Raw genomic sequence first — 144179 nt, 5'->3', positions numbered from 1 at the left:
ACTTAAAACAGGAAGCTAAATATAAGCAGGGTCTTCTTGTTGAGCTGCATTTGCTTCCAGGTAAAGGAGGTCTGTAATCTCATCTGGTGGAGACTCAAAGTGAACCATACGAAAGTGCTGCCACTGGGCAAGCTTGGCCAATTTGTCTGCGATCATGTTCCTATTTCTTGGAACCCACTGGATTCTTGTCTCCCATGCCCGTTGACGCAGGTTTACAATAACACGAACTAAAGAAATATGACTAACAGACCTTCCGCGCCGTCTTCCAGAAGCTTAATTGCCTGGTTACAGTCAGATTGGATCCAAAGTTTCGGAATGCCAAGGTTCCATGCGATAAGCATCCCCTCATTGATGCTCCAAAGCTCCGCTTGTAGGATCGATGTTATCCCTACATTTTTGGTAAAACCTGCAACCCAAACACCGTTAGAGTTACAGAGGACTCCACCAATCGAACCCCGTCCATCAATGGTACTCACGGCACCATCTGCGTTTAAACAAGACCAGTCGGGAGGGGGGCGGAGCCATGAAGAGCTTGTCACACGCAGGCTAGGATCTCCGGTTGGGGTGGCTATCATAACATCTAGCCCAGCTATAACTACGGCTAATAACCACCTCAGCTTGAGAGACTACACCGTTGAAAACATATTCATTTCTCTGTTTCCAGATTTGCCAAATAAGTGCAGAAAATAGGGAAGTCCAGGAAGGGTCACCATCATTCAGAGGCTGCTGAACATTGATATTCTGCACGATCCAAGGGTGCAGCTCGACAGTAAAGAAGCTTTTTTTTTTTTTTTTTTTTTGAAAATAACAGTAAAGAAGCTGGAGTGGGCAATCGGGGGAACTACACGCAGCCATAAGGTACGGCTTCGAGGGCAATCAAATGAGTCGAAAAAAGGCCCAATAACATTTTTTTCCCAAACAAACTTATAAAAAATTCATAAATCATTGAGTGGTCTCATAAAAAAATGTTATTCTTTTAAAAAAAATTAAATTCGAACAACGTTTATGAAATATGTGTACAATATAATTTATTTTTAAAATATACTACTTTGTAATAATTCTAAACTATTTAAAAATTATTTTTTATTAACTTAGGATTATTACAGGGTAAAATTATTATAGCCTATAGTGTTGAGACCTCTTGAAATAACAATGGTACTTTAACCAGATACTAAAAAAAACATGTAACAAGAGGGTTAATCTCTACTACAAATAATAGATTTTTTGGATTTCAGCCCATCTTTATGAAATTTAAATTGGGCCTCTGACCTTTTTGTAAGAATTCATTTCATAAATTTTCCTTTTTAAAATTTTATTTTCTATAATATATGTGAAAAAAATATAAATTAAACATAGATTTATAGGAATTCATACGAGTTAATATAACATAATGCTTGGATTGGCGGTGCCCTTAATACTGGCCTTTTCCACTATGCTTGGTTACAATTTTACAGCAACCCTCAATGCCAATAAGCAAAAGGTGATATTAAGAACCTGGAAGACGCATGAGAGCAATGGACTACAGATGTTCCAGCAACCAGTATTTTCTTAGGACTTCCTGCATCACCCAAGGCAGCCGGTAGCGGCTTTATCACGGTGTCGGATCTTTCTTGACAAGTACTTCTAGGTTCGGAAAAGCATGATGGTGTGATGCTATGGTCGAAATACTATGATGATCAAAGTGAATACAGCTCTGCCAATAAGAAATGTGTAGCAGAAGCTTGTGTCCTTGATGAACTTTTGTTTATGTTCCAGATTCATGATTTTCTCTCTCATATATGTATGTGACAAAAATAAGATTGAAAGCAAGATACAAGGAAAATGAGAGCAGCATTTATGAAGCTCATGTACAACAATAAAAGAATAAATAAACAAAAAAATTTCAAGACAAATTTGTGCCATAATCCTAAAATTAGCTAACTAGTCCTATTCCTTGACGAAAAATAGAAGCAAATTCAATTTTGCCAAAAGAAAAGAAGATGGCTGACCATGAAGAAAGAGAACCAGATTTCTTCTCCTCTTCTTTTTGGTTCAGAAAGCATTTAAAAGAAAGTGCTATCTCTGTTACCAGCAGAAGCCCTACGGTGACGTCTCGAACCAGATCTCCTATCCCTCCCGCGTCTTGGAGTCCTCTTCCCTTGATTTCTTCCACGGACATTTGTATTTGACAAAGCCGGTGGGCGTCGAATCACAACTGGTGGAGGCATGTGCTCCAATAGATCTCTATGATATGCCTGTGAAAAAGAAGAAAAACAGCTGAAAATGATTAAATGCACCCATCGTATCTACAAGCTCCTGCTACTAGTTGTATGCAATAAAAAAGCCGAAGAAATCCCTCTAAACAAAAAAATTACCGGAAAAACACCATTCCGTACTCAAGCATATCAAGCACTGATGTAAGTGATTTTTTACATTGTAACATTTTAGAACGTGTGTTATTCTCGAGGCCTAGAGTTAGCGTATTAGAGGAATTCAAAAAATAATATATAATCAAGCACGAAATTAGTAATCTCATGAAGTTAATAGCAAATACAGAATATGTACCTGTATGACAAAATTGCGTCTTTCACAGTCCAAAAACATATTGATATGCCAATCAACTTTCGCCATTATTTTATCCCTCACCATACCAAAGCTTAACTGATCCCGAGATGTAAAACGATCAACTTCATTGAACCAAAGGCAGGTAAACAGATTTGTGATCGGAATATGTTCCTTTATGAGTACACAACCTTCAGGAACATCTGCAGAAAACCAGCGGAACACCAAAAAAATGGATTTTTAGTAGAGAAATGGTTGAAAAACCGTACAAGGAATGTACATGTTTGTATTTGTACAAAATATTGTACCTACCACTGGTTATAGGAAGCTTGGCCTCAGAATATGGTGTTAATCCCTCTTTTTTATAAAAATCGACCTGCGCATCAATCGATGAATTATCATATTTTCCTGCAGCTTTATTTGCTTCAGCCTCTACAAAGACATCATATCGTCTGTAGTGTCTTGAGATTGCAAAATTAGCATTATTTCGCCACAAGAATCTGAGAAGAATAATGCCCAAATAAGATAGTGGTCAAATTAAATTCAACTGATTCGTCAAATCTAAAGTCAAAAACTCAAATCAATGTTACTCAGACTTAGATGCAATTGTCAAACACAAGTATGTATCCAACATGGGTATATTCAATTTTACTCCAAGATTCATGTAATCAAAGAATGGACATTGCCACAAGCTCTCATTTTGCCAACATCGGATATTAAATCAAAGAAAAAATTATATATAAGTAGCCATGTAGCAATAATGTGGTTAATATTCTTGATCGACAAAGAGTTTGTGTTTCAATATAATTTGGTGATGCAGTCCATCTGACACAATAGAAATCATATGAGCTAGAAGTTTAATAAGCATTTTAAAAATCATGAGACAGAGAGCACCTCTCAAGAATTTGATAAGGATCCACAACAAGCTGGAGCTTTCCATCGATCCATAAAGAGTAGCGAACATTTGGGAAGATTCTATGCAACAAAAGCTTTGGGACCTGCCATAAAAACATGCCACATAAAAAAAACTTCCTTATGTCACGGTTGGTACACAAGTAATGACATAAGGAAAAAGCCTAATAATTACACGAGTTATTACATGAGTTTTAAAATAGTATGTCTAATATACAGAAGAATTATTACAAATTTAAATTTGCAGTTAAGAAAGATAATAAAAAGTCATGGAAAAACTAATCCCTATTCAAAATAAGCAATATATATTCCTTATCTTTTGTTCAAATTAAGCCATGTGAATGGCTAAAAGTTACCCAGTGAAGGTAGCTTATTGCTAACTCATGTACTAAAACATAAGGAAAAAATAACACTCCTACCAAACGTAGCGTAAGTGCAATAACCTAAAGAAATTTATGATAAGGATTAATGCATCAGATCTTTTAACCCTCCAAATTGCTTTAAAAGAAAAGACTGGTAGCATGAGAACCGGACAATGAACCCAACTACCCTACGACAAGCTCATAATTGTTGCTAAAATAGAATAGACTACGCATCAAATTTGGTTTACTAGTACTAATCATAAATTCTATGACATAGGGCGGGACCATATACACCAGGATTTGATAAATGTTTAAAAGTGAATCAGATTACAAAAAGTCCAAATAATGATAACAAAAATGAAATGCAAATCAATCAATATCGAAGTATGCTAACCTTGCCATTACGTCTCGCGTCACTGTAAGGAACATTGTGAATCACAAGAAGTCTCCACAAGCCCACCTTTTTACTGTCATCCAACACACTTTTGTTCTTCATATATGCTTCTGTTTCTTTATCAATAAACATGTAGAAAGGAACATTTTTCTTTTGCTTCTTCACTGATGTTCCTGGGCTGTTGTATCACGTCGTAGTTCCCTGGAGAGCAAAAATTAAAGCAATGATGAGGATAAAGCATGCATAAATGCAAGAAAATCTTGTGGAACCTAGAATGTCTAGTAGTACCAAATATAGCCGACGCGACAATGATCTCGTGGAACTGCTGCAACTCTTCCAGATCAGACTCGTCAAAGTCAAATCCAGTCTGGTGACCAGGTTTACTTCCCTTGACAAATCTGACAGAGAAAGTACATGGGATTACAATATTAAAAAGCAAAAGGAAAACAATATCTATTTTTGAAGAAAGATAATTCGTTGAATCATTTAAATGCATCGTAAATAACATAAGAATCACAGAAATCTCTACCTGAAATGTTTTCAATGTGTATATTGATAGGAGAGTGAAACCTACCCACAGTGGACTGTCATTGACTCTTTTATATCAAACGAATCTTCTCTTTGCTTTAGAGATGAATATCCACCAAAGTCGGAGCCCCCATGTGGTTCAATTTTGATTGGATTTTCATCATGAACATATGTCAAATTATGAAGCACTGGAGATTCTGATGGGGAGCTCGGCATGCTAGCTATGGCCTGATCCACGGGGAGGTAACATACTGGACATGCTGAAAAACGGATGAGCAAGAATAAAATTAGTGGCAAGATAATGAAACATAATCCAAATATTGAAATAAGCATGATAAGATGAGAATGCTATTTCATTCTTATGATCATGCATGGATCAACTTTTTTGGTGCAAAAGTGATTATGATTTACGAAGAAAGAAAAGAACATAATAAATAATCCAATGGCTTTATGTTGATATATTATGTTATTATTAAACAAATGTGGTTGCTTCTAATTAAAACTATTGCGTTATGCATCCATGTGAAAAATATTATTAATACAATTACATTTAATGCAACTCTGATTATGAGAAAAAAAGAATAATGAACCTAAACTTACGCCGAGGCCCAATCCGTCTGAGATTAGGTGGAGGGGGAGGAGGAAATGTGAAATTCATGCAAGGATGGTTTGCACCTTTAGAATCAAAAACTTGAAATTTATTTCCATCACCCCCATTCACACTATTTGCTGCAGAATCTTTTCTATCTTTATGCTGATCCTTCCTTCCAAGTATCCGTGAAGCTTCACTATGGGCACTGTTCAGATAATGAGTCATGCTCATAGTTCCAATCCTTTGATCAACAGTTGGACTACTGCTTTCTATCTCATCGATCATACAGAATGCAAACCAGAAAATGATGAATAAGTTATTGTCTCGATTAAATTACTGTGCCAAGAATGAAAAGTCAGAGAGTCACTAAGTAAATCAGTAAGTGAGCCTCTAAGAGGCCAAGTACAGAAAAAACATGTAAGCTGATGCTTAGTGCTCTAGAAATCAAAATTCAAGAATCCAGAGTAACAGAAAAAGTAACAGACCTTTGTTGACAAGAAAAGAACCCAAGACGAAGACCAAAAGGGAAAGGGCAACCAGAAACAGCATGGAAACTTTCCGGCGACCCAAACACCGGCACCAAACGGAGGGGAGAGACCTCTCCTTTTCCCTAGAACCTGAAAGCATCATGATTGGATTCTTTCGTGCACTAACAACTGATTTAGTGTGCAACAATCTTCCACCGCCAGAAATAAAGTTTTTTATGCCCTGCAATGACCCATAGCACCCTGTACGTAGACCCAATGACCCTCCAGTCATTGTATCTCAAACCCAACCCCGAGTTCCTCACTCATTTCCTTTCACCCTATCATTCACTCACAACAACCCCACAAAAATTCTAGCAAAAAAACATACAATGAAGAATTATACTATTCAGCTGGCAGCTAGAAGCAAATCCAATCACTCAACTCTCACTTTAGATAAAAAAATTACAATGAACATTGGCTGGTGAATCAAACCTCTATCGTACATATCAATAGATATACCAGTAACACATTTCTGTGAAGCATTTAACTTTTGAACTTGTTCCCGAAAGCCAATGTGATTGATTTCTGTTAACACAAACAGACCAAAAAAGCAGGAAGTCGGGAATTCCTTTCCTCAAAACACCTTTGACAGAAATCATAACTTTTTTTTTTTTTGCAAATATACTTTGAGATTTCAGAAACAAAAACCAATCTACATCTTTTTACAATGAACACGAATTAGATTATAGTAGGGCTACGACTTGGCATCCTTCCAGTATTTTTCTCTCCATTACTGTCCAGTACGACTTTAGTCACCATTCATAAGGATGACTTCACAATATATACATACTAATGGTGTTAATGAATGCATTGATAAATAATGGATAAAAAAGCAATAGAACGAGCAGAATAATAATGGATAAAAAGCAATAGAGCAAGCTGAATCCTCTAAATCAAACCTTTGGTCATGAAAATACAGAAAGCTAATGACAAATCGTAATAGAACTGTTCCTTTAACCAATGCGATTGTAGTCTGCTAAGATTGAGAAGCCATTAAATGTGGCAGAATGGAGACGTTTTCCACCTAAATCCTAGCATAAACAAAAATCCGTGATTCACTTTAACTTGATCAAGAAACTAATGGGATTGAATTCTATTAATCCAACAAACAAATGGAACATCAAAAATATAAATTTGGCATTAGAAATTAAAACCCGGTTTAGAATTTCATTCACTTTTTTCTGAGAACTGATATGGTTGAAAATATTAACAAATTGCAACAAAACTGGGTCTTTATCCATGGAAACAGAGAGAAACGGATAAGACCCAAACCCAAAAGATTGCAACAAAAATGTTAATCACAGTTTAAATGAAATTATTTTATTTCCAGGAGTTAAAATCCAAACTGAAATGAGGGGAATTTTGCTAAAAATGTGAGGGATATCACTTACCTTCAAGAAAAATGCAGGTCCCTCTTTAGATCTTTTGTTCCTTTTTGAGTCTTTAATTCTTTTGTTGAATGCTTTGAGTTTTCGTCCTCTGATGATGATTGTTTTGATAGGGGAGAATGAAAATTACATTCTTTTATTTGTAAAATAAATAAAGTTTCAAGCAAATAAACATGATAAATTTAGTTTTCATAACTTAGTTTATTAAATAGAGAAAAATATAAGAAAATATACAAAACTTATCGTACATTTATACTAAACCAATCAAAGTATATTATATAAGAAAATTAAAAATTCCTTCAAACAACTAAAAATTGTAGATGATAAACATCATAACATTAACGTAAAATTGTATATAATAATAAAGGCTCGTTTAATAAACTTATATCAATACAATTTAAAAACAATTTATCTTCAATAATTACAAACGTCTATTAACATTTATTCCAAATGTATAAAGCATGACAGATTATCAAAATATCCAACCTTGAATAAAATTTAAAAATTTGACATGTTATAACAATAGATAAAGTTACTAATGTTTTTATATGTAAAGGAAAAAGGTAATTAAATAAAAAATCAATTATCAAAAAAAATAGAAAAATAAAATTAACAACGATAAAAAATACAAAATTGATGTCATCGACGATAATGAATATATATATGCAAGGGATAAAAAATCGGCTAGTTCGGACCAGTTTTTATTTTGGTTGAAATAATTTTGTTGGAGATTCAATATTAAGATTATGTAAGATCCATTTCCTAAAGTTATTTTTGAACTTTCATGAGATATGCAATTCATCAGTTCTAAACAAACAAATCCGAAGGTTTCGATCTTGTTAAATAAAGATCGAAAGCTCGGATTCGACAAATCCAGAATAAAATTGATATCAGGATCTTTTCTTCATAATCATAAGAAACATTAACATCAAGAATCAACAAGTACAGGATATTGATGATAAAGGTTTTTTTCTGTTCGAATTCGAGTCTTACAAAGCGTAGGATATTGATTATTATCATTTTTTATCCTGAACATGGCTATGAGTTTGAATACCTATCTGTTGCAGCAAAACTGTTAGATACAAATTTATCAGCCATGTCAGCTTCATTGATCGAACATCCCACAGCATTGAACCTATTTACATTGGTCCCGGTCGAGAATGGCTTTCGAAGACGACGTAGCTATGAGTTTATGAAGCCTTTGAGCTCCTGGACCTGGCTTGATCTTGTTCAGGTCTCCAACTTCCGAACATTTTGGTTTGCCGGTGCACCAACCACCCGGCGTGAAGCTCCCCTTTTCCCGTCCAAGCAAATCCTTATCGATCTTATTCAACACGGCGTCGTCTTGATTGAATTTCAGAGCAAAAGCAGCATTACTTTGAACCATCATGTCCGACTCATTAAGGGTAAGGATGTGCGGGTACTGTTTAGGGGGATTGTCCCATGAAATATAATGCAAATCATGGTTGACAACAGTTGTAGCAAACTCCGGAGCATTGCATACGACAGTCTGAAAGTAGCCTTCAGGGGAGGAGACAGAGTTCGTGTAGTACATGAGAAGAGTTCTCGGTAGATTATCCCAACCCCAAACACAAAACTCGACGAATGAATGTGACATAACCGTCCATGCCGAACCTGCAACCAGAGACGATGTACGGAAACAGATAACGGAAAGCAAGGTTTCAATATATGCTATCTATATTTGTGAATATAATTTGCAGTTCCAACATATGCAGAACAACACTAGGGCAATGCTTTAAGATTGAAGATCAATCCAGCTGCATCGACAGACAGATTCGGGAAAGTCACATTGCAATGCTCATATTCTTAAGAGAGAATCGAAAATGTCTTAAAGTTCCCGGCATATGACAGTGTACCGTAAATAATTTGAATGCTGTAGGAAGTTTTCGCTTCTGTGAAGTCCAAAATATATCAGACTTGGTTGACATGTAGAGTCCCGGGTCCATAATCAAAGGCATAGCTCGTTTATCCCTGCACAAGCACCAGCGAATATGTCGGTATTCGACACGTATAAAGGTTTCGATAGAGATGGAAAGAATGAGAAAACCTACGCTTTCCAACCAAGGTGGCTTGTGTGTTCAATAAAATTAAGGTTCCTGTCTAAATCTGAGAATGCATAAATAAGATCTGCAGATAACAAACTAATTGATCAATGACCATTTGGTGCATAACCGAATAAACAAACACCGAAAATGATATACACCGGCTCGGTTCTCATATAAGGCATGTGATGGAGACTTACCATCTTGAGTCACAAAGGGATAATCCGATGCACTGAGATTGATAAACCAATCCCAATCTTTACTTCTGTTGAGATGAATGGCACAGCATGGAGCGTATTGGCGACCATGGTCGGCCCTTGATACATAACGATATTAGCCTTGGTAATCATATAAACATTCCCTACCTTCGAAAACATCGTATGGTTCTTTATTCTGGAGCAAGCGTCGATCTCTCCTCGGTCGGTGCCTCGAGGTCCAAATGAACAGCATACTGATTCCTAGGATGATACAGGACATGAAGTGTTCTCCAAAGCTTTTCCAGATCACCTTTCGATCCAGAAACCAAGTATGCAAAACGAGGAAATTCTGGACCAGGAGATGGTGGCAAAGGACCTGCCTTGATCTTCGACTCAGCATAGCCCGGCTTCCTTTGAGTCATCGAAATATAAGCCGGGAAAATGGAGAAAATCGAGTTGATTTTGCGAACCGAAGAGATGAGCCCCATGTCGAAACAAGTAACAACAAGGATCGTGCAAATGAGAGAAGTTATCACAAGGAGAAACACCCATTTCTTCTCCATGTTCAACATTGACACCATTGTCGGACCTTAAGGATCTAACAGACAATCTTAACAGGAAGACCTTCGAACATCACCAATTCGAAAAAAGCAATGAAGAAAAAGCCCTCTATCTAGCTTCGAATGATATTCGAAACCGCAGATACCATCAATCTTCAGATCAAAGGCCTTTCCTGCAACATATAATTCCAAGAAATACCTTTGAAAATAGCTGTTAGATGAACAACAACCGTTGATATTGGTCTATAATATCATAGAAAAAACTATTTTATTCTATGATAACCTGTTATGCAAATTCCCAGAACATTAAGTAATGGAAACTAGATCCGGTCGACAAATCAAACATAAACAAATTAGTAATGAAAAAGAAAGAGTATTATAAAGCATGAAAAATAACAAATAAATAAACAATTAGTTAAAACATCATTAAAAATACCGAACAATTAGTTAAATATACATTGGGATTAAGGTACTGTTTTAGAAAAAGCTGTCAAAGAATCATTTTTTGATATTTCCAATTTTTACAATGCTTAAAAGAGAAAATATAAATTAAAACGTCGCTAATCACCAAACCTAGAAATCTAAATCAGGTTAAAGATTCATAGCTACCGTTAAAATATAGGCAAAACCCAGAAACGGAAAATCAGTAAAAATCAAGTCTTTGAACGATAGGAGCAAAACCCAAATCAGGAAATCAAATCCAAAAACAGCTGCTGGTAACAAAAAAATCTAAATATAGTTTTGAAAAAAGGAAAACAGTTGAACAAACATAAACTGAAAATAACATGGAGAAAACATTGGAGGGGGGAAAAGAAGGTGAAATGAAACTAACTTAAGAAACAAACCTGAGTTTTGATGCTGGTAAGATAACAAATGACTGTGTCTCCCAAGTGAAAAAAATGGCTTTTTTCTTCTTAATTGATCTGTGAAAGAGCAGAGTTTTTGAGTAAATGATGTTTAATTAAAGAAGAAAGAATGTCTCTTTCTCTTCCCCTGAGCTCTCTTCTTTCCCTAGACCTTAGGAATATATCAATGTTTATGTAAGAATAAAAGACAAATTTTGATTGGCCAAATACTATAAAAAAGCTGCAAGATTTGAACCCATTGACATGTTGCAGTTCACAAAGTTTTTTGTTTGCCTTATATGTGGGAATAATGTCCAATGTTCCCATTAGATTGTTTTTCCATTGTTTTTAGAAATTATATATATATATATATTATCTCAACATTTACAAATAAAATAACACATAAAATATGTTTAGAAAAAATCAAATATTTGCTAGGTTTACACAAAGCTAAAAGATTATCACATATTTTACTTTAAAAAAATATATTTAATATGAATGTGTTTTTATTATCAATCTTACTTGTTAAAAGTTAATAATATATATAGTTTATTTTAAGGAAATAATAAGTATAATTAACCACTATTTATTTTCAAATAGACTTTATGAAAGGATTATGTTATTCAATGTTGGCTCTGTGTAAATATTTGACATTCGAAATGTTATGCAATGTTGGTTTTGTGTAAAAATCTGACATTTAAAATGTTATGAATAGAATAAATATATATGTTATGTATCAATTTAAATTTTAATTGATGATTAAATTAAGTTCTTTAAAATTTACTGATGGAATTAATATTGTTTAATGATTAAGTTTATTAAGATCAAAAAATTTATGAAATAAGGTTTCTTGATGATCTTCTATACAATATGTTCTAACATTTAAAATTATAAGAGAGAAAATTATTATAAATATGTAATATTTTTAAAATATTTATTTGAGATATTAGTTTTTGCATTATGTTAAAAGAGTTGTGGTAAAACATCATGTCTGTGACATATATAAGGTTTGTAAGATTTATCGAATTTGTGAGATATAAGTAATCTTATGTATTTGAGTTCTTTGTAATTTATATGTTAATTGTAATTTTTTATTTGTGGAGGTATATAAAGTCGAACCACAACAAGTTTAATTTATTATATGTGATTTAATTTTATTTTAGTTATGTTCACTCTTAAATTCTTAACAATATAAAGTGATAAATAAACTATATTAATATAAAGAATATTATTTGATATACAATCAATTTTGACTACTAATAAGTGATGGATACATAAATGAGAAAATTGAACTATTAATCAAATCCAAAAATTATGTTTATTTGGACCAAGTTTGAGTATTAAATTTGAACCAACAAGTTGAGTTGCGATATTTATTTTAATAAAAAATTTAAATTAAACCATAACATTAAATTTAAATAATTAATTGGATAAAAATATAAATACTAAATTACACCTCAAAGCAAAGTTCATGTATAAAATTAAATTAATTTTTGAAATTGGTTATGTGTGGGTGAGATGCACAGCAATAGATCTCCTAAGTAGGGTTGTAAATGAGACGAGAGAGATCGTGAGCTACTCGAGATCGACTCGATCAAGGCTCGATAAATACTCGGATCGAATGGACTCGACTCGAGTTCTTAACGAGCTACTCGATATTCAACTCGAAAAGCTCGTGAGCTGCTCGGAAAAATGTTATATTATAATTTTAGATGTTTTAAAATTACATTATTAAAAATATATTAAAAATACATTATTGATAATTATAAAATTTTGTAATGAACCCTAAGTCCTAAACCCTAAACATAATATTTCAAGAACTATATTGATTAATTAATATCAAGTTGTGAGCAACATTTAATATCAAGATATTATATTGTACTTACCTCATAAATCAATACCAAGCCGATTAATTAATGTATTTGTAATGAATCTTAATCCCTAAACCCTAAACCCTTAATACAGTTATATGATAGGGATTAAGTTATGCACATTAAGGTAACATACAAATTATGCAAAATGATGTTATGAGACTCTTACATAAATCATTCGCTTATTTATACATAAATATATCAACATGCAAAATAAATATACACAACTTGTTGATTGATACATGATTTTATCATATCTTAATGATACTATCGACACCGTCATTGCTTTCAAACACTGACTCACCAGCATAATATTTCAAGAACTGACTCACCAACATAATATTTCAAGAACTAAAATTAGTGATTTGTTTGCATTTTTTTAATTCTTGTGGCAAAATTTAAAAGTATATATAATTAAATGATGAAATGTGTAATTTATCCAAAAGTTAACCGATTGAATGATTATCATTATGTTAAATAATGCCATAGTGAATTAGTTACTTGTGGTGAATGGCAATCCATGATGCCTCCAGAATTAGCTTCCTTTTATATAATAATACAATAATACGACCATAATATATGAAATATATATTTCACTTTTTATTTTTCTAATAAATCTAAAATAAATAAAAGACAATATTATTTAAAGATGTCTAATAATTTGATAATAAATATTTATATTTTTCATATATATATTATTTAAATTCAAAACTTCAATAAAAACAATAGATTCTTTAATCAATCAATAATTTAATTCGTATTCGATTATCGTTAACCTATCTATACAGAAAATTAATATGACGTATGTTTTTCTATTCTCAGTTGACAGTTGTACTTGTGTCGTAGTGTGTGCATTTTCCTTTTAAAGACAAGCCAGATGTAGCAAAACTCAGTCCCACTCGTCTGTTTTCGTCTCTCACTGAAAAGCTAGTTAACTCTGTTCATGTTTTGTTTAAAACTCTAAAAGCGATCGGGGTTTGCGAGTGAAGCCATTTGAAGCGAAAGGTTAGGAACTCAGAACCCAGGACAGAAAAGAAAAAAAAACAGTAAACACGCCTATCACCGCCGACGTTAGGCGTCACCGACAACCATCTACCACCGTTTTTATCCCGATCGACAGCCTAATCCTAAAAACTAAACAGCCACCCCCATTTTGAGAGTTCTTAAATTCTCCCCCTTTTTTCTCCTGGTCGAGAGCCCCTCCACAGGGCCAAACAGACGTCGACCACCATCCCCCAATGTTTCTGCATTGTCTCCTCGGATGTGGACTATGAAGAAAAGCACTGTTCCAACACGGAAATCGAATGCAATTCCTAATCCTATGACTCCCAATCATCATCGCCAGTTGAGTTATGGAATGCAGAAGGGTTAGAGTTCTGAACGTGTGGTATTGCATAACAATGGTGGAAGGAGATAAGCGAATGTTGCTTGGGTGTTACCTCTGAACAATGGAAAGACCTTGCCTTCAAAGTGGGAAGATGCCGAGAGGTGGATTTTCAATCCTGTTTCTGGGGATGCCTGTGTGAGGAAATCAAACTTGCATCCACAAAGAAGACCAAAATCAAAGAGTGGTCCACTTGGTTCTCCTGGGATTGCTTACCATTATTTGTATTCTCCTCCAACTCACAAGACACATGTTTGATGGAGGCCATAAAGGAAGTTTTATGGCCGTTTTTCCTTTCTCAGATGGTGTAATTGCAGCTAATGGTTTGACAATTCATACCCGTAGGCCTGTTGGAGGATTCGCTATTCAGACTCAGCCTTGTATGGCCCGTTCTGTCAGTGCCTTTTGGATTCCAGTTATTCAAATGAAAATTAATTGATATCCCACATCGGTGGTTCTTGGGGGAATAAGAGGTAAAGTGGGTGTATAAAAGGGGATGGGTTTCTGCAAATGAGTGTAGGATTGAGCTTAAATTGAGTTTGAATTTTGAGCTTTAATCAAGCTCAAAATAGAGTTCAAGTTTTGAGTTTTAATCGAACTCTTAAATTTTTTTTTAGTTCGAGTCTTTTCTAGTTTGAGTTGAGTTTGAAAATTTTAGGCTCGCGAGTTTTCGAGTCGAGTTTACATTTAAAGTTTTCGAGTTCGAGTCGAGTTTGGTGATACTCGAACTTGACTCGGTTACACCTCTACTCCTAAGTCCCGCCATAGGTCTCCACGTTGCAATAAACGGACATTCTTTAAGGGGGAAGCAAATGCGCGGAAATCAAAAGATTCGATCGGTTGATGACGACAGGAATTACCCAATAATAACGTTAAACGCCATCGTTGATTGCAGCCGTCGGATTCTGATTTGGAAAATCATGTTATCTGAATTAATACTTCTTGTACTTCATTCATAAATCAAATTTTGCTAAATATTCTCGTTGAGGTTAAGGACTCGATTATCTGGAGCTTAAGAAAAATATTTTCTTCGATGAGGAAGGCATGCTCAATTCATGACCTTTTGGTTCGAAGAGCGATGAAAATAAGGTAGATCTGGACAGAAATGAGAAGTAGGGGGCGTCAAATCTGTTGGCATAAACTTATTTGATTTTCATTGCACGTTCTTAAGCATACGATGGTTGCTTGGTTCGACATCCTTAATAGACTGATAACGAAAGACAAAATGTTGAAAATGAGGATAACTGTGTGTTATGTGATGGGGTTGCTGAATCTCGTAATCATCTCTCTCTCGAATATTCATATTTTGTTAACATTTGAAAATGATTCTTGATCTGTGTGATTAGGAGAGGACTGTGTACTCATGGGTGCAAGAATTAGAACGGGCGGTTAGTACCTCTGAAGGGTAAATATCTCTACTTATCCTCAAATTGATTTGGATTGCGTTCCTTATATAATAGGAGATGAATATAAAGATTTTTCGTAGCATAATAAGGAAGGAAGGAAGAGGTTATAATTGATTTGGTTAAGAAGGATGTTCGATTCAAACTTTGTGACAAAAAGATAAATAGGTAGGTGTTGTAGATTCTAAGCTTTGTATAGAGAAAAGGGTCTTCCAATTGAGCATCGTTTTTTATATTAATGATCTTGTTTGATTTGTTACTTTTTTTTAGATATAATACACGTGATTTATCAAAAATATTATTAAATAATAATAATATCTACCAAAAAATATATACGAGTATATGAAATCACACCAAAAGTATATTTAAAATTTTATTAGATAAAATTTGGTCCCAATGATTAAGAAAATTTTGTTCTTTCCCTAGTGATTTGGATTCAATTAGTAAAATCTACACGAGTGCGTTAGTTCAGATCCAAATGCTTTTTCAAAATATTATTAATTATTATTGAATATAAAATAATAATAATAATTTAACATTTTTATGATAGAAGTGACAGCTAACATTTTTTTAACATTTGTTTTTGTTAAAAAAATGTCCATATTATAAAATTTGAATGGAGTGTGAACTTTTAAAAGTGCAAGGTACGAAAATATATTTTCAAACGAAAATATAAAAAAATCTAAAATATATAAAAAATTAAATTTTTAAGGAGAACGACTCCTCACCCGCTCTCCTCTCTATCCATTCATGCCTATCATGTTATTTAAATGAAAATATTTAACTTCTTTTATATTATTTCAATCTATTTATTATGTTAAAAATTTTAATTTAATTAATATAAAATTATAATAAAGTGATAATCAGCCAGAAACTCTATAGATGCAACAACTAAAACATGAGAAAAATAATCCCCCTAAAATTTCCTTAAAATAGGCATAAATGAATGAAAACACTTGTACATGATGATACAATTTCTCAAAGCCAACTGGATTTAACCTCAGATTGAGCGATTGGTTTTGCTTTGCCTGATTGTGTTTATGCATTAATAACATGCTTTAATCACTAAACTAAACTAGATAATTAACAAAAAATAATAATTAGATGAAATTAATCTCATCACGCAGGAACTCAGTCTTGTGTAGAGCAACAGCCTGGGCGGTGTAGGAAACACGGATATCCTCTTAACAACTCATCAGTAATCTCGGCAGCATTCTCTTCTCTTCTATTGCAATCGTCATGATACAACTGGATGCAACGATCAGCCAGATCAAGATCATCCATAGGAATGTAGTGACTAGCCGGCGAGTACTCAGCTGCATTCTGCCTCAGCTCGAACTTTTCCTGCTCATCTTCAAGCTGCAGAAGGCGACGCAACTCCTGCTTGTTCCTCTCACGGCGCTGACGAATCTCTTTGTTGGTGATGGCATGCTTATTCAACATGGCCTCAAATATGCTGAGAATCCCAACATCATCAGCAGTTTGGGTTGGGATCTTCCGCTTGTCGAGCTTGTGAAGCCTCTTCACATCACCAATCCACTCATTACCGGGAGCAGACCTCAACTACATGCAGAAATGAAACAGCCGGCGGACAGTACAATTGGTTGTGATGGTGAAGAAGTCAGAAGAGATGCCCTTCAGAATCATCTTGCGCCTGATCTCAGCAACAGGCTCACGGGTTATCACCTTCACGGTACCCACGAACTTCTGTACCTGGAAAGCATTACTGGTTAGGTGAGCAACGGGGAAGCCATAGGGGGTGAGTATCGCCAATTCATCAGCAAGAATCCGGGCCTTGTCGACTGCTAGACAGGGATGGATGGGATCAGCCATGGCGGACAGAAGCAACAACCTGCAAATAAGAAAAGAAGAAAAACCGCCGGGAACACGAACGGGCACCTGAAAAAGGAGGGAAGGAAAAAGAGGAGTAGCACTTGGACAAGTAGAAATTTTTTCAAAGAAATCTGGCGTTGAGCTTTTATTAAAGAAATAATGAAACTTACATAAAAAGAAGAGAAGAGCTGTCTTCTACTAAACAAAAATAAATGCAAGCCATCAAAAACATGGTTTTCAGAATCGGATCGATTAACGAATCAGATTGGTTAATGAACTGGTCATGCAATTAGTTTACTGGTTTAATCGGTCGAGCCGGTCCGACAGGTCGAAAGAACCGGACGACATCATAATTATTTAAAAAATTAAATAAAAATACTAAAAATATTTAATAAAAAATAATTTTTTATATCACAATTCATATTCAAAGAAAGTAATAAATATATAAGTTAAAACCATAAAATCAAGTGAAACAAAATGATTCAAATTAACTACAACATATATTTAAGGTAAAACAAATTAAATAATAATATAATTATATATAATTAAAAAATAATTTTGGGCTAAAAAAATCATAACAAAATGATATTGTTTGGTTTAATTTTGTTTTTAAAAAACAATCTCACATGGCTAAGAAACAATAGAAAATCATCTCAACTAACTTCTATAAATAATAGAGGTAATTTGACATTCTAAATCATGGAGCCTTTTGGTAAGCATTGAGTGAACTATTCTTTCACTTCAATCAAGCTCGAATTTTAGGCTTCAATCGAGCTTCTAATTTTTTTTTGAATTCAAGCCTTTTCGAGTTCAAGTTTCAATATTATATTTCGAGTTCGAGTTAAACTTCATAATTTTTAGCTTGTGAGTTTGAATCGAGTTGAGCTTACTTTTAAATTTTTCAAGTTCGAGTTGAGCTCAGCAATACTCGAGTTCAACTTGGCTCGTTTAACAAACGACGTCGTTTGGTTTAATTTAAAAAAAAAAACAAAATTGACGATTTTTTAAAGTTTTTCCCGATTTTTCCGGTTTTTAGCCGGTTCGGTTTGAACGGTTCAGCGGTTCCGGCCGGTTCACTAGTAGCGTTCAACCGGTCTAGATTGAACCGGACTAGACAACGGTTCCCGATTAAACCGATTGAATCGGTCGATCCGTCTGGTTTTTCTCGATTTTTCTGGTTTTCAGCCGGTCCGGTTTGAACGGTTCAGCGGTTCCGGCCGGTTCACTAATAGCGATTCAACCGGTCTAGATTGAACCGGACTAGACAACGATTCCCGATTAAACCGATTGAATCGGTCGATCCGTCTGGTTTTCAAAACAATGATCAAAAACACAAAAACTAAACTAAAGAGAAACTACTATGGACGAATTGAAAACAGAACGAGAAGCTCAGGAGACGGCGACTGTCATTTGCTCGATAAGGATAACTAGGGTTGTAAATGAGACGAAACAGATCGCGAGCTACTCGAAATCGACTCGGTCAATGCTCGATAAATACTCGGATTGAATAAACTCGACTCGAATTCTTAACGAGCCGAAACGAGCTACTTGATACTGGACTCGAAAAACTCGTGAGCAGCTCGAAAATATAATATATTAAGATTTTATTTTTTTAAAATAAATTATTAATAATATTAACATTTATGTGTCAATTTTTTTTTAAAAAAAATACAGTTTTCATGTATTTAAAGTTCATGTTTGAGTTTGAGTTTGACTTCAATTTAGTCAAGTTTAAGATTTTTTTTTATTTCGAGCCTTTTCGAGCTGCTCACGAGTTTCGTTTTCAGGAATTCGAGTTCGATTCGAGCTTAAAAATTTTAAGCTCGCGAGTTTTCGAGTCGAGTCGAGCTCCATTTCAGAGTTTTCGAGTCGAGTCGAGCTCATTAATACTCGAGCTCGACTCGGCTCGTTTACACCCCGGAGAACCACATTAAGACAAAAAATCAAAACATATTTAACGTTTTCCTTAAATAAGAAAAAGGCTTAAATATACAAAAGGTGTTCAATCTATGTCCTTTTTCCATTTTAACACCTAAGGTTTATTTTGTTCTAGTTTAATGTCTAACGCTTCATTCCGTTACTCAAAATGGGTCAAGCCGTGACAGACCATTATTTTTTTCCATTAAGTGACATGTGTCATAATCATAATTTTTAAAATTTTATATAAAATTAAAAAAATAAAATTACATATATTTTTTAAAAAGAAAACATGTAAATTTTAAATTAACCTCAAAACTTGGAAAACCTTCATTTCAACCACTAAACCCACACTGACAATTACCTTTTTCCGTCGACGAAGCTCCACTTGACCTTACCTCCCCCAACGACAAAAAATCCTATGAAATCGTGACTGATCAACGGTCGATCGACGATGATCGACGTTTTATACCCTGCGAACCCTATGATGAAAATCACAATCCCAAGCGATTTCGACGGCCAATTGACAACTATGACGACTGATAACTATGCTGATGACAATGACTATATCGACGGGGGTTAGTGTTAGGATTTGGGGGTTTTAGGGATTTTGAGGCTTTTTTATAATTTAAGGAAAAAAAGATTTTTTATATAAATATAATAATTTTTTTAATATTTTAAAAAAATAAAAATTAAAAGATTGTGAAATGTGTCATTTAACGGAGAAAACTAACGGTCTATCATGGCTTGACCCGTTTTGAGTAATGAAATAAAACATTAGACACTAACCTGAAATGAAATAAATATTAGGTACTAAACTAAAAAATGAGCATAAATTGATCACCTTTTGTACATTTAATCCTAAAAATCCAAAAAGTCAACTTAAAAAGGTCTTATAAGGGGATTTCCGTACTTCCAGTTCCCACGCACTGGCTTTCGTAGTCTCGTAAACATCGACGCGAAATGTCGTGAGATTGATATTGTGAAGGCCAAATTCCACCAAAACCAGATTAAGCATGAGGAAGAATCAGAAGCCCATCACGTGACATATCTGATTGGATTTTGCTTCTCTTGCTTTTTCTTCTAATTTTGTTTTATTTGTTGCTCCATTGATTATTTTGGTAAAGTATATAAATGATACATTAATTATAGAACATTATTTTGTTGAGTCTCTTAATTATAGAATATTACTTTATCGAATCATTCGACTATTAAAAGTTACAAAATAGTTATCCGACTATTTAAATATTACAAACTCATCTTTTTAGACGTTAACTTGTTGATTGAGATATGATAAAATCTGATTTTAAAATCGTTTGAGGTATATTTTGTGGATAAAGAATCCTTTATATTATGTCGTCGAGCTACTGCTTACAATATTATATCATTGAGCTAGTGCTTAAAAACAACGATATACCAATGGAAATCATTAAAATATAATTTTATCATATTTTAATTAGTATGTTAACGTCCAGCTCAAACGATCATCAATTTTTTAACAGAAAATTGCAAGTTTAGAATATATGAATAGTCGAGTGATCATTTTGTAAATTTTAATAGTCAGATGACTCAACAAAATAATATTCTATTGTAAATGGACCGTTTTAAATTTTTAATAGTTAAAAAACTCAACAAAATATTTTCCTATAATCGGAGACCATTTATGTAGTTTACCCATTTTTTATTTTCAGCATAGCTTAAAATTCTTTATAATATCAAAGTCTTTAAATTTCACATTTGAAATTAATTAAAATTATTATCATATTTTTAGTTAGTTTTGTTAAAATTTACAAAATAACGTTTTAAAAAAAATTCTTTTGCTTTTTAAATCAAAATATTAAAGTTTAGGAAATTGAAATATTTTTTTGATGTTAGTTGGTTTATGGTATTTGATGTTAAATAAAATATTATTTAAAAAACGAGTTACATTTACATACCAATAGGGTAAATATTAGTTTGTTTGGGGTGATGAAAGAAATAATCGAGTAGTCCTTTTTTATCTTTTACTTTATTGGAGGTATTACTTTTTTTCTTCCAAAAAATAATTAGGAAATAGTATTGATAATTATTTTCGATAAAATTAATAATATTATCCGTGAACGTATTGAACAATATAACATAAAAGTAAAAATTGTAAATACTTATATCATACTTCCAATGGGCTTCAAATTGATTGAAATCAACATAAATAAAATAGATCACAATAAAACTGATTTTCGACGAATTAAAATATATATATATAGTAGAATCGTAACCATAAAATACGACCCTTTAAAACATATATTAATGAATTTGTCAATAGTCTGGCCGTTTCAATGGTTAGGTGGTAATAGTATTAGCACTTTCTTATATAGGATTTAAATTCTACCCCTTTCTTAATTATTAAAAATATTAAAAAATTAGGTAAATAACATATATTCTTAAATGAGATAATAAAATATTTAATTATAGCTACACAATATAAAATTGAGTTAAACCTAAGTTAATCTCATTCTTTTATTCTTTTTATTAATATGGAAAAATACAATGTAATACATGTTTTAAAATAACTCTTAAATATTTAATATTGAACGTTCATATCTTTGACATTGATGATATCTGAACTCAAGACTTTAAAGATTAACAATAACTTCTTTAACACTGAGATCGCTTAGTTCATACAATCTTAATTATATATATAACTTCTATATATACACACATAAAATATTTACGTTTACTTAATTAATTTGAAAAGACATCATTAAGGATAATATCGTGTATGCATTCATGACAAATATATCGATAATAGATTATTGACAATATATGGAGCAATAACGTGCACAACCAAGTAAAATAATATCTACTATTGGGTTTTCAATTTTTCTTTCTACCCAGCTCTCATCCTCGATTGGTGTTTGGCTAGAGTATCTCATGGATATCTTGTCATTCCCAAAGGTTCACTTTCTTGATAGTAATGTTATGGAATTTTGATATCATCAAAATGTGTTCTTCCATGTGGGTCAGTTCTTATTGGGATAACATTTGATTGCTTCTGGAGAGACGCTACAGGCGGTCTATACTGTTTCGTTGTTATCTTCCTTACTTGGTGTTGCTTCGGTGCGCTCTTTCTCTGATCAATGTCGATGGTCGAAACTGGTGGTAAGGACTCTCAAAATTGAGGTTGATGGAGCTTGTCTTCAACTCCACGGATCCCTATCGATTGCGATTATTGCACGCGGCAGTATGAGATTGGTGAGCGTTCACTGTACAAGGACCATATGATGATGTCATTGTTGAAGCACAAGCTACTCTGCATGGCGTTCATTTAGCGACGAAGTTTGGATTTTTGGGTAATTGAAATTATAGAATTGGGTTTTCTCAAATTTTCGTATTTGTGTCACGTAATTCGTTTTTCAGAAAATGTTTTCTCGTGTTTGTTTCATGTAATTCGTTTTTCAAAAAATATTTTCCTGTGTTTGTTTTACGTAATTGATTTTCCGGAATGTAATTCATTTTCATAGTAACAAAATTTCCTTTGTGTTTTCTGTAAAATGACTTACGGATTCATTTTCTGTAAGTCATTTTCCGAAGTTTTCACTTCAAACAATAAATACTCAAAATAATTTTATTTTATGAATTTAATATTTAAAAAATATTTTAATATCATTTTCATCAAAATACTATTTATTTATTATTAATTTTATAAATATAATATATTTTAATATTATATAAAATAATTAATTATATATAATAATATAAGATTTATATTTTTATTAATAATATATAATAAATTTTTTATATATTTAATAATAAATAATATATTTATATGTTTAAATAATATTTTAATAAAGATATTTAAAATATACTAATTAATATTTTTAAAATAATATAACACTATTTTAATAAAATTAATATAATTATAATATTTATTTCACTAAAATATACAAAAATTATTAATTTTATTAATAAAATATAAAAATCATATTTATAAATAATTAATTTTAATATTTTAAAAATAATATTAAGTTTATGATAAATAATATTATTTATTATATTTAATATTTATAATAAATAATTTTTAAAAAACTCTTCAACTAGTGGAAAAAAAGTTTAAATAATATATTAAAAACATCATAAAACGTTTTTGTTAGGTATGGCTCATAAATATACCAGTAAAGAGGACAGGAGATGGAGCGGAGTGAGCGAAGCGAACGCAGCGAACATCAACTGTCCTTACAAAGAAAGTCTCGTTGTGGGGTTACAAATTATGTGGGTTGGGGGTGCGGGGGCGTAGCCCCGCGGTACGGTACAGGGTTAATTTTGTAATTATGTACCAGGGTTTTCTATTATAAATAGAGATGTAACCTAGACCTAAAATATCATTGAATAAAATTCTAGCGCCGCCTAGGCACCGAGGACGTAAGCACATTGCCGAACCTCGTAAAATTTTCGTGTTCTTTCGTTTTCTTTACCCGTTTTCGTCAACAATTGGTATCAGATGTCAGGAGCAAAATTCGAAGTCGCAAAATTCGATGGTCAGGGTAACTTCGGATTATGGCAAACGAGGGTGAATGATCTATTAGCGCAGCAAGGGATCTTGAAGGCTTTGCGACCTACAAAGCCGGCGTCGATGGATGAGGAAGCTTGGGAAGAATTGCAGCAGCGAGCGGCAGGAACCATACGATTATGCTTGGCGGACGAGGTCATGTATCACGTCATGCATCTATCGTCTCCAGACGAAATTTGGAGGAAGTTGGAAAGTCAGTTTATGTCCAAATCCTTAACGACAAAACTATCTGAAGCAGCGGCTGTATGGGCTGAAGATGCAGGACGATCACGATTTGGCGCAACCGTGTCTTCAATCAAATCGTTTCTGATCTGGCTCGGCTTGATATGAAATGAGGATGAAGACAGAGCGATGTTCTGTTGTGTTCGTTGCCTTCCTTTACGAACACATGGTGACTACTCTTACATATGGGAAAGAGACTATCAACGTTGAGGATTACTGCAGCCTTGTTGGCTCACAACCAGCGAAGCAGAATGCAGGGGAAAGCTCTCAAGCCGATAGCTTATATGTCAAGGGTAATCGAGATCGTGGACGGAGCCAGAGAAGGCAGGGTCCGGGAAGCGGAATTCCAGATCCAAATCCAGGGATAAGAAGATTCACTGTTACAAGTGCAAGGAGGCGGGACATATGAAGCGACTGTCCGAAGTTGAAAAAGCAGACTGATGAGAAGCGTGATGGCTCATCCAAGTCTGTGAACGTGGCGAGGATACTTCTGATTGCAGTGAGGGTGATGCTTTCTATTTCAACGACACAATTGACGGATGCTTGGATTCTTGATTCTGGATGTTCTTATCACATCACGCCAAATAGGAATGGTTTTCGACATACAGGCCGGTTAATTCTGGTTCGGTTTATTTGGGTGATGATCGATGTTGCAATATTGTTGGTATGGTGATGTCAGAATTAAGATGCACGATGGCTCCGTTCGGACGTTGAGTGGTGTTCGACATATCCAGACTTGAAGAAGAATTTGATTTCCTTGGGCACTTTGCACAGAATGGTTTTATCCCTAAGGCTGACGAGGATAAACCATTCGGATTGTTAAAGGAGCATTGACTGATGAAAGGCAAGATGACTGCAGGGAATATCTACAGATTGTTAGGAGTACCGTTGCAGGTAGAGTTCACTCTGTTGAGTCCTGTGATGATACGACAAATTGTGGCATATGCGCCTTGCTCATCTTAGTGAACGTGGTATGGCAGAATTACACAAGAGAAACTTGTTGCATGGTGTCAAAAGATGTAAGCTTTTGCAAGTATTGTGTTCTTGGTAAACAGACTAAAGTCCGTTTCAAGACTGCGAAGCACACAACTCAAGGGATTCTTGATTATGTGCATTCTGATGTATGGGGGCCTTCCACGACATCGTCTTTGGGTGGATCTAGGTACTATGTTACTTTTATTGATGATTTTTCACGGAAAGTTTGGGTGTATTTTTTGAAACAGAATCTGAAGTTTTTGAGAAGTTCAAGCTGTGGAAAGCTGAGGTAGAAAACCAAACAGGACGAAAAATCAAGTGTTTGCGGTCTGACAATGGTACGGAGTACACAGATTCACAGTTCCTACAATTCTGTAAGGAGCATGGGATTCAGAGGCATTTTACAGTGCGCAAGACACCACAACAGAATGGTGTTGCGGAACGAATGAACAGGTCGTTGAATGAAAGAGCCAGATGTTTGCGGTTGAATGCGGGGCTTCCCAAACACTTCTGGGCTGAGGCTGTTAACATGGCGTGTTACCTTATCAACAGATCGCCAAGGGCATCGCTGGCTGGGAAAGTTGCAGAAGAGGTATGGACTGGTCATGATGTTAGTTTTGATAACTTACGGATTTTTGGTTGTCCTGCTTATGTGCATGTACCTGCTGATGAGAGATCCAAACTTGATGCAAAATCGAAGGAGTGCATTTTCTGGGTTACAAGAAAGGTGTCAAAGGATTCAAGTTCTGGGATCCAGTTGCGAAGAAAGTTGTGATTAGTAGATGTCGTTTTTGATGAACAGTCTATTTGCAGCAGAAGCAAGACACGACAGTGGTAGATTTCGAGCAGTTTCCAGTTGAGAAACCAGAAACTTCTCAACCGACTTCTGGTGGTTCCACTACGGATGATTTGCAGGATTATAGTCTCGCCAGAGACAGGGTGAGACGGACGAATATAAAGCCTCCGAACAGATTGGGTTTTGAAGACTTGGTATCTTTTGCACTTACTGTTAGCAGTGATGATCCAGTTACTTTTCATGATGCCGTTACTAGTCAGGAAAACGACAAGTGGATGGCAGCCATGGTTGAGGAGATGGAGTCTTTGAATCACAATCGCACATGGGAGTTAGTTCCCCTTCCTGAGGGTAAGAAGCCGATTGGTTGCAAATGGGTGTATAAGAAGAAACCATCAGTAACAGAAAAAGAGGGGGAGAAGTTCAAGGCTCGTTGGTAGCGAAGGGTTTTTCACAGCAGAAAGGAGTGATTATGATGAAATATTTTCTCCTGTGGTCAGGCACACTTCAATCCGAGCAGTACTTGCATTGGTGGCTAGTTGGGATTTGCATTTAGAGCAGATGGATGTTAAAACTGCTTTTTTGCATGGTGATTTAGAGGAGCAGATCTACATGCGGAAACCTAAAGGTTTCACTCAACCTGGAAACGAGCATTTAGTTTGCAGATTGAAGAAATCTTTGTACGGGTTAAAACAGTCTCCGAGACAGTGGTATAAACGGTTTGACTCCTATATGATCAAGATTGGCTACAACCGATGTGAGTATGATTGTTGTGTCTATGTTAAGAGCCTTGATGATGGTTCTTTTATTTTTCTATTACTGTATGTTGATGATATGTTGATTGCTGCGAAGAACATGATGATGTTATCGGTTTGAAAACTTTATTGACAGGAATTGATATGAAAGATTTAGGTGCTGCAAAGAAAATTCTTGGAATGGAAATTTGCAGGGACAGAGACTCCAGGAAACTGCGGCTATCTCAACGGGGTTATGTTGAGAAAATGCTAGAAAGGTTTGCGATGAGCAGCGCGAAACCAGTTAGCACTCTATTGGCGAATCACTTTAAGCTCTCATCAGAACAGTGCCCTAAGACAGATAAGGATGCTGAAAATATGGCAAAGGTTCCGTATTCTAATGATGTTGGCTGCTTGATGTATGCGATGGTATGTACTCGTCCTGATTTAGCTCATGCTGTTAGTCAAGTTTGTAAGTACATGTCTAAACCTGGTAAGCAACATTGGGATGCAGTCAAGTGGATCTTTCGGTACTTAAAGGGTGTGGGACATGGAATTGTTTTTGGGAGTCAGCGGGATAATCCTTTGGTTGTAGGATATGTGGATTCAGATTATGCAGGTGACTTGGATAATAGAAGATCTACGACAGGGTATGTGTTTACTCTTGGTGGAGGGCCTATTTGCTGGAAGTCTACTGTTCAATCTGTCGTGGCACTATCTACAACTAAAGCTGAATACATGGCAGCGGCTGAAGCTGCAAAAGAAGCTTTATGGCTTACTGGTTTAGTGAAGGAGTTGGGTGTTCAACAAGGTGGAGTTCAGTTGCTTTGTGCTAATCAAAGTGCTATTCACTTGGCTAAGAATCAGGTGTATCGTGCTAGAACTAAACATATTGATGTAAGGTTCCACAAGATCAGAGAGTTGGTTGCATCTGGAGAGGTTTTGTTTCAGAAGGTACATACTGATGAGAATGCCGCTGATATGTTCACCAAGCTAGTTACGACAGACAAGTTCAAGCAGTGCTTGGACTTGTTGAATGTTTCGAGTTGTTAAAGAAACAAGGTAACCCAACCCACATTGAAGTTTCCAAGGGGCAGGATATTCGCCAAGGTGGAGATTTGTTAGGTATGGCTCATAAATATACCAGTAAAGAGGACAGGAGATGGAGCGGAGTGAGCGAAGCGAACGCAGCGAACATCAACTGTCCTTACAAAGAAAGTCTCGTTGTGGGGTTACAAATTATGTGGGTTGGGGATGCGGGGGCGTAGCCCCGCGGTACGGTACATGATTAATTTTGTAATTATGTACCAGGGTTTTCTATTATAAATAGAGATGTAACTTAGACCTAAAATATCATTGAATAAAATTCTAGCGCCGCCTAGGCACCGAGGACGTAAGCACATTGCCGAACCTCGTAAAATTCTCGTGTTCTTTCGTTTTCTTTACCCGTTTTCGTCAACAGTTTTTCAGATGTTTTTTAGAAAAATGTAATTCATTTTACGGAAAATATTTTCCGAAAAATATTTTCCAGAAATATAATTCATTTTCCAGAATTCAAATTCTAGTAATTTATTTTTCAGTTCCAGTAATTTATTTTAAAAAAAACAATTACAACCAAACAAACAGACCATTAGAGGCACCACACTCTAATCCGTCAGGCGTTAGTGTTACACTTCACTCTTGATGAAGTTCGATGTCTGCTTCGTTCTCATCCTCATATTCGCATTCAATCTATCTATCGTTCCACAGATGGCGCATATGCTCTTGCTAGATAATTATGTCTCTCTTACCTCTTCATCGTTGAATTTTAATCATGCTTATCCTACTTGTATTATGCATTGTTGGACATATGCCATTTTCGGTTAATACATATCATATAACTTTAAAGAAAGAAAAAAACATATAATGTTTAATAGGATGAGATATCACAATTTTTTAAATAAAATAATATATTTTTAAATTTAATTCACCGATTAATAAATTAAATATCAACTATTGTAATAATTTTTTTATTAATATAAAGAATAAAAATAAATTTTTTTTTGGAACTCCATAAACAGCAAAACTAACAAAAAAAACTTTGAACGGTTTGTTTTACTGCTTGTAGGAATTGGAAACAGGGGAAAAACCACCAAAGCCAAATCCTTTTTACTAGATTTTCTCACTTTAATTTTATTTTTTTTCATTTTTACCTGTCATTAATACTTGGTATAATTCTAAATCTAGAGTTTCTATCTTGTAGTTCCTTTCCTCTTTGAAAAGAATCAGAAGAGAGAGGGACTAAGATCTGACCCCATCTCTCCTTTGCTTCGCCAAAATCTCTCAAGACCCCTTTTCCCCTCTTTCAAAGGGTTTCCCTTATCCTCTCTTACTAATCTCTCTAAAAGGGTAATCCTTTAATCTTTCTTTCATTTTTCATGTTTTTCTCTCTGGGTTTTTTGTTTTCCTTTTGATCTGTTTGACTTTTTTTTCTTCTCTTTTTGCTTTTTTAAAATTATGGGTTATTCTTAATTGTTTCGTTATTGATTTGCATGCTAGTTTTTTTAATAGATAAAGACTTGATCTTGCTGTTATAACTTATTTTTTTCTCGTTTAATTTTTTATCCGGATTTTATTCTACTGTAGTTGATCAATAATCTATATTTGTTGTTCGATTTATCCGATTTGATATTGTTTATAAAGATCTCGTGTAGAATAAAGGAAAAGAACTGAAGCATCTGTTGTTTATCTAATAGATTTCAACTCTTTTAATCCAATTTTCAAAAATCTAGCAAAACACATAGCTTTAGATTGATCTTCTTCTTTTATTTTTGCTTCATGAATGATATGTATAATATTGTTATACTATGTGTTATTTTACTCCTTGTTTTTCGATATTATTAGGTCTTTAATTGTCCAGTGATTAATGGGTGTTGAAGTTGTGGGATCTGAAATGGCAAAAGCATCTGTTGACAATGCAACTGAAGTTGACAAGTCACTTCTTCACGATAAGGAAAACGGGAAACTGGACAAGGATCCGGTTCATAGTGAAACCATTAAAGTCGGTTCCGATGCCGAGGAACCAAATAAGGGAGAGAAGAGAAAAATGTATCTGATGCTAACTTTCCGAGTGATGCAGTTGCTGACTGGCCTGCGCCTAAGCAGATCCACTCTTTTTATTTTGTAAGGTATCGCCCTTTTGATGATCCAAAGATAAAGGCCAAAATCGATCAGGTTGATAAGGAGATGCAAAAGTTGAATAAAGTCAGGTTTCAGCTTACTGATGAATTAAAATCGTACAAGGTGAGTGGAGTGCAATTAATTTTGTTTAGTCGGATAGCATTATTGTTGGTTTAAAACTAGATCAATAAAATAGTGTCGAATATGATATCCGGTTGACCGGTGTGTTAACTGTTGTTTAATTTTTGTGCTCTTAAGATATTTTTATGCCATCCTGTTTTGCTTTTTCATTGGTTTCTATAGATTAGGTGACATTAATGTTGTGACGAAGAAACATTAAATCCTCGGACTCATTTATCTGAATGTTGAAATCACAAGTCCTTGAGCATGAACTTAGTAATTGCATATATGATATTGCTTTTTACTCGTAGTGCGGAATGGGATTTAGTATATCAGTTCCTCATTGATGTATTTGCCTCAAATTGCGAAAGTACTTCTAAAGTCATTATGCTGCTGCCGTTTAAAATATTATCTTTATGTTAATGCAGTCGGATCGATCAGAGCTGCTTTCTCAAGTGAAAGCCCTGAATGTTGATTTCGAGCAGTTTAAGACGATGTTAGGTGAGAAAAAGAAGGAAATGGAACCCCTGCAGCAGGCTTTGGGCAAGCTTCGCAATAATAACAATGGTGGAGGTCGTGGTGGTATATGTTCTTCTGAGGAAGAGCTGAATGATCTTGTATGCTACTATTGTAAACTCAACCGCATTGAGATTTAAGCATTGTTTTTCAGCTGCAGTCAATCCTTTGCTCTTTCTCTTTTTGGCACTTATCCAGAATTGATAAATTGCAGATCTATAGCTTGCAATATCGCATCCAGCATGAAAGCATCCCATTGTCCGAGGAGAAGCAGCTCCTTAGAGAAATCAAACAACTAGAGGGAACCCGAGACAATGTTATTGCCAATGCGGCGATGAGGACAAAGATTCAGGAATCACTGGGTCAGAAAGAAGACATTCAAGATCAAGTTAAAGTAAGAAAATTCTGTTTTGCACCATTTATCTGTCAGAATTTGCATTTCCCCTTCTCTATCCAAGTATAGACTATTGTAAAATTAGACTAATGAACTTGCTATATTTGTTTCATTGTAGCTTATGGGTAATGATTTGGATGGAGTAAGGAAGGAACAAAACGCGATATGGTCTAAGAAAAAGCAAATTAAAGAAAAAGTGAGTGCGATAGAGAGTAAAATTGAAGCTTTACAGGAAGAGCTGAACACCATTATCCAGAAGAGGAACAAAGCTTATGAAACCATGCAGCAACTGTGGAAACAACGTGATGAGGCGGTATGTCGTTAGTTGCTTTAAATTGAATCTTTTTTTGCCCCGGTGAGAATGAGATACTCTACCTTTTTTTTTTACTCTTTTTGTTTTTATATGGGCCTCAGAACAGATAGGTCTCTTTTGCATTTGGATTTTTTCTTCTTGGCTCTGCCTACAAATGGAGTTTTTGATTTTAACATTTCTTTTTGTCGTTTCTGATTTTGTTTTGCCGTGATTTTGATTATATCATGATTTTTTTTGTTCGATATGTATATCCGGGTTTTTCATGATGAAACTTTTTAGAACAGTTTCAGTTGTTGTCCCGTTTTAATTACATTTGTTTTTCGATTTCAGAATGCTCACTTTTACCAAAGCCGATCACTCTTAAACAAAGCCAAAGAGCTTGCAGCAAAGAAGGATATAAAGGGTCTTGAGGAGCTTTCGACTGTTGAGGTTTGTTCAGAATACCGGTTAATGTTACGCCTCGAGTATCTCCTATGCTATAGTTTTTGGCTCCTCTTATATCCTGTAATGTGTGTAGGTTGAGAAGTTTTTGGCTCTGTGGAGCAGCAAGAAAGCCGTCAGGGACGATTATGAGAAAAGGATTTCGTTGTCCCTGAACCAGAGGCAATTAAGTCGTGATGGTCGGATAAGGAATCCCGATGAGAAACCACTGGTTGTACAAGAGGTACCAGTGCCTTCTGCACCTGAAACGATTCCAAAACCTAGTGTCCGACAACCAAAGGAAGAAGAAGCCAAACCCTCTCCTGAACCAAGCACTAAGCCAAAAAAGGGTAAGAAAGATGCTGACATGAAATTAGTTGAATCAAAATCTTCTCCCAAGAATGGTGCCGTAGAAGAGAGAGAGATCTCTGGATCCGACAACTTGCAAAAGGAAGCCGAAAAGACTTCTGCTGAAAAGGAAATTGACGCAGCAAAACTGAAAGAAATGAAAAGAGAAGAGGAAATAGCAAAAGCGAAGCAAGCTATGGAAAGGAAGAAGAAGAAGGCTGAAGAAAAAGCAGCCAAAGCAGCTATAAGAGCTCAAAAGGAAGCTGAAAAGAAGCTCAAGGAAATTATTTCATTCTTTAATCATGTTTTGCTCGTCGATAATTTGTTTGCGGATCTAAACTGATCTTATTTTGATTTCCCCAATTTCAGGATCGCGAGAAGAAGGCAAAGAAGAAGGCGGCAGCATCTACAACCGGTGCAAACCCTGAGGAACTGTCCGAAGCTGTGGTGGAGGCTCCAGAACCTGAAAAAGTTGAAAATGCCGATGCACCTGCTCCTGCTCCTGCTGCGGTGAAGGATAAAGTTCAAAAGGAGAATACCGTAAGGTACAGGAACCGAACTAAAGGTCGCGATTCACTTCCGAGGCCCATCCTGAAACGGAAGAAGTCGACCAACTACTGGATGTGGGCTGCCCCTGCTGCAGTGGTGGTGTTGGTACTTGTAGCTTTGGGTTACTATAATCTTGCGTGAAGAAAGTTAAACTCGAACCGGAACTGAACCGAGTTATACAGGCAGACTTTATCGGTTGATAATGGTTAAAGTTAGTTAATTTCGTTCGTTGCATCCCATTAGGGATGTACTAAATCTCATAATGTTGCTGGTAGTTCAGTCTTAATACTTTACTGAGACCAAAACCATCTACTTTTGGTTTGTAGTACTTTTAAAATTTTGACTTCTACCCGTTTGACAAATTGCAATGAGAAGTTAAAGTTAATCATATTAATGCGTGGATATGTATGAGAAACTATACAGATAAAAATAATTTAAAAGTTAAATAAGTAAAATTTTTAAATATGTGCTAAGTTCTTAGTTAGGTTCGTTCTTTTAATTTTAAAATAATTAAGATCCCTACAGACTGAAAATAAAATTATCAACAGAAAATGCTAATATATTTTAATATTATTTTTAGTTTTTGCAGAAAAAGCGAAAAGGGTATATTCACAATTTGATCAATAAACTATGAGGTTGATTTCATTTTGATCACAGAAAAAATAGTTAAGGACTAAATAGTTAATTTATCCAAGTCAAACAGTGCACTATTTAGCGTTTTAGGACGGTATTCTTTTACAAGTTTTGTTAACGGAATAAAACGACAATAATGGCTGCCGCAAGCATCCCCTCACCATGGCTTCTTCGAAGAGCATTTCAGGCTTTGGCTTTCTCTCAACCTCTTCATTTCAACAAAAACCTTTCCTTCTATGGAAATCTCCGCTCTTTTCCGTTTCATAATCCGCTCAGAAGTTTAGGTTTGAAAACGAAAATCTGTCTTTTTTTATCGCGTTTGATTTTGGTATGATTTTTTTCTTCATTTCTTATATTTTTCGTTGGTTTTGTTTTAATATTTGTGTAAACGAAGTACCCATTCAGCTAAAGAAGAAGAAATTACCTTTTTTTTTTTGTTTGCTTTGAAGTAATCTTGTGCAATTAGAGATAACCTTTATGCTAAAGTTGAATAATTTGAATTTTTTTTAAAAAAAATTAGTTTTGAAGTACAACTATGCTCATTAAGCCAGAGTAGAAGAATTTACATTCTCTAATAAAAAATTGGGTTAGTTTTGATTCTTTTGAAATAATCTTTTGTTGTTATAGATTAACATTGAGCTAAAAGAGAGGGATTTTGAACAACCTCCCTTCTTACTTTTGTTTTAATAATGGATTAATTTGAGAGTTCCATTTAGCTGAATTAGAAAAATCTAATGATCACATGTGTAGAAAAATATGGATGCAACAAAAAGCTTGGGATTTTAACAATGTTGTCACTCAAATGAACTTGCAAATCAGTTAGATCACTTTCATTAGAAAAAAAAAGGTTCCTTTTAAAAGGTTTATATTTTGTACAGTTTTATGTTAAGGATCTAGTCTTCGGATGAAGCATATTTTTCATTTTGTTTCACTATGTCAATTATTTCTGAAATGCATTTTTAAGGGAATAACGTATGTCATGAACCTCAGCCTGATATCAGAATATTGCAATCCTTAAATTGGATGCACAACTAGGTGGTCAGGAGTGAATTGATTCCAGTTCCAATTCAACTTCTTAGAATCGTTCGTAGAACTACATTTTACAAACGAGGCAAGTTATAGTAGTAGTTTTCTTAGAACTATTTATTTATCACGAAGTTATTGCATACTAAAAATTAGCGATAGCCATTTTTACCCATGACTGCTGAAACTTTACTGTAGCATTGTTAGTAAGCTGTAGGATTATCTCCTGCATAACCTGGTTTTTTACTACTTTTCAGTTGTTTTCGGAAGTACCTACATGTTTAAGTGGGATGAATACGAGAGAGATTCGATGTTCTAATTCTATAACATCCTATGTAAAATTTTGACAAATGCTTACTCAGGTTTATGTCACATTGCTCAAGTTATAAAGGGGGATAACGATGTTTTACTTAAAGGAGTGGGAGATAAAAATGCTATCGAAGAAGTGAAACATATACTTGATATGGTATTCTCATTACCCTTTTGCCGTATCTTTCTTGAGTACCCCATTGTTTTTCTGGTTTGGTCCGTACCTAGTGAAATCCATCTGATTAATTATTATTTTTCTTTGCTATAGAGAACTGGTAAAAGAGTTCGTCGTTTCTGTCTGTTTAACCTTTATTTATGCTCTTTCAGGCAAGATGTGCAGCAACAAGAAGAGAGGTCTACCATACGGATTTTCTAACTCCTCCGGTATTGAAGGAGTCATTGACAGTCTTGGGAAAACTGGCTGATGTTAAAGTGGTTGCACAGGGAGGGTATCCTCAGGTCGAACTAAATGGGATTCAATTTAATTCTCCTTGGTTGATTTCTTTAGTTATACAAGTTGATGAATCTTCGTGATCCCTAGGCTGAGCGTTATCGTATTTCTGTTGGACATTCTGAAGTATTGACCAGTGATCCTGATGTTGTTGCAGCAATAAAGTAAGAAATTTCCTTCTTATCAAAAGCCGGTCAATACTTGACAGAATTTGAAACCCTGAATTAAGATTTCTGCATATTTATTTTGGTCAGTATCTCAGGCAACTTCAGCTTTCAACCTTGTTCTCATGGTGACTTCCTTGGTGCAATTCTTGGTAAAGGTATCGCTAGAGAGAAGCTTGGGGATATTATTTTGCAGGTACTCAGATTGTCAGTTGCAGACTAGGCAATGTAAAACTCGATTTTACTGTATAGAACCCTGGTTGAATTTCATTCATTAAGATCATTTATCATCTGGATCAAAGAGCCTGTCTCCCCACTTAACCACGACATCTGCAAGAAATCTTTCTTTTCATCTAATATTGTACCAAACTAACGTATGTTAACTGTTATCTAGGGAGAAAAGGGAGCTCAGATCCTGATTGTTCCCGAACTCGTTGACTTTATTATGTCGACACTGGACAAGGTGAACAACTGAACTGTTTCCTCCTCAAATAAATTAATGTCCGATGACATGACCTTTCTTAATGACATCATTTTAAATCTTTCTCCACTTCTGCGGTAAATAGCACTCATATTCTCTTAACTTCTTGGCTGTAACGGTTATGGAGTCTCTAAAGGCATGAGCAAATCTTGCCGTATTGCAGTAAAAAAAGAATTGCAGGTGAAAAGCTTCCCGACCCTTTTCTAATGCATTATCTTTTGCAGGTTGCTAATGTATCAGTGTCATGTACACAGATACCTCTGCTTTCTCTTGAATATGAGCCACCAAGGTTGCAATCACTCATGGTGTTCATCAGTTTCTATCTCAATCTTGCGTACCGATTGCTGTGATATCCATCAATGACTTTGTGTTGCTTTTGCAGGACACAGTCATTCAAAACCGTAGAAGCATCACTTCGGGTTGATGCTCTTGCTAGTGCAGGGTTTAAGATTTCAAGATCTAAACTAGTTAATTTGATCAGGTATACTTCCCCTGTTTCTCACCGGAAAATCAACTGTTATACACACACGTATATCTACATATGTGCTAATGTATATTATGAGCTTGTGTCCGATATTTATTTAGATATGGATATGGGACTATGATCTTCCAAATATATGAAAAGTTGAGCATATTTGTTTCAGACATTTATCCGCATCTGAGACTCACATTCGATTACGAGTATGGTAGCTTTTGGTTGCAAAATTTATGAAGGATTGAGCTGACAGTCACGTTTTTCTGTTTTGTTTTTGTCTTATAGCAATGGAGATGTACGTGTAAATTGGACTACTGTAACAAAAAATGGAACCATCCTCAAGACCGGAGACGTTGTCTCTGTTAGTGGGAAAGGGAGGCTAAAGGTGAGTTATCAGTTTAGTATTATATACTCCCGAGTTTTCATTTCGCTGAAGTACCCGTATCCAACATTTATGTCTCATGAAACAGGCAATTTCAGTAGTTAAAATACAATTGTTATCTTTAAAGGTCCCAAATTCGAGCACAACGTCTGCAAGGGTGTTTGAGCTTTCATTGTTAAATGATTGAGAGTCTTTGAAACATATACCGAGTCTGAGTAATCTAGATTTAGCATGCTGATAAACTATAGTTTTGTTTTGTACAGATTGGAGAAATAAACACTACAAGGAAGGGGAAGTTTTCTGTTGAACTCATTAGGTATTTGTAGGCTTTTATGACACAAGCAATTAAAAGAGATTGTTTGAGTTTTAAGCCAATTGATAATTGGTGTTTGAGCGTAATTACACAACCGTAAATGTGTTTGAATAATCATCATAACTTTAAGGTTACGTTGAATTATTTATAATTCGAGGATTTCATTTTCATTTTTCAATTTATAGGTATAGAGATGAGAATTGATTTAATTACTTAGATAATTATATTCTTAAATTTTATTCAATTATTATTATTGCTTGATGCTTTAAGATTTTTTTTATTAAAGTTTTATAATAAATAAAAATAATTTTATGTGTATACATTTCATTTTATAATTGAAAGAAAATATTTTATAAAGAAGGTAAAGTTAAAAAAAATTGTTACTAAACTGTTCTAAAATGATCTTTTCGAGTATTGAACTTTTGGAAGTTATAAAATAGATATAATTTTTTTATTTTTTAGAAAATATAAAAAATTATAAATTTTAAGGATATTTTTATACTATAATTTTATATTTTTAAAATCGTAGACTTCTTTAATATATCAATGTAAAGTACTGTACCGATTGAATTAGGATAAAATTAAATTAAAAAAACGCAATTTCGATAAAAACAAAAACCAAATCCTGCAAGAATAAATCAACAAACTTGGCTTATTTATCACATTTTACTCTTTGAAAACTAACAAAATTCATGGTTTTTTCTTCTTCTTTAAATGAAATATGAAAGACAACTTTAAGTGTTTGGTTACAGAGATTAAACTAAATTGGAGAAAAGTTTATCCAAAAACCCGGAATAAACCCCTCAATGAGCTGAAACATTATCTAACACCCCCATTCATTTATCAGCTTCTCTTTGCTCTCTTTCACAGCCATCTCCAGAGGAACGGAGAAACTGATAGAGACTGTAAAACAATTTGCAGATTCCCAATACAAGCTGTTCACAACTAGATATGGGCAACAAGTTATTGACATTTTAGAGCTCCCAATTAAAGTAGTGCTCTCTCCTTTCACCCTTGCCTTTGATATTGCTGGCTCTGCTCCTCGTGGCTTTGGCATTCCTGAGTTTATCTCCAAGCTCTCCTATACTTCTGTCTTTGTAATATTTCCATGTCAAGTTTTAATCTTTGCCTTGTGTTTTTTCTTCATTTTGTTGATTGGTTTATTCGTGTTTTGTTATAATAATTATAGTTTGCTGAAATGGTTTTTTTAATCTGTTAAAAGTTTTGAGCTTTGGCGTTCCTTTGTATGCTCAAAATTTGAGGGTATCTGTCGTTGACTCGTATTGAAATTGATAGTTGGGTCTTTTTCTATTTTGATGCTTTGTTGGTTTATTGTTCAGTGATGTTCTATTGACATTTGCATTGGTTTCAAAATCGGTGCTAAATTTTTTTCATTTTGTTTGGTTCTTGGTTTAGAGTGGAATTTACCACTTTATAAATGGGTGACCGAGTTGTTTACTTGTTTATCTGCTGGTTCATTTAGCTTCGGTGTTTTCTGCTTTCTATTAATTGAACGTTTGTATGGTCTCAAAGTATTTTCAGTTTGTACATTTCCAAGATTAAGCATTTTGGAATTAAACTATAGTCTGTGTTTGCCATATGTTTCTTACAAATGATGAATTTTGGAAGGATATGGATAAACTAGGCTTCCTGTTCCATATTGGTTGTTCTTTTAATGTTTTACCCTTCTGAGAATTAGAGGAGGTTAGTTTGAATCATCGATTTTGGTTATTTTTCTCATGGTTGGTTGCAGGCTATTGCTGCTTTGGGAACCTATGATATTGCTCTAGAGCTGGGAAAGAAGGTGATATGTCAAAGGTGCAATTTTAGTATCTCTTCAAAGCTATGTAGTCGATTCTGCTCGTCATTTATTGGATTCTGGTTTTGTAGAACACTTGGCATTATATATGCTGCTCCGTTTTTACCGTAACGTGAGTTGGATTATGCTTCACTTTACTTCGATATAATGTATGTGTGTGTGTTTATATTTGCGAAAAGGAAAAGGTTGAAGTAAATGATTTTCACTTAGGGGGTGTTTGGTTCAAGGAATGTGGCATTCTCATGTTTGGTTGACTGGGAATCTCATTCCCGGTAATGTTTTATTACCAATAGTAGATTTTTTTGGGTATATTACCGATAATGTCATTACCTCAATTTCCTTAGGTATTGTTGGATTATCGGCGTTTTGGACTAAAATGCCCTTAATTTTTTTTTTCTTTAAAAAATATCATTCTTCTGTCATTGAATAATAAAAATTCTACGAATATTAAATTACAAATTTATCCTTAAACTATTTTAGATTTACAAAAAAAAAGTCTATAATTAAAATTTTATATGAAGTTCAGGGTTAAAATAAAGTCTACAAAAATATCCTCCTCCCCGGCCACGGAACTGGGGTGTGACTGAGTATCCAGTATTGCCATCTTGTATAGTTTGTATATTTCTTCTGTTAGACAAAGAAATTATAATGTTAATAAGAGGACTAACTGCAGAGTGTTTTCAGAGGCTGGATCTTCCCCTAAATGCTTCTTCATGGAGTGAAGACGACCTGAAAGATCCAGCAAAACTGTATGAAATGACTGTTCTTCTTAATGCTCAAAGAGAGATTGCTGATAAACTTCTAGATGCTCAGTGGGAAACCAAATGGCGCCAAGAGAAGGTTAGTATCTTCCGGTTCATGCATTTCGGTAGGAAAACAGTGGTTTTCATTGTTTTCTCTTAGAACTTCTTCCCCCATTTCTACAATTGATTCTATCCGTCTTTGTTTTCTGGACATAGTTACTGTCATACCAATATCTTTTATTCATGAACTCATAAATGTTTGGTCTTCAGTTAAACGAGACGTTGGAGGAAAAGGTGTGTCCGTACATTCAGAACATCGATAACGGTGTCCTTCCTCAGCCAATTGTAATACAGTCACGAAACGGAAATCTAAAGGTTCGAGCTTATCTTTCTATGCTATTTTTTAAATGGCCCGTTTTACATTCTATCACATGTAAGGGTCTATATGATTGCCCTCGAAAAATGATATATTTGCCCTCTCCAATCATATATCCGATTTCTTGAAGCATCCGTGTCCAAACAGTGGTTATATTGCTTCAACTCTTCATTTTTTCTTGAAGCATCAGTGTCCAACGTATATCCGGACATTGGTATGGGGATATGAGCCTCATAATACATGTAAAAAGTTGGAAAAAAACATTCCTGCATCTGGCGTTCAGGCACACCTCATTTAGCTGATGTGCAATTTTTCTACTTAACAGTGTAATCTTAATTGCAATTGGCAAGGGATTGATGTTGATAATTTGTGTTTATGTTGCAGAAATCCAGGAGGAGGAAATTGTTATTTCTTAAGCTATGAAAAGCTCAAATCCCCTCTTTAGTCTTCTTAACGCAAATAACATGTCTGGCAAGACCAAGTGTATCAAATTATTAAAATAATTAGATTTTATATAGCATATAACATTTTAAATATGATTTTGATGCATTATGTATTACACGGATATGCAAACTGGGAATATATCCAGCAAGCAACCATTTTCAAATTAAGAGTTACACACGATTTCAAAACACACCCCAAAAAAATCATGGGTATTACATGGATATACAAATTGGCATAATTAAGTTATAGATTGAGTGATTCATGGGTGCAGGTGACAAAACTTGACAATGGAAGACACAGGCTTTGGGTTGAAGATGATTGATAATAAAGTGGGTTCAAAATTTCTAATTTCAACACAATAAATTTAAATATATATATATATATATATATATATATATATATATATATATATATATATATATATATATATATATATAATTTATCAACATTGTTGGTCAAATTTTATTCATTTTTTTATTTTAAATAAAATGTATCAACTATAAAGTCATGATAATTTGGGTTATATTTATATTTCTACTATTAAAGAAAAACACACGACAATAAAATCTACAATAACTATTCAACGTTCCCCCCCCCCTAAGATTTGTCCATGAGTTAAGTGAAGCTGAATCAGCTTATTCTGAATTTTTTATGGTCGTTTTTATCAGAAAATTAAAATTTAATTTAATTTGGGTCTTAACAGCATGGGGTGCTCAAACCCAAATACTTGAAAAGGAGATGCACAGTCCTTTGTCAGTCAATGTTGGAAGTTTGGAAGGCTTATGAATGCTTCTTATCCTGAATTATTGAACCCATTCTGTAATATTATAATATAAAAATAAACGTCAATATGATAAAACATAATAATTAAAGCACTAACTAAAATATCTTAATGGTTATATGAATCATTGTTGTTTTTAGATATTATGAGTTCGAACACCAATAATTATAAAAATGATTGAGTGTTCATTGTCAATTAATTGAGACTTGAGAGTACTTATGTAACATCCGCAATACCGGGTTAGTGACCAAATTGTAAAGTTTCAGAATTTGGTGACTAAAGTAGAAGAATGAAGGAATTCAATGATTATTTGAATATATATTGAAGGTTATTTGGTAATTATTAAAGGAAATTAAGGGTATTATGGTCATTTGACCAGAAGGATTTTTATATTTTTTTTAAGGTAATATAAACGTGGGATATGTGAGAACCATCCAGAGTGCTCTTCTCATTTCTTCTTCTTCATACGTGGGAGAGCAAGGCAAAGGTAAGTTTAATTTCAGTTGGTTAATTCTTGAGTTTTAAGCTTAGTTTTGATTCTTTGGGTATTAAATAAGCTTAAGGAAAGCTTATATGAGATTTAAACAATAAGATAAAGGAATTATGAAGGAATTTGCCATATGAGTTTTAAGATGAAATTTTGATATGGTATGGTTGTTGAAGTTTTATGGATGAATTTGACTTGTCATCAATCTAATTAAGAAGTATGAAGTGTTAGAATGGGAATTAGAACACATTGAAAATTTGGTATGATTTTTGAATCTGATATGGATAATAGGATTTTGATGTTTAAGATGAAATAAATGAATATAGATTGGTTTAAGTATGTGTACTAGAGTTAAGAATGAAAAGGGGATGATATATGAAGTGTTTGAGTGGAAATGAAGTAATTTTCGGGTTGAAATATGATTTCTGGGCAAGGGGAATCGGTACCCATTCAAGGGGAACCGATACCCCTTCAAACGAACAACATTTCCAGAATGTCATGAGGGAATCGATACCCCCATAGTAGGGAACCGATTCCCCCTAAAGGAAAATGTGAATATTGGTTTAATAAGTTCGTTTAAATTGCTAGTATCCAATTACAAGGTGTAGGTATCTAATGATTGCCTCAAAATGTACATGTATGTAGATTCTACGCATAAAGCAACTCCGGAACGTTTGGCAAGTAAGATCGATCAAGGAAAGATAACAGATCGATATTGACTAGTGAGGCCAGGTGAGTGCGTACTATTAGAATATACGTATTGTGTATGGAAATTTGACTTGCGACAAGTCTGTTTCCAATATGTTGAATATATGATTGTATGATTATGTTATATTACATGAATATGTTTAGTTGTATTACATGTTAGGTGGTATGAATTTATATGATATGTGTTATATGGCAATGATTTATATGATAACAAGAGAAAGGATATAAATTACATGAGTTAGATATATATATATAGGAATTGTATAACCAACTTATGAGATTAAATGAAAAGTGAGATAAGTTAAATAACATTGATTTATAGGGCAATATAAGAATGATATATAAATGAGGAGACATTGACAGAAGTGATTATATGAATATGTAAATAAGTTATATAGAGAGGATATATGAGCGGAAATGAACATATAATACATGAGTCATATGGTAAAGATTTATGAATCTATAGGAAAATGTTATGGGAACTATGTGATGATAAGTTATGAGAAAATATTTATATAGGTAACAAGCTATGTGATATACTTGGTGTATGAGAATCATACGAGAATAAGAGATGACAATGAGTTACATGCCAAATGAACACAAGAGAAGTGTTATAAGCTACGTGACAGATGATTATGAAATCATACGAAAAGTGAAATGTACATGTGAATACATGTTAGTGAAATAAGCTATGTGAACTAGTATAAATAGTATATGTGATTACATAAGTTATATGATATAAACATGTGATATAAGATATAAGCTAAAGAATTATAGGATATGAGATAAGACAGACATATGTGGTTATAAGAGACATGATATGAAAAATAGGAGAAAAGGAAAATGTGATATGTGAAAGTGAACTATATATATGAATATGAGAATGATATAAGCCATGTGACATGATCTATATGATTACATGAATATGCAATATGTGATACATGTGATATGATATGAAGTATATGGTTACACCTACATGTGGTATGTGACAGAAGAGAAAGAACAAGTGATATGAAATGTTATAAATGATAATGCCCATGTTATGTGATATGAGAGCTAGGGGTATAGTTGGCATGCCAAGAGTCGAGGGTTTACCTATGTTCTACGGAACATATGGACAGTTTTACCTATGTCTTTCGAGACATATGGACAGTATACCTATGTTCTAAGGAACATATGGACAGTTTACCGAGGATCTTTATGACCTCTGGACAGTTACCGAGGATCTTTATGACCTCTGGATAGTTACCGGGGTCTGTGTGACCTCTGGATAGGTCCTTCGGGACATTTATATGAGCTGTGGTGACAGCATAGTGGTGCACAACCTCAATAGACTCACATATCTACAGTTCTCACAGGTGCACATGGGCTAATAAGAGATAACATGGAATGTAATGTATAAGATATATGTGATGTATATACTTATGGTGATATGTCATGTGTTGCTTGAATTATAATGATGTTGATAAAGATAATAATATACATGGGCAATGCAATTGGAAGACAAACGAAAAGTGAAAGTAATACAAGAAGATATGTTGCGTGTGTGTATGACATGATTATATATATTGTTATCATGCAATAGATACATGCATATTGAAATGTCATGATTCAATGGTATGAATGCACGTTCATGAATTTATTGTTATATGTTTAATTATTGCCTCACTAAGTCAACGACTTAGCATGTGATTGTTTCACACGTAGGTTTCGAGAAGAATAAAGAGTAATGCGGAGCAAGACAGGTCAGTTCTCCTTACCAAATGTCAGATCAGAAAATGTATGTATTGTTTACAGAGTGTAGTTGGCATGTAGTCTAAAGATATAAATGGTATGAACTATGATATCTGTTGTAAACGTTTTGAAATAATTTAAATGTTATCAAAGTTTTTAAATTACCCACTATTTTATACGAATAAATGTTTTGAAAAGTCAATGTGACACTTCGGACTCGTATCCGGATCGGATACGGGTTGGGGGTGTTACAACTTAAAATATATATTATTTTGTAATCTCCTATAACTTAATCTAATCAAAAGAAAAAAATAATATATTAAAATTTATACGTTACATATATTGTATGTGTTACATCATATGTAAATTATGGATATGTGTTAATTTTTTTTAAATCATGGATATTAGGTTATTTTTTTTAATTTCGTTTAATCAGTAATGATACTGATTTTGATATTGATGGTCAATCATTACTTTTTTTGTTTCTTTTTTAAATTTTTAATAAGAATATTATATCTTTGTGACACTTTTTTCATCTTCTTTCTTGGTTGTTTGGTCGTTTCTTTAATTATGTTTTCTTAGGGTTAGATTTGACAATGACATGACTGATCAATATAATATTTATTTGTTATTCTGCTATTTTTTCACTCTAAACCCTCAAAATAAATTTGGATATACGAGTTTGTGTTTGTGGATAATTTATGACAGCACCGATTTGTAGTTCGTCGATGGTCTTTCAATAATTTAATTCCCTTTTGTGATTCGTTTACCGATGCATTCAAATTTGTTCGTATATATTTTTCGTTGAAGCCTTTTGGTTGGATTTTTAACCTTTTCCACGTATGGTCCTTATATGATCTAAAGTGATTAGTTTCTTGTATCAATGTTATATGAAAATATTCAAATTATGTACTTAGTTTACGATGATAGTTGTAAACCCTTATCATAATTAAAAAAAAACAAATTTAACTTAAATTTATGTATGTATAAATTGTATGGAAATATATTTTAATAATTAACTTGATCTAATCTTTATGATAATTGATAACGTTTATAAATTATAATCATGCATATCTATGTTATTTGTAATTGAACTTGTGTTTTCAATTCAAAAAACATATTATGGAATATATTAAAATATAAAAATAAAGAAGAAAATATAGTGTATACGTAAATTTAAAGCTAAATTTAAAACAAATCCTTCTACTGTTATTTTTGATAGAGTTTCCTTTTAACGGTTGTTTAGACTTGAATTTAAACAAATTGTTCTACTTAAAAGATCGTCAAGACTCGATCTTGGACCAATAAAATTTGTTGCAATTTGTGATTGGTAAAACTGACATCCCATCACGTAAAATTAAATTTCTAAGTTTATGCATGAAATCATGACCTAAACTAAAGGTTGATGAACAATCAATGGCATGCAATAATTAAGGTTGCCGGCCTTTAATTCCTTTAACTGAGGGGAAAATTAGGTTAGAGAATCAATTGCAAATAACAAATCACATTTTATGGTTACCAAATTTATAATAATATTAATGTTAACGACCAAGTTTATTTTAAACTAATATTTTTTTTATAAATATTAACTTTTAGAAATGTATTCTTATTGTTTTTATAGAATATTTAAAGCATATATAATTTTTTAAATCTCAAAATTAGATATGTTCATCATTTGGATCCTGGGATCGCTGCTTGTGGAGGTACGATTCGAAGTAGTTCCGGTGAATGGATTACTGGGTTCTCCAAAATGATTGGCATATGTTCTATTCTTGACGTTGAATTATGGGACATCTATGAGAGTCTGAAATTAATTTCGGACATGAATTTCCATAACGTTATTGTTGAGATTGATAGTAAAGAAACTCTCACGATGCTCAAACGAGGATCGGCTGGCCAAGGATTCGCTTCGCTTGCTAATCATAACTGGGATGTCGGGATTCGATACGCTCCACGTGAATGTAATAAAGTGGCTGATGGCTTGACAAAGTTGGCATGGAGTTAACCATTTGGATCTCGGATTTTTCAATGAGCCCTGCTACTGTTGCGGATTATATGCGTGAAGATGCTGCAGTTCCTACTTAGCTTGCTGCAATTCATCTTTGTTTTATTCAAAGAAAATATATACTTAATAACTATTTAAATTTATTGTACTCAAAATAATGAATTTTAATTAAAATATAACGAATAAAAAATTATTTGTACATGAACTTTTATCTATCAGTAATTCATTTCATATCAATTATTTTTTATTTTCATTTAAAAATATTAAAAAACTATCAAAGACTCAAATGCAAACTGATTACTTTAAAATAAAGAAAATAATAATAAAACTAGTAAAAAGGACAAATCAACATATAAAACTTGGAAGCAAAATTATAAATGTTCAAACACAGATATATTCATTAAACAATAACAAAGTGATATAGAATGTTTAATAATCATAATTATAAATTAAAAAAAAAACAACTATAAGAATCCACAAATAAACAACATTAATAATTACTTAAACATTTCTAAAATCCACCCTCGAGACAGACGACGATCATACTAAACAAAACGCTAGCAGCAAGCACCGCTACACTCGAATAAGTCGCTGTAGCAGATGAACGGTTGGTCGGAGCAATGGTTTGACTTCCGGACGGAGCCTGAGAACCGGACGGCGAAGGAGCAATAATGGTAGAAGGAGAAACAGCCTGCGGAGGTGCCGGTGGACTTGAACCCGTAGACGGTTCCGGTGAGGAACCAGAGGGAGTTGACGCTTTTGGTGAAGGAGATGTTGTAGGTGGGTTTGCAGTAGGGCCATGAGCCACCGGAGACTGCGAAGGACCGTACTGTGGAGCATGATGAGTAGATGGCCTCGGTGAATGCGTCGGACCATGAGCCATGGGTGAGCCAGTTGGGACCGAAGAGGGAGGGCTTGAAATAGGGCCATGGTGATAAGGAGACTGAGCCGGCCCCGGAGTTGAACCTGTAGGTGGCTTGGTAACATGGCCATGGTGCCCGGGAGAGTAAGTCGGGGAATGAGATGAGCCATGGTGCCCGGGAGAGTGAGTCGGTGAAGGGGATGAGACATGGTGGTGCCAGGGAGAGTGAGTCGGGCAAGGGGATGAGCCATGGTTGTGCCCAGGAGAGTGAGGTGGGGAAGGGGATGAGCCATGGCGGTGCCGGGGAGAGTGAGTCGGGGAAGAGGATGAGCCATGGTGGTGCCCGGGAGAGTGAGTCGGGGAAGGAGACGAGTCATGGTGCCCAGAAGAGTGAGTCGGGGAAGGCGATGAGCCCTGGTGCTTGGGTGACTGAGCTGGCCCATGCCTCTCGGCCATGACAGCAGCGATCATTTTCTGACCCTTTGAACAATGACCCTCTTTGCCACTAATGAAGAAAAAGGGACCCGAATGATGAAACTTAAACTCAGAACTTCCATTGCTCATTTCCATCGATGGATGCTTTCTTTCACACTTGTAGTAATCATCTTTCTTCACCAACAAAACAGAGTCCGCTCCTCTCTCATATTTGAAAACTGCAAAAACAAACTCAGAAAACATACAAATCAAGAAACAGTCCAACAAAAAAAGCAATAAAAAACACTTGAACTTACTCAGTGTATCATTGACTCGGAACCTCTGTTTACCAGCCCAGTCATTGTACTTCTCTTTAGGGTGCAAAACCCAGCCTTCTTTCCCACCGACATAGAAGGTATAGCAATGAGACGAACAAACAAAGCAAGCTAATGAAACTAAGAAAAGAGAAAGAAATTTCATAATTGGAAGACTTTGTTCTTCTTTGTTTTTGGCTCAAAAGTTCAGTTTGATCTTTGTGTTGTCAATATGACTATATATATAGAGATATACACACATGAAGCTCCAAAGAACCCTCTTCAAACCCAAAACTTTCAATTTTGGAAATTGACAGAGTTTGCGATTTTAATTAAGAACATAAAAAAACGTGTGGAATTGAGGCTATATTGTTAAGAGTATCATCATGTGAAGAAATGAAATTGGAAGGAGTGTCTGCTACGTGATGTTTTTATTTTCCAAGTCTTTTGAGGCAAAATAGCATGGAATTGGTTAATGTCGAGACATTGAGTGACTTGAATTTTGAGTTTAGTGGTTGTGGTGGGATTCCAATTAAATTATATTAGTAAATCAATGAAAAGATAAGAGTTTAATCTTAAAAATTTATTAACAATTGGACTAATTTTGCAGTTTTAATAAATTATAAAATATTAAAATAGAGGGGAAATATTCAATTTCCATAAAGGAAAGGATAAAATTCAGAATAAGAGCATGTTTAAAATAGAAGGTAAACTATTTGTATGACCATTTTTATTTTAACATTGCTTTTAAAATTTTATCAATCAAATTACTGAATTATTATTTTTTAATTAGTAAAATTAAATATTTAGTCCCTAATTAGATTTTTACACGTGCCACCATATAATTAAATACAAAATAAATAGAAGAAACAATATGTAACAAGGGGATCGAGCCCAAGACTTAGGGAAGTTCTAGGCACTGTTGAACCATTGGGCCATTCTCCTTATTTGACAATAGTTTAAACATTACCTATATAATTTATTATACCTAATAGTATAGAAAATAAAATAAATAAAATGCTCTTTAGGGATACTGAATGTGCAAATATGAAGGAGAGTACATACACCTTATATAATCAGCAGGTCAAAACACATATTTAATTAAGTTTTATATTATTTTATGTATATAATCATTAAATTGAGTTTTTAAATAAAAAGGTGATTTGGATTTTTATATTTTAAACTATATTTATTTTTTACATTTTTATAATTTTCTATATATAATCATTAAATTATTTTTTAAATTAATTAATAAAAATTTATTTTTAATAAAAATAAAGAATTATTTTTAAATTTTAAGTTTTAGTCTTAAATTTCAAAATTAATTTCATATATGAAAAAAATAATATCTTAAATTGTTCAAAAGATTGAAATTTAATTTTTTTTATATTTTCATTAAAAGCACTTTATTAATTAAGTTAAAAAATCAATTTAATGATCATATATAAAAAAATTAAAAATATTAAAAGTTACAAAATAGTAACCCGACTATTCGTTATGTTCTAAACTCATTATTTTATGTTAAAAATATTAACACAAGTCTGAGTTTGACGTTAACTTGCTAACTAAGTTATGATAAAATCTAATGATGAGTGTTCTAAATTGATAATATTTTCTTGTTAAATCTTCGATCTTATGTATTTATTGTTGTTGATTTGATTATGTTATGCTTATTTTCGTGTAAGATCTTATTTTCCAGAATTAGCAGTAAAAATGGCATATTCTATATTTTTTTATTATTTGGTCACGGCTGGAGACATGAGCACGATGCTGGGCATGACACGATCTGACGTGACAGTTTCTAGAAGGTCCAATCAACATTAATTTTCTAGAAAATCTAGTCAGTACTTTCTGGAAGGTAGATGGACAGAGATATCTTAGGAGAATTTATTTTTAGATTTTAAAGTTTGAATTTATAAAATATTTGGAATTATCTTTAGAATTATTTTTATTTTAATTTCTATGTTTATCTCTAGGTTTTTAAAGGCTATAAATACCATAGTGGGGGTAAGCTTAAAGACACAACTCATAATTTATTCTTCTTATTCTTTCTAGTTTTATTATAAAATTATTTCTTCTCTTTTATTTTCAAGTTTTCATTTTCGTTTTCATTTTTATTTTAAGTTTTATTTTTAAACATGCTAAGTATGACTTTTGTCATGCTTAACTAATTTTCTCATAAGCCGAGAACTGAAGCGATGACTCAATTTGAACGTGAAAATTAAAAGCACCTTAATAACTTCAGAATATCTCTCTCAATCTCTGCGCTTATTTTCAAAATCAAAATAGTTTTCAAAATCAAAGATTGAATTTGGTCAAGATATTGTTACAATTAAATGTGTGGGAGGAATGATCGGCTTATTGAAAGCACATTCGACTTCCTGGGAACACACTTGGCGAGATTGCCTTGCCAAGTGGGAATTAAGATCAGACTTAGTAGTTATTGAAACAACAATTCGAATTGGTCTTCACGAACTTAAACGGTTATTGATCTACGACAATTGATGTTGATTATATCAACTTTTGAAGCTGGAATCAAAGATTGTCTTGGGTATTCGATATACAAATAGAGTCACGAAGATTACCCATATAGACAAAGTAGCTGACGTGAATCCCGAATAAAAAAATATAATTCGATGACCCAAAATAAATTGAGTCAAAGTGAGACTTTAGGTTATTTTTACCGTATTCATTTTCAACTTTACATTATTTATTGTCTTTATTTTTACTTTATATCACTTTTTATTACTTAATTATTTTTACCAAAACCCTCTTTGACTACTTATTATCTAATTTAAGTAATTCAAACAGAAATTTAAATTTTCCACGTCCTTGAGGATCGACCCTTAATTATGTTTAATATGTATTTCTTTTATTTATTAATTAAGAAGAAATAATTTTTTAAGTCTGAGTTGGACATTGACCTGCTAATTAAGATATGATAAAATATAATATCATAATTTTAAACGACTATCATATCTCAATCAATATATTAATATATATATCATATGATCATTAATATCTTAACAAAAAAAAACGAAATTATAACATAATAAATAGTCGACTATTTTTTTACTTTAATAGCCTCCTCTGTACACTTTACGCTCAAATCTACAAGTAGAAGAGAGTAAAATACCAAATCGAGAAATTCCATTAACAAACATTTTTTATGCTCTTATTTATCGATTTCTTTCAAAGCTCTGAAAAATCCACTCTTTTGACAAAACCGAGGGAGACAAATATCGAAACAACGAAACCGAAATATCTGCAAAAACCCAACAGGTAAACTTAAAACCAAAAAAAAATAAAATATCTCGAACAAATAGGTTGTGCTTTTTTTGTTCTCTTTCTCTTTGGACACACTTGGGGATGTAGTGGTTCCACTGTCGAAGGAGAATGAATTTGTAAAGTGTAGTTGTTTAATTGGGTTGTAAGAATTCTTTTTGTTCATGTTATCCTGACAATTTTAGGATATCCTATCTTTTATTGATTTTTTTTCTTCTTTTTGGTATCCATCGTGCATTCTTTGATTTCAGTGTGATGGCTTATAGGCATTTTATAACTTTATTTATTTTGTGTCGGTTTTTTAGTTGTGTTTTTTATACCTTGAAATGTGGGAACGTTTTAAGACATGCTTTCGTTTTTGTTATTTTTAGGTGTAGCTTTTACTTGAGAATATTAATGTTTTTCTTTTCTTTTTAACGTTTCTGTTTCAGGGATTGGGTTTTTGAGACTGGTTTTGGCAATTTGAATGTGGGTATTGAATTGTAATTGAAGAATGTGTGGAATGTGAATGGTTTGAGGGGTTGGATTTTGGGGTAGCTTTGATCCTTGGTGTCCAAGGAGTTTGTGTGTTGAAATGGCTGATGTAGAAGGTTTACAAGCAGCAGCTGGGTCTAGATTTAGTCAGGTGGAGCTGATTGGTCGGGGATTTTTTGGTGATGTCTATAAAGCGCAAGTCTGTTATCTCGATTTCTTTACCAATCACATTGCTTCAGTACAGTTGCATTGTTTGATTGCATTTTGTTATAAGAAAAGAACTTTGATGTGATAGTCATACTTGAGAATTGTGACTGAATATTAATTATGTTGCACATCATAAAACTTTTTTACCATTACTTAATTTATAGTTGCTTTGTGTTTGTGGGGTTAGATTATCGATGCCAATGCCTTGTTGAGTTGATATCTTATCAAGTCTTGACTTGAATATATACCTTGTCCCTAAGATTTGAAATATAAAGAAAAAATCTGTCTTCCTGTCAGTTGGGGTAAAGGGGGCTCAATGGGCTGTTGGGTGTTGATTGACCAAGTAATAATCGACTGTCAAATCATATACACTTTAAATAGGAATATATGGAGACATCTGAAATTTATGAGCATTATAATAACTTTGTTCAATTGTGTTTGTTATTTTCTTATTTCGTTTTCTAATGTTTGTAGCAGCTGGATGATCTTGCACTAAGAATGTGCATATACTAAAATTGGCTTTGAGAATGACTGTTCCAAAAGCTATATGACTGTTTAAATAATGAATCATGGTAATGAAAATGAGATGGATAGCTGATGCTTTTCTTGATTTGCAGGTTTGATAAGGAGTTGAACAAAGAAGTTGCTATTAAAGTTATTGATTTAGAGGAATCGTAAGTTGGTTCATATGTTAAATTAGCAAGAACATCTTCTAATGTGTATACTATCTTCTGTTTGTAGTTCTTTTTTCAAGTTAGACCTGACAACTTTGGACACAATACAATTACACGGCACAACCATCACATGGGAAAAATATCTAAATCACGATAAGAAAACACGACAAGAAAAATAACACGAACAGGACGCGAAATAATGAATGTGTCAAAATAGATATAACGTGAATTTGTTAATGTATCAAAGATTATAAATATTCAATATCTTAAACACAATTATGACTCATGAAATTACACGAACAGAAAAAGAAAACACGAATTGTTGGGGCTATATCAAGTTTCTTCATCTCAGTCTATGTAAATTATCTGCATCAATTGTTTGTCCAGCATAGTAAATTTATCTACCCTTTATCAATATCATCCTTAGAAGCATTTTAATTGATCAACTTGCATGGGAGTTGCAGAAGCCTCTACTTACAAATATCTGGGTCATATATCTCTTCTTTCATTTCGCTTTGTGTTTATTTTTACTTTGGTTTTTAGCTGTTTCTTATGGTTGTGTTGTTTTGCATTTTGCAGTGAGGATGAAATTGAGGACATCCAGAATGTATTGCCTTACTTACCTGGGAGCTAGTATCCAGTTTTCAATGAGTAGGTTACTAGGTTTTTCATATGTTCTGTTTTTGTTCCAGGAAATTACTGTTTTGTCACAATGCCGCTGTCCATACATCACAGAGTATTATGGTTCCTATCTTCACCAAACTAAACTGTGGATAATAATGGAATACATGGCTGGTGGTTCAGTTGCTGACCTAGTATGTTACTTCTATTACTTGCTTCTGCATGTTTGGTTCGTGAAGTGTCATTGCTTAATACTATGCCTTAAATGATAATGTTGCTCTATGTAGTACTTGATGAACTGAGGAACTTGGTTTCCTAGCTTTTGCCTCATCACTAATAATATTTTCCTCATAGATCCAAGGGCATTGACCTTGAATTCCCTCTCTCTCTCTCTCTCTCTCTCTCTCTTAAGGGGTTGTAGGTAGGGGGCAGTGGCAAAGGGAGAGAGTTGCTAATAGAGATCTTGTGTGATTTTAAAAATATTAACCTTATGATAAAGATTCTATAGAACTATTTTCATTGCTAAATTTCATCGAAAATAGGTAAAGATAATTGCAAAACTTTGAAGGTATTGCTACTATCTTTCCCATAGTAGTGTTTTTAGCTCCAATTTCAAGGCACTTTTCTTAGTAGACATCGGTGGTCTTTTTCTTTTTTTCTTTCCCAGTTCTAATTTAGCACACAATCTCCATTTTCTTTTTGGAGGGTATAATACAACTACCGATTTCATCATATCTCTCTCCGGTTTGCTTATGAACTAGCCTTTGTCCGCTTAATTTGTGTCGGTCAACTTGTTTGTTATCTGTTCTTTTTGCCCTATAATTCTCAAATAACGTTCTTTTCTTGTTATTTTCTGGAAAGTTAATGACAACTCTTTCTGAACAGCTCCAATCTGGTCATCCACTAGATGAAATGTCAATTGCCAGTATCACAAAGGATGTGCTGCATGCAGTTGAATACCTACATAATGAAAAAAAGATTCACAGAGATATCAAAGGTTGTTTTTTATTCACTCACTTTACCCACTTGTAAGGTATAGAAGATATAGTGACACATAGATAAGAAGAAAATTTTAGAACATTCAGTTTAGAGATTTGTATAGGTACATGCCTCCTTCAAATTATTCTTCTCAATTCTCATTCTTTTGAGCCATTTGATTTTTAACGGTTGTTTGTATATATCAACTTACCTTCTTACTGCCAACATTTTTGGCTATCACTTTTGGCAGCGGAAACCATTTTATTGGCTGAGAATGATGATGTTAAAGTACTTTTCTTCCTCTCAAATGGACTCAAATTTAGCATGAATTATTTGTGTAGAGTTGCTATGCATATAAGTATACAGTTGGTATAGGTGTATGCATTCTGCTGTTGGAATTTAAATCTGTGCCCATGAAACAGATTGCAGATTTTGGTGTTTCAGCACAACTAAGAAGGACGATATCACGGAGAAAGGTACCGTACATTTTCTTTGGAGACTTGGAGTTAATGACATAAGATGTCCTCAAATTATGACCCCATTCTAAATTGATCCCTAAACTTTAAAACATTATGCCCCCAAACTATGACCCACATTCTAAATTAGTCCCTAAACTTTAAAACATTCTTTATTAGTCCTCAAATTATATGTATCATTCCATTTTGATCCTTACTTTAACTTGTCGTCAACTCTAGTAGTTTTTAAAGGTCCTGATAATTGGATTCGTAACCTTCTAAAAAAATTGTAATCTAATTTTGAAGGTCTAAGAATTGAAATTGTGACCTAAAATATTTAATCTATTTTTTAGAAGGTCATGGGTTCAATTCCCAGGAGCTTCAAATACAGATTAAACTTTTTTAACCAATAGAGTTGACCACACGTTAACGGAAGGATAAAAATGGAACGATATTGGTAATTTGAGGATTGATATAGAATATTTTAAAAATTTAAGAATCATTTAGCACGGGGCCTTATTTTAGGGACTGATATAAAATGTTTTAAATTTTTGGGATCAATTTAGAATGAGGTCATAGTCTCATAGTTTTGGGACATCATGTGTAATTATCTCTTTCTTTTATCAACATCTTTTTTCCAATAAGCGTGAATGCTCTTTTCAGGCTTTGTCTTCAGCTATTTCCCCCCCTTAATATCCATGCCTTTACTGACACCCTAATTCCTGGCTGCTCTCTGTCTGCACTCTGCCCCCCTCTGTGTGTGGAATTGTTTGATAGTCATATGATAAGCATTGAACTAACATGGTTGACAACATCAGACTATTGTTGGAACACTATTCTGGATGGCAGCAGAAGTGATTCAGAATTCAGATGGATACAATGAAAAGGTAATTCTACAGCTGTGTTTATCTTACTTGAGTTTTCTAACATGTTTTGCAGCTTTCACCTCCCATCTATTTGTGCATTCTCTCTATCTCTTTGGCACATATGTGCAACCTGCCATATCTTTGTCTGCTAAGCCTTGTTGAATAATGAGCATTCCATCACTCTAATTCTTTACCGTTACAGGCAGATATATGGTCTTTGGGCATAACTGTGATTGAAATGGCCAAAGGAGAATCTCCATTGGCGGACCTTCACCCTATGAGAGTTCTTTTTATAATACCTCGAGAAAATTCACCTCAGGTAATATCAGTAGTTTTGTTGTCACAGTGAAATTTGTGTCCGATGATTTATTCTTATGTTTCTCATTCTCTTGGTGGAATCATTATGATTTACATTTACAAGTAATCCTAAAATTTCTATCCTGCAGTTGGAAGAACATTTTTCCCGCCCCATGAAAGAATTTGTTTCTTTATGTTTAAAGAAGGTACCTGCTGAGGTAAGCAATTATGCTTTCGGCTTCCGTATGTGTCTGTATTTTAGGTATGTTGTGTTTTCTTGAACTCTGTAAGCTGCCCATAAACCACAACATTAATGTTGATGTGTTGTCTGTTAAAACTATTCTGATGTGTAAATGTCAACTGAACCTGGATTTATTGTTTAAATTGTTTCTGAGTGCTCTAAATTTTCTTGTGCTTTTCTTTAATCTGTTTAATTTCAGAGGGCTAGCGCCAAGGAGCTTCTCAAGCATCGTTCTATTAAGACCTCTAGGAAGAGTCAGAGGCTTCTGGAGAGAATTAGATGCCATCCCGTACTTGGTTCTTTGTGAACTACATGTTATAAGAATCTATATCTTATGGAATTTTCAGTCTCAGCATCTGATATGAAATATGCTTATGTTGTTTGTCTGTTTCTAAAACGTCGTGACTAGGGGATGCTAAGTTTGAAATATCATTCTTACATTATAGTTAAGATGTTTGCACTTTTTGTTCTTAATAGAAAGTGGCCAAAGTAACAATTAAAGGAAGATGCTGAAACCCCCAGAAACGGCCCCAAACCTTTAGGGGAATCAACTGACACTGTGAAGGTGGTAAGAGATATAAGAGGTGAAGGAACTGTTCGAGCTAGGTGGGTTGATCATGTTAATTAGCATCACTTTCTTGATTTTGATGGGATTCTTGCTGACCTCTTCTGATCAGCAGTAATCAGGGGAAAACATTTAGAAGTGCTGGATGGGACTTCAGTATTGGTGGAACGCAGAATACAGGCACCGTTCGAAGCGCTCCAAAGCCTCCTCAAGTTAGAGAAAGGAAACCAGAAATCTCTTATAATCAAGCTATACTGAGACCTCCAAGTGGGAATGCACTGTATGAGTTCCCTGACGTTTCCTTTGGAGAAGGCACTAGAGAGTCACATTAATCAGGATAATTACCATGATGTAAGATTCTCTCTCTTTCACACAAACACACGCACAAAGAAGTTCTCAAAGAAATGCAACTTTCCAATGCATTTTTGCATTTGGCATCATAAGCTCTTTTCTTGTCCTATGTGCTCAATGAAAAGCTCCATTGCATGGAAGGATCTTGGGGTTTCAAAGACTTTTTTTTGACAGATTGGAGCTAAACATATGATTTTTAATTGACATGCACATGCTTTGTTATAAAATGATTAGATTTTTTTAGAATTATTTTCCTGACTGCTTCTAATCTGACTAGAGAAGCTTGCATAGCTGGATTCACCAGCCATTTCTCATATAGTCTGTTTATGTCTCTCACACTTAATTTGATGGTCCTTCTCTGCCTGGATCATATTAAATTGGTTTTGTTGCTTTATTACCAGGATAAAACATCAGTCAGTGGGTCAGGAACTGTAGTCGTGAGATCTCCTAGAGGATCTCAATCATCTGCTTTGGTTCGTGACCCAAGTTCTCTTGTAAGCCTCCTTCACTTTACTCGCAGTTGTCTCCACAAATATATGAAGATGAATTCTTGCTCAAAATTGTGGTTCTTGTCCCAGTACTATACTCAACTTTGGGAGCTTGCCTTTGGACTCTAATTTGGCATAATTTGATCCTCTTACTATTATTAATGTTATACCCTAGTCCAGATCACTAGTACCATTAAAAAATTTCGTTAGTCAGCTGATGTAGACTAACACCAGTATTAATGATTTGGTATAAACCCTGAAGTTGAATATGGTACAGGGGCTAAATCCTTGTGTCTCAGCCGTTGATATTTTTAGATTTCAATGTGCTGTGTAGTCTAGCAGCTAATATGCCTCTTTTGAAGATGCTTCTATCAGTGGAACTATTGTTTTACATGGCCAACATGACGACCCTGATTCTCCTCAAACTCCAAGATCTAGGCTACGTATTCAAGGGAAACCTACGACTGCATTAGCTGAAGATAGTACAGCAAATCTTGCCGAGGTTGTTCACTTTTCATCTTTCTTGATCATCTTACCTGTCGAGATTCCTCCAATACAAATCCGAGTTGATAGAGCATGGAGCTAAAATATATTATTAACTTCTAAATACAGTGTGTATGATCATGCTAATTTATTGAAAAGGTCTTCTTTTAACTTGTCGGTCCAGGCAAAGGCTGCAATTCAAGCCGGACTGAGGAGAGCAAATGCTAGGGACAGATCTGCAATGAGCAAGAACAGTACTCCGGGAAACGGAAACAGAAGAAGAGATCAAATGAGTTAAGAGTTCTGACTCTTCCAGGTAAACCTGATAAAGAAATAACTTTCGGTATCTTCGCCGCAGAATTTTATATAGCTTTGGTTATGATTTGGTTGTGCTGATATCTCTATTGTTATTTTATTCCTGGAGTTCTCATGAATATTTTGACACACAAAGAGCATTCCCAATAACACGTCAACCAAGTGATGATGAAGAAAATGCAAAGATTGCATTATCATCTGTACCACTATCCATGTTGCTTATCCCTTCCATTAAAGAGGTGTGCACCGCATGATGTTTAGTTACGTTTTTCCTTGCCAATTAGTGTGACAGACATAACTTTGAAATGTTGTTCGGATTTAAGCAATGGCTGTATTGAGTTGCTTGGATAGATACAGGTATATCTATAGAGTGTGCAATACCTAGAACTTAATCTCGATTCAGACTCTCTTTCATCCACATCTAAATAACTTGTCCATATTAACTGATTCATATTATGATTGAATGAAACGACTGCGTACCAACTCAAGTTAGTAGGTTATGATTAAAAAATGTTAATAAGATAGATGGAAACTACCAGGATTAAAAGCTAGGATATTGGAAATGGTTTTGACTAGTAGAGTGTTGATACAGGGTCATCTGATTTGAGGTAGGGCCTGCATAATACGTATAAAATTTACGAGGAAATCTGAAAGATGTGATGATTATTCTGCTTCCTGATCAGCTGCTGACATGTGTTAGTTTTGCGTTAGAGTTGTTCACATCTTAATAGTATGTCAATGCATGGAATGTAGGTAATCGCTGATGATTCAGAAGGGTTGGTTACACGTGCGGTTACAAATTCTCATACTAATGGAGTGTACAAAACCTGGATCTTGTGAAGCTCTTGTTTACAAGTTGCTCGATCGATTGGCAAGGTACGTACAGAAAATAATTTATTTTCTATCTCATAGTATCCTCTCTTTACTTGATGAAACTCAAGCAGGCGTAAACTTTTGCAGCTCGAAGGAATCATCAATGAAAGATCTGCATGAGCTTTCATCTCGCTTGTTCAGTAAGGGCAGAACGCAAAATAGAATCCCAGATACCGACAGTAAGAAAAAGGTGCAGCATAAAGAACTTCATTCGAATTCCAACTTGAGTCCACTAGCAAGATTTCTTCTTTCCAGGTTTGACTGAGCATTACTCCCTCACCTAACAAATGATTCATTGTTTGAGAAGATGAGCTCTTTCTTACAGTGTGCTATTTTAATGGGCACTGAACTGTTCCGAAACGTCCAAACATCGTGGGATCTCGACCCTACTTAAAACGGAAGCCGCGAGATCGATTATACATTTCTGCTTCGTAGTGTGGTTTAATTTTATGCATTTGTTCTGACTTGATGTACATAGCATGGCAAGCAATTGTGTATTTTATATCTGCTTCACATTTTTTTGGCATCATTGATGTATAATTAGGGTTTGCAATGTAATCTCAACAAATATTAATCATTCATTAAACATAATAACTTTGGCGATATATCTGATAATTTTCCTGAATGAATGGACCGGCACTGTCTTGGTTTATGGATGTTGACATCAACACCTTATAAATTCACATTTTACATCAAACATCATCAATTCTATAATTAAAATAAAATAACTTATCAAATATTTTACTGTACTGCATAGTAATTTTATGTCATATTCTCATTTTGGATCATGATTGGAACTAATATTTTTAAAAAGTATAGAGATTAAGAATGAACAAATTATAATAATATAAAGATTAAATTTAGAATTTGTATAATAAAAGGACTAATAATGAAATTTGACCAAAATCTTATGATATTGTAAATTGGAAATTGGAATTGTTTAGCATTAATTAGCGTAAAACTGAATGGTTTAAATGTAAAATTACCATTAAACTACTCCTTTTTCTACTTAAATTAGATAATGTAAAAATTAAACATGTGATTGGCAAAATGAGTTTTGGGCAAATTTTCATTAGGAAATTTGTAAAATCGAAATTTTAGACAGTTAGTTAAAAAATAAATTATAAAATTAAAAAATATTTATTTTTTTCAAATAAATTAAAAAAGTAAGTATTAAACTATAAAAGGTTGTAAAGTTAGGGTCTGAAAGTGATTTTGTCCTTCCAAACAAAAACCCCAAGAGCTAAAACCCATTCTCTCCTCTGCTCTGTTCCGCTCCTGTTCTCCAACCCTTATTTCGTACTGCAGACAGCCAGAGGAAGATCCATTCCAGTTGAATAAACAAAAAATGGCAGGCTTCAAGCTCCTTCTCTCTCAATCACGCCGCCTTTCTCTCCCTCATTTCTCCTCCTTTGCTTCCCTCCCTCTCCATAGATCCTTCTCTTCTTCCCAATCTCTCCCTATTCAACCAGTCTCCTACTCCCCCAAGCCCAAAGACCCACAACCAGACCACTGCCCTCAATCTACTCCTGCTTCCCCCGAAGGTCCTCGATCCATGTGGAGCCGGGAGGACCTCCGTTATGTCAAAGACGTACCCAATGTCTCACCCATTTCGTATCCCGCACGTGTGGCCCCTCTCCCCGAGGATTCATCTGAACGAGGTGGGGAGGTGAAGGACGAAGAAAGCGAGGAGATGGCGAGAGAAAGTCGAGGAATTCAGGCGGAAAGTCGAGTTTGGAAGAAACATTTTAGGATTACGGCAGAGGAGGAGAAAGTTCCCTTCCCTTTGCTGATTATGCCTGAAAAAAAGAACGAGAAGCGTGCTGTTCTTGATTTGACGGATGCCATTAGGGAAGTCAAGGTCAGTGTAAATGCTTCTTCTTTTGAAACAATTTAATCTTTGCCCCACAGCGGTAGTAAGTTCTTCATTATATTTCCTATAACAAACAAGCTGTTTATTGTAATTGGAGATTCAGTACTTTGTGTGCGTACTAGCTTAGTTGTTGTATTGTATTTGTTAATTATTGCACGTTATTTCTAGTAAATTGTTCAGGCTACTGCCAAGGCGAATTTCGATGAGACCGTCGAAGCTCATGTTCGGTTGGGTATCGACCAAAAGAGATCCGAGCTGGTATGTATCATTTTAGTCTGTCTGGATTCTTATTTTTAACATTCTTTTGAAGTAATTACATCTTCTGGTTTCTATATTTGTTTGTAAGAGGGGAGATATTTTGTGTACTTACTGCTCCTTGAACTGAAATCCAGATTGTTCGTGGTACAATGGCACTTCCTCATGGTGCTAAGAAGGTTTTCGGAAATTTTTCTTTCAAGTCATGAGAATATATTGCACTAAATTGTTATCTTGTATATTAACAGTACTATATTTGAATTTTCAGGAAGTTAGGGTGGTGGTTTTTGCTGAAGGAATAGATGCTGATGAGGCTAAAGCTGCCGGAGCTGATATTGTCGGTGGCGTGGAACTTATCGAGGAAATTGCAAGTATTAAACCACTCTTGTTAATAATGTTTTCTGTATCTGCTTAATTTATAGTGCTTCCTTGTCTAGGTTAATTATTGTTATATCACCCTTATCAGGGTTTATGCCCTTTAGGTTTTTGCTTATGCATTCCCTCCGTGAACCTGAGCGTGTATCCTTGCAGGCACTGGCAAGGTTGACTTTGACCGATGTTTCTCAACACACAGTTTCATGAAACGCCTTTATAAGGTTCTTGATTTCAGATACTCCTTCAAATATTGTCACTTATTAATGTTATCATTTGGTTCAACTGATTTTGTTTTTACGTCTTGCAGATATCAAAGATTCTGAATCAACATGGTCTGATGCCAAACCCCAAAGTAAGTTTATCATCTAATTGTTATTTTTGTTCATGCATGGCCAAGTGGAAACACCACTTCCCATCGTACTTGCACGTGTTAATTGCATTTCAACAAATCTATCTGACTTGTTACTACCCTTACAACTACATTTATAGCAAGGGACTGTCACCAAAGATGTTACCAAGGCAGTCAAAGAAGCAAAACAAGGTCAAGTAAAATTCAGAATGGACAAAACATCTATTGTCCATGTCGGAATTGGAAAGGTTTCATATCTTACTTATGAACATGATCTTGTGGTTTTAAGAATGTCATTGCTGAAAGCAAGATCATGAAACTTTTCACTTGTACAGGTGAGCTTGTCAGATGAGCTTTTGCGTGACAATGTTGGTGCATTTATGAATTCACTTTTGCAAGCAAAGCCAGCAGGACTAAAGAAGAGTAAGAGAGCTACGCATTATATTACATATTTGCAAATTTGTTCAGTCTTATTGTGACTGTGTTGCTTGGAGAAATGCCTTTCTTGTGTGCAACCGATATAGTGCGGAAGTATATGATCAGAAAAAAAAGGATATAGAGCAGAAGCGAAACAATAAAAGCAAACCCAAAATATCTACTCATATTCTAGATAGGATTTATATTTTAGCCGTAAAAGAGTTGTGATTACATTGAATTACTTTTCCAACAGAATGAAGTAAGTTTAATCTTAAATTTTCCAATCCGCAAACGATAAACTATGAAAACGGTTATTTGTTACCCTTAGTTGCATACTAATGCAATTGAAATAAAATTTATACTAGAAACTTAGGCGTATACATTCATAAGCCAATATAAATTTAAACTATAATCATTATGTCGGATTAACTTCTTAATTGAATAACTTTAATTGGGAATAAATTATAATTAGTTAATATTCAATACGCTAGATAAAAGAATTAAGTATAATATGCACACATAAAACAGCCAATTTGGTGAACTAGGATAGTCCTGCATGACTGCATCAGTAACTTTCTTGCATGGACCCTATTTTCTATCTGAATCTATGTTTATACATAATTTTGGCTTTTTTTTTGCAGCTTCCAAGTATGCAGGATATGTGAACTCCTTCCATATATGCAGCACAGTAAGTTCATCATGTTTATTTATATTGCATTTTTAGCCGCTGTCATTGATACCCGTTGCTTTTGGAAACGAGTATCCTTTTATAAACTACTCACTCTATGTGCTATGCTTGTGAATTATGATTCTTGTCAATTTTAACAAAAATTCAAAAGTATTTGCACTCTAGGAAACATGGCTAAGCTTAACATTTGCTAGAACTCTCGGTTGCATGTTTGAATGTTCTGATATAACCTCTTTCGGATGTTGATTATAAATGCTTCACTTGAGAGATAGAGAGAGAGAGAGAAGAAGAATGAGGGTCTTATTGTATGATTCCATGAACATGCCACCATATGAACTATGCATCATCTCAGATGTTAATTCAATGTCAATTGTCAACTGACGCTAACTTTCCCGTGATATGTCGGGGCTTGCTCAAGTTTAACTTGTATCATCTGATTCGTCAGAAGTGTTTCAAATTTAAATGGCTGTGTGCAGATGGGTCCGGGTTTTCGTGTCTCTATACAGTCGTTGTCCAGAGCAGCAGATCACTACAGCAAAGTATATCTTAACGCCTAATTCATTTATCCAGACTAGCAGAACACTACGGTGTAATTGCATTTCATTGCCCGAGTGGATGGTTCCTTGGCAACCAAAGTGCATTCACTGAATCTCTTCAAGATTTAAGGTTTTGTCTAATGCCAAGATGTTGGTATAGGATGATTATAAGAATCTGGCTACGATTTTGTTTTCTCTTGGATTTCTTTGTAATCCATAGTATTAAATAACGATTGCAATTGTAGTTGTAGTGTCGCGGTTACGGACGTTACATCATGATTTGTTTCTTAAAAATAATTATGTTTTAAATTATGGATGCAAATGCAATTGTAGTGTCGCAAAGATTTTTTGAAAAAAGTTACAATGTAATTGTTTCTCAAATTTTATGGTAGGAGACGTATTTTAAAAATTTTAAAGGAGAGAATTTATAAAGTTTGGGGGGGAGAAAATGTATTATTAAAAAATATTTAAAATATATGATGTTGAACAGGTGGCGAAGGATGATAGGATGGATTTCTGGTTTTTCAACGCCATATTTTGAGGCGGAATTAAATCATAAAAAGGAACAGAATAAATTTTTGAAAAACAAATTGTTCGGCGGATTTAAGACAAAACCAAGATTGGCCCCACTTCAGAGTGGTGATGCCGTTGAAGAATGTTCCAAGCCTGGACATTGTTTTATTGTTTATTAATATTTTATTTGATTATTAAAATATATAAGAATAAATAAAACTTGACATCGACAATAACAATCAACTGGAACATCATCGATTATAGAGGTGTCTGATCATTAAATGGAACATATAAAAGTTCAGAAGATGGTATTAATGCGTGACATAATTGATGAGATTAATTGTGATGGTATTAATGAAGGAGCAATAAGAAATAACATTAATGTGTATATAATAAATGTCGGATCTGATAGTATTGATGTATAATAATTTCGTGTCAAACTTGAAATAAGTGAAACAAATAGGATGAATATTACATTGATGGACTAAACGTCAATGGAATAGATAGTGTAAACTTGAATTATCTAGAATTATAACTGATTCACATACGTCTTTTTTGTCCGTTGATTTTATACAAGTTATCTAGAATGATAACTGATTCAGGAATAGACTGTCCAAACTCAAATGATCGTGACAAATGATCACTGGATGTGACATGCCATACGTTTAAAAGAACATTACAAGTTTTAAACGAACATAATAAAATAATTGAATATGTTTTAAATAAGATGTTAAATATAAGAACTGATAGAAGAGAAAAAGGTAAGAAGTAGAGGGGAAGGGTATGGGCAGATGACATGTGAGTGGAACTGAAATAATGGGGCAGAGTTGGCCTGCAAACACGTACTTTGCTATTCCATCCAAATTGCCTAATTTGATTGCAAACCCAATCATTTCAGCAAATCACGTGCTCCATTCCAAACTTAATATAACCAATGCTACCCCACACTCTTTCATCATCATCCTAACATTTTCTTCATCCTCTCCTTCAATCTCTCCATCATTTTATACTATTTTCTTCATATATATATATATATATCCTTCAAATACAACTAATAGAAGCTAAATCTTTTAGAAAATATAATATTTATTTTTACCACTAAATTCACTTAATGGGTTCTTCTACAAAATTCACTCAAGATAGGATTCGTTGATGCAATCTAAATTTAAAAGTTTTATATATTTTTTTAAATTATTAGTGAACGAAAATTGATGATTGAGATTAATAATAAAAGTAAAAAAAATATGAATTATCCTATTTTAAAAGTTTTAATCTCAATCATTAAACTCATTTGATTCACCAATTCAATATATATATATATATATATATATATATATATATATATTAAATTTTACATTATATAAGTAAATTCTAACTCTCTCTATTCTATTATATATAAATGAATATTTTTTATTAATATGGGGTAAATACACAATAATATTTGTTCTAAGATAACTTTTAATCATTTGATATTAAACGCTCAAAACCTTAATATTTACAATGTTTAAAATTGAGACCTCAAAATACTTATTTTCTCATTAAAATCGTGTAATTCGTGCATAAATGAATACTTAATAAATCAATTGGTTTAATCAATAACAAATAAGTTCTCATTCCCAAGTATGGGAAAACTGAATTATGTTATTTTTATGTTCGTTTCATATGGATATTAATTTTATAATTATAGTTAAATATTATATATTTAAACATAATTTATACTTTATTTTTTAAGTCTCGTGTTATATTTAATTATTTTTATAAACACGTGATATATATATATATATTACTATTTTGTTATATAATGGCAGATTTTTCACACACCACACGTGATATATTTATGTATATAGAAGATAAAACAATTATATTGAGAGAGAAAAAACCCGAAAAATATGTAAAACATTGTGGATTAGGCGGCAAATATTAAGACTAATTAAGGATAATAACTAATAATGCACGATGGTACAATCATGAAAGTGAAATCTAAGTGGGGCAATATAGCATTAATTAGCAGTCATTTCAAGCACATAAATGGAAACTTCTTAAAGTTCCTAATCTAATTAGTAAGTCCACATGCAATCAAGCTCAGTATGGGACATCCTGCCATCGGCAACAGAGCCAGTGTTGCCTTCCTCAGATAAGCCCCCCCAGTTGACAGATGAGCCACCTTGAAGTGGTGGTGGCGCCGTCTGGTAGAGAAAGAAAGGGAGTTGCGAATTCTCCTCAAGAGACCTCAAGCTTGGAAACACTGGAACACCCACGTTTCTTGTATACCTTGCAATGGAATCGAAGCTGTTGTTGATCATTTGGAGTGGAGGTACCGGTGGCAACGCAAGGTTGAATCCACCTTGGTAGGTTGGAAGGGTGGCAGCATTGGTGGAGAAACAGGACACGTGCTCGGATTGGTTATGGCTGTCGTAAGAGCAGCTGTCATGGTCAGTGAGGGAGACGCTGCCAGTAGCAGCCGTGGGATCCAGTAGCGGTGGAAGGGAGACCGAGGAAGGAGAGCTTGGTTCTTGGTAGAGCAGCATGGGGGCGGAGCTCATGGTGGCTCTCTTTGCTCCTCCGCTGCCATTGCCGGTGCCACTCTTCTGAAAGACCCTGGATATCACCCAATCATCCTGGAATAATCAAATAAAACACATGCAAATTTTAGCAAACAGTTAATACTTGAAACAACAACTAGAGGTTCCAAATCACCATGAAAATGGCAGATTATCGTACAAAATTCATCGGTTGAGTAATCAAATCAAAACAAAAAGGAAAATGACCATCATCCAAAATAAAAAACAGTAAGAAAACACTTCATAAATGAGATTTCAGGAGTCTTTTCATTGGAATTCGTGTTAACAGAAGAGTGAAACTGTTAAACCTTATAGTGCTGATCAGATCTTGCATGTTAAATAGTAATCTTTAACAAGTGTATATACATGAATGGAAAGATACCATTTGCTTTTAACGTACAGATTTAGAGAAATACAGTGCATTGGCCAAAAGTCCAAATGCTAAAAGCTCTTTTTAAAGAGATGATCATATAACTGTTAGATCACAGTGTTAATCTGACAAGTAAAGGCAAAAGAGAACAGTAAACACAGATTAATGAGTTTCAATTCATTGTTCAAAGAAACAACTAGTTGCTTTTAACATGCAATGTTACTTTAAAAATTTCCATTTTCATCAATAGAATTAAAGGGTTTCCCATTGGAATAAGTGCAAAAAGACATGAAGTTTAGTATTTCATATACAAAAAAGAAGCAATCAAAGTGAAAGAGAGAAGGATATAGACCTTGGAGCTTCTGCAGAGATAATGGTAAGCAAATTTGCCTTCCAGGCGATATTCATGCATGACCCAGTTGCTTTTCTCTCCTTTAGGAGCTCTTCCACTATAAAAAACCAGTGTCTTCTTCATCCCAACGAGTGCACAAGTCTTTGAACTATAAATCTCTCTGTCTTTCCCAGTAGCTTTCCAATATCCAGCTTCGGTTGCTCGGTTAGTTCTCAACCCAGTCGGGTACTTCCTATCCCTTAAGCTAAAAAAGTACCACTCTTTCTCTCCCATTTTCGCCTTCTCTGCAACAATAATTCATGAAACAGCACAAAAACAAAAGACTTAATAACATAATCATTATGTTACATCGATTTATGTGAAACGAAGAAAAGGATAGTAAAACGAAATGAAAATGATTGCTAACCAGGAAGTTCCCAAGGCTCACACTTGTTGAGGTCAACCTCAGCTATGGCTCTACCAGTAAAACTACTATCAAGAACTTTCTTGAACAGGTAGCATGTAATGAGCTCTTCATCTGTTGGGTGGAAACGAAAACCCGGAGGTAAATGTGTTTCGTCATTGACGAAATGATGATAACTATCCATTTGCTCCAAAAAAAACCCTAAACTTGAAAGACAAAGTTGAAGGCAATGGAGTGAAGAAAAAAGGGCTTATATTGGGATGGATTTGATGAATGGACTGAGGGGGGGAAAGGGGCAAATAGTTATATAAAATCTGTGTGTATATGTTTAATATGAGATTCTGACCTGTTTCTGAAACCTCTCGGTTTGCTCTTCCCTTGTGTGTGAAGGAAAAAAGGGTTTTGAGTATGCGTGCGTGTGTGAGAAAAGGGTGCAGTGGCAGGTTTTCTGAGTGTCAGTGAAGAAGAAGAAGAAGAAGAAGGGGAAGGGAAGGGAGGGGGAAACAGAAAGAAGCTTTTATGAGAGTAAAGTCATTTGAGAGGAGATGGAGGAAAAAGGGGAAAGAAAGATGAGATTTTTCACCATGAATCGATAAGTTATTTCATATCTTCATCGTCAGCACTTGACAGTGACATTGTTATTTCCTAAGCCTCCCTTCCATTTCTTTTTAACAAAAGCAGTGAATTAAAACTTAAAAGGGCAACTTTACTGTGCCGTGGATTAATTTAAGACTGATATAAGGTTAATCTAAAATATCACCTGATTTAACTTTAAAATTTATATAAATTGAAAAAGTTACATTGCAATGGATTTTAAATTTATAACTAAAAAAATTTATAAAATTTTCACTTACAATCGAAAATGTAAATATTATATGGAAGTTAATATTTTCTATTTTAATTTAAAATACCACTATATCTAACTTAAAAAGTTAAACTTCAACATTTTCAATTACAATCAATTTATGTCATTTTCTAATCTTATATTAACAAATTATATTTTAAACTCTTCCGAATTTAAAACGTTATAAGAGTTTTAAAATGTTACCATATAACCGTTTTCCATCTTAATCCTCGATTAACATATACAATGAATAGCATCAACCACTACTCACTGATAATCCCAGAATGCAACAAAATTAAGTTTGGATACACTATAAATTTCATGACTTAATTTTAATCCCATTTTTGTTTTGAAAACAAAACTTTAATTTTTTTTAAATTCGATCCTCTAGTTTCTGAATTATTCTTACTTTTATCCCTTGAGCATTAAATCATATACGACATGCTGACATAATTTTTGTTTAACATGAATACCACGTGTTTTCTTCCTCTTTATTTATTTTCATTGTTATTTTATTTTCTTCACTCAAAGATAAAATTCATATAGTTTCATAATGGTGTCAAGTCGATGTTATAATCTTTTACTACTTTATTAATTTAATTTTTTTTCTTAAAATTTTTTCTAAACTCATAAAATTTAACATCAAATTCAAATCTTATAAAATCTTAAATCATTTTAATCTCCAATGATCAACAAGAAATTATAATATATATCACATATCCTACTCCACTTCGCTCACATTGGGATTTGAAAGAAGAATAGATGAGATTTGTGGGTGAAGTATACGGGAAGTTCTACAGTGCGACACCCTTAATATACAACTAAAAAAATGTTATTATTTAAATAATAAAATTAGTAAAATTGTACCTAAAATATCATTATTTCTACCAAAAACATTGTTGAAAATTGAATTTTCAATGCACCGAAAGGTGCAAGTTGAAAGTTGAAGAAAAAAAAATGCACCGAATGATGCATAGTCAAAAAGGTGCAGTATTTGTGGAAATTTCAACAATGGTAAAACTCAATATTAATCATTGTAATTTAGGGTATTTACAAATTAGTCATTAAGCTTCAACTATAAATACCCTAGCTCATTTACCTTCAAAACCATCCCAAAGCATTCTAGTTTTCTTCCAATACTAGAGAGTTTCTTGAGAGTTATTTTCTCCTTTTTATCAAGAGAGAATTAGTATTGTTTTCTCCTTGGTAGATCGAGAGAAGTTGTAATTCCTATTTTCTCATAGTGAAATTCTTCTACCGTTGCTCATGGTTTTTTACCCTATATTATTTAGGGGTTTTCCACGTAAATTTTGTGTCTCTTTTATCTTCATTTTTATTTTATCAAATTATCAGTTGCGATTTTGCTCTATTCGATAGCCATCTTCCGCAACAATTGGTATCAGAGCCAGATTTGAGTGTGTAATATATGCTTATTGTCTTTGTGGTTGCCACCAAAAGGTGGATCCTCTAACATAAGAAAGTAAGAAGTTATAACCCATTCTTTGAAGATTTCAGAGAACTATTCACGATAGTGAAATAGTGGGAGCTATCCGTAAAAGAAGCTATGACAACGAATTTTGATATTAAAAAATTCAATGAGAGAAATTTATCATTGTGGAAATTGAAGATGAAGGTCATCCTGAGGAAATACGGTTGTCTAGCAACTATCAGTGAAAGGCCGGTGGATTTCACAGATGACAACAAATGGATCGAAATGGACGGGAATACTATGACAAACTTTCATCTAGCATTAGCAGATGAAGTATTGTCAAGCATCGAAGAAAAGAAGACAGCTAAGGGGATATGGGATCATCTCACCAAATTGTACGAGGCCACATCGCTGCACAATAAAATTTTCCTTAAGAGAAAATTGTACACCCTCCGTATGCCAGAATCTAATTCAGTGACGGAGCACTTAAATACACTGAACACTTTATTTTCTCAGCTTACATCCTTAAGCTATAAAATAGGAGAACAAGAACGTGCTGAACTTCTACTTCAAAGTCTACCGGATTCGTATGATCAACTCATCATCAACTTGACAAACATTAATGTCACCAGTCTAGTCTTCGATGATGTTGCAGCTGCTGTTCTATAAGAAGAAAATCGGCGCAAAAACAAGGAAGACAGACAAGTAAATCTGCAACAAGCAGAAGCCTTGACAACGATGAGAGGGAGATCAACAGAACGTGGCCAAAGCAGCAGTCACAAACATGGTAGATCGAAGTCGAGGAGCAAGAAGAATTTAAAGTGCTACAACTGTGGAAAAAAGGGTCACTTGAAGAAGGATTGTTGGAGTCTAAATAAAATCTCCAATCCACAAGGCAATACCGCAAACACTTCAGATGATGGAGATGCTCTATGTTGTGAAGCGTCAACCACCGTGGTAGGCAGAAAAAGATTTACAGATATATGGCTCATTGATTCAGGAGCAACATATCACATGACCTCAAGAAGAGAATAGTTCCATCATTATGAACCTGTCTCAGGAGGATCTGTGTATAGTTGCAATGATCATGCCTTATAGATCATTGGCGTGGGAACCATCAAATTGAAGATATATGATGGAACAATTAAAGTTGTTCAAGATGTACGGCACGTGAAAGGCCTGAAGAAAAATTTATTATCCTACAGATTGTTGGATAATAATGCAAGCAAGATTGAAACACGGAAAGGAATCATGAAGGTATTCTGTGGAGCGCTTGTGGTGTTAAAAGGCGAAAAGATAGCAGCAAACTTGTACATGCTGAAGGGAGAGACTTTACTAGAAGCAGAAGCATCTGTTGCCTCATGTAGTTCAAATTCTGCAATGCTATGGCATCAGAAACTTGGACACATGTCAGAACAAGGAATGAAAGTCCTTGTAGAGCAAAATCTATTTCCCGGCTTAACAAATGTATCACTTACCTTGTATGAGCATTGCATAACAAGTAAGCAGCACCGATTGAAATTCAACACGTCAAATTCTAGAGGCAAAAATGTTCTAGAATTGGTTCATTCTGACGTATGGCAAGCACCAGTTACATCCCTAGGCGGAGCAAAATATTTTGACTCATTTATTGATGACTACTCCTAGAGATGTTGGGTGTACCCTATTAAGAAGAAGTCAGATGTGTTTTCAACTTTCAAAAACTTCAAAGCGCGGGTGGAACTTGATTCTGGAAAAATGATCAAGTGTTTCAGAGCAGATAATGGAGGAGAATACACAAGCGAAGAATTTAATGACTTTTACATGAAAGAAGGCATCAAAAGACAGTTCACAGTGGCGAACACTCCTTAACAAAATGGAGTGGCAGAGCAGATGAACAGAACCTTGTTAGAAAGAACAAGAGCAATGTCGAGGGATGCAAGCCTAGAAAAATCATTCTGGGCAGAAGCAGTCAATACCGCATGTTATTTGGTGAATCGAGCTCTATCAACCACAATAGAGCTGAAGAAACCAATGGAGATGTAGACTGGTAAACCAGCTGATTATTCAAACCTCCATGTATTTGAAAGTATTGTGTACGTGATGTACAACTCCTAAGAAATTTCAAAGCTAGATCCAAAATCCAGGAAATGTAAATTCTTGGGGTATAATGATGGTGTAAAGGGGTATCGCTTGTGGGATCCCACTGCCCGCAAAGTGATCATTAGCAGGGATGTTATCTTTGTAGAAGATAAACTATAAAGAAAAGAAGAAGATGATAGCGCTAAAAAGTCAGAGACTACAAAGATACATGTGGAAAAGGAGTTTGAACAATGAGATTCTTCTGAAGCAGAACCAACACATGATGAACAAGAACCAGAGAGTTCTGAAGCTCCAACAACTCGTTAATCAGATCGTGTAAGAAGACGTCCCAATTGACACTCAGATTATGTTATAGAAGGTAATATTGCATACTGCCTTTTAACAGAGGACGGTGAGCCATCAACATACCAGGAGGTAATAAACAATTCAGATGTTTCACTGTGGATGATGGTGATGCAAGTAGAAATCGAAACCCTTCATAAAAATAATACATGAGACCTTGTGCCACTACCACAAGGAAAGAAGCCAATTGGTAACAAATGAGTCTTCAATATCAAGCGAAATGGTGATGATCAAGTTGAGAGGTATCGTTCAAGACTGGTGGTCAAAGGATATACTCAAAAAGAACGTATTGATTTCAATGAAATATTTTCTCCTGTGGTTCGACTAACAACAGTTCGAGCAGTTTTGGCAATGTGTGTTACATTGAACTTACATCTAGAGCATCTAGATGTTAAAACAACTTTTCTTCATGGAAATCTTGAAGAAGAGATTTACATGCTCCAGTCTAAAGGTTTTGAAGAAAAAGAAAATAAGAACTTGGTTTGCAGGTTGAACAAATCTCTGTACGGTCTAAAGTAGGCGCCGAGGTGTTGGTATAAGAGATTTGATTCCTTCATTATGTGCCTTGGATACAACAGACTTAATGCAGATCCTTGTGCTTATTTCAAGAGGTCTGGTGATAACGATTTTGTTATATTGTTGTTGCATGTGGATGACATGTTGGTTGCAGAACCCAACAATGATCATATTGAAGAATTGAAGGCACAACTGGCTAGGGAATTTGAAATGAAGGACTTGGGATCAGCAAACAAGATTCTAGGGATGAAAATTCACCGAGACAGAAGTAATAGAAAGATTTGGCTTTCACAAAAGAATTACTTGAAGAAGATCTTGTCAAGATTCAACATGCAAGATAGTAAGCCAATTTTTACCCCTCTTCCTATTAAGTTCAAATTATCCTCCAGTATGAGTCCTAACAGTGACGAAGAGAGGATGTAGATGTCTCAAGTGTCGTATGCATCGACAGTGGGAAGTTTAATGTTCGCTATGATATGCACAAGACCAGACATTGTACAAGCAGTGGGAGTGGTTAGTCGGTACATGGCGAATCCAGGCAAAGAGCATTATAATACAGTAAAGAGGATCCTGAGATACACCAAAGGGACCTCAAATATTGCATTATGTTACGGAGGATCAAACTTACTAATCAATGGGTATGTTTATTCTGACTATGCAGGGGATTTGGATAAAAGCAAATCTACTACAAGATATGTGTTTAAAATTGCTGGTGGAGCTGTAAGTTGGGTTTCAAAATTGTAGTCAGTTGTGGCTACGTCCACAACAGAGGCAGAATATGTAGCAGCTACACAAGCCAGTAAAGAAGCAATTTGGTTGAAGATGCTATTGGAGGAGCTTGAACACAATCAAGAGTATGTCTCTCTGTTTTGTGACAGTCAAAGCGCTTTGCATCTAGCAAGGAATCTAGCATTTTATTCAAGGACAAAGCACATACGAGTTCAATACCATTTCATTTGTGAAAAGGTAGAAGAAGAAACGCTAGATATGCAGAAGATCCATACCAAAGACAACATAGCAGATTTCATGACGAATGCAATCAATGCTAATAAATTTACCTGGTGTCAATCCTCTTGTGGCCTGTCAGAGACGTAAACAACATGAAGGTATAAGGTAGAAAGAATGGTGTGAAAATATGATTGTTCCAATCAAATCTTCAAGTAGGAGATTGTTGAAAATTGGATTTTCAATGCACCGAAAGGTGCAAGTTGAAAGTTGAAAAAAAACAAATGCACCGAATGATGCATAGTAAAAAAGGTGCAACATTTGTGGAAATTTCAACAATGGTAAAACTCAATATTAGTCATTGTAATTTAGGGTATTTACAAATTAGTCCTTAAGCTTCAACTATAAATACCCTAGCTCATTTAGCTTCAAAACCATCCCAAAGCATTCTAGCTTTAAAAACATCCCAAAGCATTCTAGCTTTCTTCCAATACTAGAGAGAATTTAGAGAGTTTCTTTAGAGTTGTTTTCTCATTTTTATCAAGAGAGAATTATCATTGTTTTCTCCTTGGTAGATCGAGAAAAGTTGTAATTTCTATTTTATCATAGTGAAATTCTTCTACCGTTGCCTGTGGTTTTTTACCCTATATTATTTAGGGGTTTTCCACGTAAATTTTGTGTCTCTTTTATCTTCATTTTTATTTTCTCAAATTATCATTTGCGATTTTGCTCTATCCGATAGCCGTCTTCCGAAAAAAAACATCAATGTTTTTTAACATTTCCTGTAAAGTGCTCAACAATAACAAAAACGTTCAATAATAACAAAACTGGTAGAAATAATAATGTTTCTGATAATTTTTTTACCTGTTTTGTTGTTTAAATAATAACAAAACCGATAACACTTTTTTTAATCGTATATTAAGACAACGCACGTGATCATTTCTCGAAATAGACTTGATACTACAGCTAGAAGACACTTCATACAGGGACAGGATTCTTGTTCGTATTGTGTCCCCTTTTTTATGTTCACTTACAAAATTATGATATTTATTTAACCATTTATTAAACTATTCTCAAACAGTTGGTCTGAGGCATCGACTTAATAACTGTACTTGTAATTAAAAAAGAAGTAATATTTTAAGATTGGAATATGATGATTAAGAAGATACATGCATCAAGTCAAGCAATCCCATCCATGGATCACCAATCAGGAAGAGGGGCGTTTGATGTTACGAGATATTGACGCGTCATATCTGAGGATTTTGAGATTACATCAAATCAACCTGCATGCTCACCTGATGTACCCAGCTTGAACTTGTAACTTGTAAGCTTTCTTTTCGTAGCTTCCTCTAACCCATTAAACCAAAATGCGAAATGCTCATGTCCTCCAATTTTTTGCCCATCCTAATCTCTCTAAACTCGGCAACACTAAAGGCGGTTTGTGTCATTTGGTTGATGCAATTTGTTAATTATGTGTAAAATGATTTGTTGTTAAAAAAATCAGTCAATTAAATCTATTAAATGATCTTAATAATTAAAAAAATATTGATTTTCTTAACATTCATAAACCTGAACGATTGTATAACAATCACATTCTATTAAAAAAAATCAGCCAATTAACTACACTTAATTTTGGAGGTCAGGCCTAGACAGGTAGGTAGGTAGCTTTTGCCGTTTACGGCTCCATCTCTGATCTCATCCTCTTCCAAATGCAAAAACATAATATCCTCTTCTTCTGGATTGGCCCTTTGCAAATCCATGTAAATTTGAAGAACAACTGAATACCTCCGGCTGATACACACTACGAGTAAATAACAATGGCAGTTTCTTCTTTCAATAAATACAATAATGTACGATACAAATATAATTAATTTATCGCTCAAAATTTATATTCTAGATTAGTGACGGTTTATTATTTTTAAAATTCAATTTTAAATTTGATGTTAGAATCTTATGGTTTTAATCTTCTAGATTAGTACACAATTTTTAGAGATAATTATCCTCTTTCTAAGGAAGATTATAGGTCTGATTATTTTTTTTTATTAATCCCAATTTAATATGAGTATTCTACACTTTCATCTGTCACATGATCAAATTTAAATTTAGGAAGATTTCACACAATTCAAAACTTGATCTTATAATATCTTAAAAAAACTCAATCTAATTCGAGTCTAAATTCTCAAAATAAATAATTAAATAAATTATTTTCCAAAAAAACTCGACCTTATCTATATATATTTGATCTATATTTTATATTATAATTGAAGCTGTATTTTTTTCTGAATAGTATACAATGTAGTATCTATTTAGAATATTTTTTTAGTCATTGATAACACAAGCACATTGAATCTAAGACAAACAACACTCTTTTATCGTTGAGACGTTGAAAGAATTTAACTTAAATTGTATTAAATCACTATAACTTAAAAAGAAAATTATTCATGTCGGACAATTTTATTACATATAGTTGCCGATGGGCATCTATAAACATTTCATTTTCCATATGCCAAACCATATCTAACATGTGTTTGAAGTAGTTGTTCACAAGAAATGAACGTGCATCTAGGAAGTGGCAGTAACAATTAAGGGTTGCTGCTGGTATACTGTATGAGGCTTGACGCCATGTTTGAATAGCATCAACTTTTCTAATATGGCTGAAGCATCAGCTTGCCGTGCCTTTTGCAGAAATATTTTAAACTCCCCAATGCTTCTTTCACAAAGTGTGGATCTGCAGCAAAAGTGATTCGAACCCAATTCTTTAACCCCACTGCAGTACCTGCATCACAAAATTTTTGCAGAATCACCCTACTAGGCGAAATCCGGTTTCGACTTTGCTTGTCGTCATTCCAGATTACTAACAGGATTCACTGACGGACTCACTGATTTCATTTGCAAGTCGCAAAGATAGAAGGAACTATGCTGTTGATAACATTGTTGTTCATAAATGTTTTTGATTTGTTTCTTACCAGGAAGAATAATACCAGATTCTTCTTTAGCCAGCCTGAAACAGAAGTCGATGTCGTCACTGATATCTTTCAGACCGGAAACATTTAGTTTAATCTGTGGAATTCATGAACAAAATTCGCTTGAACATGTCTATGAATCCTGGGAGTTTCAAACAGAGATTGCAAATTATGATACCATGACAGCCATTGACCCCTGAGGCTTATGGGGACAAGTAATGCAAGGGATTTCCTTTATCAATTCCCAACAAATATTCGATGTCTGCTTCAGTGTGTTTATGGTTGGGTACTACTAAACCTACCGAAAAAATAATAAAAAAAATTTAGTCATGTTGAAAACAACAATTAGTGGACTAACCCTTTTTCAGTTTTATTTTCCCAGGCCCTACTAGACTACACGTGGCGTTTTGTTGCTGACTTTGTTTATCATTTTACTATCATTTCACTATCATTTTACTAAAAAAATATAATAATAAAAATCAAATATTCATTGATTTAATTTAATTACCAGATTAAAACTAGATTGATGTTTGATTCAAATCATATTTGGACAAATTTAATTCAAACTATCGGGTCGGGCTTTTTTTAAAAAAAAATTGGGTTCGGATCGTGTCAGATTTTTTAAGGACAAAGTTCAGGTTTGGTTGGACCACCCTATCCGACCCATGTCCATCCCGACCGCTGATATCAATCGCTCGATAAATCGTAGCCGACAAAGAAGTCTGCTTACGACCTACCAAGGGAGTCGTGGGCAATTACGTAAATAATTTACAATATAAATATAAAACTATTCAAACATCGAAACTTTTAAAATAATTTGATATTTATCAATGAATGTTTTAATATTTATTTTTTATACATGTATGTATAATTAAATAATAGCGTAAATACTACACGTATAATTTATTATTTACTTAATAAGAACATTTTAGTTAATAATATATTTTAATATGTCGCTTTAATAATATATAGTGGTATACAACGTACAACTTATCCTAATTTAAATTATCAATGTTATAAATAATATTGATTTCTTTAATTGGAATTAAAGATTAAAATCCGATATAATGAATAAAAAATAGAGCTAAAAATTATCTGTAATAATGTTTTATAATATTTAATTTATGAAAATATATACTGTGCAAGATCCGGTTGGAATGAATGGGAGGCGGTTGGGTACGTTGAGTTCAGCGCACGTGAAACATAGAAAAAGGTGGGTTGCTGTCCAAATGCTGACAAAGCATTCCTTTTTTTATTATTTTATTAAAAGAATTGGTATGTTTATTAAAACACTTGGTACATTTAGACTATCCCTTTATGGTTTTCTTCTGTGTTTTAAAAAGCGCGCCTGAGGCGCTAGGCGAGGCGTTTAGAAAAAAGCCTCCGACCACTAAAGCGACGGCGAGTACAAGAGGCGGCGATTCAGTCGTCGGAGGCGGCGAGAGGCGACGAGGCGATGCTTTTAGCGATTCACGTACAATGACTCATTTTTAAATTTTGGGTCTGGGCTCGATTTTCTTCCAACAGTCAGACCTTTTAATCTTCCAACAGTCAGACCTTTTAAATTCCAATTACTTACATTAATGTATTCCTGGAACTTTGAACTGTCTCTTGACCTTCTAACGTCCAATTTTTTAATTACTGTATGTCTATAAATCATGATCCAAGCTCTCTAGTTTCTCCGATGCATACCCTGGAGCTTCTTTTCCCTCCTAAAATTTTCTCTCCCTCCTCCATTCATGCTTAATTCAGCGATTGTTCTACGTTGAAGTTGAAAGCAGACTCCTTTCTCAGTTTCTCCTATCTCCTTTCTCGATTTTCTCCATTAAGGTAAGTCTTAATTTTAAAATTTGTATCACTGTAGTGTATGTACAATCTGCTTTTCTTTTCCCCTCCACTCCTACATGGTTAATTTACTTCACTGTAATTTGTTTAATTGCTTCATCTTCAATGTAATTTGTTTAATTGTTTATATATTGGAAGACACAAGCTTTCTTTATCGGTTATCACAGCTGTAGATATTAATCCACTTCATTGTTAAGGTGATCTGCTTACTTGTTATTTTGTTAAGGTAATCTGTTTAATTGTTATCTATAATATGTTTTCTTGTTAGGTAATCTGTTTAGAATTTAGATATATAATCATTAAGGTTTTCGCCATTAAGGTATTTGCTTAGATAATCTGTTCATAGAAATATAGAATTTACTCATTTTAGGCTTTTAAGCACAATGTAAATATGTAATTTGTTTATAGATATCCTGCTCAATATGCATTCTGTTTAATTTATAGATTCTGTTTATAGTTTCTGTTTTTAATATGTTAGTTATAATATGTTAGTTTACTGTTTTATTGCTAATTTGTAGTTATAATCTGTTTTTATGCTTTCCAAAAAAAAAAAGCTTACTGTTTATATGCTAATCTGTTAGTTTGTAGATATATAACGTGTTAGTTTCTGTTTTCAGTCTATTTCTAATCTGTTTTTACTTCATACACTTCATATAAATTCTGTTTATAAATATATAATTTGTTAGTTTTCTGTTTTGATACATTTTGTTGTTATGTATTTTTTGCTATGTATTGTATTTTATGTTTTTATAGATTGCTGCTATGTTTATTTAGATAGTTAGATTGTTTTTCTAAAATGGCCACCGACGATGCTACCGGTTCCGCTGATGATGCAATTGATCCGGGGAGGAAATATAGTATACCTATGCTACTTGGTGTTTTTGCTTATTAAGTTGTTTTGTGTTTGAGATATGGTTATAAAATATTTACAAATATTTTGTAAAATTAAGCGCCTCGCGTACGTGAATCTCTCGTCTCAAAGCGCCTCAAAAAATTGAGGCTCTCGGGTAGCTAATCGTCTTGGAGCGCCTCACGCCTTTTAAAACACAGGTTTTCTTGAAGAAACCCTCGTCAGTTTGCTCGATGATACGCGGAACTGTCGCTTACGGCACCCATCAGAAAGCCATGAGAAAAACACAGTGAATACCTAAGGTAATGGCATAAAGACTAGTACCTATACTTTGAATAACAATAGGATGATCACATTTGGTTAGTGCATATACAAATCCATACCATGTATACATACCTGAATAAAAGTTGCAGGTCCTCCTAAAATATCGAAATACTTCTTGATACGCTCGATAATCTGACGAGAAACAAGAGTGACAAAGAGATCGAATAAATATCATAATAAACAGATCATGTTTGGAAACTTCATGTGCATCGTTCTTGTTGAAACTTGAAATAGACAAGTACTACAAACACTAGATGCAGTATAAGGTTTATTATTGTATGACATTGAGAATACTGATATGCAAGACAAAGAAAATGACCTTAGGATTCTTAAACATGCCAGAGGGGTCATTTATGAAGAACAAACCGAGTCGCCATCCAGGCACGATCCATCTCTTCGATAGAGATCCCAGATTTAGGACCGGAACTATTGATCCGAAGACTCCCATTGGTACAAATTGGTTGTGACCAAAAACAAGGTGCCCATAGACTTCATCAGCAATAACAGGAATCTTAAGCTTCTCTGTAGTTTCTGCTATCTGATTACATTAAACAAACAATTAGATTACTCCAAGTTTCCCAGTAAACCACTGCATCTCACTGTCTTGGCGCATGATGCGGATGTCGTCATACAAAAAGTTTCATTCTCCTGATGCATACCAACCTTTTCCAAGTGTTGATAGGAGTAAACGTTGCCAAAAGGATTTCCGGGGTTTATGATTACGATACTGACCGTATTCTGATCTGCTAGTGCTTCAACCAAATCAAGATCAACTTCCCAGCCTTTCTCGGGGAGATCGAAATACCGAATTTCGATACGTCTAAAGGTAGCACAGAGTTCATAGATTGGGAAGCCTGGCCTTGGAATCAAGATGTTTGCGCCCGGTCGAGCAAGCATCGCCAACGCCGCAACATCAATCGATTGTGTGCAACCGGATGTGATGAAAACATCATCAGCTGATTGTAGGGAAGATCACATGATAGATATTCTGCAATTGCCCTGTTAAAATATGAAAAAACATGAAAAACAAAATGAGCAGGAAAAATCTATGTTGATCCCACTATTCATTATAGTATTTGAAGAACCTACGAATACAGAAGAAAATTTTAAAAATTCAACAAACTTGTACCATACACTTACACTTGAGTTAAAGTAATATATTCAATAAATTTTCTTTCTTGCTTTTTAATGCATAATTCTTTAGAAAACCCAGGAAAATACAAGGGAATTGACCAAAGAACTTACACATTCAGATTTTATATAATTATATTGAGTAACCAATGAAAACTTATCTTTGTCAAGTTAAATATTCAACACAATCTGATGAAAGAGAATAAATTGGTTCTAAAATTTGAATAAACCACAAAAAAAAAACTGAAGAAACTCTCGAATTCATGCATCAAACACAGCATAAAAACCATGCAATTAGGGTTTGGAAATCATTAACCAAAGATTAACCTTCTGGTTTGGGGAAGGCTAACAGTGGGTGAATAGCCATTGAACTTATCAGATTGCAGAGCTTCAACAACAGCTTATCCAGCAACATGAGTTGTATGAAAGCAAGAATAAACAGTTGGGTCACCCATACCCAGAGAACTCAACCTCTGGCAATTGTTCCCATCAACGTTTTGCATTAACAGACTGAGTATGCCTTTGATTGTGACTGTTGAAGCTGTTTCCATTTCATGGTTCACTGTTCCATTCTCCATGGTTTTTAATTCTAAAAAAAATACCCTTTTCTTCTCCTTTTTTAACAAATTTTTTTTATTCTTCAATGAATTGAGAGTTTGCAAAGAGAGCCAAAGATGGAGACGCAAAAAAGAAAAGAGGGAGAGACCCGAGTTTTAAAGAAGAAGATTGGTAAGAGGAGCCGTTCAGTTCCTTCACCACACGTTAAAACTATTTTGGTCCCTTGAATGGAGAAAATTTCAAAAGAAATAAAATTCTAAAATTTTTATTTATTACTTGTTGAAAAAGGAAAAGGAGTATGAAAAAATTATGAGAGCAAGTCCTTCAATTCAATTTCCATTTTGTCATTTTTAGCTTTAAATTTTTAAATTTTCGATTCAATACTTTGTTTTACGCGTAAATTGTAAGTTTAATTCATGCTATCAAATTTAACCATTTCATTTCTTTATAATTTGTCATATTGTGTTTTTATGGTATTGGAGTGAGATTGAATTATAAACTTTTAGGAGGGTCATAAAAATAAATTTATTAATTTATTAACTAAAAGTACATATAATTTTTGGGATTATTTGAAAAAAAAATCAAAACTAAAGAGTGTTTTAGTCTTCCATATGGGGCGGCCAAACTTTCAGTAGTGTACAGAGCCAAACATTCTGATTACTTTGTTGAAAATACAATAAGAACAAATACAGTCAATCTCAAAGCAAAATGCTAAGCCGTGTCAGTATTATATTCCCACGTTATAAAAACGAAAATGACATTTATAATCGATTTTTAAATTTTTTAAAAATAAATTATGTTTTTTTTACTATTATTCAAGTAAACACGTTATCCGTGAGAAAGAAACCTTTGAATATGTAAAATTAAGACACACCAATTGAGGAGAAATTATTTTCTAAAAATTAAAAACTATAAAGGTAGTATTATTGTATTATCAATAAATATATGGATAAATCATCTATTTGGTAGTCTATGTATTTTGGTATTTTTTTTTCGGTCATCTACTTTTCTAAATTTTATTTTTTTATTTTAATACTTTATTTTTAAGTTTAATTGTGAACAACACGTAAATAATAATATAACAGAATATAATAATAATTTTAATTCTAAAAATTAATACATTTTATCGAATGATCTTTATTCTTTCAGTGGCTATACATTCGAAGATCTTGACATACTCTGCTCAATGGTTTTCATATTCCTAAAAAGGCACGATTAATATCCTTTTCTTACAACTAGTTTTGCTATAAATAACAAAGTAACAGATAAAATATCGCCAATAATCTTTAGAGCACCAATCGACACAGTTCTCTCTCTCTCTCTAAGTTGTAGATTCAATACAGTAAAGTTTTCTTTCTTCCTCTCTTAAATAAGAATTCTTAAAAAAAGATAAAAAAACAGTTTTAATATTTTAATTATAACACTATAAAACCCTAATCAGTATCTTTAATTCCATTATCACCACCTCTTCAGTCACTTTTTTTTCTCTTTCTCAGAACCAACATTAAAATTCATAAATAGATTGTATCGTTGCATTCAGTCGGTAAAATTGATTCTTGTCATATTTCATGGGATTGGGGGTGAGAAGGATGCAATTAGAGATTTTTTATAAAAAAATACAAGTATATTAGATAAATTTTACTATGTCAACAGTAAAATATAAAAGAATATAAGAAGTACAAAATAAAAAATTAAATATATCACACAAAGCACACTCACATAAACATATAAATTGTAGATACATATTTATAGGTATGGATTGAGATGCGATTTCTTTTTAGATTTTAGTATTGATTATAACATATAAATTGTTATACTACTACTTAATCACCACGTTTTGTATTATTCTTTTTTAAACTTAGTTGGATTCACACTCGTTCAAACCGAATTGACTCTCAAAATTAATCTGAATAAAAAATTGGCCCACCTGATATTAACTTGACTCGAAAATCGATTGATTTAATATTGATACGATCCAAAAATTGATCGACTCGATGTTGATCAAACGTAAAATTGATCGATATGATATTGACCTCAATTGAAAATTGATCAATTTGATACTGACCCAACTCAAAATTCTAACGCTCTGATACTCGATTCGACTTGACATTTTATAAAACCGAACTGAATTCAAAATATATCGTATTCAAATTAAATATAACCTAAATTGAATATAGTCAAAATTTAAAATAACCTGACCCCATCCCAGTTTGAACCACCTGCCACCTAGTTGGTCGAATCAGCCAAATTTCTAATAAATCTTTATTGTGTACACCTGATTTACATGAAATGAAAATTATATTAAATATGGTCTCTAGTCAGATTTTTAATATTTTTTTTTGTAAATTTAAAATTAATAAAATATTCTAAAATTTAAATCAAATTAAAATTAAATTTTATTGCGGATCGTTTTTTTTAGAATTCGACGTAAATGATTAAATAATTTTGAAGTTGGGTCTTACGTTATTTTGAAATGACCATCCAGCTCAGTTGGTAGAGCACAAGGTTCTTAATCGGGTCGTGGGATCGAGTTTTATGGAGGATATTTTTATAATTCGGAGGTCTGCTACTCTCAATCTGGTGTTGAGCATATCTACTATCTTATCTCCTCCTTACCCCATTACATATGGGAATAATGGTCAGTTAATTTTTTTTCTTACCGTTTATTTAAATGTAATTATAATATAAAATAATAAATCCGCTCCCTGGGTCGCGGACGCTCTCCTTGTGCTCCTCCTTCCTTCCTTCTATTCTGTTTGTAATCGGAGACGCAGGAAAAAGAAAAAATGGGAAGAGGAAAATTCAAGGGCAAGCTCACCGGCCACCGCCATTTCTCAAACTCTGGAAGAGTTCTGTATAAGCATTCTCTCTCTGTCTCTCTCTAATGTTAGCGTATTTATCTTCTTCTTCTTCTTCTTTTTTAACAAAAATTTGCATGCATGGAATTCTACGTATTTGTGTAAGCTTTCCTAGTATCAGTTCTACACCAATCTTTTCCGCGTCGGTATCTCTAGCGCAGTGTTTTTTTTTTTCGGTTAATTCAATCCTTTTAAATTTAGAAGCTGCATGGAGAAAATGGAGAGCTGTATAATTGTAAACCTAAGTTTTAGCTTCAAATAAACATGGAAGTGATTGTTCATTAAATGCATGAATCTTAGATTCGAAATATTTGTTTGTTCATATATTTTCTTTTTCTCTTTCAATCTGTTCAGCTAAAAGTTGGAGTTTTGAATACTAAATATGATCAAAATTGTTGTGCTTTTCTGTGTGGTTAAAAGTTTTAATATTGATCTCACTGTTTTCTTCTTTTAATGTTTTAATGGTAGGTGCCGGTAGCTCAGCTAGGCCCCGTACTTTTAGGAAGGTGAGATTTTTATGTTATATTTTAACACAATTGATTCGCTAAAATTTGAATGATATGTATGGAGGAACTAGTTTTTAATCATTAATAGTTTATGGTAACTTATTCGTTGTTATCATGTATTTTTGCTATGTGTTGCTTGAAAAGAGGTATATTTTTAATCTTGATATCAGCTCTTGTGAAGAAGAGAGACTTCTTACATTACTTCTGACAACCCAAAATTGATGCTTTCTTTGAATCTGGCAAGTTACTTGTCTTTCCTTCTCTCATGTAGGATGAATGACAACTTGAATGCTGTAATTTTCATGGATTTTGGTTGTTTGGGTTGATTTAAATCAGGTTCCTACATCATCTTTAAGCTTTTACTGTAACAAAAAGCTTGTGTTGATAAGAGATTTTGAATTTGGCATATAGAAAAGAAATGGATAATGTTTGATTGCAATAGATTATCAGTTAGGTTTGACGATTTTCTCTCTCTCTTCTATTCTTCATAATCAGCTGCATTAAATGTTAAATTGGAAAAACTATTTTATTTAGTAAATGTCTTCTTTGCTATGGTATGCTATGCTACTCTCCCTTCCCTTATAGATGTGATTGAGTGCATTTTTTGTATTTTCATTCACTTGTTGAATAAGATGGCATCTTTCATTCTAGGAAGAAGCTGAAGAGGAGGAAGAAGAAGAACGAGAAGAGTCTGAAGAGGAAATAGAAGAGGAGCCGAGGTCATTATTTTGTGTACTTTTTCATCTAATTATAGCAGCATCGGTTCCATTTGCATTAAGTGCCTTCTATACTTAACATTATTAGTGTTACAATGGCAGAAACGGAAAGGGCCCCAAGGGCTTATTGAGATTCAGAATCCAAATTTAGCTAAACAAAAGAATGTCAAAGCTAAAGATATTGATGTAAGTTGTATAAAAACTCCTCTGCTGCATAAAGTCTATATTACTCATAAATTGATGTGTGACTTATAACTGAATTGAGTACTGAGATTTTATCTTCCAGATGGGGAACACAACTGAACTATCAAGACGTGAAAGGTTTGTAATTCTCTTTGTTCCTCAAATCTCACTGATCACTGCTTTATCATTTGCATCTCGGCAATTGTTTTTTGCTTAAATATATTTTCTCATGTTCCATTTATATTTTAACATTTCTCTTTGTTCCAGTTTTAGTTTGGCGAAGCACTGTAACTCTTTCATCTTTTGTTCAATCTAGAATTAATTCTGTAGAAATCAGAGTAATTCTCTGTAATTTCTTATTCTTTTCAATATGACAGATTACATATTTATATACAAAATATCTTTCTAAAGTAGGAAACTCTAAGAAAGGAAAAATAATAATCCTAGGATATGATCCCTTAAAATAAGGGATTGTAGAAATCTATTTACAAAATCATATCTCTATATGAATGGTAACAAGTCATATCTCTATAGGAATGGTAACAAATCATATCTCTATAGGAATGGTAACAAATCATCTCTATAATTCCTACACCCCCTCAAGCTGGAGAATATACATTGTATATTGAATAGGAATTTATTGAAAACAGGCTTTGGCAAAACCTTAGTAAGAATGTCTGTAACTTGTTCTTCTGAAGGAATGTATGAAAGTGTGGCTGTCTTTTTGTTAACTTGATCAGCAATAAAATGCCTATCAATCTCAACATGCTTTGTCCGATCATGTTGAACTGGGTTCTTGGCAATTTGAATAGCAGTTTGATTATCACACAAAACTTCAAAGTGATCCTCTTGATTAGTGACAAGTTCTTTCAGTAGTTTAAGTAGCCAAATTCCTTCGCATATTCTCAATGCTAGTGCTCTAAATTCAGCTTCATCACTACTTCTTGAAACGACAGATTGTTTCTTACTTCTCCAAGTTGTAAGGTTTCCCCAAACAAAGGTGCAGTAGCCACTAGTGGATCTCCTTTCAGTAAGGTCTCCGGCCCAATTAGAATCTGTAAAGATCTTAACAGTTCTGTCTTGTGTCTTCTTAAACATTAAATCGTGTCTTGGAGTTTTCTTCAAGTACTTGAGAATTCTATTTGCTGCTGCCATATGCTCTTCAGTAGGATTAGTCATGTGTTGACTTATCACATTTACAAGAAATACTATATCTGGCCTTGTCAAGGATAAATAAATTAGTTTCCCAACTAATCTTTGAAATTTCTCTTTGTCTACCAAGGACCCATCTTCTTTGTTAAATTTCAAGTTTGCCTCCATTGGTGTATCAATCGACTTACAACCAAGAAAACCAGTTTCTTTGAGTAAATCAAGTACATATTTTCTTTGGTCGATCACAAGTCCTTCTTTTGACCTTGCCACCTCCATTCCTAGGAAATACCTTAGCTTTTCCAAGTCCTTGGTTTCGAATTCCTTATTTAACAACTTCTCCAAATTGCAAATCTCTTCTTCATCATCTCCGGTAAGAATTATGTCGTCCACGTACACAATAAAGATAGTTTTCTTATTTGTAGAAGTTATCTTGATGAAAAGAGTGTGATCGGCGAGGGATTGCTTGTAGCCGTTTTTTAGGATGACTTTAGTGAACCTCTCGAACCAAGCTCTGGGTGATTGTTTTAACCCGTATAGAGACTTGTTGAGCTTGCACACCTTGTTACTTCCTTCAACAGACTTTAAGCCAGGTGGCAACTTCATATAGACTTATTCTTCTAGCTTGCCATTAAGAAAAGCGTTTTTTACATCAAGTTGGTGTAATTTCCAATCGCAATTTACAACCAAACTTAGGAGTACTCGAACAGTATTCAGCTTTGCCACAGGTGCAAAAGTCCAAGTAGCATTTGAGTTTATGTAAAGCCTCTGGCCACTAGTCTCGCTTTGTATCGTTAGATGCTACCATTTGAGTTATACTTTACAGTAAAGATCCATTTACAGCCAACAACCTTTTTTCCTTGAGGAAGGTCCGTAACAGTCCAAGTAGCATTTTTCTCCAGTGCACAAATTTCCTCTTCAATAACCCTTCTCCATTTTGAATCCTTTAGAGCTTCAACTATGCTTGTGGGAACCTGTTCTTTATCCAAGTTTGTTGTAAATGCTTGAAAAGACGGCATCAATGAATTATAACCAGCAAATTTTTCAATAGGATGCTTGGTGTACTGTCTAACCCCTTTTCTAATAGCAATAGGGAAGTCATCTAGAGTAAGGGAAGTGGACTTACTGATTTCTTCTTCTATTTCGGCAGCTGGACCCAAATCCAATTCTCGGCAAGCATCAGATTGCAAAACAGCCTCAGGAATATGTTTTCTTTTCCTTGTATAGAAACGGAGTTGTTTGATTAGTGTTGTTTGTGGAATATTTTGAATGGGAGTAGGTGTATTTTCAGGAAGGATATTTAAAGTGGGTATGGGTGAAGTAGTGATAGGTACTACCGGTGGATCAATGAGAGTAGTTACAGGTGATAAATCTGTAGGTAAGGACAAAATTGGTGGCAATTCTGAAGGTTGAGAATGAAGAGTAGGAGGAGATACCTGATGTGGCTGAAAATCCTTCCATGTCTCCTCTGAATTTCAACTTGAGTGAAATAGGGATCCTGCTCATAAAATGTTATATCCATAGTGGTAAAAATCGTTTTGAAGGAGGATGATAACATTTATAACCCTTCTTAAGTGAAGAATACCCAACCAGTACACATTTTAATGATTTAGGATCTAACTTGGACTTATTAGGAGCAATGTTTTGGATAAAAACAGTACAACTAAATATTTTAAGTGGAAGAATGGAGGAGATAGGTTTAAAATGGGGAAAGTATTGCAAAAATATAGATTGAGATGTTTGAAATTGTAAAACCTTACTAGGCATTCGATTGATTAAATATGTGACAGTTAATAAGGCTTCCCCCACAAATATTTTGGAACATTAGTGGTAAATAGAAGAGAACGAGTAACTTCAAGGAGGTGTCTATTTTTTCTTTCGGCAATACCGTTTTGTTGTGGGGTGTCAACACAAGAACTAATCTGAACTATGCCATTTTCCCTGAAAAACGTACCCAAAGACTTAGCAAAAAATTCACTGCCATTATCAGATTTAAAGAGCTGAATTTTAGACCCAAATTGAGTGAGAACCATGTTATAAAATTGGGTAAAAACACCTGCAGTTTCAGATTTATCTTTTAGCAAATAAGTCCAAGTTATCCTATTGTGATCATCAATGAAAGTGATAAACCACTTACAATTATCAGTATTCTTCACCCGAGAAAGACCCCAAATATCACTGTGGATCAAAGAAAAAGGGTGAGAAGGCTTATATGTAGAAGGATAATAAGTTGATTTAGTATGTTTGGCAAGAGAACAAACTTTTCAAGAAAAAGAATTTGGCCTTTTATGAATGAATAGAGCAGAAAAACTTTTGCAAGATAGTGAAAACTAGGATGACCTAAACGATAGTGCCATAACATAACATTATCAACTTTTTCTAAAACAGTGAAAGATTTTGATATTTCAATTTTAGAAGAGGCAGGAAGAATGTAGAGACCATTCTGCAAGATGGCCTTACCAATCATCTTCTTCGAGTTCAGTGCCTGCAAAGTACAATCAATATCATTAAAAATTGCAGAGTAGTGCAAGTCGGTGGAAAGTTTACTAACGGAAACGAGATTGCAAGCCAGATTTGGTACGAAGAGGACATTTTTGAGTACAATCTGGTTATTGAGAATAACAGTGTCGTGTCCTTCTATTTTGCACAAAGAACCATCTGCCGTTTTGACAGCTTTACCAAAGTTTGGAAAAAAATTACAAAACAAATCCTTATTACCAGTCATATGATCCGTAGCACCAGATCGAGGATCCAATTAGGGGACTACTGGGAGGAGAAAAAAATGTAGCATGAGGTTTACCTTCTGGTTCTTTCATGACCAGATTACCTTCTGATTGAGCAGCAGAACCAGAAATTTTTTTTTGGATTTGAAGTGATCTCCAGAGTAGGAGAAGAAGTTGTGGACATCATCTAGGTTGGAAAGAAATCGTAACCTAAGTTGATACCATGTAGAAATTAGAGTAATTCTCTGTAATTTCTTATTATTTTCAATATGACAGATTACATATTTATATACAAAATATCTCTCTAAAGTAGGAAACTCTAAGAAAGGAAAAATAATAATCTTAGGATATGATCCCTTAAAATAAGGGATTGTAGAAATCTATTTACAAAATCATATCTCTATATAAATGGTAACAAATCATATCTCTATAGGAATGGTAACAAATCATCTCTATAATTCCTACAAATACAACTAAGAGGTGCTTTGCTTAGTTGAGTTTTTGTGATAACTTTGAATTTTTGTGAAAAGGTAATAAGCTTTAGGGCATTGAATTTGGTTCTTTCTCGGAAAGAGAAAGTAACTTCTACCACTCTGAGGATATGCTACATGCCTAAATCCTTCTCAGTATTCAGTAACTTCACTAATTATGTGGATAAATATTTGTTGCTCAAATTTGAAATTTTGTACCATGCACCTATAACTTCCTGGTGTTTCTGCAGACAATAGCTTCTATATAAACTTGTTGAATTGTAATCAACAGTGTAAAAGTGTCTTGATGTGTTTAATCTGAGACTATAGCCTCAGCTTTTTAACTAAATAATCAACATTAGTTCCTTGGTAACTTTTTGTTCTGGATGACTATCTCGTTGTGTTTAATTTTTAACTTTACAAATCTCAACTTCCTTTGAGACGGAATATTTATAGACTACAATACTAATTGGAATTGGGCAGGATATGATAAAATGCTTTGCCTTGTCATTTTGGATTTAATGAGCTAGAAGCCTTACTTTCATTGAAAATGTTGTCAGTTATGTGCTTCAAATTATGGTGGTCTTGAATCTTCATCTTTTGAAGCTATATTTCCTACTTATTATAAAAAAATTGTTAGGAATGGTGAGTGATTTTCTATATTTTAACTGTTCATTTCCTTTAGACGAGCTCAGATTGTGCACTTATTATTATTATTTTTTTACTGCAGAGAGGAGATATAAAAGGAAAAAGCACATGAACGATATATGAAGCTGCAGGAACAAGGGAAAACTGAGCGATCAAGAAAAGATTTAGGTAACTAGTGGACAACTATATGATTCACAATACTTATCTCCCTTAATCAAATTTATATGGTTGTGAAAACTAAATTAGTGTTTACTAAGTTCCCAAGGACTTCTAATAGCCCTGGCAAATATCATAATATTCAACATGGCTATTTCTAACCTCTCCATGGCACTTTTTTTTGGGTTTATTTTTATTAATTGAACACGTATAACGAGGGTTGAAAGTATGTTCATTGACTCTGTGCTAAAGAAGGGAGATGAAAATAATGATATTAACTCATCTCCTTTTTGAGTCATTATAGGGAGTAGTAATGTATGCTGTGCATAAAACAACTCTCCCTACAAGTGATGCAAACGATGATGTGATTTGTGTAAACATTGGTTGAAGCTCATTTTCTGTGGACCTAAATGGTTACGGAGTTGCCGAAAGACGGTTATTTAATTGCAGAGGATACGATGCATGTGTAACATGAGGTGTGTCTAAGAGGCTGTACACATAGGATCTTTTCCTCGTTTTTTGTTCTTTGAACTGGTTTCTTTCTTCCACAAGTGTTTTATTCTGATATAGACTACTGTATTTTTTAATGATGATGGAAAATTGCATCGAATCAGAAAATTGATGATTGAAAGTACCTTGTCTGTTAGGTCTCAGAACTGCTTTTGTTTATGGTTTTTTTATGTATGGTACAACTGAGTTGGTTTCTTCCATTCCGCATGAGTTTATTAGAATAATCTCAAGGTATCGCCTTAATGTGCAATGAGCACTCTGCTATGCACTTGGCTGATAGCAGACATCTTTCCTTTTTCTCCATCTTTGCTGGTTTTGTTTCATATGTATTCTCTATTATGTTTCACCGTTGGCTGTATATTATTTTATTGATTTGGAATTATTTACTATTGCAGAGCACTTAGCCATGATTAGGTAACAAAGGGCAGAGGCTGCTAAGAAGAGAGAAGAAGAAAAGGCTGGTATGGTTTTATATTAAAATGCATGCCTTATGCTCCTCCGTTTCATCTTTCCTTACTGGTTAATTTCTAAATATTCTGATCTAAAGAAAGCTATTTTGCTCTAACTCTTTATTTTTTCAAAGTACATGTGTCAGACGCTCATGTCTGATGCATATTCGAATATGACCCTTCAAATACATTTTTTCTTTAAATTGAACATGAATGTAAGACGTATATTCGTGGCTGAAACTTGAGCCTGATTAACGTAAAGAATAAGAATCAGTTTTTTTTTTTGGGTGGAGGCATGGGGGAGAATAAAACAAAAACTTAAGAATATACCTTGCGTATACATGTTTACAATTTCCATTGAAGCTGATTTTAATTCTATTTGTTCTTGCAGCAAAAGAACAGAAGAAAGTAGAAGTTCGTAAGAGGACTCATTATGACTAGTATGGGTTTACCATCAGCTCTTTTCTCTGTTTTAAACTACAAAGTTTTTATCCCATTAAAGGAAAATTTCAAAGTTATAGACACCATAAATTTCCAAAACTTAGTTCCACTTCTTCGCTGCTTTTGGATCCTTGTCGAATTAGAATTACATGCTGGTTGTTTATGAATGGAAGGAATGATAAAACTTGTTCGGCAAACATGCTAATTTCGAGTACAGGTAAAGGATACGTGCATGCTTGTATGTGTGTACGTAAAGAAACAAGGGTTTGCGAGGAAGTATCTTAAGCTCCACTCACCCATAAGGTTTCTCGGGGCGGTGATATTTAAAAAATGAGCCATATACACAGGGAGAGAGGTAAGATCCGATTATCTTTTATATTATATAAAATTAAAATTTTATTAAATATTATATTTAATAAAAATTTGGGTTTGCTTTGGGGAAGGAACTTAGAGCATATGAGTCACCACGCAAATTATTTAAGCGATGAATGAAATGTTATAAAAAAGGAAAAAATTCAGGTTCATTGATCCTTAAATCCTTACCAAATAAATGAAAAAGGGAAAATATTTAAAAATAAAGAAAATAATAGAGGAAGTTGAAGAAGATGTATGTAGCCTTTAAAATCAGACAAAACACAGCACAATAATCCAACCTTATTATTTTCTGGGGAATTAAGGAAGTGAAAGAATCTGATGTTAGTTTACAGATTGAAGCAAGAAGATACCTTGTCAATTAGAATACTCCATTTCGATTCTCGTTTGCACTATCCCCCCCCCCCCCTTTTGTCACTTGTGCTGGATACCTTTTATTTTTTAAAAATAATTTTGTCGAAATCACATTTTAAACCCGCAGAATCAAATACATTGTTTCTATGGGTTGTCTCAAATTATAATGAAATATTAAATCAGGGAGAGGACCCACATGCAAAGATGTGCTTTAAATTGAAAGCTTTTTCATTTGAATTTGAAGAATATGCCTTTTTTGCTATTTTATCATCTTCATTCTTCTTACTTTCTTTATATATATATATATATATATGCTTAAATGCACCATTGCCCCTTAAACTATACGTATTTATCGAGTTACCCCTTAAAGTATAAATCGTTACCTCATTTGTATCAAACTGTTAACTATATCAAAAAATACGTGGGTAATTACATATTTAGTCATTCCACTATTTATGTGGTTGTATTTGATTACCTAACTTTTTTTTCCTTCAAAATCATCACTAAACTTAAGTTTTTGTTACATTTTGATCACCCAATTTGATTCAATTTGCATTTTAAATTTTTTATGTATAAGAATTCGTTTATATTATATTTTTTTACTCGACACATAAATTTAAAATAAGTAATATTATAAGATAAATAATAAATAACATATTAAATTGTATGTAATTAAAATTCTATTAAATGAAATATTATTTATTTATTTAAAATATCATAAATGAGAATTGCACAACGTACGAATACTGACTTTAGCAACTTTTGGAGAAATGGTAAAAAAATATATATTTTTTCACACAAAAAAATGATTAGTTGCATCACTTTCGGTAAAAAAATGGTGTGCCTAAGTAAACCTACTCGACAGGGATCAGGTAGCAGCCTCCTAATTTCATGCATCCAAACTATTTTCTTGCTGTTAGCACATACATCATCAATAGCACTACAAAAAATTACGAGTATAAAATATAAAAATCATTTTTTAAGTTATGAGATTTGATTTTGAAATAAAAAATATATTAATTATATTTTAAAAATTTTAAATTACATATTTTTCGAGAGTTTTTATGAAACCAAACAAACTCATCGTTTTCCTCTTATTTCTTTCTCGACATTCCTTTCTCATATTTCCCCGACCTTCACCGTCGCTTGCACTATCTACACCGCCATCGATCGGAGTTTTTAAACTTTTTAAAAAAAACTTTCTTCTTTACAGGTATTTTTATGTTTCTTTTTTCAAATATTTTCTCTTTTATTTTAATTGTTTGAAAAGCTAGATCTTGTTATGAGAAAGCACTAGCAAAAGCCCAGATTCTAGCTTGTTTGGGGTGGATTTCTTAGTAGCTATTTTTTTTTTTTGCTTAAATTTTGGTTTGGTTTCAACTTTTTTTTGTTGTCAATTTATTATTTACGTTACATATTATTTGCGTTATATAAAACTTAATATATTATTTATTATTCATTTTATAATATTACTTATTATTGAAAAATAAATTTATGTCTCGAGAAAAAATATAATATAAATGAATTCTTATACATTAAAATTTTTTAAAATAAATTGAATTAAATTGGGTGATCAAAACGTAACAAAAACTTATGTTTAGTGATTATTTTGAAGTAAAAAAGTTGGGTAACTCAAACAGAACCGCATAAATAGTAGAGTGACTAAATATGTAATCTACCTGCGTGTTTTTTTATGGAGTTAACTGTTTGGGGACAAAAATGTAACGATTTATACTTTAGGGGGAACGTCCCAAAAAATACTTTAAGGGGTAATTCGGTAAAAATGGTGTAGTTTAAGGGACAATGGTCATTTAAGCTATATATATCATGTGAATACAATATAATATTTGTTCAAAGTTTTTTAATCTGATAATAATTATTCATATCCCTACATACATGGTCCTCGAATCTGGAACCTCAATAAATAATAACAAGTCTCTTAACCATAGATGTCACTTAGTAAACTATATGATAATCAATGTAGATAAACTTAGGTTGTAATTATATCTGAGTAAACAATATGTTTACTATCTAAACTGTTACTTTTGTTATATTTTGGTATCTAAACTTTATTTTTTTTAAATTATACTTAATGTTTAGTTTAGGTTTCAATTTGGTATTAATTGTTAATAAATTAACAGAATTACCGACGTGATATTTTTATTTTTCTTAGTGATGATGTGACATTATCTTATGGTGACATGTCAATATCACGTTAAGTTTTTAACGACAGGATACCAAAACAAAGCCTAAACTAAACGTTAAATATGATTTTAAAAAAAAAAATTGGTACCAAAACGGAACAAAAATGGGTACCAAAACGGAACAAAAATAATATTTTAGATACTAAACATGTAGTTTACCCTTAACTTTTATAAAAATGTATAATTATCAGTTAATGATTATAGGCGTAGTGATAAAAGGTTTGTAAATAAATTTATTAATTTTTATTTAAATACTAAATTAGTTTTTAATTGCTTTATTTAATAATTAATGGAAAATAATATTTCTTTATATAATATTAACCGTTATTTTAAAAATAATATTTTGTGTTTTTCATAATTTAACTAATATTCTATTAAACATGACATTAATTCAACTGAAAATTTTATAATATATTGTTATTAAAATGGATTTGAACATCAAATGATAATGACAAGAAATGTAATAATTACATATCCTTAATATATGATGATTTTTAAGGTTTATTGAGACTCCCAAATAAATTTGAAGAAAATTAATCTTTTAAATTTATTTGATTGGAAGAATATAATTATATTGTAGTTTTTTTTTTTGTAATGTTTGGTAATATAATTTGTAATAAACAATTATGTAAATTAAAGTTTTAAAATAACATTGATTAAAAATTAACTTATATCAACTTTGAGAATATAATTAGAGATTCCCAATTGCATATAATTTAATAGAATTTAAAAATATAATTAAAATCTCTAATTTATATAATTTAATAAATTCTACGAATTACGATGATTATTATAACACACCACAAATATGCAATTACATGCATTTTTAATTATGCAATAACTTTTTAAATGTATCATAACATTTAAATTATATTTAATTAATAACATGTAATTAAAAAAAATTAGCTGATTCTTATTTCCATATGTAATGGGGTAAGGGGAGGTAGGATAGTAGGCTGCCTTCAATGTCAAGTTGAGAGCAGTTTCCGTGGGAGACCTCCGAATTATGAAATGTTTTCCGTGAGACTCGATCAAAAATAACATGTAATTACACAGTTTAATAAAATTAATTAATTGAAAAAAATTAATACACGAGAAAAATTTCTTAATTACGTTCAAATCTAATTAAGAAATAACTTTCAAATACGATTAACATCACTATATATTTGATCAGAAACAATTTATATTTTTAATATACCCAATTTATAATTTAGTTAAAATGTATAAAATCTCTCGCTAACAATAATTTATCTAAAATTAAATGAAAAACAGCAACAACAAAGGACCCTGTTTATAAAAGTAGAAATGCCTTTGTCATTTTGTCCCTGTCTGGCTCTTCCTCCAGTCTTCTCTATCTTTTAAATATTTTTCTTTCTATTTTCTGTTCTCAATAATAATTCCTCAGATCTCTCAATTTCTCATTCTATTTCGTTCCTTGATTTTGCTGCAATACGGTTAGTGTTTCATTTATTTTTCCAAGTTTTTTATATTGTGTGAATTTTGATTAATGCACGAAAAAGTAAAGAAAGTTTATGCTTTTTTTAGCTTGATTTGGGTTTCTGAATTTTTTTTGTCAGGATTTCCCGTTTCTTGGCTGTGATTTTGGTCATATGATAATAAGGTACGGAAAAGAGAAAACCCATCGTTTTTCCTTTTCTTCTCCTTCTTAATTTGAACTTGCATGTTGTTAACTAATTTAGATTTTTAATTGCTTGATAGATAACGGGCATTTAACAATTTGAGATTTTTTTTGTGAAACTATGGTTTTTGTTTTATTTTATTTGTGTTTATTCGAAATTATTACCAAAGAAGGAGCTTGGTAGGAGAGCTAGTGGGTTGCTCTTTAGGATTGGAAATCTTTTTACAAAAAAAAAAAAAGGTTGAAGTATATATATATATATATATATATATATATATATTTAAGATTATTAAATAATTATATTTTCTTTTCAACAGCTTTGATGTAGTTATACAAGAGGGTAAATACTGAAATTTTCTCCATTCCAGAGTTTGATAGGGTGATTTTATTGATTGAAAGCTTTTGGTGATGTGTTATTTTGAATGCATATTTTGATAGTGAATATTTCTTTTCCCATTCTTTTAGGGGAAAATTCAAGGTTTGATCATTGTGATATATATGACAACGTGAGGAAGGAGATGTATGAAAGTATCTTTGGGATGATTAGCCTTTTGAACTTTTGAGAATTGGGAAGATATGTCAAAACTCAAAAGGGGCCTTTAAGCTTTTTGCTTTATGGAAATGCTTGTTTCGACAAGAACCTAATCTATTTGAGCTCTATTTTAGTAGTTGAAAAATTAGTTCATACTTCCCTGGGCAATTCATTTTAGGCTAGGTCAAGAGAGCACAATGATAAGTATATTTTTGAGGATCCCTGCATTTGTCCTGGATTCTATTTCATGTGTACCCTTTCTTGGTTTGCCAGTGCTGCAATTTAAAAAGTGGATGTGTTAAATGCTCTTTGTATGCTTGCTTATTTTCCATTTGTGGAAGCAAATGGTTTACGTTTCTATTGAAATAGCACATATTATAAATTCCAAATAAATAGATGAGAAGGTTTTACGAGCAACTAATACTTTGCATGTCATGTATTTCAGCTCTTAAGATGGATAAAGAAGATACTTGTCCTGATTTTTGTTTTAGGTCAAATATGTGTTGAAGATTATGTTTCTAGTGATATAAAATTCCAAATAAATAGATGAGAACCTTTGATTAGCAAGTGATACTTTGCATGTCATGCATTTCAGCTTTTAAGATGGATAAAGAAGATGCTTTTCCCGTTTTTGGATTTACGTTGAGTATGCGCTAAAGTTTCATTTCATCGTTTTTGGCTTTAGGTTGAATATGTGCTAAAGTTCCTTTTTTGGACTTCGAAGCAGTGACAAGTTGTAGCAACAATTTATTGGAACACCATGGGTCACAGAAATATGCTATGCCCTAGCCAGATGATAGATTTAGAAATGGATCAGCGTGGCCAGGGATATCCCCATCACGAGCCCTGCATTATTTTGGGTGGCAGACCTAATTACCCCCCGCCTGATTTGCAGATGAGAGTCACAGCTCCAGGGAACACAACTACTCTTGATACTCATCCCTTACCGGATCATTATGACAACAGTATGTTCTATGGGATTCCCCAGTACCCCGGTGTTCAGCATCATAATCATTCCCCAAATCTTGATCTTGGTATTGGAAGTGCATCCAACTATTACATTCCCTATATGGCTAGCCCTTCGTTGGTTACTCCTGTAAATCATGGGCCCACAGACCAGACGCCATCTTCAAGCAACTATGGTCCTCTAGGAGTTTCAGCAGATGAATATGCTAGGAGTTGCCACTTCATGGATAATGTTAGAGGCTCATATAAGAGAAAGAATTCTGAAGGAATCCCAGCAAATTTTCAGCATTTTAATGCCTCACCAAGCTCTAGTTCCTCGGTTACACCATTAAATGCTAGACATCCTGAGGGAGTTGGCACAATGGATGTGGCACCCTTCACCATTCCTCAGTTTAGGGGGAATGGCCCTCCACCGATTAGAGAAGCTGGATCCCAAATAAGTGTTAGGAACAGATTAGGGGCAACTGCAGTGGATCCCGTTTTGATGCATAGTGCTAACCATGTTTTTCAAGGAAATTACATTGGTCAGCCTTTTCAGCCGACAATAACGGATGGAGGTGCCCCAGCTTGGACCCAGGCTCCTGGGGTTCCTTATATGCTTGGTAGTTTCTACATTCCTCTATTCTTTCCTTGTGTTGTTTAAGGACTTTCAATTTTAATTAGGTTACTTTCTGTAGATATATTTCTTTTATTGAAAACGGCTTCCATGTAAATGAGGTGATATAGGAATCTGTTTTGCCTTGAAATTGATTGCTGTGGACTCTTCACTGTCTTCCGTCTATGCAGGTAGCAACATGGCTAGACCTATGGAGAATAATCTTAGAAGTTCCGCAAACTTCTCTCAATTTTCTCCCCTTGATGTTCGGAACCATAACTTCCATCACCCTGCACCACCTATTGAAGGAGTAAGAAGTCATAGCGTTAACATTCATCCACAAGTAGCACCAGTTCCGCCTCGCTTCCCAGCAAGTTATACCTCACCAGGCTCCATGAATCCTTCACATGATGGTTGGCAGGTAGGGCGTAGGCATTTGGGACCAATGCCTCCTACCGGCTTTAGGATATATCATTCGCGCCGAGAGAGTGGTATTGTACCTGAGACCACTGTGAGACACCACAATCTTCCTCGTTTGAGAGTTCTTCCACCAGATGTTAGTACACCTTCATTTCTGAAATGTTATATATCTGTTAATTTTCTGTTTATTACTTCTTTTCTTTTCTGCAATCAGAAAAATGGAATTCATATACAGTGGATGTTTTTGGTTAATTTTTGGTTTGTATATATGGTGATATCTTTTAATTGATTTGGTGCAGGGAGTTGCTGTATTGGAGCTCCCAGAATTTTATGAAGTAGGAAATTCTGTTGATCACCACCGAGATATGCAATTGGATATAGAGGACATGTCTTATGAGGTAAGTTCATATATAATGTTGTCTTATGGTTTAACTTTATTTTTACTGACCGTCTATTGAAAAATTCTCCAAATCATCAATAGGAACTGTTGGCGCTGGGCGAGTGGATCGGAAACGTGAATACTGGTTTGTCTGAGGAAACCATTACAAGTAAATTGAAAACAAGAACTTATTCAACATTTGCTACAAATATTAATCTGGAAGAAGCAGCACCCATTGACCAGGAACCCGATTCATGCATTATTTGCCAGGTAATGAAGAGTGCTTAGAGCTTGCATAATTCTTTACCGATAAGCTTGAACACTGCACATCTCTTTCTTTGTTCAAGTTTGAAGCAAACATCTTCATTGCACGATACCATTTTATTCCAACGGATGGTAGATGCTATTTCTCTTGGATTTTTGCAGGAGGATTATAAGAACGAAGAGAAGATCGGAACTCTTGATTGTGGACATGATTATCACGCAGATTGCTTGAAGAAGTGGTTGTTTGTGAAGAACGTATGCCCCATTTGCAAATCCGAGGCATTAACCACAGAGTCCAAGAATGTATGATGGAGGCTACATAATTGAGGAAATAACAATAAATTACATAAAATGGATGATGTTGGTAGAATCAAGATTTGGGAAAGCTCTCCTATATGTTTCTAGATTGATATTTGGTAAAGTATTTTGTACATGAACTTGCAGATATCTCTAACAGACGGTCAATCCATTATTTGCTGGCTTTGTAATTATCAAACAATTGTACAGACGATCATTATGCAATTTCATGCTGTAATGTTAAACTTCAACTATGTATTCTTCACATTTTTTACTTTTTTTTCTATAATATTATGTTGAATGTGTTGCATTTACCTAATATTTTCATGTCTAATGTTTTAATCTTCTTGAAGAACTTCAGCCATTGAAATCCATTTCATGTTGTGCATAATACATGGACTAATGTCTTTTATCATTTTCAAGTTGTATAGTGTAAATGGCATTCACTTTAAATAAATTCAAAGGCACCTATTATGGAATTTAACATGTATTATCATAGATAATCAATATTTTATCATCCACAACTAAAGAAAATTATTAAAAAATCCCAAACTAGATCTGTCTGCTATGTAATCTAAAACAATCAAATACAACAACAACTATCAAAATTCAAAAATATGAAATGGAACATTACATGAGGAAGAACAATACCATAAGTGAACCGCGAAGATGGAACTGAAATCAAATGAAGGAAATTGGAAGCCGCTGTGTTCTCATTTGACTTCAACCTCAAATCTTGAGCTTAAAGAGATCAAACATATAACATCTAAGCAGAACAGCAGCCGACGTTCTTGACTGCTGAAACATCATCCTTGCCTCCGACGTTGATGGTTTGTCCCTTTGGCAATGCTGCATGATCATCCCCTACTTCAAGTGCTTTTCGACCGGCAACATGATATATTTATGTAAGTACTTCAGTGAATGCATTATCAACATTCACAGACTCAAGGGCAGATGTCTCCATAAAGAAGTTATTTTCTCTCTCAGCAAAGGCCTTCGCATCGTCAGTGGAAACTGCACGCAAGTGTCGCAGGTCTGCCTTGTTGCCAACAAGGATAATCAAGATATTGGAATCCGTGTGACCTCATAGTTCCTTCAACCATCTCTCTACATTCTCAAATGTGACATGTCGAGTGACATCATATACAAGCAATGCACCAACAGCTCCACGGTAGAATGCACTTGTAATCGCCTGGTATCTGCACAAAGAAAACAACAAGAAATCAACTATCGAAAAGCTTACAAAACAACCCAAAAAGTTATAAAAGAAAGCATGATTTGGCTATTCATAGATAAAATGATGGTACAAAATCATTTCTACTCCATTTTTAAACCAATAACGCTTCAAACACGACCTTGTTTTAATGCGTTTCCAGTAGGCCTGTAAATGAACTGAACGTTCAGCGAACCGTTCGTGAACCGTGCGGCGGGAAGTTCGTTTATGTGCGTTTATTTATTAAATGAACGAACATGAACAACATTTTTTGTTCGTTTAATTAAATAAACGAACATGAACATAGGTCTCGTTCGTTCATTTACGTTCGTGAACGTTCGATTATGTTCGTTCGGTTATGTTTGTTTATGTTCGTTCGATTATGTTCGTTTATGTTCATTCATTTATGTTTAACTCAATCTTCTTAAATCAATTTTGGTGACCAATTTGTAAGTATCTTAAAAATATTAATTAATCTGATATTCTGATGACCAACTCCATAATTAACCCAATTTTATTTGGAGATTAAATCCAATATGTTAACCTGTGAGGCACATCGCACCTATATTCATTTCCCCCTTTTTCCCCAAACCCTAGTGTTCACTAGAGAGTGGAGACGATCGTTGAAAGCTTCAAAACAAATTATATTATAGTGCAATATGAAGTTTTACAGGTATGTTTTCATCTCTTTCTCTGTTTTATTTGGCTTAATAGTTGATATGTAAAGTTATTGCAGGTATCTTCACATCTAAAACTCAAGAAAACATCATACTTCTTTCTAGAAATATATGGGAAGATAAAGGTAACAATCGAAAGTATATGAACATCAATAAAGAGAAAAATATATAGAATTTGCCAGAAAACAAAACAAAGGTTTCTATGCAATTTCTGAAAAGAGTGTAATAGCGAAAAATTATTGTTCATATGTAATCATGGACCACTAAGATAAATGTTATAGCGTTAAATTAAAGTTGTGTGAATCATTTAATATCTTTAAAAGATCGATCAAAATATTTAATATCTTCAAACATTTCATCACTGCTAATAAACTCTTACGCTATTTATCACTGTAGATTTGGTTATTTGCATTGTCGACTATTTTTCATGAAAGAACAATGGAAGGTAGGGTCTCCAACGTTTATGTTCGTTTATGTTCGTGTTCATTTATGTTCGTGTTCGTTTATGTTCGTGTTCGTTTATTTATTAAATGAACGAACATGAACATATTATATTCCTTAATAAACGAACATGAACAAAAAAAATTTTGTTCGTTTATGTTCGTGTCCGTTTATGTTCGTCTATTTATTAAATGAACGAACATGAACATACCTCCGTTCGTGTGCGTTCGGTTCGTTTACAGGCCTAGTTTCCAGCCAAGGCATAAGTTTCTTGTTCTAGGCAAAACTTAACATCATGATTCCATTTAGTAAACAACTAATGATAAAAACTTGCATAGCCAATTAACAGTTCAGAACCCAAGAAATTTCATTTCATGGAGAAACAACAAAGAAGTTTCATTTTATAACCTACAGGTTCTCGAAACAGGTTATATTTAATTTGAAAGGGTATCAAGTCTTGATATAGAAAATGAAGTATATCTAAAACTTTTACAATTAAAACTTTCAATTAATGAAATATATGATATTATGGAACTTCACTCTGGTATCTTCAAGAACATAATCAGTGCAACTAGAAAGCTCAATCGGAAAACATCCATGTATGCAATACATGCTTTCTTCTGGTCTCATGCATCATGGACAGTTAAAACGGTGTGGAAGACGTGCCCCTCTGGCATGCCAAGGTGCTTTTCATACGATTCCAAGCATTAAAGTTTACGGACAATAAGTCATTCATCGGAACTGAAACTGCACTATAAAGATGTCCTAAATTTCAGAATAATATGAAGAACATTATGATTTGAACAACGATAACTACTAGAATTAGCAACAGAAAAATACATTCTCTTGTACCCAGGGATTAGCCCAGTTGACTCATGCAGTCATGCAGCCACCCACACTTAAAAGGTGGCATTCAACAAGTATATGGTCTAGTTTTCTCAATTCTTAGGCTGTAAACTTCTTGGTGCCAAAAAATAAGTGACATCCTTCTAAAATGAATGATGAATAATAACACGATCCACAGCTAGGGTGTATAAATGTTATCATCCTCATTAAACCTATATTCTAACGATGCTTGCAGATGCAGTTGGTGATTCAGCTAGGAGGTTTACTCACCTTTCCATTTATGGATAAAGCTACAACATTAATAAACTAAACCAAGATGCAATACTTTTTGCAACTCATCTACTATTAAGCCAACTGTGGGATTTTGTATATAACCTAACAGATGCTAATTTCTAAACTAAATTGAATATGCATTATGCTCATGAAGAATTTTGTCTTTCAACTGTGCTTACATCAATATACCAATAAATATTTTAATAAAAACTAAGATTCACAAAATAACCAGGTCCAAAAGCTTTAACATAATGAAAACGTAAAAAAAAAATGAATGCATACACATTTTCTCAGCAAACAAACAACCGAGACAAAGAAAGAAAGAAAATCTTAAGCTAAAACCCATTTCATCAAAACAATACACAAATCAAGAAACACCTTTTCCTTAAAATCTTTCAATGTTTCAGGACTAATCTGAAAATTCGAAAAAAGAACAGCAAAAAAACATAACCAAAAAATAAGAATTTTTCATATATTTTCTCAGTTACCAAACAGCCCCAGAAATTCAAGTTTCCAAACACCGATTATACCAATCCAATAAAGCACCAACTCAAAAACGCTTTCCTAAAATCTCTCAAAATTACAAAACCCCTAAAAATAATTTAAAAAAAAAAGTGAAACAAGAGTAGTGATAAAAGACTATAAAAAAAGCTGTAAAAATGTACCTCTCTTGTCCGGCGGTATCCCAAATCTTTTCCTTAAAGACCTTATCATCGACCCGAATACTTCGAGTAGCGAATTCGACTCCGATTGTGGATTTGGATTCAAGGCTAAACTCGTTCTTCGTAAATCTCGACAACAAATTTGATTTCCCAACACCACCTTGAACAAATAATCGTAGTCGTCATCCGCTCTATACGCCGCAATATCGGGTCACCGAGTCGGGTTCTTTTATGGACTTTTTATATAAAATTTTAGTTTTTTTTAAAGGAAATTTTAGTGAATGGCAGAGAGAGATCGGTGGCATTGGTCTGAAGAATTTTTGAAATTGGGAAAATAAATAAGAAAATTCAGAAATATAATTTAACTTATATTTTATTAATATGTGATAAGTACACAATAATTCAAAAATAATTTTTAATTATTTGATATGATATTAAACACTTATGTCTTCAATATTTATATTTTTTAAACTCAAAATCTCAATAAATAATAATAATTTATTTACTATCAATCGTTTGATTTGCACAGAATTTAATAGAAAGAAGAGAAAATTAGATTTGGTGTGGGCCCAATTACTGGTTAGTGAATAGTGGGCCGAATTTATGAGTGGTAATGGCTGAAATGTGATTGAGTAATTTAAGTTTTAAAAAAATATAGTTTGAATATTTAAATAGTTCAGGTAAAGTTCTACAATGAATGTTGTATGCTGGAACATATCATTAACGTGATAAACTGAAATATATCATTAATTAAAATTATTCATATTAAATAAATATTAAATGATAAATTACATATTTAATACTTCAACTATCACTTTTATTTTGTTTTATTATCTAAACTTTATTTTTTTTCTTCAAAACCATTCATAACGTTTAAGTTTTAATTTGATACCCATCATTAAACACTTACCGACAATACTGATATGGCATTGCAAGTCAATTTTCTTTTATTTTTAAATTTCCACATCACCTATCAGGATAAAGTAAAAAAAATAATTCTTACTCCCAACATGAATTGAACTTGGGCCTCTTGTAAGGATGCTATATACACAATCATATGACTAAGCTAGTCATTTGAATTAATTTCACCATTTTTTTATTTAACTTATATAACAATATCACCAAAAATATAGATATTTACCGGTGATTATAAGATTTTAATATGAGACATTTTAAATTAATGACCGAAAGTTTAGTCACTCAACTATAATATGTTTTTTATTATACTAAATTTAATATTTACTTATATCGTTATTAAATTAAAAGATCAATTTTTCACTTTATCTAGAAATAAAAAATAATTAAACAATTTATATATTTTTATAAAAGTTATATTAAATCTTTTTGAAAATTTTGGAAAAGTATATTTATAATATTATAAAAACATTTTAAATTATTCTAATTAATTTTTTAAATCATATTATTTATTTATAATATTTTTATAATATTATAGATATAATTTTTTAAATAATATAATATAAATTTTATATAAATAGATAAATAATTATTTTTATTTTCAAAAATAGTTAAAAACTATTCTTTAATTTAATAATGATATAAGTAAGTATTAAGCTCAATATAATAAAAATAGATTCATAGTATAACTGAGTGACTAAGCTTTTTGTCATTAATTTAAACTGTCTCATATTCGAATTTTATAATAAAAAATATTGATTTTATGATGATAATTTTATATAAGTTAAATATGAAATGTGGTGAAACTAAGTCAAATGACTATCCTAGCTCAGTGACCTAAGTTCAATTTACATTGGTAGCCAAATTTTTTTTATTTTATCCACATAGGTGGTGATACGTCACCACCTAATTGATTGAATAAAATTAATTAAAAATATTAACAAAGAAAGAGAAAGATAAGGTAAAAATTTTTAAAAAAAATTGACATGTAATGCCATGTCAGTATTGTCGACGGGTACCAAATTGAAACTTAAATTAAACATTCGATATGTTTTGAAAAAAAATAAAGTTTAAGTACTAACATAGAATAAAAGTGATAGTTTAAATACTAAACATGTAAATTCTCCATATTAAAAAATTCAAGGACCTCCATAATTAATCTAATTATAATTAAAATAAAATTATTAAAATAAATTAATCATGGATTGATTCTTCAAATTTTTTTAATATTTACTTAATAAGTACAATTTAATTAATAATATATTTAATGAATTATGTTAGTAGTGTGTTTCGATGTGCGACTTCCATTGTAAACTCATATATAGATCAGTGTATAATTGAGTTTTATATTTTTAATATACATTTTTATGATCTTAATTAAAATTGAAAAATAAACTTAACTTTTTATTACATACGAAAGAAAAAGGCGTGGCTTAAATGTTATTGGTAAGTTTCAGCTACACTAATTGCAGTTGCATGTTGTGGGAGCCATTTGAATTAGGGTGAATGTTGGATCGAGTTTAATTGAGTCAAGTTAAATTTTATTTTAATTTATTAAATTAATTAGTCATATTTTATAATTTAAATATTATTTAAAATTTGAATAGATTGTTTGAATTTTTGTTTAAATCTAATGATACATATATTCATATAACATGTGTATATTTATTATACGATAAATAATATTTGAATAGAAATACAGCGTCTGTGTTGTTTAGATTACTCGTGGTATGCACATGCAAGTCAATGTTTAGCAAAGCAAAGAATATTGAATTTTTGTTTACATTATGTGATTGTTTTAAAAGCTTGATCGTGAGTGGATCCCAATGTTTTGAGTACAAAACCTTTATGTAAGCCAGCTGGTTCCTATATTTTCAGTTGTTTTAATTGTAAATTAAATTCTGATCAATGGGATCAAAGTAGTGGGTGAGGTTGATGAATTTTACAAGTATACTATCAACGGTTTATTCTTTCAGTAAAAGACCAGCATTTTTTACTGAACAAAAGGGTAATGAAAGATGTCTACTAGTACCTTTTCAATTAATTATTATTAGAGTAAGTATAGTTGACTAGTTGATTATGTTGTTCATCTTTGTTTCTCATATTCTTTGGATTATGGATTCTAAACCTATTAAGAGCACTCGTCTTTCTTCTCATAGGATCTCTCTCATTCTCCTTCCCTTTAAGTATGATTATGATTAGATTTAGAATTTATAAAAAAAATATAATAACAATTAATATTCCTTAAACACTTAATTTTAAAAAATACAATGAAATACATGTAAAGACATTAACGGAGTCAGTATATTATAAGGATGTTTGTTGACACTTTAATATTTTTTAAAAAATTACCTATATAAATTAGATGTAATATAATATAATATAAAAAATGATATAATTTAAAAAAAATTGAAACCTTATAATGAATTGATGTCATATTTTCATAAAATATTTAATACTTTTTAAAATTGATATGTTAAATTAAATTTTCTAGTTCCGCTCTATAGTAAAGGTACCCCGAAACTAAAAGGAAAAAAAAGGGGGAAAATTAGCCTCCATGTGAGTGTGATTTAGGGAGAAAGCAAAGAAACTGGTGGGCTCTTGCAAACATTTCACATGGGACATGATTCTTACAACTTCCTTTTCTTCCACAGCTCACACCACTGCCCCAAATACATTCTACTAATATAGTATTTATAATTTATTATTTTAAAATTTAAAACATACGATAATATTTAAATAATATATATGCGATATATCAAATAATCTCATGAATAAAATCTATATAGAATTAATTTTTTAAATAATCTTGATTATAATATAATACATATTTATATTTTTTAATTATCGGTAACGTATATATCTACAGACATAATTATTCTAATCTAAAATCTAAAAATAATTTTTTTTTCATCACTAAAATTACTAAATTGGAAAGACTTAAATGTACGTAGATGGGAGAAAATACTTAGAAATGAGAAATGTAAGGGCAATGGATAGAGTGGTCACATCGGCACGCGGTATTGCCGATTCCTCCGCTTATTAAGCTCCCGCTACGAGTTTGGCAGGCAGGAAAAGCAAGGGCTCCCTTCTCAGTCCTCGCCCAGCTGTTGCTAGCTGTCTCTAATCCCTTCCATGTGACTCCCCTCCCATTGCCCTTTTCTCCCCATTTATTTAACTATAAAACAATATCAAACACATTACTTATTATAAAATAAAATTTAGGAGTAAACTATATTTGTGATCATTAAAATTGTATGATACTTTCATTTTGGTCACCAAACTTTAAAACATTGTATTACAATTATTAAAATTTTAATTCATTTTTATTATTGTCACCGAATTGGCATCACTATCAAGGCCAACTTTTCGTTGAATAGAGTGACCGCTGGTCAATTCTAACAATAATTTTTTTTGTTCGATCAAAAGATTAACATGATTTGATTTCAAGCTAGTCTGACAATTGATAATAGCATATTATAAAGTTTTAGCCTTTAATTTTGATTGAAATTTGAAGATATTGAAAGGTTTTCTCACGAATTTAATCCAATGAAGAAGAAGAAGGGTAGGAGGAGTTCATTGATCTTTTCAATAAGATAAATTATTAACTATTGACATAAGAAATAACAAGAATTGCTAATTATTTTAGAGTTTTTTAACGTGTAACCTCTATCATTAATGTTTTATCCGTCTAGTGAATAAATGAAAGTTTCTTTTTTATTTTGGTGGCCAAAATGAAAGAACTGTAAAAGTTGAAATTAAATTTAAACAATATCAATAATAATAATAAAAGAACCATTGAGAAAGGAAGAAAGGATTGCCTTAAAGACTGTGTTATGGGGTCCTTCTTTCCGTTTTAGTGTCAACCTTTCATGTTCTGTGACGGACAAATGTTGAGATTTTGAAGCATATTGTTGTGTTGGGCGTTTTTTGTTAGTTAGTTGGTTAGTTTTTAGTGATTATGAATAGGTTTGGTTTGGAGATTGAGGTGGCATTGTTTGTATAAATTTTCTTGTGTGGGTTTTTGAACGATTAGCTTTAGAATGGCTGAATTACCTCCCAAAATACCACCCAACATCACCCAAAACTGGTCTTCTTTTCCTCACGACAAGATGCCCGCAATGCCAAACTTCTTTTCCACCACCATGAACGGTTCAAATTGTTCAATCCAACACCACGCCTCTTGGGTGGACGAGTTTCTCGACTTCTCTTCCGCCCGTCGTGGAGCTCACCGACGTTCCATGAGCGACTCTGTAGCCTTCCTCGAGCAACCTTTGGTGGTGGATGAATGCAGGGACTCCGATGCCATGATGACAACGACGAGGACTAAAGAGACGAATATGTTCGATCTTGTCGACGACGACCAGCTCTTGTCCTTGTTCTCCGACGATGTCCCCGTCACCATGGCGGCGCCCACGTTATCCTCTTCGAACCCTTCGACACCGTCTGATCAAAATAGCAACAATGACGGGAAACCAACACCGTCAATGGATCTGCAACAACCTAAAAATGAACCGGGGGAGGTCGAGAGCTCACGCAAAATTTCCTCTGCGGAAGCTGCAAAAGCTCCAACACCATCCTCCAATGGCGATGCTACCATCATTGATCCCAAAAGCGTTAAGAGGTAAGGATATATATAACAATTAAATTAATTAAAACCCATTGTATTAAACAGCTTGAAACTTAATTTTGATGATCAGAATTCTGGCAAACCGGCAGTCAGCTCAAAGATCAAGAGTGAGAAAGCTTCAATATATTTCACAGCTAGAAAGAAGCGTTTCAACGTTACAGGTATATAAATATACATATTTATATAGAATCATAATTTAGTTTTAGTTTTTGAATTTGTTTTGGTTGATGGAAAAATGAAGAGTGAAGTGTCAGCATTATCACCAAGGGTTGCATTCTTGGATCATCAAAGGTTGATTCTCAATGTTGACAATAGTGCTTTGAAACAAAGGATTGCTGCTTTGGCTCAAGATAAAGTTTTCAAAGATGGTAATACTTGTAATTTTAACTTTTTAATTATAATTGGCAAAAAAGTTTATTTATATTTAATATACTATTAATCATCTATCATTTACCCTTTTAAACCCTTTGAGCAGCTTATCAAGAAGCATTGAAAAAGGAAATTGAGAGACTAAGACAAGTCTATCAACAACAACAAAATCTAAAGAACATGCACACCACAGCCACCAACCACTGCCCTACACCGCCACCACAACAACAACCGTCGTCTCTGCCGTCACCGTCAAAAAATGAAGACTAACTTCATCAAACGAACGGAGAGAGCTAGGGTTAAAAAATGATTTAACATTTTTGTGTATTAATCCTTTGGGAAGAAGGGTTTTGGTTTTTGCTAATTTTTATATATTTTTAATTTATAATAATGAAGATAGTTAACCTTTTATTGGGGGGGGGTTTTAAAAATTGTAATTAAATGGGAGGTAAGACTTGTGGAGATTTTAAGGTGTGGGGTTGCTTTGGGATGCATGAAAAAAGTTCTTTTTGTCAGAGACAACTGATTTTTACTGTCTGATTGCTTGTCTGAAAAGAAGAAGATAAAAAGAATGGCTTGTTGGTTTTATCTTTAATTTCTATAATATTTTTGTTTATTAGTTTATTTGGAAAATATACGTATTCATACTTTACTGACTATTTAAGGTAGTTTGCCCTTCTTTTTATCACTGATTATATCCAATCTGGACCTTCCTAAACGTCAGTTATGTGCAACTTATAAATGACGGGTCAGAATTGTGGGACCCATCTTACTCATGCAGGGAGAATTGTCACACCCAATTTAAGGGTTAAAAAATTAAGAAATTATAAAGTATTGATTTTAATTGGTATTATGGGAAAAATTGAGGGTTAAATTGTAAAATTTCAAAGTTAACATACTATTTTAGGAAGTGTAAAAAATTCAGTGACCAAACTCCTAATTTTACAATTTTTCTTTAGGAGAAAATGATAAACCCCGGTGATCAGTTCCCAGAAAATTCTCATTTTCCTCATCCGATCAACCCACTTTGAGCTCTGATCTATTCACTGTCTGACCACGGTTCGACGAATCGAAACCATCATCGTGTTTGTTGTCGACCGACGAACAAAACCCCTCAAATCTTTCTTCGTGAATCGGCGTTGTTTGTCATAAATCTTAATCGAAAGTATCGTCGGTTTTCACTCAATTTTCGTTGTTTTTTCGTCGATTTAGGCCAATCCGACCACCCGTTTTCAACACCTCTCGCACCATCGTGTTACTTGCATTGTTCCGAGTTCGCCGGTGTCCTTCTTGTCTCTGTCGTCGCCGGCGCGTGAAGGGGTGAGGAAGTCAAAGTTTCCAATGTTCCGGAATCGAGCTCTCCACTGTTCAAAATTATGAACCGAGCTTGGTAAGTGTCTCAAAATGCCATAAAATAATTTTTAGACATTTTTCGGAAATTTTTCGGACACCGTAGCACTGCTCACGCGCCGCCCCTACGAGTAGGGGAGGTTCGAAAACAGTTGGGGTACTTGACTCGGTTTAACCCGACCCGTTTGATCCGACCGTTGACCCGACCCGTTGACCGCTGACAGTTGATCGTTGACTTTAACAAAAAAAATAAAATTTTTGAAAAGTCATATTTTATGTTTTTCGACGTTCTGAGTTCGATTCCGAAGTTCATTTTTCCAAATTCGAACCCGAAAGCCTCGAAATTGTCAGTCAAACCCGTTGACTTTGACTTTAACCAAAATGTCAAAATTTCTAAAATGTCATATTTTATGTTTTTCGACGTCCTGAATCCGAAGTATGTTTCGTCATATTAAAACACAATAAGTTGTTTTTCCTTGATTTATCACCTGATTCGATCCATTTTTCGTTATTAAACTCCGTTTTTAATGAAATTTCAGTTGATATGTATTAAAGGAATTATTGGAAGTTGATTTCAAGATCAAGGGCATTCGAATGGAATTTATATGGTCGATCAGTATGGCACGGAAATCGAAGTAATACATTACTATCTTTTCATGTTTTATGAAACATGTTGGTATTGATAAATGCATGAATGGAAATGTTTGGTTTTATCTGAATAGTTAATTAATTTTTACACTCGATACCAATGCAGTAGAAAGTCGGTAATTGAATATGGCTCAGATGACTATTATAAGAAATTGGAGGACGGTTGGATTTAAATTACAAGTTCTGGGATTAAGTGATAAAGGAATCAACCATGGATATATAAATTATAATTTATCTCATTAAAGGTACTAGGATGATAAATTATGAGAATACTTCGATTAGGTAAAATTACAAAATTTCTCTTGAGAGAGAAAAGTAGCCGAATTAGCCCTGAATGAAAAAGTACTCAAAAAGTTATGCCTAAATCGATGAATTAGTAGTTTCATCGTTAAGTTATGTGTTTATACAGAAAATTCCTAATAATCCATAAATCTCCGAGTTATAAGTAAATATCTGAAGAATAATTTATCGATGGCACTCTTTTGATAGAATTGTTCGAAAGAAATGAAATAAATAATAAGTTTGAATTTGATAATAAGATCGGACGAAAGGAAATGATTGTAATACATTAGATCTATAAAATGATCAAAATATCCCTGGAATGGAAATGACCAAGAATATCACCAAACTCATGAATGATTGGATATACTCGATCTATGAAATTAATGGAATAAAACTGAGCACCAGAATGACCAAAATACCCTTATGGCCTAAACTAAGTAGATGTTTTGGATTAATTAAGGAATCCAAGTAAATATGAGTGTTATATTACCCTTAAGAGTTATGGAACACAACTTAAGTGAGCCGATCAACCTTAATGACATGTCAGAACCTGAACTACATAGATATTACTTGAATGTGTGTTCATCTTCTCAAGTTTGGCTCGATCATAATTCTGAAAGTATTCAGCTCAGCTCAACTCTAGATCGCATTCGGTACTAAGAAGTGGATATTCGTTAGACAAATCAACTACGAATACCAAATTGAACTGAACGGAAGTATAATATGTAACGAAGTTCAGAAACGTCCGAATTACTCTGGAAAACTATAAAGTAACCGAGATTGACTTGACTACTAAGTGATCTTAGTAAGCTAAATGACTGAGGATTAAATAAGTGATTTGGATGAGTTTGAGAATGCTAATGAACTTACATGATGTACTGTTCTTCTGGGTCATGAGCTACAAATCAAGCACGTCAACATTTCACGATATTGTGGAAGCGTGAAAATGAAATAAAGACATTGGAAGATCTATTCAGCAATGATTCTGAAAATGATCTATGGACAAGAATTTGTGGTATTAAAGAGTAAATACCCTAGAAGGACAATGAATTGACCAGTCGACAAGCATTAGTTATGGGAGTTATTCATCTGGAGTTGTTCGATAATCCAATGAATCGACATAGATTGTAAAGGTTATGAATCTTCGTTCTCCCTTATCAGCTCAAACCACTATGGGCATATCTGAAAACACAAGTAACTCATATGTAAAGGATTCTGAATACCCTTATGATTACATTGAGCTTCCGAAAAATGTACGAATAAAATATGATCATGATAAATCATATTTTGAATAACTGATGATTCTGTCAGTTAATGAACTCTTCTAACAATGATTCTAACTTTCGACATTCTATCGGTAAACTGAAGATCTGTGTTTCTTCGCCCGATAAGGTTATCCAATATCTCTTAATAATATCTGGAAACTCTAGTGTGTTCCTTACTCACATGTATATTTTATCTTATTTCCGATTTGAATTCTGTTCTGACATCTGATCTGAAATCTGTTTTGATTCATAACCTGGATTCTATTATGATATATGATTCAAATTATGTTTTGTTTTATGATATCTCCGTTTATTGACGGTAAATATTTTATTTGGGGGTATTGTTGGAGGGTTTATATCTGCAGGTTCCTCAACTTTGTGCTCAGGGCATTATTGTTGTGTAGGGGGTGATATTTGCAGGTTTCTCGGCTTTGTGCTCAGGGCCTTACTATTGTGCAGGGGTGTATGGTTATGTTGAATCTATACATTATGATGTGTTTGGTTGGAGGGATTACTATGATTTTTTATAAATAAAAATATGTTTTAAAAAGATATGTATCTTTTCACTGGTTTTGAGGGAACACATTAGATAACCTATTATGATCTCCTGAACTCTGTCATATGAAATATTTCTCTAACTGAAAGCTCACTGTCTGTTATTACCTGAAATATAATAGGATTTCCGCTCAACATAAAAATCTGTAGATATCTGAACCAATAAGGAAATATATGCTTATCTGTATATGCACATTCTTCAATATTATCTGATAGTTCTGTATTACTGAGCTTTCCAAAACTCACTTTATGACTCACCATTGAGGTTAAAAGAATTGTACCAGTGCAGTTATCAACTTCAGTAAGGAAGTTCTTCCGGCGTTGTTTGCAGAGTATGATACATGTGATTAGGGGGCATGTAATTGTATTTTGTTTTATATACAAGTCTGAAAATCTTCTTTATTTCTGCATACTGATAAATCATTTTACAAGTTACATGTTTTAATAAAAGTTTTAAAATTTTCTCTATTTTTACAGTGGGTCGCTCCGGTAGCCCTAATGTGACACTCCAGATCGGATCAAGTTACCCGCATCGGTATGAGGGGGTTACAAAATCTTTTTTTTTGTTACAATGCAGGACAAATATTTTTTTTCTTCTTACAATGCATGACAAATCTTAAATCATATCCACATGCAATAGTTTGGGGAATAAGCATATTTGAAAATATTATATTTTCTTAACATTTCAGATTGGTATAATTTAAAATAGAGAAAATAACCTCAGTGACCAAAAATGTCTTATAATATACAATTTTAACCAACTTTTTTTGGATTTGCAAAAATGACCAACTAAATCGCAATGCGATCGATAATTCGCAACGCGATCTCCGGTATCGGAAATCAGTTTCCAGATTCGCAACGCGAACTTCGACTATCGCATTGCGATTTACATATTCGCATTGCGATAATCCAAGTTCACGTTGAGATTTATTCCAAGTTCGTTGCGATAGTCAAAGTTCACGTTGTGATTTATTCCAAATTCGTTGCGATAGTCGAAGTTCGCATTGCGATTTATTCCAAATTCGTTGCGGTAGTCCAAGTTCGCGTTGCGATTTATTCCAAGTTCGTTGCGATAGTCCAAAATCGCAACGATGGTATTGCATTTGTTTCTTAAGAATTTTCTATAGTATTCGCGCGGACGTGTCGAAGACACGTATTACCACGACCACGACCACGACCACGACCCGACCCGAGACGAGATGGACGGCGGCGCGTGAGAGTCCCCCTTGTTCTCTATCACTCAACAAGGAAGTGGGAAAACCAAGCCTTAAATACCATTCCCAATAGTGTTTCCAATACTATGTGGGATTGAGCATTACCAACACTTGTTCTCAATACTATGTGGGATTGAGCCTTAAATAGTGATATTATTTTTGAATGTTTTGCTTAAAATTGCAATAATCGCGATTGATTGTAGATTGACTTTTAATTATGACATATTTAATCGTATAATACTAATGCAATTGGTTTCTGATTCAGTTGTTTTAAGGTGCATGATTGTTAATTGTTTCCTGAATAATCACATTGTATTAGAAAAAAGTGTTGGTAATGCTCAATCCCACATAGTATTGGAAACACTATTGGGATTGATATTTAAGGCTTGGCTTTCCCACTTCCTTGTTGAGTGATAGAGAACAAAGAGGACTCTTGCGCGCCGCCGCCGCCGCCGTCCGTCTCGTCTCGTCTCGGGTCGGGTCGTGGTCGTGGTAATACGTGTCTTCGACACGTCCGCGCGAATACTATCTTTTTAGAGAAAATTCTAAGAAACAAATGCAGTCGTTGCGAATTTGGAATAAATTGAAACGCGAACTTCGACTATCGCAATGCGAATATGTAAATCGCAATGCGATAGTCGACTATCGCAATGCGAATATGTAAATCGCAATGCGAACTTGGACTATCGCAATGCGAACTTGGACTATCGCATTGCGAATTACATATTCGCATTGCGAATTACATATTCGCATTGCGATAGTCGAAGTTCGCATTACAATAGTCGACTATCGCATTGCGATTTACATATTCGCATTGCGATAGTCGAAGTTCGCATTGCGATAGTCGACTATCGCATTGCGATTTACATATTCGCATTGCGATAGTCGACTATCGCATTGCGATTTACATATTCGCATTGCGATAGTCCAAGTTTGCATTGCGATAGTCGACTATCGCATTGCGATTTACATATTCGCATTGCGATAGTCCAAGTTCGCATTGCGATTTACATATTCGCATTGCGATAGTCCAAGTTCGCATTGCGATAGTCCAAGTTCGCGTTGCGAATCTGGAAACTGATTTGCGATACCGGAGATCGCGTTGCGAATTATCGATCGCATTGCGATTTAGTTGGTCATTTTGGCAAATCCAAAAAAAGTTGGTTAAAATCGTATATTATAAGGCATTTTTGGTCAATGAAGTTATTTTCTCTTTAAAATATTATATTTTTTCCTAATATTTTTAGTTATTAATTGAAAATGTTATATTCTTCGTAACATGTTAGGTTCAATCGAAAATATTAGGAAAAATATAATATTTTAAGTTGCGCTAAAATATTAGGAAAAACCAACAATCGATTGGTCTAGTAGGATAAGAGACTAGATTCCTTAAGAAATGTCAGAGGTTCGAACCTTACGTTTGTAAATGAAATAAATTAGGTTAGGATGATTGCCATTGCCTCTGTAGTATTTGATCTAAATTAGTCGATCAATAGATCGAATATCACTTATTAAATCAAAAAAAGAAAAAATGTAATATTTTTGGTTACGTCGATTTTTACCGTTTTCAAATATTAAATTACATTGTCGTATTGTAAAACTTCCTAATAGTTTGTTACTTAATGGAAGTCTCTGACCCATTACCCAATCAAACCAACAAATAGAACGAAAAAAACATTTGTAAATTTTAATCATAAAATTATATAAATAATTATATTTTTGGTGGTCACGAAAAAGATTGTTCAAAGTTTGAATTCGAGACTGGAAACTTCGGTATTAGAACTTAATATTTATTCCGTTATCCATGCAAAAAATGAAGATTATAATCAAACCTGAAATTCGGATTCTAAAATCGAATGTGCTACCGTCGTTATTGAAGACAGTTTCAATTTGTCCATTATTTACCCTAGACTTTATAATTTACTTAAACAATTGCAGAAAAAAAACGTGATATCATCGTCATCATCTCTTTTATTATTATTATTATTAGTATTTCTGATAGAAACCTCAGAAAGACTTTGATTCGAACCCTCCAACCTGCAGCAATTTTAACATTGCAAAATTATTGCTTGTACATGGTTGTCATTGAATGGAACTTGATTTGTGGATAGGTTTGCAGCTCTATTTTTGGTCGATCATAAATAATAAGGCTGTTTCAGAAAGTAACATGATTTTATAGTTTCCCAGACAACGGATAAAATTGCCTGAATATGTGCCATGTTCTTATGGTTGTCGTTCTATTGAATTAGATACATTTAGCATGCGTAGGACTTGAGCTAGTATTCAAGGAGACAGCACATATCCCAATATCTCTGGAGAAATTGAATGTAGAGCTTATAAAGAAAGAGAAAATGCAAAGTGAAGTTTCTCTTGCGGAGCAGATCAAAGCAGCCAAAAGCAGAAGAGCAGAACACCAGTTTCTGCGAAGGTTCTGGCTGTCTCATCATCCATTCTCTCATATAATGCAAACTAAAAAGAGTCAGCTCCAAAAATGCTTGTTCCTCTAAAAAAAAAACCAAAGCATGGTATCTCAGGCAGAAGGTGATTTCCCCTTTACTAGCTTCTATCAATCCTCTGGCTGATATGTTCATTAGAGTTCTGTACATTTGCTGTGGGAAAGAGATTACAATCCATGAAGAAAATTGTCTTTTTAATAGAGTTTTAATGTTGCTTCCCATTATTTTATGAAACTAGTATGTACATGCATGTAAAATCACAATAAAGCCTGTTGGATATTCTTCAATACTGTTCTACTCATGTGCTGTCATTACACAGTAGTTTGTAAACAAATTCCATTGATTTGTATCATTTTGGTTAAGCGAATTCTTATTATTCCAGCCATAACTATAGGGATTCAAGGAATACATTTAATAAATCTTTTGATTGCAAAAAAGTCTTCCCAGTTTCCTTTTTCTTCCATTTAATTGATGGGTTTCTTTGCTTCTCCTTGGTGGTTTGGATGCTTCCTTACTGTCTCTGAATAATTCTTTTGTGCCATGTTTCACCGCCGTCGTCCCCAACTCGCCATGGGGAACTCAGCCATTGCCGAGTTACTGGATTTTCTCATGTATTGTTATAGTTTGTTCGAGTATCCATTTGAGTGCTTTCACGATAAAGAATTTGAAGGGAAAATATTGCAATAACGCATTACCATTATCACCCAAAGACGATATATTTAACTTTAACTGCAAATATTATTCATATCTATACTGCATATAAGAGTGTGAATCTTATTTAATTAATCGGAACTGTTTATTTATTTATACAACTAAAATGGTAACTGAAAATATAATAATAATAAAAAGGGCAATAACAAAAGCAAGGTGGAAAGGGAGAAGTACAAATTACATGACATATAAACTCACCTGGAGGATTTTTCTTTTAATAATTTTAAATTTTTTTCCTGCCATTGTCATCAGTTACAGAGTGGAGCACTATTCGGGTTTTTCAAAGCCTCATCAGTTTCAAAACTTGAGAATTCCTTAATATGTTAAGCTGATGAAGCCAAAGGGAAAAGGGAAAAAAATGCCTAAAATTCTACTTAGAATATCTTTACGTTAAGATTCTCTTTTGTGTTTTTTGGTGGTTTTTTTAGAAGAAAACATTTCAGTTTCTTAGCTCTTCAACGCTAAATTAAAGTTTGTTCTACTTTTGCATGTTGATCAGAGCATGCATTACACTACAGAGGTGAGCTCTCTTTTGTTTTGGATAAAATTTTGAAAGTTTGATATTGGATTAATGCATGTGATTTTTTTTCTTCTGATTTTGTGTTCTGGGTTTTGATCTGAATCTTGTTTGCTTTTCTGGGTCCTAGAATATTTCGTATTTTCATTTCATTTAGCATTTCTGATGATTTTTTTTTTTAAATTCAGGTTATATACGTTTGGTGCATGATAAATTGTTAGGAAAATTAAGATTTTTGACTAAAACGTAAAAGAAATTCAAAATTGCAACTGTCGTTTCTTTTAGCTGGTGCATTACTGGGTTTTGCAATTCTTGGTAATGGCATAAATTAAATACATGTTTATATATATATTTCTAATTTTCGTCCATTTCCTTTTGAGGCAGCGTGAAATTAGGAAGGGTTCAATGATTTTCTTATATGATAGAATTTTTAGTAGAGGAAAGCGTGATGAAGTTGCTGAGAATGAGCATTTTGATTTTCTACTTTACAGTGCAAGTACTTCTCTGTATTGATCGTGTTCCGAATTTGGATTTTCGTTGCAGTGAGAGTATGAGTATTTCGATTTTTTGTTTTTTCTGTTTCTTTTGTGATATAATGCTTCTTTTCTCATGAGCTGAAAGTAGGAGGCTAGTTGTTAGTTTCGAAATCTAGGCATGCATAATAATGGCAATATTGATAGAATATTTCTGTTATGTCTAGTGCAAAAAGGAGGAAACGACATCCAGGTATAAAGGTTTGGAGTTGAACTTTGTGTCAAATTGATTTTTTTTGGCATTTTTGGCGTGAAAGAAGATTGTTGCCTCATCAATCTACTATATCTAACTCATTGTTTTAGTAGAAAGCAAAGAAGTGGGGATTGGGAAATTCTTTAGAAGCTTCACGAAAAGATTGTATGGTTTGAACCGTATGTTAAGTAAAGCTTTAAGAATCCTTCTATGGATTGGTTCACATATTTTAGAAGTCATCTGAAATATTTATGCATGTCGCATTGTTAACCAATGTGGTGTTGCCACATTCCAATTAGGAGATAATCGAAATTATAGAAAATTAACTATCATGTATGAATTGGTATCAGACAAGTGGAATGGTGGGTGCATTTATGACTTTTTTTGTAAGTCAATAATATCACCTGGCGGTTATATTTGTGCATGTTGTCTTTGAAAATGTGGCAACATTTGCATCAAACTGATATAGCCAGCATGATCCTGCCATGGAATCTCCAAAGAGAGAAGGAGAGCAATGTCTGTTAACATTTCAGAACCAGTCATTTTTAGTAAAATTATTTGTCACTTCTTCTGGTTTTATTCTCGTGCATTTGATGAGGAGAATAAACCACTTCTTCTGGTTTCGGAAAGTAGCATTAAGTAATACGGTCAAGGAATAATTAGGTCATGGCTAATCATTATTGATGTATACTAAGATAGTTTGTTGTTCCCTATGCTGCCTGGTGGAAAGCAAACATTCCTTGAGAATAGCTGTATCTTTACTGCATGTCTATTTGAGCTCATATGTTTTCCTTATTTGTGGTTAAATGGACTCATCTGCAAAAGACAATTCTATATCTCGAGTCTTAGCATACCACTGGAAGTGGATGGGATCCCACTTTGTTTGGTCTTGTGTTGAAGGTTAGTGGATGATGGTGACATGCGAAGAACACATTCTAAAAGCAAGAAAAAGATAGAGAGAAATGATACTGATATACTCTTTCAGTTTTTGCTTGTTTTATTTTTTCATGCATCTTAGTTATTGTTACTTTACTATCTATTGCAGTGGTTCAGCAAAGACTTCCTGTTTAGTGATCAATTCAATGGATTATAGTGCATTTTGAATCTCCAAGGAGGAAACTTTTGTTAGTTTTCTTTGCTATTGTCCCATATGGTTTCTTTATGTAGAGTGTAAACATCTAATGCGTACCATGCTTTTAGGTTTTTCGTCTGTTTTATATTTCTTTATGATTTTTCTAATTGGTTACTTATGGCTTGCTTTATTTCATGTTTATGGTTGTCTTTCATTTATGCTACCACTTAATCGCAGAATTAGCAAATCTTACCATACCCTGCAAAATTTAATAGTACCATTTAAGGTTTTAAGCTTATTAAGGTTCTAGGATTATTTAAGCATTTTTTATGGCGGAAAATATCTAATGCCTGCCTTATTGCTGGCATATAGATCGGCCAAAGTGAGACTGCATTTAGCAGAGATGTTCAGTACAGATTTTGAAAATTTGCATGATGATGGTGTTGTGGGGTCACAAGATGAGCACAGTAATTTTACGGAAGTTTTTGTTGGAAATGATACTGGCAGCACAAGTAAAAGGTGGCTTGTTACTGGAGCTGTTAATTTCGAGGGTAGCAAGAATCCAGAAGCATCACCGTGTTCTAACAGTGCAAACTCAGCTGTAATAAGTCGGTCTTTCTCAAAAAAGTTACGCCAAGAGGACACCAATGCAATAAACGAGAGTTGTGGTTGGGTTTCTGCATCAGGGATCTTTCCTAAGAGATTTGCTCTGGCAGAGAGAGAGGACCAGAATGTGAGTTTCAAGCGAATTAAGTTTTCCACTGGTGAAGTTTCCAGGGGTGAAGAACAAAAGAAAAAGGCTTTGAGCACACCATTGCAGAAGAAGGAAATAGTTAGTGGCTTGCCCTCGACACCTAAAAATTCAGTTGACCAGAGAGTCGCGCTCCATTTGGTTGAATCATCTTCTGTAGAAATGGAAGATATAGAGGTTACCAAGTCCAGAATACAAAATTCAGATGCAGGTGAAAGGAAAGAAGTGGTAGTAGGTAAAGCTATAGCTTCACCTGTCTCGCAGGAGAATTTTTCATTGAAGCTTGTTGTTTCAAGTCCAGCAATTGCTGTGGAGAAATTTGAGTCTCCTTTTTGTGCCGAGGAAAGACGTAATTTATGTCCATCATTTGGAGGGGACAGTTCTGTTATGTCTGGGGCAACACTGTCGAAGAAGGATCCTCGTCCTCTTCTGCGGAACCTTGTTTTTCACGTACTAAAAGGAGCAGGCTGGTCTATTGAGAGGCATAAAAGACCCAGTAGGAGTTATTGGGATACGGTTTATAGACCACCTGACGGGAGGCTATTTTATGAATTCCCTAAAGTTTGGAGATTTTGCGGTCAGGTTCTGTTGGCTAATGAATACTACTGCATGCTGGAAAATGACGTGAAGAAATGGACTGATATGATCCAATTCTGGTCAGATCTATTAGAGACATTGTTGAATATCGAGAAAGAAGTTAACCAAACCAACCTTTCTACTGCATTGGCTCGACATTGGACTCAATTAGACCCTTTTGTAAGTGTTGTATTTATTAATAGGAAGATTGGTTCATTAAGAAAGGGAGATGAGGTTAAAGCAGGAAGAAGATTAGTTATTGGAAAAAACAAGAAAACTGATACTGTTTTGACACAGAAAAAAAGGTTCTACGAGAAAGTTTTGTTCTCAGGGAAAGATGCCAACTCAGTATTGTGATTCTTCTCTGGCTGCTAAAAGTTCATTGACAGCTGCTGAGAGCAGTTTTGATTGCATTGATGAGCTCTCTGGCAATGAAAGTTTGTCAAAATTCTATAGTAAAATGAGTAGTGGGGCTGTAAAATGTCTGAAAGATGCATCTAATATGGCTGACCAAGAATGTACATTTTTGGTAGATACCACTAACAGGTTAGAAACTGTGTATCTTCCTACACTAATAAAACTCTTACATTTCAATAAAAAAAAAACTATCAACTTCTCGAGTTCCGATAACAAAGAACATCAACTATAAGAAATGTACAAGATAAATCAAGAAAACATGGAAATTACCCTTCGCCAACACAAATGTATGAATAATGGTAGGCACTGCCAGCAGAAGGGCAACGACTCTCAAGCTCGGCAAAAAACGGAGAGTGCGAAGGACTAGAGAATTGAACATTTGAAATCCAAAGAGTTACAAGTTTTTGCTTTGCAGCAAATCACGGTGTTTGGATGTTCGATTCGGCCTCAGAGGATGTCCGGTTCTTGGATTCAGACTGTCGAATGTCTTCTATCATTCTAACGGTTTCATCCATTGTTGGACGCATATCGGGTGTTTTAGCCACGCATGCTAGTCCAATCTGAAGCATCTGCACCATCTCTTCTTGGAAAGTTTGGTATTTCAACAGCTATACATCGAAGACTTCTGCGGTCCATTCCTCCCGCACAACGGAACGGACCCATCTCGGAAGATCGACCACATCATCATGCCCTGATTGCTGGAGGGAAGCATTTGCAGTCAACATTTCCAAGAGGAGCACACTAGGGATTAAGAATTAGAGTTTAAGGTTTAGGTTTTAGAATTTAAAAATCTAAATTGAGCGAACAATTATGATCGAACATGTAAAATAATAATATTTATAATGTTAGATAACTAAGTTGATCGGAATAAAAGTTTATACATCGATTTAGGGGAAAAGGTTTTGTTTAGAAATCTTTTTATATATTAAGCCAATGTAAAACAGTGGGATGGTTTGATTTGTGAAACATACTTTGACAACAGGATGCTCATCCTTTTTAGCCAAGTACCGGCGTGTTACTAAACTACGTACCTTGCGGACAGGTGTTCCAAAAAAATATATCTCGACATCACCAAGTTCCATCAAAATAGGAATTGGGAGCAGCTGCTTTTTTGCTTTTATTCAAATCTCGCGGCAGCCTCTTCGACACGCTGTCTTCGTTTGGTGCAATCATTTTGTTTGTCGTGGGACCCATACACGTTCACTATGCATCACGCGACACTTTTCTTTCTATCATACACGTGGCACCCGCACGAATCGTACCTTATATTTGATTTTTCGTAGTCCGATAATGACCAGCGACTCTACACTGTAACACCCTTATTGTAAAGATAATAAAAAACGCAATCTAAAATATTATAAATCGTGATATTTTAAATTGAATGAAACTTAAAATGTTAAATTTTTTAAAGATGTAAACTCTCTTCGTAATAATTTAGATCGTAATCGAAAATGTTATCTTTTGTATAATATTTTAGCTAATATAAATTAACCATAAACCTATATATTAGTGTACTATAAACCATATTTTTTAATTTATTATTTTATAGGGGTTAGGGTTTAATTTTAATTTATATATTAGTGTATTATATAAGATTTAGGGTTTTTATAAATTATATAATTTATTACTTTATATAATTTATGCATAGTATTTTATAACCTATATAAGTAATTTATTTTATATGGTTTATATATATATATACTATACATAGTTTATATATACATGTACTATAAGTTATATATATAGTTTACATGTATACATATATTATAGGTTACATATATTAACTATTGTTTATAGACTATAGGTTAATGTTACATATATAATTTATATAAACTATTGTTTATATAAAGTTATAAACTATATATGAATTATCAACTTTCTATACATACATAGTTTATAAAGTTTAGGGTTTTTATAAACTATATACTTTATATAGTTTATGCATAGTATTTCTATAATATATATATATATATATATATATTACTTATATTAGTCGTACATACATATATATTATATTAATATAAATTATAATTTATAAACTATATATTTTATGTAGTTTATATATATATATATATATATACACACTATATTAATATAAATTATAGTTTATAAACTATATACTTTTTATAGTTTATACATATATAGTTTATATATATAGTTTATATACATAGTTTATATATATAGTTCATATAACCATAATTTATATATATAGCTTATAATAAATATATATACACTATATTAATTTAAATTATAGTTTATAAACTATATACTTTTAGTTTATACATATATAGTTTATATATATAATTTATATACATAGTTTATATATATAGTTCATATAAACATAATTTATATATATAGCTTATAATAATTATGCAGTTTATAATATAAATATAGTTTATATATAAACTTATATTATATATATATATATACATTATAATTTTTTTCAATTTTTTAAATGAATACAATTTACTATATTTTTTATTATTTATTCACATTTTGCATTTATTTTGATTTCATCCTTTTGTGTTTTTTAATTTATTTCAATTTTAAGTATTTCACTTTTATATGTATTCAATTTAGTCCTTAAATATATATTTGCATGCCCATTGTTAGTTGTTATTTATATTTTTGTAACTGACCCATCACTTTTTAAACGGGTATAATCTAGTCATTTTTATATTAATTTAAACCATATATTTTAAATTTATTTCGATTTGGTCCCTTACCTATGTGTGTTGTTTAATTTATATGTTAAAATTTTATTTTTATTTTTACATTTCTTCAATTTTGTCCTTAAATTTATATTTTTTTACAAAATTGATATATGAATATATTTTTTTCTCGAAATCATATACAATTACAACTTGTAATTCAACAATCACGAAAGATGACAAAATAATTAATCCAAAATTAAAAACGACCCGACATGAACTCAATCTGTATCCTGTAAACATCCGACATGAATTTTATATGTCAATAATGTGACCCGATCTGAAAGAGATCCTACTGAAGTCTACCTGAACATGAATTAACTTGGTCTTTATCTTCTTCGGACATGAACTGTTTTGACTTGAACTGATATCGATTCGAACTGATAATGACCTGACCTGAACCCGATCTGGATCTAGTGTCAAATCAACCTGAAAATGACCCGAAATGATTTGATATGTACCCGACCTGATCCGGGTCAAACCATCAAATTGACCTAACTTGACTTGTACCCTATTTTATTCATGCCAAGATCCGACTGAAACCTGTCCGATTACCTGATTTTACAGCCTTAGTAGAAAGCTTGGCCACTTTGCTAAGCAAGGTAACTGTTACCTTTTTCAACACAGAATATATTTAATTTATACTTCATTCAGTGACCAAAAATGCCTTATAATATACGATTTTAACCAACTTTTTTTGGATTTGCCAAAATGACCAACTAAATCGCAATGCGATCGATAATTCGCAACGCGATCTCTGGTATCGCAAATCAGTTTCAAGATTCGCAACGCGATTCTGACTATCGCATTGCGATTTTCCAAATTCGCGTTGCGATTTTCCTAATTCGCAATGCGAATACGTAAATCGCAACGCGAATTTGGAAAATTGCAATGCGAATACGTAAATCGCAATGCGAATCTGTAAATCGCAACGCGAATCTGACTATCGCAACGAGATTCTGACTATCGCAATACTGAATTTCAAATTCGCAACTCGATTTATGAATTCACAACAGGTTTTAGTTTCGCAACAAAAATGTTTTGGGTATATAACTACGCAACAACAACAACTCATAACCTAAATCCCTAAAGCGTAACTCATTCCATCTCCATCTATCACTCTCTCCGGCGACATCCGTTCCTATATCCAACGACATCCTTCCCCATCCGGCAACAGGTTTTAGTTTCGCAGCTCGTTTGTTTAGTAAATTAATTTACAATAATGAAATCATCTAATGTTGATCATGTTTGGATAGATTTGTGTTTTGGAGGGTCATGGGAGAATGTTCATGGTGTTTTACAATATATGCCTTTACCTATGAATCTTCAACTAAAACTGTCATTAAAAAAGTTAACTTATGAAACTCTAATGTTACGTGTTGCAAATAAATTGAATTTAGAGCCCTTAAGTGGATTTAGGCTATCTTATCAGAGAAAATGTAAAGTTTATTTGTTAACCGACAATGAAGATGTTGAACGATTCATTGCTTACATTAGTGTTTCGCAAGATGATGTTACATTGTATGTTGTTAAACCTAGAAGTAGTGAAGTTGGGTCAGTAGCGGGTAGTAATTAACTAAGTTTTTCAACCCCAGTTTATGGTGCTCAAAATTTAATGGTTCCACCACAATTTCATCACCAAACAAATTTTGTTTCACCACATTTCCAATACCAAACACAATCTCAAAACCCACAACATTTCCCTAATCCAAATCTCAATCAACTTTCAGCACCAAATTCCGGTTTTCGTATTAACCAGTTAGACGATGATGAGCCAATAGAAAAAATTATGAGTACTAGTCGGTATTCGAAATTTGATCTTGGTCAATACCCAAACTTTGATCTTGGTCAATACTCGGATTTTGATGATGTTTCAAAAGAAGAAACAGACCCTGCGTGTAATGATTTTGATATTGGTCAATACCCGAATTTTGATGATGAAACAGCCGCTGCCGAGGAAGATATTGTTGATGATAATGAGGATGAAGTTACGACTGTGAATGAACATGTTGAACATCTATTCTGTAATTCATATAACACTGAAGAAGAAAAAGAAGAATAAGAAATCCCCAAAGAAAAGTCCCCGAAGAAAATGCCACGGGAGTATAACTGGAATATGCCATAATTACTTTAGATATCGGAAGAAGAGTTGGTAAAGATAGCAGTTGATTGTTACACAAAAATTATTCGTATCAAGAAAGATGATTGTTTTGATACAAAGGAAGACTTGAAGATAGCTTTGTATACGAAATGTGTGGAAGATGGCTATCAACTAAAAGTTAACAAATCAAGCAAAGATCGTTTCGAAACAAGGTGTATGATTGACAAAAACTGTACGTGGCGTATGATTGCAAAGAGGATAAAGATTGCGAAATGTTTCAAGTAGGACTTTTATTGATAACATACATGTTCAAGAACCCAAGTTTTTCCTCACCATAGACAGGCAAACAAAAGGTGTTGGGTGGTTTTCTGTTGAGTTAAGTTTTTGAATGGCAAGGTATATCGGGGACATGAAATTATGACTGACATGAATGCTCGGTTCAAGATTAGTATCTCATATTCTCAAGCTTGGAGAGCCAAATGTTATGCCTTGAATGTTGAGGTGTCGCCAGAAGCATCGTTTGCCCAACTGCCGGCTTATTGTCACAATTTAAAGCTGAAAAATTATGGGTCGGTAACTCATATCAAACAGATAGATGGCGCTTTGAGTTGCTGTTATCGCCATTGGTGCTGCGGTTAGTAAATCAATATAATTTTGTTGACTTATTTTTGTTAGTTACAGCATTTCACATTTAAATGATTATATTTCTTGTGTATATGATTTTATAGATTCGTTCGTTTATTACTTGCATGCACCCAGTTATTATAGTTGACGGAGCACATTTAAAAGGTCGATACATGGAGTAAACTTATTAGCGTAGCCATGGATGCTACAATGGGATACTGCCAATAGCTTACGGGTTGGCAAATCTGAAACCTCTGATTCATGGACATGGTTTATGGGGCATCTTAGGGATTGCATAGGTCCTATTAGCAATCTGACAATCATATCTGATAGGGCAAACTCAAGACAACGCTGTTATGGTGTTTCCCAGATGCTTTTCATGGACTTGTGGTGTTCATTTGTAGAAATCTAAATCAAGGTCTGCTGGTATAAAAAATCACAAATGGACATACTGGAAGGCTGTAAAAGCTTATCGGGAAGTGGATTTTAATAAGCATATAAACTGTTTAAGACGTTTTTGCCTCAGTGTGCTCAAACACTAGAAGATGTCGGGTTTGAAAGATGGTCAAGAGTACATCAACTTGGAGCAAGATATGGTTTCATGACGTCTAATAGTGTAGAATCAATTAACGCTCTAAGTCGTCATTCCCGGAAATTACCCATTATTATGTTAATGGAGTTTTTTCGAGCCTCTATTCAACAGTGGTACTACAAAAAGAAACCATGCAGGTATTATTTCTTTAAATTCGTAACTTATCATATATTTACTAAGTATTATTATTTAAATTTACAGGAACATTGGAACTCGTGTTACACCATGGACTAAAAAAAAGATAACGTAACATATTGTGAAGTCAACGTCATAGAGAGTTGAACCATGTTCAAACACTTTGTTTGAAGTATTGGATAATAACTTAAATGGGCTTGTCGATCTAAATGCAAAGACGTGTGTTGTATGAATGACAAACATCTGGTTATCCGTGTGGCCATGTTATAAAAGTTGCTCTTCATCTAAACCAAGATGATTCAAGCGTATACGCTATGGATTGCTACACTACAGAAGTATATCGACAGACTTATGTCGAGATTGTCTACCCTTATTCCACATCCTTCTGAGTGGGACATACCAGATGACTTACAAACAATTTTGCCACCAGCCATGGACAGAAGGCTACCTGGCCGACCAAAAAATCATGATCGTATACCGTCTAAGGGTGAAGAGAAGAAGAGATCGACATGTAGTCGGTGCAAGGAAAGTGGTCATACAAGGTTGACATGAGGATCACCAGTGCCATCACAATCATCTTTTCCTCTACCAAAATATGGATCCTCATCAAAATCCCAATCACAATCGGCTTCACCTTTTGAGACTGTTAACTTAGGTGATTTTTAAATGCAAATGTTGTATTATGTGTATAATATGTGTGAACTTTTAACATTTTCAGTTAGGCATGTATTAGTAACTTGAGTTTGAACATTGTTATGATATGTTCAGTTGTTATCACTTATTAGACATTCATTTGACTATCGCAAAGCGAATATGACTATCGTAACACGGAAATGACTATCGCAACGCGGAATTGACTATCGCAACGCGGAAATGACTATCGCAACGAGAGAATCGCAATGCGAAATGAAAATCGCAACGAGTGAATCGCAATGCGAAAATGAAAATCGCAATGCGAAACTAATTTCGCGTTGCGATTTTTATTTTCGCATTGCGATTCTCTCGTTGCGATTTTCATTTCACATTACGATTCTCTCGTTGCGATAGTCATTTCCACGTTGCGATAGTCTATTTTGCATTCAACATAATGTAGATTGAAATCAACAAAGCAACTATTACATTTCAATCAATTAAACAAGCACAAATAATAATTATGTATACATCAATTAAACAAATCAACATTTACAAATCATCTTTTACAAATCAATTAAACAATCAAAAAATAATAATAAGAATTATTTCCTCATCAATTATTATTGAATCAACTTTTGCACCCATACATCCATTTCACGCAGCTCACTTCAGGATTAACCTGCAGAAACCAAACATTGAATCAACAACACTTTCTATACATCTAAAACCTACAAACAACAAATTATTGAATTCTAGCTACTTAACCAAACATTTTCAAACCAAAAAGAGTATGTATGTTTAACAACACTTGCATTTGACTTACAATTTTATGGACACTTTCATAACGCGGATGCAAGTAGGTAGTGTATCGCATATATAGCTCTAGCCATAAAATGCCGAAACCACAAGCCTACTGCACCTCTATCTCTATCGGTGGGAGGGAGAAACTGTGTACTTCCTGTCGTCAAACGCTCCAAGCACATGCATACGAGAGGACCACAATCCCCTCTGGCTTCCTTCGTTTGTTGTTGCGCGGGTCTCGACTCTGATAACTGTAACATTGAACTTCTTTGGCTTCTTGTTTCCAGAATTAGTCCAATAATTAATTGCATCCAAGAATTTAGCCAAATGAGAGCTCCATCCCTTAATAATATCTCTCAAATCAGACAATGATATGTAATTTATCATGCTGTCATATACTATTGTCTTTAGGGATAGGAGCTGAAGCTCGACAAGAAGCCAATGAGTACGTTCTAAAACAAGGATAAACACCTGCATCGAAATGTAATAATTCAAATTGCGCACTTATTTATGAACACCTTTAAAATATTTAAACAAATATACTAACCTTATCGACCTCTCACCATGTAGGATAAAGTTTAGCTTGTCCATTAGCCAACACATATGATTCCTGTCGTTGATTCTTCAAGTGAACTACGTGAAAAGACGTTGGCATAATTGTATATCGCGTTTTTTTATATTTTTCTTAAATTTCCTTACAATTAGAAGACGTGTCACCCATTCATCAATATGTTGTTTTACAAAAAAAGACATATATTAGTGAATTACATAAATTTTAAAAAAAAATAATCAAACTGAAATATAAGAAGAAATATAAGACTTACCCCCCATCGAAATAGACGTTGTCTTCAACCCCTAATAATACACCCCACCAAGATCGTTTCAATCAACAAATGCATATCATCGTTGAGTTTGTATATGTCAGCGTAACACCCTTGGCTCCGCTCATGTAGATAAAAAACAACTGAGGTCTTAGCCCAAAGGGTATTATCCAGAATTGTTTCCGATAGTTGTTTCCTCTCCACTTCATCTGCCGAAATGGTACTGGCCGGTAACTTATACGAAAGCCAACAGTCATCCATCATGTCCGGCACGTAAGGGGGCTTCTCAATAATTCCATATATTACGCTGTGTGAATCGGGCTCTAGAATGTTGGGAGGGACCTCTTCAACGATGACAATGGCCTCTTGAACGGTGGGAGGGGACTCTTGAGGGATGATAGGGGCCTCTTGAACGATAGGGGAGGCCTCTTGAAAGATGACAGGTGAGTCGGGCTTTTTCTTACGGATTCTTCGCACTATTAGGGTGAACGGAGACGTAATGGCACGTGCACGCCGTCTGATGCGTAAACTCCGTCTTGTAAGAAAAACCTGATGTAGAGCATCCACCTTAGCGGGCCGCTAAAAATAAATTAATACATAAATCAGTAAATAAACAGACATGATATTAAACAGTGAAAACAAAGACAAATATATTTCAAACTTGCACGGTATTCACCCAAGTCATTATTATATCATTGTTCACAAAATGCATCAGATAACATTCCAGAAGTAAGCACTTATATAAACATTTAAAAGGACAACATATAGGTTTAGTGCAGGTTCAATGATAACATAAAGAGTAGTAGTTTATTCTTGAAACTTAAATTTTCAACACTGTGAAGTTAGTATTTGTCTTTTAGTTGAAGTAATGCAATTCATTCAAGTTTTAATTTGCAGAAGAAGAATAGAATTTGAAACTTAAAATCGCAACGCGAAAATGACTATTGCAACGCGAAAATGACTATCGCAATGCAAAAATTACTATCGCAATGCGAATTTGACTATCGCAACGAGAGAATCGTAACGCGATTTTCATTTCGCATTGCGATTCTTTCGTTGCGATAGTCAAATTTGAATTGCGATAGTCATTTTCGCATTGCGATAGTCATTTTCGCGTTGCGATTTTGTTGTTGCGATTTTCATTTCGCATTGTGATTCTCTCGTTGCGATAGTCATTTTCGCATTGCGATAGTAAACTATTATTCTTCTGCAAATTGAAATTTTAATGGATTACATTACTTCAACCAAAAGACAACCAAAAACAAATACTAACTTCACAGGATTAAAGAATAAACAGTATTTGCAGCAACCGAATGAATTTACTAAGCAATCTAAGTGAAATTACGAGTAAATTTATCATCAAGTTAAATATGAAAAATATTAAACTTACCTCGTTGAGTAGAGTATGAACCTCGTTCTGTAACGATGCTACAATCTCACGTAGAGTTGCTACCTCACCACGTAAAGTAGACACCTCAACATGCCATGCACTATTATCATCGCGTAAAGTATCGACCTCCTCACGCAAGGTATTGACCTCATTACGTAACTCCCCTAACTCATCCCATGGAGGTGGAGGTGGAGAACAGGGAGATAAACGTCGTGGCATCTTTGCCGGTCGCCTATCATGAGGTGATAGTGGAGAAGAGGCTCGATGATGTGACAGAATAGGTGATGACTCTCGTTGTGGAGGTGTATATTCGGGTCAATCAGGTGATGGATCTGGGTGAAGTGATGGCTCTCGAAGTGGTGGCTGCTCATAATCCGTGCCATCAAAAAAAAGCTTACTAGCTAGCCACCAATCAGTGGCAAGCTCAGCTTCCGTGGTGTCATCCTCTGTAATGGAGTGTTGGCCTCCTAACAATATAAAAGCTCAAACAAAGTTAAACGTGTACTAGTAATAACTTGTTTATAAACATATGGTAGTATTTGTGTTAACTTACATTATTTATTATAGTATACGGTAGTAAATCTTCCCATTGCTGCAAGGACCGTTTCCTCTTCCAGGAAATAGCCCTAGGAATATCATTAGAAGTTTTTAATGCATATGTCTGCATGGCGGGAAAGGCCTCAAATATCCAAATCTACAAATAATATAATAACAAACATTAGTAATTGTTAAAGAATTAATTATAATTTTGGAAACATTATATCAAAATTATTACCTTAAAGGCCCAAATAAAGCCTGACAAAGTGTATTTAGAACCATCGCCACGCAAACTTTTTCGATCATCAAAGGCAGACGACAACTTATTCTATGTAGCTCTCCATAGATACGAACCCCACAGAAACAGGTTCCATGCATTTAGGTCCTCTACCAATTTAATTATATCATTAGAAATAGGTTGTCGGGCCTCTCTGCCTAAAAAGCCGGCTTGCAAAAGTATTAGAAGGCATATTCGGACAACATCGACGTCATCCATCCGAGTAAAATCATCTTTCTTATTCAATAATCTCATCAAGTCTTCCACGTGTAAATTCGACAGCTCAGGAAAAACTCGGGAAAACCATGATAGGCGGGTAATATGTCTAGTGTATCGATCTACATCATCGTGTCCGAAGCGTAGACCAGTGATTAAACAAAACTCCTCCCGCCCAAAACACGTATACGCCGGTGGAAAATAAAACCATATCTCTTCATCACGACGTTGTATAGTCTCTGGTAGATCGCTAGTCATGGTTTGAAGAAACAGATGGGTCAACATAGCATCTCCACCCGGATGTTGTACTTTCAGCCATGGCCCGAAGCAAGTATCCTCAAATATTTTTCTTTGTGCAGATGAAAGCTTCGACGCAATTGTTTTGGCCAATCTTAATTTATTTCTTAAGGTCAATTGAGCCGAATAAAAGTTCTGCAAAAACAATAAACATACCAAGTTAGATATACCAAAAACTACATTGTGAAGATAAAACAAGAACAATAAACATAAAGAGTAGTAGTTTATTCTTCAAACTTAAATTTGCAACACTGTGAATTTAGTATTTGTCTTTGTTTTTTTGTTGAAGTAATGCAATTCATTCAAGTTTCAATTTGCAGAAGAAGAATAGTTTCTGAAACTTAAAATCGCAACACGAAAATGACTATCGCAACGCGAATTTGAATATCGCAACGCGAAATGAAAATCGCAACGACAAAATCACATTGCGATAGTCATTCTCGGTTTCAAATACTAAAATTGAAAGAAACTTGAATGGATTGCATTACTTCAACCAAAAGACAAAACAAAGACAAATACTAACTTTACAGGGTTAAAGACTAAACAGTTTAGCAGTATTGGCAGCAATCTAATGAATATAATAAGCAATCTAAGTGAAATGGTTAATCTATTATTGAAAACACCAGTAAACTTATCATCAATTTCAATATGAAAAAATTAATAATAATGCAAAAATTTCAAAATAAAAATAATTAAAAAAACTAACCCTCGGTGGTTGATTTGGTTGATTTTCCATTTCTGACCGTGAATGATTTCGCCGGAGATGGAGACTGGTATCGTCGGAGATGGGGACTGATTTCGTCGGAGATGGGGACGGATTTCGCCTTAAAGAGTGAGAGATGGAGATGAGACTGAGTTGTGATTTAGGGTTTTAGGTTATGAGTTACGATTACGGGATATACTGTGGACGGTTCAGTGTTCCGATATATTAATATATTCGTGTTTGGAATTTGAAAAAAAAAATACGCGTTGGATACGAATGGCGCTATGTAAATCGCATTGCGATAGTCAGATTCGCATTGCGATTTACGTATTCGCATTGCGATTTACGTATTCGCATTGCGATTTACGTATTCGCATTGCGATTTACGTATTCGCATTGCGATTTACGTATTCGCATTGCGATTTACGTATTCGCATTGCGATTTACGTATTCGCATTGCAAATTAGGAAAATCGCAACGCGAATTTAGAAAATCGCAATGCGATAGTCAGAATCGCGTTGCGAATCTGGAAACTGATTTGCGATACCGAAGATCTCGTTGTGAATTATCGATCGCATTGCGATTTAGTTGGTCATTTTGGCAAATCCAAAAAAATTGGTTAAAATCGTATATTATAAGGCATATTTGGTCACTGAGGTTATTTTCTCTATTTGAATTGATATTTTATAAAATATAAAATTAAATTTCTGGGCTTTTTGCTCTTTCCTTTTCCCTCCTTAAACATAATCAACAGTTGGTGTCTTCTTCTTTGAAGTGGTTCTAAAGACAATAGAGAGATGTTCAAAAAATAAAAAAGAATCACTGGCTATGGTTGTTGATTGCTGCATCGTTTCAACTGATAAAGACTCGAACAATTTGACAATCCACATTAGATTTATTCTAAGCACCAAGTATTTTGATAATCGACACTTTGAATCCAAACCCATGTCAAGTTTTCTTAATCAGCTGAATTCAAAGCAAAGCTCCGAAGTCCCACCATCTCCACCGTGAGACCCGATTCAAACCCTAAGAGAACACCCAACTCTCCTCCGTCATCGGTGGTGGATTTCCCTTCATCCATTGATTTCCTCCTCAACTCATCTAGAACAAACAACACACTCGAACTCCCCATATTTCCATATTCACTCAGCACATGCCGACTTGTTCTGAGTTTATCACTCGTCAGCCCCAGTTTCTCTTCTATTCCCCTAAGCACAGCGAGGTCGTCGGGGTGGACGGTGTAAAACAACTTGTTCTAGTCCCAACGTCGAACGGAGTGAACATTTGGAGCTAGCATTGCTCAATGTTGTCAGAAATCGCCTTGGGCAAATCTCTAGACAAATGATAGTCCATCCCCATTTCACGTATCTTTGCTGCAACAAACTCATAGGTGTTTGGAATCACCATCTGGGTAGCTGATATGATTTGAAACAACAGTTGTCGGTGACGGTGGTGGTTGATAGTGGTAATGGAGTATAAATTAATATATTTTGTGGTGATAAGCTAACAATTACCTTGCTTAGTCCAGTGGTCGAAGTCTTTTATTCTTCTCCAGAAAAGCGTGGGGTCAATTCCTCTACTAAGCACAATTGTTGGGTAATTTTATTCGAGTGATAACACGTCTCATTATCATATTATCATTTTTATTGTTAAATTTTTAATTGCGGATACTAAAATAAAATAAAAAAATAAACGTTAAATATGATTTTGTAAAAATTAAAAGTTAAGATACTAAAATGTACTAAAAGTGAAACTTTATATACTAAACGCGTAAATTTCCTTAAAATAAATATATTTTAAATCTTTATGTTGAGAAAAATTATTTTAAATATTGAAATAAAAAATAATATATTTTAAGAACTTACTTCTAAAATAAGTCTTTTCATTTTGTAATTATTTTAAGGTAAATAAGATATTTTGTCATTTAATTATAATTGTGATTTTACTTTAGTCATAAAATTATTATTCGGTAGTTTGGTTATTATTGATATATTTATATTTTATTTTGATCATCTATCGTTACAAAAGTTATAAAGATAATAACTTAACTTGGTATAATGATACTTTTGGTACCCTAAACTTATATATTTTGTTAGTTATTCTTAATTCAAATATAATTTGATAAATTTAACCCTTAATATTTAAAAATTATTTCAATATAGTCCTCATTTTAATTTTATACAATCTAATTTGTTTAGTCTTCCAATAAAATGATTACACATATCATCATCTTATTGGTGGAAAATAAGGAAAACAAAGATAGTTTTGGGGATAATTGAACCTCAGACATAATGGTAAAAAAACACTTGATCGTTACATCAAGTTAAATAATTATTATATAGTTAACAAAAATAATAGGTAAGTTAAACGGTAGTTGATACAAGATTTTTAAGGAGAATATGAATTGAAAACATTAAATTACTAATTTATTGTATACTCTTTTAATAAATTTTAGTATTTCAAAAAATATAATAATTTTTAAAAATTATTACTTTTAATTATTTAAATATTTTAAATTTTTTTAATTTAATATATATATATATATAATATTTTAATTTTTAACAATTAAATAGATTTTAAACTTTTTTTTTAAAAAATAATCAAATTCATATATCATGTCATTATTTTTTTGGTACAAAAGACAAAACGACTACGTTTTGTTGTCTACCATCTTAAGAATTCTATCTCGTGGATGTCTCCTGAACACAAGGTTTTCTATTCGATCGGCGCAACGATTACCTTCCTTCTAGGTGTTTCTAACTTCCGAAACCCATCTTTCTTTTATTATGATTTTACAGTCTCTAATGATAATTTCTTTTCGTATGTCTTCCGATCCTTCTTTTTGCAGAGATTCGATGACCCATTTTGCGTACGCCTCAATAATCAAATTTCTCGCTCCCAGCGATTTCACAAGAATCATTTCTTCCCCAAATTTCTGCCATGGCGCTCGTTGTTCTGCCTTTGTTAACCATGAAACCGTGAATCCATTTTCCATTTTTATCCCTTATCAGCCCACCCGCTGCTGCCATGCCTATATTTGTTTTACATGCCCCATCGGTATTTGGAATCCTCTCGGTGGTCTTCTCCACTTAACCCATTTGGTTGCAGGTAATTTTTCAATTTATGCTAATTTATTGCTTGATTTATGTCTGTGGCGAGTTTGTTGATATATTGAAGAATTTGATTTGCATTGGGATTACTACCTTTGAATACTGATTCATTTCTTTCTTTCCAAATTCCCCATATGATTGTAGTAAACTGTGTTCCCCAATTTATTCCTTCTCTATTTATTTTCCCATATTGACAATTCTACTTTAACCGATCCTCAAACTCTCTGGATGTAAAACTATCATCGTGAATTTTCGCTTCATTCTCATTCCACAACTCCCTTGCAACCCTGCAACTTCTTAAAATGTGTTGGGTCGTTTTAATTTCTCCCTGAGAGATCTTACACTTATCATCCTGGGTCATCTTCTTCTTTAGACGAACCCCGTTCGTATTTAGTTTGTTCAGTATATTGAGTCATATAAAAACTCTAATTCTTTCAATTGTGTTTACTCTCCGAATCCAATCTAGATTTTGAACCTCTTGGTTTGAGAGATTTGATCTCGTGATTGCTTTGAAAGCAGATTTCACTGAGAATCTCCCATCTTTAGCAAATCCCCAAAAGATTATGTCCTCTTCATGTTCAGTTTTATTTCTGGATAGGGGTATACTCCTAATTTGGTTGATTGTGTCTTCTGAAATCATACTCTTAAGCTCTTGTAACTTCCAGTTTCGATCCCCATTGATGAACTTAGCTACTTTACTTTCAATGTATCTATCTCTGCCAGGACATTTAGCACTCAAAGAAGTGTCATCCACCCACCAATCAGACCAAAACTTTGTGTTTTCTCCTGATCTAATTTGGTGTTTTTAGCCTTTTTTTTTATAAATTCCTTTGTACTGATAATTCCTCTCCAAGTTGAAGAACAGTTAACTTTGTTAACTTGCTTCCATAAACATCGTACATTTCAAGTATTTTTTTCTAAAAGTTTTGTACCAAAGGGCTTCTTTCCCCTCAAGCATTTTCTAACCGTTTTTGCCATTAGTGCAAGATTCATATCCTTCGTTTTTCCTAAACCAATTCCTTCTGCATTCTTTTTTTATAGAAGTTGGAGGTCTCATTAAAAACTCCCTTCGTATTCGTCCACACACTGAGAAGTATGTTAACGAACATTGGAAGGAAGAAAAGAATACCTCATAGTTTATTAATAATAATACCCAATACATAAGAAGACACGTAAAATCCTCCTATAGTGATATACACCATTACAACAAACACCTTAAACTCTCACATCCTCAACCAAAAACCACAATCGACAAATACCCTATTTCTAAGTTACACCTCCAGTAATAGGATAAAAACAACTCAAAATAACATAACACAAAAGAAAACCAACACCTGCAACCATTTAAACTAAATCAAAGCCACAATTGAAGAGACGAGATCTAATGAGAATTGACTTCGTCAGGGACCCAAGAGTTTGGTTTGAATGAAGGCTCAATCTCATGCACCATGATTTTGAAGGAGTTGTCACCGGCCTTCAATTTCAATGTCTCATTAATTCTCACATGAACCTTTGTGAGGACTTGAATTTTTGCCCGATCAAAAAATAATGGTGACTGACAGCTTTCGTCGATTGCTAATAAATAACCCCACTTATCTGCAATGTTTTTGAAAGTGTCTCAATTCCAAGCGTGAAAAAGAACACTCTCGCAAACAAACCACACTCGATGACGCTCCACTACCAAACTCTCAGACCAAGCTTCGACTCTAGAGAACCACTTTACGAGTGTCTCTGATTTATCATTCTTCACACTTCTCAACGAATCAGAGTCTTCTAAAACCATTAGAACTATATTTCCCGCAACTCTCATTATAGAGAAACCAGTGAGGCCCTTGGCTTGCATTTGATTAGCAAGATTACTGATTTTGATAAAGTTCTTACACTACCCCACTAGACATTTACTCAGTTCGAGAAGTTTATCGTCGTCCACTACTCCTTCAACTTCACTGTGATTATTCCTCGAAACAACTTCCATCCCAGACTTGCGGTGAACAACTGTCGAGGACTTTCTCTAATAGGAATGTCGAGGTTTGAATTTAGCAAAAGAAACACCAATTTTGCTGCCGTCAATATGAGAACAATTAATTTTTGAGATCGCTTTCCTTGCTTCTTCGATTGTTGCGAAGCGAATGAAACCAAAGGGAACTCCTTTGGAATTTCTTTTATTTGGAATAAAAGCATCAATTACCAACCGTGGGTGCAAAATAAATATCCAACCCTCTTTCAATGGATCTCCTCTAGTAGATTTTCAATAAATAACATATAGCATCCAGACTTGTCATTACTGTACCCCTTTGTGGTGGACTCCTTGGTTCCATCGTGGACAATATCCGCGACAGACTTTTCATAATAACACCCAGTTTTAACAGGCACATAAATACTTTGAGGTGCTACAGGAGTTGGATTTGGCATTGGCAGTACTGGAGGAACAGGATAACATCCATGCATGTCAAATGCATCATAATCTGTAAGTATTCCACTTTTAACAACTAGATTATTCTTTACCATCTCAATGTGCAAAAGGGACTTCAACTTGACATCAGAAACCATTTCATGAAGGGCATCCTTGGCAGCAACTGCAAATTTTGCATTTGAGGAGAGAGCGAAACCCAAAGGCTTTTATCCCTTGTAGCTCACTTGCGAAGCTTCAAAACCTGGAAGCCATCTCAGTAAATTTTGTAGTTCTCTTTCTTTGACATCTTCAGGAAGACCCGCAATGAAGATAGTATGAACCACGTCATGATGAGAAGGGTGAGATGGCAGAGAAGACGCGACTGCAGAGGGCGGAGGAGCTTGTACCGGAGGTCTCTGCTGGTGATAAGGGTGGATTCTAGCACCCGGCATGTGAGAAATGACTATTTAAATTAAACTTTCAGTGACATGACGATATTTCCTGGCCGTGCGCCCGACAGTGGTGAATGTTGTGACTGCCGGAGAAGAAGAGAAGGGTGGAGGTAATGAAGAGAGTCTGAGAGGTAGATCTTGAGCTTGAGATAAGTTAGAACTGTGGAGTTGTCCTTCATCGAAACCCTCAGAGATGGATTAGATCGGGAGATTGCAACATTGCGGAACAATGGCGGGTTCTGGTTTCGTCGAAGCGGTCAAAGGCAGATTCAGGGAGAACGACAACAAGTCTGGACACTAGGATAGATGGGTTTTGTTCACGAGTGTACGGCGAGCACGGTGGTATGACAGTGTCGATCACGGACGACGGTCGGTGATGTAAATCGGTGAAAAACAACATTTATATATGCGCCGATTGAAAGACTTTCTCGTAATTCTAATCTCGAAAATGGAATCAAAGTGAGGAGACGATATTCCTTAAGGAAAATTAGCGGCGAACGGATGATGAAGTGTGGCGGCGGATGACAGACGACGAACGACGATGATTAACGTCGGCAGACGGCGATGAAGTTCATGTTAAACATAATGCAGTGGTAAAGATATGCTGAAAAGATGGATGATAACAAAATCACCTTGAACCAAGAGAGAAGTGGGAGCTTCTCTCACTAGGTTTGAAATTAAAAATTTTCCTTCCTCCTGCATTCTTCGTTCTACACACGATATCCCATTCACTAAGTGATTGTGCTCGTAATCTATGCTCCTACTCCATAAGAAATTTCGATTTAATTTGGCCAGTTTGTTGCACGTTAACGTTGGAAGGATGTTGGTTTGCATTGTATGCACAAGGATAACAGCAGTCACGGCTTGGATAAGAATTTTACAGCCCGCCATCGATATAACTTTACCCTTCCACCCAACCATTTTTCTCACAACTTTTTCTACAAGAGGCGCATAAGTGCTAGTGATTCTCCTCTTATGCAGAATCAGAACTCCAGGATTCACCCCCAAATTTCCAGTTCTTGTAATTCCACTGAGTTGACTCACCTGATCAGCATTCTCGTTGTTTACGTTTGTTGATATAAACATTTTTAACTTTTGAAGATTTATTTCAAGCCCCGATACTTTGCTGAAAGTCTTTAAGCAATTCTTTACTTCAACGATTTGATCCCTTATAGCTTCAAAGAATAAAAGTAAGTCGTCTCTGAAAAATAGATGACTAATAATAGTACCCCTCTAGACAATTTAATAGGTTTCCATTGTTTCCTCTCTATTTTTTCTAATATTATATGTGATAAACGTTCTATAATGAGAATGGATCTCCTTGTCTGAGTCTTTGTTCCGGTTTGAAGCTCTTTGTTCTCTCTCCGTTCCACAATGGTTCAATGGTACTATTTTTGATGCAGAACATAATTAGACAATCATCTTCTCAGGCAAATTGAAATCTATTAAAGTCTCCTTTAGGAATTGCCAGTTTAGGCTTATTGTAGGTCAATCTTCATTATCACGGCGCCTTTCCTTGTAAGTTTGAAGTTGTGTCGACGGCTTCCTGCACAACGACAATATTATCAGAGGGCTGAACAGATGTAAGATGTTCGCATCCTCTTTTGGGAATGAGAACCATATAGAAGTTCAGAATAACCCTCATAATGGATTGTAAGGAAATCTTGATACTTTATCTTTGATAAGGAATAATCCTCATAATGTAAATATTTATTAATTTATTATTTTTTTGTATATTAAAATATTGGTATCATACGAATCATTTGTGATGAAGTTGCAAATATTAAGCAACATGCAACAATAAAAAAAGCAGAAGTTGATGAGCACACAGACAAGTTGTAGTAAAATGCTTCAAAATTCACAAAAGTATTCTCCTTAATTTTAATAGCCATGTTTCATAAACTCAATATGAATCTATATCTAAAATAAGTAGTCAAGATATCTAGATAATTAAACTTTACCTCGAAAAAGAGTAAGCTTCATCATGTAAATAGTTACTACTGTTATTTTTACCGATAAAATATACAAGTATCATATAGTTTACATTTATCTTGTTAAAGAGCAACTATCATATGTAAATAGTTAATCTTTTTTTTGTAGGAAAAATATAGGTATAGTAGAAAGCATATGATCTGAAGTTACAAAAGTTATTCGATTTTAAATGTCTTGTCGATTATTAATAATAGAAGAAAAACTCATAATGCATATTGATTTTGCAGAAAAAACATACTCGGACAGTTTTCCTTTACTTCAAAACAGAGTAACCCTCATCAAATAAAAGTTACTTATCATATAGGTTTCATGGAAGGTATACAAACATAAGTTGAATAAACTTATTTGATTTATAAACAACTTGTCAAATATTAGTAAGAGGAATTACTCATGAAGCATGGAGACAAGCTGTAACAAATTGTTTTAAAAATCATAATAACATTCTACTCAATTTCAAGAGCCCATAATGTTAAAACCCATGTTTCAAAGACATAACATGAACTATGTCTAAAATGGATTGTAAGGAAATTTAAGATAATTTACCTTTACTTTGATATAAAGTAACCCTTATCATGTAAATGGTTACTAGCAAATATTAACTCATTTGAGTTGAAGTTACAAATATTAATTCATTTTTAAGCAACTTGCAAGAAGTAATAAATATTAGTAATGGAAGCAAAAAATAAATTGTTTATCTAAAAATACTGAAGAATGTGTTCCAATACTCAACATGAATCTATATATAAAAATAAATTGTTTATTTAGATAATTTACCTTTATAGCGAAAAAGGGTAACCCTAATCATGTAAATATTTACTCATTGCTTTTGCCGATAAAATGTATAGGTATCATACAGTTTACCTTTTCTTCGATAAACAATAACCGTCATCATGTAAATAATTACTCATATTGTTTCGGGACAAAAAATGTATAGGTATCATAGAAAGCATGAAAGATTAAGTTATACAAGTTTTTTTAAAAAAAATTAAGCAACTTACCTGGTATTAGTAATTGAAGAAAAGGCTCATGATGCATGGAGACAAGATGCAGAAAAATGTTTTAAAAATCAGAAGTATGTTCCACAGACTCCGCATCAATCTATATCTAAAATAGATAGTCAAGTTATCTAGATAATTTACCTATGTCATTGCAAAAGAACATGAAAAAAGATGGGCGTAAATAAGGAAATTAAGGATCCAAGAAACGACTCACCATATTTTGATATTGTCCAAATGCGGAATCACTATTGACATGATAACATTAAAATGCAACTCGATGACTGGTATCATTTTAACGAATCATTTCCTGGCTAAAAAAAGAAATCAAGTTATGTATAATATTATAGAAACATGATTTAAAACCAGATATCAGCAAATGAAAGGAATCTAAATTGACTACTCGGAGGGAATGCTTGCTGCCACCATAAGAGGTGGCTCTATGGGGGTTTTGTTTCTGTTAGGTTGGTTCCTAAACAGAGATGGTAGCAAAAATTCACATAGATGATTAGAATACGAATGGTGGTAAACATAATACACACTAAGAGTGAAAGAAAGAGATCTATATGAAGGAAAAGATTTACCAGAAAGTTGAGCTGTTAGATTAGAAATGAAAGATTTAACTTGATTCTATGTCTAAAATGGACTGTAAGGAAATATAGACAATTTACCTTTACTTTGATAACGAGTAACTTACATCATCTAAATAATTGCAAATCATATTATTTTGTAGATTAAAATATCGGTTCTATATGTTTAATTTTAGCTGAAATTGTAAGTATTAATTCATTTTTAAGCAACGTGCAAGAAATAACGAATAATAGTAACAGAAGCAAAAGATAATGAGCACAGAGACAAGCTATAGCAAAATGCTTCAAAAATAGCATAAATATTCTCCTTAATTTCATGAGTCCTAATAGTAAAAACTATATTTCAAGGGCTCGACATGATTCTATATCTAAAATGAGAGAAAAAAGATATCTAA

General features: G+C 33.7%; 9 protein-coding genes and 7 pseudogenes across 13 annotated transcripts; 8 read left to right on the top strand and 8 right to left on the bottom strand.

Moving 5' to 3' along the window:
• Positions 1 to 1901: 1901 nt before the first annotated feature.
• LOC120162283 lies at positions 1902 to 7064 on the bottom strand (annotated as a pseudogene).
• A 1217-nt stretch (positions 7065 to 8281) lies between these two features.
• On the bottom strand, positions 8282 to 10458 carry LOC120162285 (annotated as a pseudogene).
• An 18371-nt stretch (positions 10459 to 28829) lies between these two features.
• On the top strand, positions 28830 to 32763 carry LOC120162432 (annotated as a pseudogene).
• Positions 32764 to 33112: 349 nt separating this feature from the next.
• On the top strand, positions 33113 to 36716 carry LOC120161867 (putative RNA-binding protein YlmH). The gene is made up of 10 exons (XM_039172076.1): positions 33113 to 33323; positions 34425 to 34528; positions 34699 to 34830; positions 34913 to 34986; positions 35077 to 35182; positions 35381 to 35449; positions 35692 to 35756; positions 35850 to 35948; positions 36228 to 36327; positions 36588 to 36716. Exons 1-10 carry the CDS (start codon positions 33176 to 33178, stop codon positions 36648 to 36650), a joined length of 960 nt encoding a protein of 319 aa, XP_039028007.1. The 5' UTR covers positions 33113 to 33175; the 3' UTR covers positions 36651 to 36716.
• Positions 36717 to 37476: 760 nt separating this feature from the next.
• LOC120161421 lies at positions 37477 to 39998 on the top strand (the record flags this gene model as incomplete). The annotated part of the gene is made up of 6 exons (XM_039171675.1): positions 37477 to 37734; positions 38391 to 38455; positions 38996 to 39035; positions 39141 to 39296; positions 39470 to 39574; positions 39960 to 39998. Coding segments are annotated over 6 exons (663 nt in total), but the record flags the coding sequence as incomplete, so codon positions are not given.
• A 6183-nt stretch (positions 39999 to 46181) lies between these two features.
• On the bottom strand, positions 46182 to 67670 carry LOC120162278 (early nodulin-like protein 2). 3 transcript variants are annotated; one of them, XM_039172449.1, is made up of 3 exons: positions 67650 to 67670; positions 64778 to 64784; positions 46182 to 47301 (listed from the first exon to the last, which is right to left on the bottom strand). In XM_039172449.1, the coding sequence occupies exon 3, from the start codon at positions 47272 to 47274 to the stop codon at positions 46246 to 46248; it is 1029 nt and encodes a 342-aa protein (XP_039028380.1). In that variant the 5' UTR covers positions 47275 to 47301; positions 64778 to 64784; positions 67650 to 67670; the 3' UTR covers positions 46182 to 46245. The 3 variants fall into 3 exon arrangements, with proteins under 3 accessions (XP_039028380.1, XP_039028381.1, XP_039028379.1); XM_039172450.1 differs by lacking the exon at positions 64778 to 64784 and adding an exon at positions 48082 to 48089 and having other exon boundaries at positions 46182 to 47300; XM_039172448.1 differs by lacking the exons at positions 64778 to 64784; positions 67650 to 67670 and adding an exon at positions 47328 to 47508 and having other exon boundaries at positions 46182 to 47249.
• On the top strand, positions 50477 to 59102 carry LOC120162280 (annotated as a pseudogene).
• LOC120162276 (50S ribosomal protein L1-like) lies at positions 59787 to 63198 on the top strand. The gene is made up of 10 exons (XM_039172447.1): positions 59787 to 60358; positions 60551 to 60628; positions 60763 to 60804; positions 60894 to 60996; positions 61157 to 61221; positions 61308 to 61352; positions 61490 to 61597; positions 61685 to 61772; positions 62408 to 62454; positions 62931 to 63198. Exons 1-10 carry the CDS (start codon positions 59846 to 59848, stop codon positions 63009 to 63011), a joined length of 1170 nt encoding a protein of 389 aa, XP_039028378.1. The 5' UTR covers positions 59787 to 59845; the 3' UTR covers positions 63012 to 63198.
• LOC120162279 (protein CUP-SHAPED COTYLEDON 2-like) lies at positions 65561 to 67382 on the bottom strand. The gene is made up of 3 exons (XM_039172451.1): positions 67193 to 67382; positions 66787 to 67070; positions 65561 to 66121 (listed from the first exon to the last, which is right to left on the bottom strand). Exons 1-3 carry the CDS (start codon positions 67371 to 67373, stop codon positions 65561 to 65563), a joined length of 1026 nt encoding a protein of 341 aa, XP_039028382.1. The 5' UTR covers positions 67374 to 67382.
• An 8156-nt stretch (positions 67671 to 75826) lies between the features above and the next one.
• On the bottom strand, positions 75827 to 81132 carry LOC120161989 (annotated as a pseudogene).
• A 3205-nt stretch (positions 81133 to 84337) lies between these two features.
• Positions 84338 to 91827, top strand: LOC120161420 (annotated as a pseudogene).
• Positions 91828 to 96150: 4323 nt separating this feature from the next.
• LOC120162357 (probable E3 ubiquitin-protein ligase ZFP1) lies at positions 96151 to 100103 on the top strand. Of its 3 annotated transcripts, none has more exons than XM_039172517.1 (7): positions 96151 to 96211; positions 96335 to 96378; positions 97656 to 98496; positions 98681 to 99045; positions 99209 to 99307; positions 99391 to 99558; positions 99715 to 100103. In XM_039172517.1, exons 3-7 carry the CDS (start codon positions 97689 to 97691, stop codon positions 99859 to 99861), a joined length of 1587 nt encoding a protein of 528 aa, XP_039028448.1. In that variant the 5' UTR covers positions 96151 to 96211; positions 96335 to 96378; positions 97656 to 97688; the 3' UTR covers positions 99862 to 100103. The 3 variants fall into 3 exon arrangements, with proteins under 3 accessions (XP_039028448.1, XP_039028446.1, XP_039028447.1); XM_039172515.1 differs by having other exon boundaries at positions 96152 to 96211; positions 97614 to 98496; XM_039172516.1 differs by lacking the exons at positions 96151 to 96211; positions 96335 to 96378 and having other exon boundaries at positions 97598 to 98496.
• Positions 100104 to 100326: 223 nt separating this feature from the next.
• LOC120161419 lies at positions 100327 to 104172 on the bottom strand (annotated as a pseudogene).
• Positions 104173 to 108721: 4549 nt separating this feature from the next.
• On the top strand, positions 108722 to 110448 carry LOC120161783 (basic leucine zipper 34-like). The gene is made up of 4 exons (XM_039171994.1): positions 108722 to 109500; positions 109577 to 109667; positions 109748 to 109874; positions 109982 to 110448. Exons 1-4 carry the CDS (start codon positions 108920 to 108922, stop codon positions 110143 to 110145), a joined length of 963 nt encoding a protein of 320 aa, XP_039027925.1. The 5' UTR covers positions 108722 to 108919; the 3' UTR covers positions 110146 to 110448.
• A 24763-nt stretch (positions 110449 to 135211) lies between these two features.
• On the bottom strand, positions 135212 to 135660 carry LOC120161418 (chalcone synthase RJ5-like). Its single transcript, XM_039171674.1, has 2 exons — positions 135574 to 135660; positions 135212 to 135508 (listed from the first exon to the last, which is right to left on the bottom strand). The coding sequence occupies exons 1-2, from the start codon at positions 135658 to 135660 to the stop codon at positions 135212 to 135214; spliced, it is 384 nt and encodes a 127-aa protein (XP_039027605.1).
• A 3926-nt stretch (positions 135661 to 139586) lies between these two features.
• Positions 139587 to 140207, bottom strand: LOC120161417. The gene is made up of 2 exons (XM_039171673.1): positions 140018 to 140207; positions 139587 to 139939 (listed from the first exon to the last, which is right to left on the bottom strand). Exons 1-2 carry the CDS (start codon positions 140205 to 140207, stop codon positions 139587 to 139589), a joined length of 543 nt encoding a protein of 180 aa, XP_039027604.1.
• Positions 140208 to 144179: the final 3972 nt, after the last annotated feature.

This window comes from Hibiscus syriacus, unplaced genomic scaffold (genome assembly GCF_006381635.1).
Source record: "Hibiscus syriacus cultivar Baekdansim isolate YM2019G1 unplaced genomic scaffold, ASM638163v2 tig00111402_pilon, whole genome shotgun sequence".
NCBI classification, from domain to species: Eukaryota; Viridiplantae; Streptophyta; class Magnoliopsida; order Malvales; family Malvaceae; genus Hibiscus; species Hibiscus syriacus.
Note: the sequence above shows the minus strand (reverse complement) of the source record. Positions and strands in the feature narration are given on the sequence as shown.

Coding starts and splice junctions, on each gene's coding strand:
- LOC120161867 (XM_039172076.1), top strand. CDS start 33,176: ATGGCTGCCGCAAGCATCCCCTCACCATGGCTTCTTCGAAGAGCATTT. Junction 35,183..35,380: donor TTGGGGATATTATTTTGCAG/GTACTCAGATTG, acceptor ACTGTTATCTAG/GGAGAAAAGGGAGCTCAGAT. Junction 35,450..35,691: donor TTATGTCGACACTGGACAAG/GTGAACAACTGA, acceptor TATCTTTTGCAG/GTTGCTAATGTATCAGTGTC.
- LOC120162278 (XM_039172448.1), bottom strand. CDS start 47,490: ATGAAATTTCTTTCTCTTTTCTTAGTTTCATTAGCTTGCTTTGTTTGT. Junction 47,250..47,327: donor CCGAGTCAATGATACACTGA/GTAAGTTCAAGT, acceptor TTGTTTTTGCAG/TTTTCAAATATGAGAGAGGA.
- LOC120162276 (XM_039172447.1), top strand. CDS start 59,846: ATGGCAGGCTTCAAGCTCCTTCTCTCTCAATCACGCCGCCTTTCTCTC. Junction 60,359..60,550: donor ATGCCATTAGGGAAGTCAAG/GTCAGTGTAAAT, acceptor TAAATTGTTCAG/GCTACTGCCAAGGCGAATTT. Junction 61,598..61,684: donor TCCATGTCGGAATTGGAAAG/GTTTCATATCTT, acceptor TCACTTGTACAG/GTGAGCTTGTCAGATGAGCT.
- LOC120162279 (XM_039172451.1), bottom strand. CDS start 67,373: ATGGATAGTTATCATCATTTCGTCAATGACGAAACACATTTACCTCCG. Junction 67,071..67,192: donor TGAGCCTTGGGAACTTCCTG/GTTAGCAATCAT, acceptor TTATTGTTGCAG/AGAAGGCGAAAATGGGAGAG. Junction 66,122..66,786: donor ATCTCTGCAGAAGCTCCAAG/GTCTATATCCTT, acceptor TGATTATTCCAG/GATGATTGGGTGATATCCAG.
- LOC120162357 (XM_039172517.1), top strand. CDS start 97,689: ATGGGTCACAGAAATATGCTATGCCCTAGCCAGATGATAGATTTAGAA. Junction 98,497..98,680: donor TGGGGTTCCTTATATGCTTG/GTAGTTTCTACA, acceptor CCGTCTATGCAG/GTAGCAACATGGCTAGACCT. Junction 99,559..99,714: donor ATTCATGCATTATTTGCCAG/GTAATGAAGAGT, acceptor GGATTTTTGCAG/GAGGATTATAAGAACGAAGA.
- LOC120161783 (XM_039171994.1), top strand. CDS start 108,920: ATGGCTGAATTACCTCCCAAAATACCACCCAACATCACCCAAAACTGG. Junction 109,668..109,747: donor GAAGCGTTTCAACGTTACAG/GTATATAAATAT, acceptor GGAAAAATGAAG/AGTGAAGTGTCAGCATTATC. Junction 109,875..109,981: donor AGATAAAGTTTTCAAAGATG/GTAATACTTGTA, acceptor CCCTTTGAGCAG/CTTATCAAGAAGCATTGAAA.
- LOC120161418 (XM_039171674.1), bottom strand. CDS start 135,660: ATGGTGATTCCAAACACCTATGAGTTTGTTGCAGCAAAGATACGTGAA. Junction 135,509..135,573: donor TGTCTAGAGATTTGCCCAAG/GCGATTTCTGAC, acceptor CGTTGGGACTAG/AACAAGTTGTTTTACACCGT.
- LOC120161417 (XM_039171673.1), bottom strand. CDS start 140,207: ATGCCGGGTGCTAGAATCCACCCTTATCACCAGCAGAGACCTCCGGTA. Junction 139,940..140,017: donor TTTACTGAGATGGCTTCCAG/GTTTTGAAGCTT, acceptor CAAAATTTGCAG/TTGCTGCCAAGGATGCCCTT.